Here is a 144,179-nt window from a genome sequence, read left to right on the forward strand (position 1 = left end):
TCTATGCTTTCAGCCTTTGCTGAGAGACCAGTTTTAGATATCGATGCTTCACTTACGGTTTACAGTATTGCTTGGACCTTCACTTTGACGATGAAACACAAAAATTGCAACGGAATTAAATACATCAGGCACATTGCCGACTTAAGTACAAGAAGAGTGAGTCTTCTTACCATCTATGCTTTCAGCTTTTGCTGAGAGACCAGTTTTAGATATCGATGATTCACTTCCGGTTTACAGTATTCCTTGGACCTTCACTTTGACGATGAAACACAAAAATTTTATCGGAATTAAATACATCAGGCACAATGCCGACTTAAGTACAAGAAGAGTGGGTCTTCTTACCGTCTATGCTTTCAGCCTTTGCTGAGAGACCAGTTTTAAATATCGATGCTTCACTTCCGCTTTACAGTATTCCTTGGACCTTCACTTTGACGATGAAACACAAAGATTGCATCGGAATTAAATACATCAGGTACAATGCCGACTTAAGTACAAGAAGAGTGGGTCTTCTTACCGTCTATGCTTTAAGCCTTTGCTGAGAGACTAGTTTCAGATATCGATGATTCTCTTCCGGTTTACAGTATTCCTTGGACCTTCACTTTGACGATGAAACACAAAAATTTTATCGGAATTAAATACATCAGGCACAATGCCGACTTAAGTACAAGAAGAGTGGGTCTTCTTACCGTCTATGCTTTCAGCTTTTGCTGAGAGACCAGTTTTAGATATCGATGCTTCACTTCCGGTTTACAGTATTCCTTGCACCTTCACTTTGACGATAAAACACAAAGAAAGCATCGGAATTAAATACATCAGGCACAATGCCGACTTAAGAACAAGAAGAGTGGGTCTTCTTACCGTCTATGCTTTCAGCCTTTGCTGAGAGACCAGTTTTAGATATCGATGCTTCACTTCCGGTTTACAGTATTCCTTGGACCTTCACTTTGACGATTAAACACAAAAATTCCATCGGAATTAAATACAAAAGGCACAATGCGGACTTAAGTACTAGAAGACTGAATTTTCTAACAGTCTATGATTTGAGCCTTTCGTGTGAGACCAGTTTTAGATATCGATGATTCACTTCCGGTTTACAGTATTCCTTGGACCTTCACTTTGACGATGAAACACAAAAATTATATCGGAATTAAATACATCAGGCACAATGCCGACTTAAGTATAAGAAGAGTGGGTCTTCTTACCGTCTATGCTTTCAGCCTTTGCTGAGAGACCAGTTTTAGATATCGATGCTTCACTTCCGGTTTACAGTATTCCTTGCACCTTCACTTTGACGATAAAACACAAAGATTGCATCGGAATTAAATACATCAGGCACAATGCCGACTTAAGTACAAGAAGAGTGGGTCTTCTTACCGTCTATGCTTTCAGCCTTTGCTGAGAGACCAGTTTTAGATATCGATGCTTCACTTCCGGTTTACAGTATTCCTTGGACCTTCACTTTGACGATTAAACACAAAAATTCCATCCTAATTAAATACAAAAGGCACAATGCGGACTTAAGTACTAGAGGACTGAATTTTCTAACAGTCTATGATTTGAGCCTTTCGTGTGAGACCAGTCTTAGATATCGATGATTCACTTCCGGTTTACAGTATTCCTTGGACCTTCACTTTGACGATGAAACACAAAAATTATATCGGAATTAAATACATCAGGCACAATGCCGACTTAAGTATAAGAAGAGTGGGTCTTCTTACCGTCTATGCTTTCAGCTTTTGCTGAGAGACCAGTTTTAGATATCGATGCTTCACTTCCGGTTTGCAGTATTCCTTGCACCTTCACTTTGACGATTAAATACAAAAATTGCATCGGAATTAAATACATCAGGCACAATGCCGACTTAAGTAGAAGAACAGTGAGTCTTCTTACCGTCTATGCTTTCAGCCTTTGCTGAGAGACCAGTTTTAGATATCGATGCTTCTCTTCCGGTTTGCAGTATTCCTTGCACCTTCACTTTGACGATTAAATACAAAAATTGCATCGGAACTAAATACATCAGGCACAATGCCGACTTAAGTACAAGAAGAGTGGGTCTTCTTACCGTCTATGCTTTCAGCCTTTGCTGAGAGACCAGTTTTAGATATCGATGCTTCACTTCCGGTTTACAGTATTCCTTGCACCTTCACTTTGACGATTAAACATAAAGATTGCATCGGAATTAAATACAACAGGCACAATGCCGACTTAAGTACAAGAAGAGTGGGTCTTCTTACCGTCTATGCTTTCAGCCTTTGCTGAGAGAGCAGTTTTAGATATCGATGCTTCACTTCCGCTTTACAGTATTCCTTGGACCTTCACTTTGACGATGAAACACAAAGATTGCATCGGAATTAAATACATCAGGCACAATGCCGACTTAAGTACAAGAAGAGTGGGTCTTCTTACCGTCTATGCTTTCAGCCTTTGCTGAGAGACCATTTTTAGATATCGATGCTTCACTTCCGGTTTACAGTATTCCTTGGACCTTCACTTTGACGATTAAACACAAAAATTGCATCGGAATTAAATACATCAGGCACAATGCCGACTTAAGTACAAGAAGAATGGGTCTTCTTACCGTCTATGCTTTCAGCCTTTGCTGAGAGACCAGTTTTAGATATCGATGATTCACTTCCGGTTTACAGTTTTCCTTGGACCTACCCTTTGACGATGAAACACAAAAATTTTATCGGAATTAAATACATCAGGCACAATGCCGACTTAAGTACAAGAAGAGTGGGTCTTCTTACCATCTATGCTTTCAGCCTTTGCTGAGAGACTAGTTTTAGATATCGATGCTTCACTTCCGGTTTGCAGTATTCCTTGCACCTTCACTTTGACGATTAAACACAAAAATTGCATCGGAATTAAATACATCAGGCACAATGCCGACTTCAGTACAAGAAGAGTGAGTCTTCTTACCGTCTATGCTTTCAACCTTTGCTGAGAGACCAGTTTTAGATATCGATGCTTCACTTCCCGTTTACAGTATTCCTGGGACCTTCACTTTGACGATGAAACACAAAAATTGCATCGGAATTAAATACATCAGGCACAATGCCGATTTAAGTAAAAGAAGAGTGGGTCTTCTTACCGTCTATGCTCTCAGCCTTTGCTGAGAGACCACTTTTAGATATCGAAGCTTCACTTCCGGTTTACAGTATTCCTTGCACCTTCACTTTGACGATTAAACACAAAAATTGCATCGGAATTAAATACATCAGGCACAATGCCGACTTAAGTAGAAGAACAGTGAGTCTTCTTACCGTCTATGCTTTCAGCCTTTGCTGATAGACCAGTTTTAGATATCGATGCTTCACTTCCGGTTTACAGTATTCCTTGGACCTTCACTTTGACGATGAAACACAAAAATTGCATAGGAATTACATACATCAGGCACAATGCCGCCTTAAGTACAAGAAGAGTGGGTCTTCTTACCGTCTAAGCTTTCAGCCTTTGCTGAGAGACTAGTTTTAGATATCGACGCTTCACTTCCGGTTTACAGTATTCCTTATACGTTCACTTTGACGATTAAACACAAAAATTGCGTCGGAATTAAATACATCAGGCACAATGCCGACTTAAGTAGAAGAACAGTGAGTCTTCTTACCGTCTATGCTTTCAGCCTTTGCTGAGAGGCCAGTTTTAGATATCGATGCTTCACTTCCGGTTTGCAGTATTCCTTGCACCTTCACTTTGACGATTAAACACAAAAATTGCATCGGAATTAAATACATCAGGCACAATGCCGACTTAAGTAGAAGAACAGTGAGTCTTCTTACCGTCTATGCTTTCAGCCTTTGCTGAGAGACCAGTTTTAGATATCGATGCTTCACTTCCGGTTTGCAGTATTCCTTGCACCTTCACTTTGACGATTAAACACAAAAATTGCATCGGAATTAAATACATCAGGCACAATGCCGACTTAAGTAGAAGAACAGTGAGTCTTCTTACCGTCTATGCTTTCAGCCTTTGCTGAGAGACCAGTTTTAGATATCGATGCTTCTCTTCCGGTTTGCAGTATTCCTTGCACCTTCACTTTGACGATTAAACACAAAAATTGCATCGGAATGAAATACATCAGGCACAATGCCGACTTAAGTATAAGAAGAGTGGGTCTTCTTACCGTCTATGCTTTCAGCCTTTGCTGAGAGACCAGTTTTAGATATCGATGCTTCACTTCCGGTTTACAGTATTCCTTGCACCTTCACTTTGACGATTAAACACAAAAATTGCATCGGAATTAAATACATCAGGCACAATGCCGACTTAAGTAGAAGAACAGTGAGTCTTCTTACCGTCTATGCTTTCAGCTTTTGCTCAGAGACCAGTTTTAGATATCGATGCTTCACTTCCGGTTTGCAGTATTCCTTGCACCTTCACTTTGACGATTAAACACAAAAATTGCATCGGAATTAAATACATCAGGCACAATGGCGACGTAAGTACAAGAAGAGTGGGTCTTCTTACCGTCTATGCTTTCAGCCTTTGCTGAGAGACCAGTTTTAGATATCGATGCTTCACTTCCTGTTTACAGTATTCCTTGCACCTTCACTTTGACGATTAAACACAAAAATTGCATCGGAATTAAATACATCAGGCACAATGCCGACTTAAGTAGAAGAACAGTGAGTCTTCTTACCGTCTATGCTTTCAGCTTTTGCTGAGAGTCCAGTTTTAGATAACGATGCTTCACTTCCGGTTTACAGTATTCCTTGCACCTTCACTTTGACGATGAAACACAAAAATTGCATCGGAATTAAATACATCAGGCACAATGCCGACTTAAGTAGAAGAACAGTGAGTCTTCTTACCGTCTATGCTTTCAGCCTTTGCTGAGAGACCACTTTTAGATATCGATGCTTCACTTCCGGTTTACAGTATTCCTTGCACCTTCACTTTGACGATTAAACACAAAAATTGCATCGGAATGAAATACATCAGGCACAATGCCGACTTAAGTAGAAGAACAGCGAGTCTTCTTACCGTCTATGCTTTCAGCCTTTGCTGAGAGACCAGTTTTAGATATCGATGCTTCACTTCCGGTTTACAGTATTCCTTGCACCTTCACTTTGACGATTAAACACAAATATTGCATCGGAATTAAATACATCAGGCACAATGCCGACTTAAGTAGAAGAACAGTGGGTCCTCTTACCGTCTATGCTTTCAGCCTTTGCTGAGAGACCAGTTTTAGATATCGATGCTTCACTTCCGGTTTACAGTTTTCCTTGCACCTTCACTTTGACGATTAAACACAAAAATTGCATCGGAATTAAATACATCAGGCACAATGCCGAATTAAGTAGAAGAACAGTGAGTCTTCTTACCGTCTATGCTTACAGCCTTTGCTGAGAGACCAGTTTTAGATATCGATGATTCACTTCCGGTTTACAGTATTCCTTGCACCTTCACTTTGACGATGAAACACAAAAATTGCATCGGAATTAAATACATCAGGCACAATGCCGACTTAAGTAGAAGAACAGTGAGTCTTCTTACCGTCTATGTTTTCAGCTTTTGCTGAGAGACCAGTTTTAGATATCGATGCTTCACTTCCGGTTTGCAGTATTCCTTGCACCTTCACTTTGACGATTAAACACAAAAATTGCATCGGAATTAAATACATCAGGCACAATGCCGACTTAAGTAGAAGAACAGTGAGTCTTCTTACCGTCTATGCTTTCAGCCTTTGCTGAGAGACCAGTTTTAGATATCGATGCTTCACTTCCGGTTTACAGTATTCCTTGCTCCTTCACTTTGACGATTAAACACAAAAATAGCATCGGAATTAAATACATCAGGCACAATGCCGACTTAAGTAGAAGAACAGTGAGTCTTCTTACCGTCTATGCTTTCAGCCTTTGCTGAGAGACCAGTTTTAGATATCGATGCTTCACTTCCGGTTTGCAGTATTCCTTGCACCTTCACTTTGACGATTAAACACAAAAATTGCATCGGAATTAAATACATCAGGCACAATGCCGACTTAAGTGGAAGAACAGTGAGTCTTCTTACCGTCTATGCTTTCAGCCTTTGCTGAGAGACCACTTTTAGATATCGATGCTTCACTTCCGGTTTGCAGTATTCCTTGCACCTTCACTTTGACGATTAAACACAAAAATTGCATCGGAATTAAATACATCATGCACAATGCCGACTTAAGTACAAGAAGAGTGGGTCTTCTTACCGTCTATGCTTTCAGCCTATGCTGAGAGACCAGTTTTAGATATCGATGCTTCACTTCCGGTTTACAGTATTCCTTGCACCTTGCACCTTCACTTTGACGATTAAACACAAAAATTGCATCGGAATTAAATACATCAGGCACAATGCCGACTTAAGTACAAGAAGAGTGGGTCTTCTTACCGTCTATGCTTTCAGCCTTTGCCGAGAGACCAGTTTTAGATATCGATGCTTCACTTCCGGTTTACAGTAATCCTTGCACCTTCACTTTGACGATTAAACACAAAAATTGCATCGGAATTAAATACATCAGGCACAATGCCGACTTAAGTAGAAGAACAGTGAGTCTTCTTACCGTCCATGTTTTCAGCCTTTGCTGAGAGACCAGTTTTAGATATCGATGGTTCACTTCCTGTTTGCAGTATTCCTTGCACCTTCACTTTGACGATTAAACACAAAAATTATATCGGAATTAAATACATCAGGCACAATGCCGACTTAAGTACAAGAAGAGTGAGTCTTCTTACCGTCTATGCTTTCAGCCTTTGCTGAGAGACCAGTTTTAGATATCGATGCTTCACTTCCGCTTTACAGTATTCCTTGGACCTTCACTTTGACGATGAAACACAAAAATTGCATCCGAATTAAATACATCAGGCACAATGCCGACTTCAGTACAAGAAGAGTGAGTCTTCTTACCGTCTATGCTTTCAACCTTTGCTGAGAGACCAGTTTTAGATATCGATGATTCACTTCCCGTTTACAGTATTCCTTGGACCTTCAATTTGACGATGAAACACAAAAATTGCATCGGAATTAATAACATCAGGCACAATGCCGACTTAAGTACAAGAACAGTGGGTCTTCTTACCGTCTATGCTCTCAGCCTTTGCTGAGAGACCAGTTTTAGATATCGATGCTTCACTTCCGGTTTACAGTATTCCTTGCACCTTCACTTTGACGATGAAACACAAAAATTGCATCGGAATTAAATACATCAGGCACAATGCCGACTTAAGTAGAAGAACAGTGAGTCTTCTTACCGTCTATGCTTTCAGCCTTTGCTGAGAGACCAGTTTCAGATATCGATGCTTCACTTCCGGTTTACAGTATTCCTTGGACCTTCACTTTGACGATGAAACACAAAAATTGCATCGGAATTAAATACATCAGGCACAATGCCGACTTAAGTACAAGAAGAGTGGGTCTTCTTACCGTCTATGCTTTCAGCCTTTGCTGAGAGACTAGTTTTAGTTATCGATGCTTCACTTCCGCTTTACAGTATTCCTGGGACCTTCACTTTGACGATGAAACACAAAGATTGCATCCGAATTAAATACATCAGGCACAATGCCGACTTCAGTACAAGAAGAGTGAGTCTTCTTACCGTCTATGCTTTCAACCTTTGCTGAGAGACCAGTTTTAGATATCGATGCTTCAATTCCCGTTTACAGTATTCCTTGGACCTTCACTTTGACGATGAAACACAAAAATTGCATCGGAATTAAATACATCAGGCACAATGCCGACTTAAGTACAAGAAGAGTGGGTCTTCTTACCGTCTATGCTCTCAGCCTTTGCTGAGAGACCAGTTTTAGATATCGATGCTTCACTTCCGGTTTACAGTATTCCTTGCACTTTCACTTTGACGATTAAACACAAAAATTGCATCGGAATTAAATACATCAGGCACAATGCCGACTTAAGTAGAAGAACAGTGAGTCTTATTACCGTCTATGCTTTCAGCGTTTGCTGAGAGACCAGTTTTAGATATCGATGCTTCACTTCCGGTTTACAGTATTCCTTGGACCTTCACTTTGACGATGAAACACAAAAATTGCATCGGAATTACATACATCAGGCACAATGCCGCCTTAAGTACAAGAAGAGAGGGTCTTCTTACCGTCTATGCTTTCAGCCTTTGCTAAGAGACTAGTTTTAGATATCGACGCTTCACTTCCGGTTTACAGTATTCCTTATACGTTCACTTTGACGATTAAACACAATAATTGCATCGGAATTAAATACATCAGGCACAATGCCGACTTAAGTAGAAGAACAGTGAGTCTTCTTACCGTCTATGTTTTCAGCTTTTGCTGAGAGACCAGTTTTAGATATCGATGCTTCACTTCCGGTTTGCAGTATTCCTTGCACCTTCACTTTGACGATTCAACACGAAAATTGCATCGGAATTAAATACATCAGGCACAATGCCGACTTAAGTAGAAGAACAGTGAGTCTTCTTACCGTCTATGCTTTCAGCCTTTGCTGAGAGACCAGTTTTAGATATCGATGCTTCACTTCCGGTTTACAGTATTCCTTCCACCTTCACTTTGACGATGAAACACAAAAATTGCATCGGAATTAAATACATCAGGCACAATGCCGACTTAAGTAGAAGAACAGTGAGTCTTCTTACCGTCTATGCTTTCAGCTTTTGCTGAGAGACCAGTTTTAGATATCGATGCTTCAATTCCGGTTTGCAGTATTCCTTGCACCTTCACTTTGACGATTAAACACAAAAATTGCATCGGAATTAAATACATCAGGCACAATGCCGACTTAAGTAGAAGAACAGTGAGTCTTCTTACCGTCTATGCTCTCAGCCTTTGCTGAGAGAGCACTTTTAGATATCAATGCTTCACTTCCGGTTTAAAGTATTCCTTGCACCTTCACTTTGACGATTAAACACAAAAATTGCATCGGAATTAGATACATCAGGCACAATGCCGACTTAAGTAGAAGAACAGTGTGTCTTCTTACCGTCTATGCTCTCAGCCTTTGCTGAGAGACCAGTTTTAGATATCGATGCTTCACTTCCGGTTTGCAGTATTCCTTGCACCTTCACTTTGACGATTAAACACAAAAATTGCATCGGAATTAAATACATCAGGCACAATGCCGACTTAAGTAGAAGAACAGTGAGTCTTCTTACCGTCTATGCTTTCAGCCTTTGCTGAGAGACCAGTTTTAGATATCGATGCTTCTCTTCCGGTTTGCAGTATTCCTTGCACCTTCACTTTGACGATTAAACACAAAAATTGCATCGGAATGAAATACATCAGGCACAATGCCGACTTAAGTACAAGAAGAGTGGGTCTTCTTACCGTCTATGTTTTCAGCCTTTGCTGAGAGACCAGTTTTAGATATCGATGCTTCACTTCCGGTTTACAGTATTCCTTGCACCTTCACTTTAACGATTAAACACAAAAATTGCATCGGAATTAAATATTAGATATCGATGCTTCACTTCCTGTTTACAGTATTCCTTGCACCTTCACTTTGACGATTAAACACAAAAATTGCATCGGAATTAAATACATCAGGCACAATGCCGACTTAAGTAGAGGAAATGTGAGTCTTCTTACCGTCTATGCTTTCAGCCTTTGCTGAGAGACCAGTTTAAGATATCGATGCTTCTCTTCCGGTTTGCAGTATTCCTTGCACCTTCACTTTGACGATTAAACACAAAAATTGCATCGGAATGAAATACATCAGGCACAATGCCGACTTAAGTACAAGAAGAGTGGGTCTTCTTACCGTCTATGTTTTCAGCCTTTGCTGAGAGACCAGTTTTAGATATCGATGCTTCACTTCCGGTTTACAGTATTCCTTGCACCTTCACTTTGACGATTAAACACAAAAATTGCATCGGAATTAAATACATCAGGCACAATGCCGACTTAAGTAGAAGAACAGTGAGTCTTCTTACCGTCTATGCTTTCAGCTTTTGCTGAGAGACCAGTTTTAGATATCGATGCTTCACTTCCGGTTTGCAGTATTCCTTGCACCTTCACTTTGACGATTAAACACAAAAATTGCATCGGAATTAAATACATCAGGCACAATGCCGACTTAAGTACATGAAGAGTGGGTCTTCTTACCGTCTATGCTTTCAGCCTTTGCTGAGAGACCAGTTTTAGATATCGATGCTTCACTTCCTGTTTACAGTATTCCTTGCACCTTCACTTTGACGATTAAACACAAAAATTGCATCGGAATTAAATACATCAGGCACAATGCTGACTTAAGTAGAAGAACAGTGAGTCTTCTTACCGTCTATGCTTTCAGCTTTTGCTGAGAGTCCAGTTTTAGATATCGATGCTTCACTTCCGGTTTACAGTATTCCTTGCACCTTCACTTTGACGATTAAACACAAAAATTGTATCGGAATTAAATACATCAGGCACAATGCCGACTTAAGTAGAAGAACAGTGAGTCTTCTTACCGTCTATGCTTTCAGCCTTTGCTGAGAGACCAGTTTTAGATATCGATGCTTCACTTCCGGTTTACAGTATTCCTTGCACCTTCACTTTGACGATGAAACACAAAAATTGCATCGGAATTAAATACATCAGGCACAATGCCGACTTAAGTACAAGAAGAGTGGGTCTTCTTACCGTCTATGCTCTCAGCCGTTGCTGAGAGACCAGTTTTAGATATCGATGCTTCACTTCCGGTTTACAGTATTCCTTGCACCTTCACTTTGACGATTAAACACAAAAATTGCATCGGAATTAAATACATCAGGCACAATGCCGACTTAAGTAGAAGAACAGTGAGTCTTATTACCGTCTATGCTTTCAGCGTTTGCTGAGAGACCAGTTTTAGATATCGATGCTTCACTTCCGGTTTACTGTATTCCTTGGACCTTCACTTTGACGATGAAACACAAAAATTGCATCGGAATTACATACATCAGGCACAATGCCGCCTTAAGTACATGAAGAGTGGGTCTTCTTACCGTCTATGCTTTCAGCCTTTGCTGAGAGACTAGTTTTAGATATCGACGCTTCACTTCCGGTTTACAGTATTCCTTATACGTTCACTTTGACGATTAAACACAAAAATTGCATCGGAATTTAATACATCAGGCACAATGCCGACTTAAGTAGAAGAACAGTGAGTCTTCTTACCGTCTATGTTTTCAGCTTTTGCTGAGAGACCAGTTTTAGATATCGATGCTTCACTTCCGGTTTGCAGTATTCCTTGCACCTTCACTTTGACGATTCAACACGAAAATTGCATCGGAATTAAATACATCAGGCACAATGCCGACTTAAGTAGAAGAACAGTGAGTCTTCTTACCGTCTATGCTTTCAGCCTTTGCTGAGAGACCAGTTTTAGATATCGATGCTTCACTTCCGGTTTACAGTATTCCTTGCACCTTCACTTTGACGATGAAACACAAAAATTGCATCGGAATTAAATACATCAGGCACAATGCCAACTTAAGTAGAAGAACAGTGAGTCTTCTTACCGTCTATGCTTTCAGCTTTTGCTGAGAGACCAGTTTTAGATATCGATGCTTCTCTTCCGGTTTGCAGTATTCCTTGCACCTTCACTTTGACGATTAAACACAAAAATTGCATCGGAATGAAATACATCAGGCACAATGCCGACTTAAGTACAAGAAGAGTGGGTCTTCTTACCGTCTATGTTTTCAGCCTTTGCTGAGAGACCAGTTATAGATATCGATGCTTCACTAACGGTTTACAGTATTCCTTGCACCTTCACTTTGACGATTAAACACAAAAATTGCATCGGAATTAAATACATCAGGCACAATGCCGACTTAAGTAGAAGAACAGTGAGTCTTCTTACCGTCTATGCTTTCAGCTTTTGCTGAGAGACCAGTTTCAGATATCGATGCTTCACTTCCGGTTTGCAGTATTCCTTGCATCTTCACTTTGACGATTAAACACAAAAATTGCATCGGAATTAAATACATCAGGCACAATGCCGACTTAAGTACAAGAAGAGTGGGTCTTCTTACCGTCTATGCTTTCAGCCTTTGCTGAGAGACCAGTTTTAGATATCGATGCTTCACTTCCTGTTTACAGTATTCCTTGCACCTTCACTTTGACGATTAAACACAAAAATTGCATCGGAATTAAATACATCAGGCACAATGCCGACTTAAGTAGAAGAACAGTGAGTCTTCTTACCGTCTATGCTTTCAGCTTTTGCTGAGAGTCCAGTTTTAGATATCGATGCTTCACTTCCGGTTTACAGTATTCCTTGCACCTTCACTTTGACGATTAAACACAAAAATTGTATCGGAATTAAATACATCAGGCACAATGCCGACTTAAGTAGAAGAACAGTGAGTCTTCTTACCGTCTATGCTTTCAGCCTTTGCTGAGAGACCAGTTTTAGATATCGATGCTTCACTTCCGGTTTACAGTATTCCTTGCACCTTCACTTTGACGATGAAACACAAAAATTGCATCGGAATTAAATACATCAGGCACAATGCCGACTTAAGTAGAAGAACAGTGAGTCTTCTTACCGTCTATGCTTTCAGCTTTTGCTGAGAGACCAGTTTTAGATATCGATGCTTCACTTCCGGTTTGCAGTATTCTTTGCACCTTCACTTTGACGATTAAACACAAAAATTGCATCGGAATTAAATACATCAGGCACAATGCCGACTTAAGTAGAAGAACAGTGAGTCTTCTTACGTCTATGCTTTCAGCCTTTGCTGAGAGACCAGTTTTAGATATCGATGCTTCACTTCCGGTTTACAGTATTCCTTGCACCTTCACTTTGACGATTAAACACAAAAATTGCATCGGAATTAAATACATCAGGCACAATGCCGACTTAAGTAGAAGAACAGTGAGTCTTCTTATCGTCTATGCTTTCAGCCTTTGCTGAGAGACCAGTTTTAGATATCGATGCTTCACTTCCGGTTTGCAGTATTCCTTGCACCTTCACTTTGACGATTAAACACAAAAATTGCATCGGAATTAAATACATCAGGCACAATGCCGACTTAAGTGGAAGAACAGTGAGTCTTCTTACCGTCTATGCTTTCAGCCTTTGCTGAGAGACCACTTTTAGATATCGATGCTTCACTTCCGGTTTGCAGTATTCCTTGCACCTTCACTTTGACGATTAAATACAAAAATTGCATCGGAATTAAATACATCAGGCACAATGCCGACTTCAGTACAAGAAGAGTGGGTCTTCTTACCGTCTATGCTTTCAGCCTTTGCTGAGAGACCAGTTTTAGATATCGATGCTTCACTTCCGGTTTACAGTATTCCTTGCTCCTTCACTTTGACGATTAAACACAAAAATTGCATCGGAATTAAATACATCATTCACAATGCCGACTTAAGTAGAAGAACAGTGAGTCTTCTTATCGTCTATGCTTTCAGCTTTTGCTGAGAGACCAGTTTTAGATATCGATGCTTCACTTCCGGTTTGCAGTATTCCTTGCACCTTCACTTTGACGATTAAACACAAAAATTGCATCGGAATTAAATACATCAGGCACAATGCCGACTTAAGTACAAGAAGAGTGGGTCTTCTTACCGTCTATGCTTTCAGCCTTTGCTGAGAGACCAGTTTTAGATATCGATGCTTCACTTCCGGTTTACAGTATTCCTTGCACCTTCACTTTGACGATTAAACACAAAAATTGCATCGGAATTAAATACATCAGGCACAATGCCGACTTAAGTAGAAGAACAGTGAGCCTTCTCACCGTCTATGCTTTCAGCTTTTGCTGAGAGTCCAGTTTTAGATATCGATGCTTCACTTCCGGTTTACAGTATTCCTTGCACCTTCACTTTGACGATTAAACACAAAAATTGCATCGGAATTAAATACATCAGGCACAATGCCGACTTAAGTAGAAGCACAGTGAGTCTTCTTACCGTCTATGCTTTCAGCCTTTGCTGAGAGACCAGTTTTAGATATCGATGCTTCACTTCCGGTTTACAGTATTCCTTGCACCTTCACTTTGACGATGAAACACAAAAATTGCATCGGAATTAAATACATCAGGCACAATGCCGACTTAAGTAGAAGAACAGTGAGTCTTCTTATCGTCTATGCTTTCAGCCTTTGCTGAGAGACCAGTTTTAGATATCGATGCTTCACTTCCGGTTTGCATTATTCCTTGCACCTTCACTTTGACGATTAAACACAAAAATTGCATCGGAATTAAATACATCAGGCACAATGCCGACTTAAGTGGAAGAACAGTGAGTCTTCTTACCGTCTATGCTTTCAGCCTTTGCTGAGAGACCAGTTTTAGATATCGATGCTTCACTTCCGGTTTGCAGTATTCCTTGCACCTTCACTTTGACGATTAAACACAAAAATTGCATCGGAATTAAATACATCAGGCACAATGCCGACTTAAGTACAAGAAGAGTGGGTCTTCTTACCGTCTATGCTTTCAGCCTTTGCTGAGAGACCAGTTTTAGATATCGATGCTTCTCTTCCGGTTTGCAGTATTCCTTGCACCTTCACTTTGACGATTAAACACAAAAATTGCATCGGAATTAAATACATCAGGCACAATGCCGACTTAAGTACAAGAAGAGTGGGTCTTCTTACCGTCTATGCTTTCAGCCTTTGCTGAGAGACCAGTTTTAGATATCGATGCTTCACTTCCGGTTTACAGTATTCCTTGCACCTTCACTTTGACGATTAAACACAAAAATTGCATCGGAATTAAATACATCAGGCACAATGCCGACTTAAGTAGAAGAACAGTGAGTCTTCTTACCGTTTATGCTTTCAGCTTTTGCTGAGAGACCAGTTTTAGATATCGATGCTTCACTTCCGGTTTGCAGTATTCCTTGCACCTTCACTTTGACGATTAAACACAAAAATTGCATCGGAATTAAATACATCAGGCACAATGCCGACTTAAGTGGAAGAACAGTGAGTCTTCTTACCGTCTATGCTTTCAGCCATTGCTGAGAGACCACTTTTAGATATCGATGCTTCACTTCCGGTTTGCAGTATTCCTTGCACCTTCACTTTGACGATTAAATACAAAAATTGCATCGGAATTAAATACATCAGGCACAATGCCGACTTAAGTACAAGAAGAGTGGGTCTTCTTACCGTCTATGCTTTCAGCCTTTGCTGAGAGACCAGTTTTAGATATCGATGCTTCACTTCCGGTTTACAGTATTCCTTGCTCCTTCACTTTGACGATTAAACACAAAAATTGCATCGGAATTAAATACATCAGGCACAATGCCGACTTAAGTGGAAGAACAGTGAGTCTTCTTACGGTCTATGCTTTCAGCCTTTGCTGAGAGACCAGTTTTAGATATCGATGCTTCACTTCCGGTTTGCAGTATTCCTTGCACCTTCACTTTGACGATTAAACACAAAAATTGCATCGGAATTAAATACATCAGGCACAATGCCGACTTAAGTACAAGAAGAGTGGGTCTTCTTACCGTCTATGCTTTCAGCCTTTGCTGAGAGACCAGTTTTAGATATCGATGCTTCTCTTCCGGTTTGCAGTATTCCTTGCACCTTCACTTTGACGATTAAACACAAAAATTGCATCGGAATTAAATACATCAGGCACAATGCCGACTTAAGTACAAGAAGAGTGGGTCTTCTTACCGTCTATGCTTTCAGCCTTTGCTGAGAGACCAGTTTTAGATATCGATGCTTCACTTCCGGTTTACAGTATTCCTTGCACCTTCACTTTGACGATTAAACACAAAAATTGCATCGGAATTAAATACATCAGGCACAATGCTGACTTAAGTAGAAGAACAGTGAGTCTTCTTACCGTTTATGCTTTCAGCTTGTGCTGAGAGACCAGTTTTAGATATCGATGCTTCACTTCCGGTTTGCAGTATTCCTTGCACCTTCACTTTGACGATTAAAAAAAAAATTGCATCGGAATTAAATACATCAGGCACAATGCCGACTTAAGTACAAGAAGAGTGGGTCTTCTTACCGTCTATGCTTTCAGCCTTTGCTGAGAGACCAGTTTTAGATATCGATGCTTCACTTCCGGTTTACAGTATTCCTTGGACCTTCACTTTGACGATTAAACACAAAAATTGCATCGGAATTAAATACATCAGGCACAATGCCGACTTAAGTAGAAGAACAGTGAGTCTTCTTACCGTCTATGCTTTCAGCCTTTGCTGAGAGAGCACTTTTAGATATCAATGCTTCACTTCCGGTTTAAAGTATTCCTTGCACCTTCACTTTGACGATTAAACACAAAAATTGCATCGGAATTAAATACATCAGGCACAATGCCGACTTAAGTAGAAGAACAGTGTGTCTTCTTACCGTCTATGCTCTCAGCCTTTGCTGAGAGACCAGTTTTAGATATCGATGCTTCACTTCCGGTTTGCAGTATTCCTTGCACCTTCACTTTGACGATTAAACACAAAAATTGCATCGGAATTAAATACATCAGGCACAATGCCGACTTAAGTAGAAGAACAGTGAGTCTTCTTACCGTCTATGCTTTCAGCCTTTGCTGAGAGACCAGTTTTAGATATCGATGCTTCTCTTCCGGTTTGCAGTATTCCTTGCACCTTCACTTTGACGATTAAACACAAAAATTGCATCGGAATGAAATACATCAGGCACAATGCCGACTTAAGTACAAGAAGAGTGGGTCTTCTTACCGTCTATGTTTTCAGCCTTTGCTGAGAGACCAGTTTTAGATATCGATGCTTCACTTCCGGTTTACAGTATTCCTTGCACCTTCACTTTAACGATTAAACACAAAAATTGCATCGGAATTAAATATTAGATATCGATGCTTCACTTCCTGTTTACAGTATTCCTTGCACCTTCACTTTGACGATTAAACACAAAAATTGCATCGGAATTAAATACATCAGGCACAATGCCGACTTAAGTAGAAGAAATGTGAGTCTTCTTACCGTCTATGCTTTCAGCCTTTGCTGAGAGACCAGTTTAAGATATCGATGCTTCTCTTCCGGTTTGCAGTATTCCTTGCACCTTCACTTTGACGATTAAACACAAAAATTGCATCGGAATGAAATACATCAGGCACAATGCCGACTTAAGTACAAGAAGAGTGGGTCTTCTTACCGTCTATGTTTTCAGCCTTTGCTGAGAGACCAGTTTTAGATATCGATGCTTCACTTCCGGTTTACAGTATTCCTTGCACCTTCACTTTGACGATTAAACACAAAAATTGCATCGGAATTAAATACATCAGGCACAATGCCGACTTAAGTAGAAGAACAGTGAGTCTTCTTACCGTCTATGCTTTCAGCTTTTGCTGAGAGACCAGTTTTAGATATCGATGCTTCACTTCCGGTTTGCAGTATTCCTTGCACCTTCACTTTGACTATTAAACACAAAAATTGCATCGGAATTAAATACATCAGGCACAATGCCGACTTAAGTACATGAAGAGTGGGTCTTCTTACCGTCTATGCTTTCAGCCTTTGCTGAGAGACCAGTTTTAGATATCGATGCTTCACTTCCTGTTTACAGTATTCCTTGCACCTTCACTTTGACGATTAAACACAAAAATTGCATCGGAATTAAATACATCAGGCACAATGCTGACTTAAGTAGAAGAACAGTGAGTCTTCTTACCGTCTATGCTTTCAGCTTTTGCTGAGAGTCCAGTTTTAGATATCGATGCTTCACTTCCGGTTTACAGTATTCCTTGCACCTTCACTTTGACGATTAAACACAAAAATTGTATCGGAATTAAATACATCAGGCACAATGCCGACTTAAGTAGAAGAACAGTGAGTCTTCTTACCGTCTATGCTTTCAGCCTTTGCTGAGAGACCAGTTTTAGATATCGATGCTTCACTTCCGGTTTACAGTATTCCTTGCACCTTCACTTTGACGATGAAACACAAAAATTGCATCGGAATTAAATACATCAGGCACAATGCCGACTTAAGTACAAGAAGAGTGGGTCTTCTTACCGTCTATGCTCTCAGCCGTTGCTGAGAGACCAGTTTTAGATATCGATGCTTCACTTCCGGTTTACAGTATTCCTTGCACCTTCACTTTGACGATTAAACACAAAAATTGCATCGGAATTAAATACATCAGGCACAATGCCGACTTAAGTAGAAGAACAGTGAGTCTTATTACCGTCTATGCTTTCAGCCTTTGCTGAGAGACCAGTTTTAGATATCGATGCTTCACTTCCGGTTTACTGTATTCCTTGGACCTTCACTTTGACGATGAAACACAAAAATTGCATCGGAATTACATACATCAGGCACAATGCCGCCTTAAGTACATGAAGAGTGGGTCTTCTTACCGTCTATGCTTTCAGCCTTTGCTGAGAGACTAGTTTTAGATATCGACGCTTCACTTCCGGTTTACAGTATTCCTTATACGTTCACTTTGACGATTAAACACAAAAATTGCATCGGAATTTAATACATCAGGCACAATGCCGACTTAAGTAGAAGAACAGTGAGTCTTCTTACCGTCTATGTTTTCAGCTTTTGCTGAGAGACCAGTTTTAGATATCGATGCTTCACTTCCGGTTTGCAGTATTCCTTGCACCTTCACTTTGACGATTCAACACGAAAATTGCATCGGAATTAAATACATCAGGCACAATGCCGACTTAAGTAGAAGAACAGTGAGTCTTCTTACCGTCTATGTTTTCAGCCTTTGCTGAGAGACCAGTTTTAGATATCGATGCTTCACTTCCGGTTTACAGTATTCCTTGCACCTTCACTTTGACGATGAGACACAAAAATTGCATCGGAATTAAATACATCAGGCACAATGCCAACTTAAGTAGAAGAACAGTGAGTCTTCTTACCGTCTATGCTTTCAGCTTTTGCTGAGAGACCAGTTTTAGATATCGATGCTTCTCTTCCGGTTTGCAGTATTCCTTGCACCTTCACTTTGACGATTAAACACAAAAATTGCATCGGAATGAAATACATCAGGCACAATGCCGACTTAAGTACAAGAAGAGTGGGTCTTCTTACCGTCTATGTTTTCAGCCTTTGCTGAGAGACCAGTTTTAGATATCGATGCTTCACTAACGGTTTACAGTATTCCTTGCACCTTCACTTTGACGATTAAACACAAAAATTGCATCGGAATTAAATACATCAGGCACAATGCCGACTTAAGTAGAAGAACAGTGAGTCTTCTTACCGTCTATGCTTTCAGCTTTTGCTGAGAGACCAGTTTCAGGTATCGATGCTTCACTTCCGGTTTGCAGTATTCCTTGCATCTTCACTTTGACGATTAAACACAAAAATTGCATCGGAATTAAATACATCAGGCACAATGCCGACTTAAGTACAAGAAGAGTGGGTCTTCTTACCGTCTATGCTTTCAGCCTTTGCTGAGAGACCAGTTTTAGATATCGATGCTTCACTTCCTGTTTACAGTATTCCTTGCACCTTCACTTTGACGATTAAACACAAAAATTGCATCGGAATTAAATACATCAGGCACAATGCCGACTTAAGTAGAAGAACAGTGAGTCTTCTTACCGTCTATGCTTTCAGCTTTTGCTGAGAGTCCAGTTTTAGATATCGATGCTTCACTTCCGGTTTACAGTATTCCTTGCACCTTCACTTTGACGATTAAACACAAAAATTGTATCGGAATTAAATACATCAGGCACAATGCCGACTTAAGTAGAAGAACAGTGAGTCTTCTTACCGTCTATGCTTTCAGCCTTTGCTGAGAGACCAGTTTTAGATATCGATGCTTAACTTCCGGTTTACAGTATTCCTTGCACGTTCACTTTGACGATGAAACACAAAAATTGCATCGGAATTAAATACATCAGGCACAATGCCGACTTAAGTAGAAGAACAGTGAGTCTTCTTACCGTCTATGCTTTCAGCTTTTGCTGAGAGACCAGTTTTAGATATCGATGCTTCACTTCCGGTTTGCAGTATTCTTTGCACCTTCACTTTGACGATTAAACACAAAAATTGCATCGGAATTAAATACATCAGGCACAATGCCGACTTAAGTAGAAGAACAGTGAGTCTTCTTACGTCTATGCTTTCAGCCTTTGCTGAGAGACCAGTTTTAGATATCGATGCTTCACTTCCAGTTTACAGTATTCCTTGCACCTTCACTTTGACGATTAAACACAAAAATTGCATCGGAATTAAATACATCAGGCACAATGCCGACTTAAGTAGAAGAACAGTGAGTCTTCTTATCGTCTATGCTTTCAGCCTTTGCTGAGAGACCAGTTTTAGATATCGATGCTTCACTTCCGGTTTGCAGTATTCCTTGCACCTTCACTTTGACGATTAAACACAAAAATTGCATCGGAATTAAATACATCAGGCACAATGCCGACTTAAGTGGAAGAACAGTGAGTCTTCTTACCGTCTATGCTTTCAGCCTTTGCTGAGAGACCACTTTTAGATATCGATGCTTCACTTCCGGTTTGCAGTATTCCTTGCACCTTCACTTTGACGATTAAATACAAAAATTGCATCGGAATTAAATACATCAGGCACAATGCCGACTTCAGTACAAGAAGAGTGGGTCTTCTTACCGTCTATGCTTTCAGCCTTTGCTGAGAGACCAGTTTTAGATATCGATGCTTCACTTCCGGTTTACAGTATTCCTTGCTCCTTCACTTTGACGATTAAACACAAAAATTGCATCGGAATTAAATACATCATTCACAATGCCGACTTAAGTAGAAGAACAGTGAGTCTTCTTATCGTCTATGCTTTCAGCTTTTGCTGAGAGACCAGTTTTAGATATCGATGCTTCACTTCCGGTTTGCAGTATTCCTTGCACCTTCACTTTGACGATTAAACACAAAAATTGCATCGGAATTAAATACATCAGGCACAATGCCGACTTAAGTACAAGAAGAGTGGGTCTTCTTACCGTCTATGCTTTCAGCCTTTGCTGAGAGACCAGTTTTAGATATCGATGCTTCACTTCCGGTTTACAGTATTCCTTGCACCTTCACTTTGACGATTAAACACAAAAATTGCATCGGAATTAAATACATCAGGCACAATGCCGACTTAAGTAGAAGAACAGTGAGCCTTCTCACCGTCTATGCTTTCAGCTTTTGCTGAGAGTCCAGTTTTAGATATCGATGCTTCACTTCCGGTTTACAGTATTCCTTGCACCTTCACTTTGACGATTAAACACAAAAATTGCATCGGAATTAAATACATCAGGCACAATGCCGACTTAAGTAGAAGCACAGTGAGTCTTCTTACCGTCTATGGTTTCAGCCTTTGCTGAGAGACCAGTTTTAGATATCGATGCTTCACTTCCGGTTTACAGTATTCCTTGCACCTTCACTTTGACGATGAAACACAAAAATTGCATCGGAATTAAATACATCTGGCACAATGCCGACTTAAGTAGAAGAACAGTGAGTCTTCTTATCGTCTATGCTTTCAGCCTTTGCTGAGAGACCAGTTTTAGATATCGATGCTTCACTTCCGGTTTGCAGTATTCCTTGCACCTTCACTTTGACGATTAAACACAAAAATTGCATCGGAATTAAATACATCAGGCACAATGCCGACTTAAGTGGAAGAACAGTGAGTCTTCTTACCGTCTATGCTTTCAGCCTTTGCTGAGAGACCAGTTTTAGATATCGATGCTTCACTTCCGGTTTGCAGTATTCCTTGCACCTTCACTTTGACGATTAAACACAAAAATTGCATCGGAATTAAATACATCAGGCACAATGCCGACTTAAGTACAAGAAGAGTGGGTCTTCTTACCGTCTATGCTTTCAGCCTTTGCTGAGAGACCAGTTTTAGATATCGATGCTTCTCTTCCGGTTTGCAGTATTCCTTGCACCTTCACTTTGACGATTAAACACAAAAATTGCATCGGAATTAAATACATCAGGCACAATGCCGACTTAAGTACAAGAAGAGTGGGTCTTCTTACCGTCTATGCTTTCAGCCTTTGCTGAGAGACCAGTTTTAGATATCGATGCTTCACTTCCGGTTTACAGTATTCCTTGCACCTTCACTTTGACGATTAAACACAAAAATTGCATCGGAATTAAATACATCAGGCACAATGCCGACTTAAGTAGAAGAACAGTGAGTCTTCTTACCGTTTATGCTTTCAGCTTTTGCTGAGAGACCAGTTTTAGATATCGATGCTTCACTTCCGGTTTGCAGTATTCCTTGCACCTTCACTTTGACGATTAAACACAAAAATTGCATCGGAATTAAATACATCAGGCACAATGCCGACTTAAGTGGAAGAACAGTGAGTCTTCTTACTGTCTATGCTTTCAGCCTTTGCTGAGAGACCAGTTTTAGATATCGATGCTTCACTTCCGGTTTGCAGTATTCCTTGCACCTTCACTTTGACGATTAAACACAAAAATTGCATCGGAATTAAATACATCAGGCACAATGCCGACTTAAGTACAAGAAGAGTGGGTCTTCTTACCGTCTATGCTTTCAGCCTTTGCTGAGAGACCAGTTTTAGATATCGATCCTTCTCTTCCGGTTTGCAGTATTCCTTGCACCTTCACTTTGACGATTAAACACAAAAATTGCATCGGAATTAAATACATCAGGCACAATGCCGACTTAAGTACAAGAAGAGTGGGTCTTCTTACCGTCTATGCTTTCAGCCTTTGCTGAGAGACCAGTTTTAGATATCGATGCTTCACTTCCGGTTTACAGTATTCCTTGCACCTTCACTTTGACGATTAAACACAAAAATTGCATCGGAATTAAATACATCAGGCACAATGCCGACTTAAGTAGAAGAACAGTGAGTCTTCTTACCGTTTATGCTTTCAGCTTGTGCTGAGAGACCAGTTTTAGATATCGATGCTTCACTTCCGGTTTGCAGTATTCCTTGCACCTTCACTTTGACGATTAAAAAAAAAATTACATCGGAATTAAATACATCAGGCACAATGCCGACTTAAGTACAAGAAGAGTGGGTCTTCTTACCGTCTATGCTTTCAGCCTTTGCTGAGAGACCAGTTTTAGATATCGATGCTTCACTTCCGGTTTACAGTATTCCTTGGACCTTCACTTTGACGATTAAACACAAAAATTGCATCGGAATTAAATACATCAGGCACAATGCCGACTTAAGTAGAAGAACAGTGAGTCTTCTTACCGTCTATGCTTTCAGCTTTTGCTGAGAGATCAGTTTTAGATATCGATGCTTCACTTCCGGTTTGCAGTATTCCTTGCACCTTCACTTTGACGATTAAACACAAAAATTGCATCGGAATTAAATACATCAGGCACAATGCCGACTTAAGTAGATGAACAGTGAGTCTTCTTACCGTCTATGCTTTCAGCCTTTGCTGAGAGACCAGTTTTAGATATCGATGCCTCACTTCGGGTTTACAGTATTCCGTGCACCTTCACTTTGACGATTAAACACAAAAAATGCATCGGAATTAAATACATCAGGCACAATGCCGACTTAAGTAGAAGAACAGTGAGTCTTCTTATCGTCTATGCTTTCAGCTTTTGCTGAGAGACCAGTTTTAGATATCGATGCTTGACTTCCGGTTTGCAGTATTCCTTGCACCTTCACTTTGACGATTAAACACAAAAATTGCATCGGAATTAAATACATCAGGCACAATGCCGACTTAAGTAGAAGAACAGTGAGTCTTCTTACCGTCTATGCCTTCAGCCTTTGCTGAGAGACCAGTTTTAGATATCGATGCTTCGCTTCCGGTTTACAGTATTCCTTTGACCTTCACTTTGACGATGAAACACAAAAATTGCATCGGAATTAAATACATCAGGCACAATGCCGACTTAAGTACAAGAAGAGTGGGTCTTCTTACCGTCTATGCTTTCAGCCTTTGCTGAGAGACCAGTTTTAGATATCGATGCTTCACTTCCGGTTTACAGTATTCCGTGCACCTTCACTTTGACGATGAAACACAAAAATTATATAGGAATTAAATACATCAGGCACAATGCCGACTTAAGTACAAGAAGAGTGAGTCTTCTTACCGTCTATGCTTTCAGCCTTTGCAGAGAGACCAGTTTTAGATATCGATGCTTCACTTCCGCTTTGCAGTATTCCTTGGACCTTCACTTTGACGATGAAACACAAAAATTGCATCCGAATTCAATATATCTGGCACAATGCCGACTTCAGTACAAGAAGAGTGAGTATTCTTACCGTCTATGCTTTCAACCTTTGCTGAGAGACCAGTTTTAGATATCGATGCTTCACTTCCGGTTTACAGTATTCCTTGGACCTTCACTTTGACGATGAAACACAAAAATTGCATCGGAATTAAATACATCAGGCACAATGCCGACTTAAGTACAAGAAGAGTGGGTCTTCTTACCGTCTATGCTTTCAGCCTTTGCTGAGAGACCAGTTTTAGATATCGATGCTTCACTTCCGGTTTACAGCATTCCTTGCACCTTCACTTTGACGATTAAACACAAAAATTGCATCGGAATTAAATACATCAGGCACAATGCCGACTTAAGTACAAGAAGAGTGGGTCTTCTTACCGTCTATGTTTTCAGCTTTTGCTGAGAGACCAGTTTCAGATATCGATGATTCTCTTCTGGTTTACAGTATTCCTTGGACCTTCACTTTGACGATGAAACACAAAAATTATATCGGAATTAAATACATCAGGCACAATGCCGACTTAAGTACAAGAAGAGTGAGTCTTCTTACCGTCTATGCTTTCAGCCTTTGCTGAGAGACAAGTTTTAGATACCGATGCTTCACTTCCGCTTTACAGTATTCCTTGGACCTTCACTTTGACGATGAAACAAAAAAATTGCATCCGAATTAAATACATCAGGCACAATGCCGACTTCAGTACAAGAAGAGTGAGTCTTCTTACCGTCTATGTTTTCAACCTTTGCTGAGAGACCAGTTTTAGATATCGATGCATCACTTCCCGTTTACAGTATTCCTTGGACCTTCACTTTGACGATGAAACACAAAAATTGCATCGGAATTAAATACATCAGGCACAATGCCGACTTAAGTGCAAGAAGAGTGGGTCTTCTTACCGTCTATGCTCTCAGCCTTTGCTGAGAGACCAGTTTTAGATATCGATGCTTCACTTCCGGTTTACAGTATTCCTTGCACCTTCACTTTGACGATTAAACACAAAAATTGCATCGGAATTAAAAACATCAGGGACAATGCCGACTTAAGTAGAAGAACAGTGAGTCTTCTTACCGTCTATGCTTTCAGCTTTTGCTGAGAGACCAGTTTTAGATATCGATGCCTCACTTCGGGTTTACAGTATTCCTTGCACCTTCACTTTGACGATTAAACACAAAAATTGCATCGGAATTAAATACATCAGGCACAATGCCGACTTAAGTAGAAGAAGAGTGGGTCTTCTTACCGTCTATGCTTTCAGCCTTTGCTGAGAGACCAGTTTTAGATATCGATGCTTCACTTCCGCTTTACAGTATTCCTTGCACCTTCACTTTGACGATTAAACACAAAAATTGCATCGGAATTAAATACATCAGGCACAATGCCGACTTAAGTAGAAGAACAGTGAGTCTTCTTACCGTCTATGCCTTCAGCCTTTGCTGAGAGACCAGTTTTAGATATCGTTGCTTCGCTTCCGGTTTACAGTATTCCTTGGACCTTCACTTTGACGATGAAACACAAAAATTGCATCGGAATTAAATACATCAGGCACAATGCCGACTTAAGTACAAGAAGAGTGGGTCTTCTTACCGTCTATGCTTTCAGCCTTTGCTGAGAGACCAGTTTTAGATATCGATGCTTCACTTCCGCTTTACAGTATTCCTTGCACCTTCACTTTGACGATTAAACACAAAAATTGCATCGGAATTAAATACATCAGGCACAATGCCGACTTAAGTACAAGAAGAGTGGGTCTTCTTACCGTCTATGTTTTCAGCCTTTGCTGAGAGACCAGTTTCAGATATCGATGATTCTCTTCTGGTTTACAGTATTGCTTGGACCTTCACTTTGACGATGAAACACAAAAATTATATCGGAATTAAATACATCAGGCACAATGCCGACTTAAGTACAAGAAGAGTGAGTCTTCTTACCGTCTATGCTTTCAGCCTTTGCTGAGAGACCAGTTTTAGATACCGATGCTTCACTTCCGCTTTACAGTATTCCTTGGACCTTCACTTTGACGATGAAACAAAAAAATTGCATCCGAATTAAATACATCAGGCACAATGCCGACTTCAGTACAAGAAGAGTGAGTCTTCTTACCGTCTATGTTTTCAACCTTTGCTGAGAGACCAGTTTTAGATATCGATGCTTCACTTCCCGTTTACAGTATTCCTTGGATCTTCACTTTGACGATGAAACACAAAAATTGCATCGGAATTAAATACATCAGGCACAATGCCGACTTAAGTACAAGAAGAGTGGGTCTTCTTACCGTCTATGCTTTCAGCCTTTGCTGAGAGACCAGTTTTAGATATCGATGCTTCACTTCCGGTTTACAGTATTCCTTGCACCTTCACTTTGACGATTAAACACAAAAATTGCATCGGAATTAAATACATCAGGCACAATGCCGACTTAAGTAGAAGAACAGTGAGTCTTCTTACCGTCTATGCTTTCAGCCTTTGCTGAGAGACCAGTTTTAGATATCGATGCTTCACTTCCGGTTTACAGTATTCCTTGGACCTTCACTTTGACGATGAAACACAAAAATTGCATCGGAATTAAATACATCAGGCACAATGCCGACTTAAGTACAAGAAGAGTGGGTCTTCTTACCGTCTATGCTTTCAGCCTTTGCTGAGAGACTAGTTTTAGATATCGATGCTTCACTTCCGCTTTACAGTATTCCTTGGACCTTCACTTTGACGATGAAACACAAAAATTGCATCGGAATTAAATACATCAGGCACAATGCCGACTTAAGTACAAGAAGAGTGAGTCTTCTTACCGTCTATGCTTTCAGCCTTTGCTGAGAGACCAGTTTTAGATATCGATGCTTCACTTCCGGTTTTCAGTATTCCTTGCACCTTCACTTTGACGATTAAACACAAAAATTGCATCGGTATTAAATACATCAGGCACAATGCCAACTTAAGTACAAGAAGAGTGGGTCTTCTTACCGTCTATGCTTTCAGCCTTTGCTGAGAGACTAGTTTTAGATATCGACGCTTCACTTCCGGTTTACAGTATTCCTTATACGTTCACTTTGACGATTAAACACAAAAATTGCATCGGAATTAAATACATCAGGCACAATGCCGACTTAAGTAGAAGAACAGTGAGTCTTCTTACCGTCTATGTTTTCAGCTTTTGCTGAGAGACCAGTTTTAGATATCGATGCTTCACTTCCGGTTTGCAGTATTCCTTGCACCTTCACTTTGACGATTCAACACGAAAATTGCATCGGAATTAAATACATCAGGCACAATGCCGACTTAAGTAGAAGAACAGTGAGTCTTCTTACCGTCTATGCTTTCAGCATTTACTGAGAGACCAGTTTTAGATATCGATGCTTCACTTCCGGTTTACAGTATTCCTTGCACCTTCACTTTGACGATGAAACACAAAAATTGCATCGGAATTAAATACATAAGGCACAATGCCGACTTAAGTAGAAGAACAGTGAGTCTTCTTACCGTCTATGCTTTCAGCTTTTGCTGAGAGACCAGTTTTAGATATCGATGCTTCACTTCCGGTTTGCAGTATTCCTTGGACCTTCACTTTGACGATTAAACACAAAAATTGCATCGGAATTAAATACCTCAGGCACAATGCCGACTTAAGTAGAAGAACAGTGAGTCTTCTTACCATCTATGCTTTCAGCCTTTGCTGAGAGACCATCTTTAGATATCGATGCTTCACTTCCGGTTTGCAGTATTCCTTGCACCTTCACTTTGACGATTAAACACAAAAATTGCATCGGAATTAAATACATCAGGCACAATGCCGACTTAAGTAGAAGTACAGTGAGTCTTCTTATCGTCTATGCTTTCAGCTTTTGCTGAGAGACCAGTTTTAGATATCGATGCTTCACTTCCGGTTTGCAGTATTCCTTGCACCTTCACTTTGACGATTAAACACAAAAATTGCATCGGAATTAAATACATCAGGCACAATGCCGACTTAAGTAGAAGAACAGTGAGTCTTCTTACCGTCTATGCTTTCAGCCTTTGCTGAGAGACCAGTTTTAGATATCGATGCTTCACTTCCGGTTTACAGTATTCCTTGCACCTTCACTTTGACGATGAAACACAAAAATTGCATCGGAATTAAATACATCAGGCACAATGCCGACTTAAGTAGAAGAACAGTGAGTCTTCTTATCGTCTATGCTTTCAGCCTTTGCTGAGAGACCAGTTTTAGATATCGATGCTTCACTTCCGGTTTGCAGTATTCCTTGCACCTTCACTTTGACGATTAAACACAATAATTGCATCGGAATTAAATTCATCAGGCACAATGCCGACTTAAGAACAGTGAGTCTTCTTACCGTCTATGCTTTCAGCCTTTGCTGAGAGACCACTTTTAGATATCGATGCTTCACTTCCGGTTTGCAGTATTCATTGCACCTTCACTTTGACGATTAAACACAAAAATTGCATCGGAATTAAATACATCAGGCACAATGCCGACTTAAGTACAAGAAGAGTGGGTCTTCTTACCGTCTATGCTTTCAGCCTTTGCTGAGAGACCAGTTTTAGATATCGATGCTTCACTTCCGGTTTGCAGTATTCCTTGCACCTTCACTTTGACGATTAAACACAAAAATTGCATCGGAATTAAATACATCAGGCACAATGCCGACTTCAGTGGAAGAACAGTGAGTCTTCTTACCGTCTATGCTTTCAGCCTTTGCTGAGAGACCAGTTTTAGATATCGATGCTTCACTTCTGGTTTGCAGTATTCCTTGCACCTTCACTTTGACGATTAAACACAAAAATTGCATCGGAATTAAATACATCAGGCACAATGCCGACTTAAGTAGAAGTACAGTGAGTCTTCTTATCGTCTATGCTTTCAGCCTTTGCTGAGAGACCAGTTTTAGATATCGATGCTTCACTTCCGGTTTGCAGTATTCCTTGCACCTTCACTTTGACGATTAAACACAAAAATTGCATCGGAATTAAATACATCAGGCACAATGCCGACTTAAGTGGAAGAACAGTGAGTCTTCTTACCGTCTATGCTTTCAGCCTTTGCTGAGAGACCAGTTTTAGATATCGATGCTTCACTTCTGGTTTGCAGTATTCCTTGCACCTTCACTTTGACGATTAAACACAAAAATTGCATCGGAATTAAATACATCAGGCACAATGCCGACTTAAGTACAAGAAGAGTGGGTCTTCTTACCGTCTATGCTTTCAGCCTTTGCTGAGAGACCAGTTTTAGATATCGATGCTTCACTTCCGGTTTACAGTATTCCGTGCACCTTCACTTTGACGATGAAACACAAAAATTGCATCGGAATTAAATACATCAGGCACAATGCCGACTTAAGTACAAGAAGAGTGGGTCTTCTTACCGTCTATGCTTTCAGCCTTTGCTGAGAGACCAGTTTTAGATATCGATGCTTCACTTCCGGTTTACAGTATTCCTTGCACCTTCACTTTGACGATGAAACACAAAAATTGCATCGGAATTAAATACATCAGGCACAATGCCGACTTAAGTAGAAGAACAGTGAGTCTTCTCACCGTCTATGCTTTCAGCCTTTGCTGAGAGACCAGTTTTAGATATCGATGCTTAACTTCCGGTTTACAGTATTCCTTGCACGTTCACTTTGACGATGAAACACAAAAATTGCATCGGAATTAAATACATCAGGCACAATGCCGACTTAAGTAGAAGAACAGTGAGTCTTCTTACCGTCTATGCTTTCAGCTTTTGCTGAGAGACCAGTTTCAGATATCGATGCTTCACTTCCGGTTTGCAGTATTCCTTGCACCTTCACTTTGACGATTAAACACAAAAATTGCATCGGAATTAAATACATCAGGCACAATGCCGACTTAAGTAGAAGAACAGTGAGTCTTATTACCGTCTATGCTTTCTGCATTTGCTGAGAGACCAGTTTTAGATATCGATGCTTCACTTCCGGTTTGCAGTATTCCTTGCACCTTCACTTTGACGATTAAACACAAGAATTGCATCGGAATTAAATACATCAGGCACAATGCCGACTTAAGTACAAGAAGAGTGGGTCTTCTTACCGTCTATGCTTTCAGCCTTTGCTGAGAGACCAGTTTTAGATATCGATGCTTCACTTCCGGTTTACAGTATTCCTTGCACCTTCACTTTGACGATTAAACACAAAAATTGCATCGGAATTAAATACATCAGGCACAATGCCGACTTAAGTAGAAGGATAGTGAGTCTTCTCACCGTCTATGCTTTCAGCTTTTGCTGAGAGTCCAGTTTTAGATATCGATGCTTCACTTCCGGTTTACAGTATTCCTTGCACCTTCACTTTGACGATTAAACACAAAAATTGCATCGGAATTAAATACATCAGGCACAATGCTGACTTAAGTAGAAGAACAGTGAGTCTTCTTACCGTCTATGCTTTCAGCCTTTGCTGAGAGACCAGTTTTAGATATCGATGCTTCACTTCCGGTTTGCAGTATTCCTTGTACCTTCACTTTGTCGATTAAACACAAAAATTGCATCGGAATTAAATACCTCAGGCACAATGCCGACTTAAGTAGACGAACAGTGAGTCTTCTTATCGTCTACGCTTTCAGCCTTTGCTGAGAGACCAGTTTTAGATATCGATGCTTCACTTCCGGTTTGCAGTATTCCTTGCACCTTCACTTTGACGATGAAACACAAAAATTGCATCGGAATTAAATACATCAGGCACAATGCCGACTTAAGTAGAAGAACAGTGAGTCTTCTTACCATCTATGCTTTCAGCCTTTGCTGAGAGACCATCTTTAGATATCGATGCTTCACTTCCGGTTTGCAGTATTCCTTGCACCTTCACTTTGACGATTAAACACAAAAATTGCATCGGAATCAAATACATCAGGCACAATGCCGACTTAAGTACAAGAAGAGTGGGTCTTCTTACCGTCTATGCTTTCAGCCTTTGCTGAGAGACCAGTTTTAGATATCGATGCTTCACTTCCGGTTTGCAGTATTCCTTGCACCTTCACTTTGACGATTAAGCACAAAAATTGCATCGGAATTAAATACATCAGGCACAATGCCGACTTAAGTACAAGAAGAGTGGGTCTTCTTACCGTCTATGCTTTCAGCCTTTGCTGAGAGACCAGTTTTAGATATCGATGCTTCACTTCCGGTTTTCAGTATTCCTTGCACCTTCACTTTGACGATTAAACACAAAAATTGCATCGGAATTAAATACATCAGGCACAATGCCGACTTAAGTACAAGAAGAGTGGGTCTTCTTACCGTCTATGCTTTCAGCCTTTGCTGAGAGACTAGTTTTAGATATCGGCGCTTCACTTCCGGTTTACAGTATTCCTTATACGTTCACTTTGACGATTAAACACAAAAATTGCATCGGAATTAAATACATCAGGCACAATGCCGACTTAAGTAGAAGGACAGTGAGTCTTCTTACCGTCTATGTTTTCAGCTTTTGCTGAGAGACCAGTTTTAGATATCGATGCTTCACTTCCGGTTTGCAGTATTCCTTGCACCTTCACTTTGACGATTCAACACGAAAATTGCATCGGAATTAAATACATCAGGCACAATGCCGACTTAAGTAGAAGAACAGTGAGTCTTATTACCGTCTATGCTTTCTGCATTTGCTGAGAGACCAGTTTTAGATATCGATGCTTCACTTCCGGTTTGCAGTATTCCTTGCACCTTCACTTTGACGATTAAACACAAGAATTGCATCGGAATTAAATACATCAGGCACAATGCCGACTTAAGTACAAGAAGAGTGGGTCTTCTTACCGTCTATGCTTTCAGCCTTTGCTGAGAGACCAGTTTTAGATATCGATGCTTCACTTCCGGTTTACAGTATTCCTTGCACCTTCACTTTGACGATGAAACACAAAAATTGCAACGGAATTAAATACATCAGGCACAATGCCGACTTAAGTAGAAGGATAGTGAGTCTTCTCACCGTCTATGCTTTCAGCTTTTGCTGAGAGTCCAGTTTTAGATATCGATGCTTCACTTCCGGTTTACAGTATTCCTTGCACCTTCACTTTGACGTTTAAACACAAAAATTGCATCGGAATTAAATACATCAGGCACAATGCTGACTTAAGTAGAAGAACAGTGAGTCTTCTTACCGTCTATGCTTTCAGCCTTTGCTGAGAGACCAGTTTTAGATATCGATGCTTCACTTCCGGTTTGCAGTATTCCTTGTACCTTCACTTTGTCGATTAAACACAAAAATTGCATCGGAATTAAATACATCAGGCACAATGCCGACTTAAGTAGACGAACAGTGAGTCTTCTTATCGTCTACGCTTTCAGCCTTTGCTGAGAGACCAGTTTTAGATATCGATGCTTCACTTCCGGTTTGCAGTATTCCTTGCACCTTCACTTTGACGATGAAACACAAAAATTGCATCGGAATTAAATACATCAGGCACAATGCCGACTTAAGTAGAAGAACAGTGAGTCTTCTTACCATCTATGCTTTCAGCCTTTGCTGAGAGACCATCTTTAGATATCGATGCTTCACTTCCGGTTTGCAGTATTCCTTGCACCTTCACTTTGACGATTAAACACAAAAATTGCATCGGAATTAAATACATCAGGCACAATGCCGACTTAAGTACAAGAAGAGTGGGTCTTCTTACCGTCTATGCTTTCAGCCTTTGCTGAGAGACCAGTTTTAGATATCGATGCTTCACTTCCGGTTTGCAGTATTCCTTGCACCTTCACTTTGACGATTAAACACAAAAATTGCATCGGAATTAAATACATCAGGCACAATGCCGACTTAAGTACAAGAAGAGTGGGTCTTCTTACCGTCTATGCTTTCAGCCTTTGCTGAGAGACCAGTTTTAGATATCGATGCTTCACTTCCGGTTTTCAGTATTCCTTGCACCTTCACTTTGACGATTAAACACAAAAATTGCATCGGAATTAAATACATCAGGCACAATGCCGACTTAAGTACAAGAAGAGTGGGTCTTCTTACCGTCTATGCTTTCAGCCTTTGCTGAGAGACTAGTTTTAGATATCGACGCTTCACTTCCGGTTTACAGTATTCCTTATACGTTCACTTTGACGATTAAACACAAAAATTGCATCGGAATTAAATACATCAGGCACAATGCCGACTTAAGTAGAAGAACAGTGAGTCTTCTTACCGTCTATGTTTTCAGCTTTTGCTGAGAGACCAGTTTTAGATATCGATGCTTCACTTCCGGTTTGCAGTATTCCTTGCACCTTCACTTTGACGATTCAACACGAAAATTGCATCGGAATTAAATACATCAGGCACAATGCCGACTTAAGTAGAAGAACAGTGAGTCTTCTTACCGTCTATGCTTTCAGCATTTACTGAGAGACCAGTTTTAGATATCGATGCTTCACTTCCGGTTTACAGTATTCCTTGCACCTTCACTTTGACGATGAAACACAAAAATTGCATCGGAATTAAATACAACAGGCACAATGCCGACTTAAGTAGAAGAACAGTGAGTCTTCTTACCGTCTATGCTTTCAGCTTTTGCTGAGAGACCAGTTTTAGATATCGATGCTTCACTTCCGGTTTGCAGTATTCCTTGCACCTTCACTTTGACGATTAAACACAAAAATTGCATCGGAATTAAATACCTCAGGCACAATGCCGACTTAAGTAGAAGAACAGTGAGTCTTCTTACCATCTATGCTTTCAGCCTTTGCTGAGAGACCATCTTTAGATATCGATGCTTCACTTCCGGTTTGCAGTATTCCTTGCACCTTCACTTTGACGATTAAACACAAAAATTGCATCGGAATTAAATACATCAGGCACAATGCCGACTTAAGTAGAAGTACAGTGAGTCTTCTTATCGTCTATGCTTTCAGCTTTTGCTGAGAGACCAGTTTTAGATATCGATGCTTCACTTCCGGTTTGCAGTATTCCTTGCACCTTCACTTTGACGATTAAACACAAAAATTGCATCGGAATTAAATACATCAGGCACAATGCCGACTTAAGTAGAAGAACAGTGAGTCTTCTTACCGTCTATGCTTTCAGCCTTTGCTGAGAGACCTGTTTTAGATATCGATGCTTCACTTCCGGTTTACAGTATTCCTTGCACCTTCACTTTGACGATGAAACACAAAAATTGCATCGGAATTAAATACATCAGGCACAATGCCGACTTAAGTAGAAGAACAGTGAGTCTTCTTATCGTCTATGCTTTCAGCCTTTGCTGAGAGACCAGTTTTAGATATCGATGCTTCACTTCCGGTTTGCGGTATTCCTTGCACCTTCACTTTGACGATTAAACACAATAATTGCATCGGAATTAAATTCATCAGGCACAATGCCGACTTAAGAACAGTGAGTCTTCTTACCGTCTATGCTTTCAGCCTTTGCTGAGAGACCACTTTTAGATATCGATGCTTCACTTCCGGTTTGCAGTATTCATTGCACCTTCACTTTGACGATTAAACACAAAAATTGCATCGGAATTAAATACATCAGGCACAATGCCGACTTAAGTACAAGAAGAGTGGGTCTTCTTACCGTCTATGCTTTCAGCCTTTGCTGAGAGACCAGTTTTAGATATCGATGCTTCACTTCCGGTTTGCAGTATTCCTTGCACCTTCACTTTGACGATTAAACACAAAAATTGCATCGGAATTAAATACATCAGGCACAATGCCGACTTCAGTGGAAGAACAGTGAGTCTTCTTACCGTCTATGCTTTCAGCCTTTGCTGAGAGACCAGTTTTAGATATCGATGCTTCACTTCTAGTTTGCAGTATTCCTTGCACCTTCACTTTGACGATTAAACACAAAAATTGCATCGGAATTAAATACATCAGGCACAATGCCGACTTAAGTAGAAGAACAGTGAGTCTTCTTATCGTCTATGCTTTCAGCCTTTGCTGAGAGACCAGTTTTAGATATCGATGCTTCACTTCCGGTTTGCAGTATTCCTTGCACCTTCACTTTGACGATTAAACACAAAAATTGCATCGGAATTAAATACATCAGGCACAATGCCGACTTAAGTGGAAGAACAGTGAGTCTTCTTACCGTCTATGCTTTCAGCCTTTGCTGAGAGACCAGTTTTAGATATCGATGCTTCTCTTCTGGTTTGCAGTATTCCTTGCACCTTCACTTTGACGATTAAACACAAAAATTGCATCGGAATTAAATACATCAGGCACAATGCCGACTTAAGTACAAGAAGAGTGGGTCTTCTTACCGTCTATGCTTTCAGCCTTTGCTGAGAGACCAGTTTTAGATATCGATGCTTCACTTCCGGTTTACAGTATTCCGTGCACCTTCACTTTGACGATGAAACACAAAAATTGCATCGGAATTAAATACATCAGGCACAATGCCGACTTAAGTACAAGAAGAGTGGGTCTTCTTACCGTCTATGCTTTCAGCCTTTGCTGAGAGACCAGTTTTAGATATCGATGCTTCACTTCCGGTTTACAGTATTCCTTGCACCTTCACTTTGACGATGAAACACAAAAATTGCATCGGAATTAAATACATCAGGCACAATGCCGACTTAAGTAGAAGAACAGTGAGTCTTCTCACCGTCTATGCTTTCAGCCTTTGCTGAGAGACCAGTTTTAGATATCGATGCTTAACTTCCGGTTTACAGTATTCCTTGCACGTTCACTTTGACGATGAAACACAAAAATTGCATCGGAATTAAATACATCAGGCACAATGCCGACTTAAGTAGAAGAACAGTGAGTCTTCTTACCGTCTATGCATTCAGCTTTTGCTGAGAGACCAGTTTTAGATATCGATGCTTCACTTCCGGTTTGCAGTATTCCTTGCACCTTCACTTTGACGATTAAACACAAAAATTGCATCGGAATTAAATACATCAGGCACAATGCCGACTTAAGTAGAAGAACAGTGAGTCTTATTACCGTCAATGCTTTCTGCATTTGCTGAGAGACCAGTTTTAGATATCGATGCTTCACTTCCGGTTTGCAGTATTCCTTGCACCTTCACTTTGACGATTAAACACAAGAATTGCATCGGAATTAAATACATCAGGCACAATGCCGACTTAAGTACAAGAAGAGTGGGTCTTCTTACCGTCTATGCTTTCAGCCTTTGCTGAGAGACCAGTTTTAGATATCGATGCTTCACTTCCGGTTTACAGTATTCCTTGCACCTTCACTTTGACGATTAAACACAAAAATTGCATCGGAATTAAATACATCAGGCACAATGCCGACTTAAGTAGAAGAATAGTGAGTCTTCTCACCGTCTATGCTTTCAGCTTTTGCTGAGAGTCCAGTTTTAGATATCGATGCTTCACTTCCGGTTTACAGTATTCCTTGCACCTTCACTTTGACGATTAAACACAAAAATTGCATCGGAATTAAATACATCAGGCACAATGCTGACTTAAGTAGAAGAACAGTGAGTCTTCTTACCGTCTATGCTTTCAGCCTTTGCTGAGAGACCAGTTTTAGATATCGATGCTTCACTTCCGTTTTGCAGTATTCCTTGTACCTTCACTTTGTCGATTAAACACAAAAATTGCATCGGAATTAAATACATCAGGCACAATGCCGACTTAAGTAGACGAACAGTGAGTCTTCTTATCGTCTACGCTTTCAGCCTTTGCTGAGAGACCAGTTTTAGATATCGATGCTTCACTTCCGGTTTGCAGTATTCCTTGCACCTTCACTTTGACGATGAAACACAAAAATTGCATCGGAATTAAATACATCAGGCACAATGCCGACTTCAGTGGAAGAACAGTGAGTCTTCTTACCGTCTATGCTTTCAGCCTTTGCTGAGAGACCAGTTTTAGATATCGATGCTTCACTTCCGGTTTGCAGTATTCCTTGCACCTTCACTTTGACGATGAAACACAAAAATTGCATCGGAATTAAATACATCAGGCACAATGCCGACTTCAGTGGAAGAACAGTGAGTCTTCTTACCGTCTATGCTTTCAGCCTTTGCTGAGAGACCAGTTTTAGATATCGATGCTTCACTTCTGGTTTGCAGTATTCCTTGCACCTTCACTTTGACGATTAAACACAAAATTGCATCGGAATTAAATACATCAGGCACAATGCCGACTTAAGTAGAAGAACAGTGAGTCTTCTTATCGTCTATGCTTTCATCCTTTGCTGAGAGACCAGTTTTAGATATCGATGCTTCACTTCCGGTTTGCAGTATTCCTTGCACCTTCACTTTGACGATTAAACACAAAAATTGCATTGGAATTAAATACATCAGGCACAATGCCGACTTAAGTGGAAGAACAGTGAGTCTTCTTACCGTCTATGCTTTCAGCCTTTGCTGAGAGACCAGTTTTAGATATCGATGCTTCACTTCTGGTTTGCAGTATTCCTTGCACCTTCACTTTGACGATTAAACACAAAAATTGCATCGGAATTAAATACATCAGGCACAATGCCGACTTCAGTGGAAGAACAGTGAGTCTTCTTACCGTCTATGCTTTCAGCCTTTGCTGAGAGACCAGTTTTAGATATCGATGCTTCACTTCCGGTTTGCAGTATTCCTTGCACCTTCACTTTGACGATTAAACACAAAAATTGCATCGGAAATAAATACATCAGGCACAATGCCGACTTCAGTGGAAGAACAGTGAGTCTTCTTACCGTCTATGCTTTCAGCCTTTGCTGAGAGACCAGTTTTAGATATCGATGCTTCACTTCTGGTTTGCAGTATTCCTTGCACCTTCACTTTGACGATTAAACACAAAATTGCATCGGAATTAAATACATCAGGCACAATGCCGACTTAAGTAGAAGAACAGTGAGTCTTCTTATCGTCTATGCTTTCAGCCTTTGCTGAGAGACCAGTTTTAGATATCGATGCTTCACTTCCGGTTTGCAGTATTCCTTGCACCTTCACTTTGACGATTAAACACAAAAATTGCATTGGAATTAAATACATCAGGCACAATGCCGACTTAAGTGGAAGAACAGTGAGTCTTCTTACCGTCTATGCTTTCAGCCTTTGCTGAGAGACCAGTTTTAGATATCGATGCTTCACTTCTGGTTTGCAGTATTCCTTGCACCTTCACTTTGACGATTAAACACAAAAATTGCATCGGAATTAAATACATCAGGCACAATGCCGACTTAAGTACAAGAAGAGTGGGTCTTCTTACCGTCTATGCTTTCAGCCTTTGCTGAGAGACCAGTTTTAGATATCGATGCTTCACTTCCGGTTTACAGTATTCCGTGCACCTTCACTTTGACGATGAAACACAAAAATTGCATCTGAATTAAATACATCAGGCACAATGCCGACTTAAGTACAAGAAGTGTGGGTCTTCTTACCGTCTATGCTTTCAGCCTTTGCTGAGAGACCAGTTTTAGATATCGATGCTTCACTTCCGGTTTACAGTATTCCTTGCACCTTCACTTTGACGATGAAACACAAAAATTGCATCGGAATTAAATACATCAGGCACAATGCCGACTTAAGTAGAAGAACAGTGAGTCTTCTTACCGTCTATGCTTTCAGCCTTTGCTGAGAGACCAGTTTTAGATATCGATGCTTCACTTCCGGTTTACAGTATTCCTTGCACGTTCACTTTGACGATGAAACACAAAAATTGCATCGGAATTAAATACATCAGGCACAATGCCGACTTAAGTAGAAGAACAGTGAGTCTTCTTACCGTCTATGCTTTCAGCTTTTGCTGAGAGACCAGTTTTAGATATCGATGCTTCACTTCCGGTTTGCAGTATTCCTTGCACCTTCACTTTGACGATTAAACACAAAAATTGCATCGGAATTAAATACATCAGGCACAATGCCGACTCAAGTAGAAGAACAGTGAGTCTTATTACCGTCTATGCTTTCAGCTTTTGCTGAGAGTCCAGTTTTAGATATCGATGCTTCACTTCCGGTTTACAGTATTCCTTGCACCTTCACTTTGACGATTAAACACAAAAATTGCATCGGAATTAAATACATCAGGCACAATGCTGACTTAAGTAGAAGAACAGTGAGTCTTCTTACCGTCTATGCTTTCAGCCTTTGCTGAGAGACCAGTTTTAGATATCGATGCTTCACTTCCGGTTTGCAGTATTCCTTGTACCTTCACTTTGTCGATTAAACACAAAAATTGCATCGGAATTAAATACATCAGGCACAATGCCGACTTAAGTAGACGAACAGTGAGTCTTCTTATCGTCTACGCTTTCAGCCTTTGCTGAGAGACTAGTTTTAGATATCGATGCTTCACTTCCGGTTTGCAGTATTCCTTGCACCTTCACTTTGACGATGAAACACAAAAATTGCATCGGAATTAAATACATCAGGCACAATGCCGACTTCAGTGGAAGAACAGTGAGTCTTCTTACCGTCTATGCTTTCAGCCTTTGCTGAGAGACCAGTTTTAGATATCGATGCTTCACTTCCGGTTTGCAGTATTCCTTGCACCTTCACTTTGACGATGAAACACAAAAATTGCATCGGAATTAAATACATCAGGCACAATGCCGACTTCAGTGGAAGAACAGTGAGTCTTCTTACCGTCTATGCTTTCAGCCTTTGCTGAGAGACCAGTTTTAGATATCGATGCTTCACTTCTGGTTTGCAGTATTCCTTGCACCTTCACTTTGACGATTAAACACAAAATTGCATCGGAATTAAATACATCAGGCACAATGCCGACTTAAGTAGCAGAACAGTGAGTCTTCTTATCGTCTATGCTTTCAGCCTTTGCTGAGAGACCAGTTTTAGATATCGATGCTTCACTTCCGGTTTGCAGTATTCCTTGCACCTTCACTTTGACGATTAAACACAAAAATTGCATTGGAATTAAATACATCAGGCACAATGCCGACTTAAGTGGAAGAACAGTGAGTCTTCTTACCGTCTATGCTTTCAGCCTTTGCTGAGAGACCAGTTTTAGATATCGATGCTTCACTTCTGGTTTGCAGTATTCCTTGCACCTTCACTTTGACGATTAAACACAAAAATTGCATCGGAATTAAATACATCAGGCACAATGCCGACTTAAGTACAAGAAGAGTGGGTCTTCTTACCGTCTATGCTTTCAGCCTTTGCTGAGAGACCAGTTTTAGATATCGATGCTTCACTTCCGGTTTACAGTATTCCGTGCACCTTCACTTTGACGATGAAACACAAAAATTGCATCTGAATTAAATACATCAAGCACAATGCCGACTTAAGTACAAGAAGTGTGGGTCTTCTTACCGTCTATGCTTTCAGCCTTTGCTGAGAGACCAGTTTTAGATATCGATGCTTCACTTCCGGTTTACAGTATTCCTTGCACCTTCACTTTGACGATGAAACACAAAAATTGCATCGGAATTAAATACATCAGGCACAATGCCGACTTAAGTAGAAGAACAGTGAGTCTTCTTACCGTCTATGCTTTCAGCCTTTGCTGAGAGACCAGTTTTAGATATCGATGCTTCACTTCCGGTTTACAGTATTCCTTGCACGTTCACTTTGACGATGAAACACAAAAATTGCATCGGAATTAAATACATCAGGCACAATGCCGACTTAAGTAGAAGAACAGTGAGTCTTCTTACCGTCTATGTTTTCAGCTTTTGCTGAGAGACCAGTTTTAGATATCGATGCTTCACTTCCGGTTTGCAGTATTCCTTGCACCTTCACTTTGACGATTAAACACAAAAATTGCATCGGAATTAAATACATCAGGCACAATGCCGACTCAAGTAGAAGAACAGTGAGTCTTATTACCGTCTATGCTTTCAGCATTTGCTGAGAGACCAGTTTTAGATATCGATGCTTCACTTCCGGTTTGCAGTATTCCTTGCACCTTCACTTTGACGATTAAACACAAAAATTGCATCGGAATTAAATACATCAGGCACAATGCCGACTTAAGTACAAGAAGAGTGGGTCTTCTTACCGTCTATGCTTTCAGCCTTTGCTGAGAGACCAGTTTTAGATATCGATGCTTCACTTCCGGTTTACAGTATTCCTTGCACCTTCACTTTGACGATTAAACACAAAAATTGCATCGGAATTAAATACATCAGGCACAATGCCGACTTAAGTAGAAGAATAGTGAGTCTTCTCACCGTCTATGCTTTCAGCTTTTGCTGAGAGTCCAGTTTTAGATATCGATGCTTCACTTCCGGTTTACAGTATTCCTTGCACCTTCACTTTGACGATTAAACACAAAAATTGCATCGGAATTAAATACATCAGGCACAATGCTGACTTAAGTAGAAGAACAGTGAGTCTTCTTACCGTCTATGCTTTCAGCCTTTGCTGAGAGACCAGTTTTAGATATCGATGCTTCACTTCCGGTTTGCAGTATTCCTTGTACCTTCACTTTGTCGATTAAGCACAAAAATTGCATCGGAATTTAATACATCAGGCACAATGCCGACTTAAGTAGAAGAACAGTGAGTCTTCTTATCGTCCACGCTTTCAGCCTTTGCTGAGAGACCAGTTTTAGATACCGATGCTTCACTTCCGGTTTGCAGTATTCCTTGCACCTTCACTTTGACGATTAAACACAAAAATTGCATCGGAATTAAATACATCAGGCACAATGCCGACTTAAGTACAAGAAGAGTGGGTCTTCTTACCGTCTATGCTTTCAGCCTTTGCTGAGAGACCAGTTTTAGATATCGATGCTTCACTTCCGGTTTACAGTATTCCGTGCACCTTCACTTTGACGATGAAACACAAAAATTGCATCTGAATTAAATACATCAAGCACAATGCCGACTTAAGTACAAGAAGTGTGGGTCTTCTTACCGTCTATGCTTTCAGCCTTTGCTGAGAGACCAGTTTTAGATATCGATGCTTCACTTCCGGTTTACAGTATTCCTTGCACCTTCACTTTGACGATGAAACACAAAAATTGCATCGGAATTAAATACATCAGGCACAATGCCGACTTAAGTAGAAGAACAGTGAGTCTTCTTACCGTCTATGCTTTCAGCCTTTGCTGAGAGACCAGTTTTAGATATCGATGCTTCACTTCCGGTTTACAGTATTCCTTGCACCTTCACTTTGACGATGAAACACAAAAATTGCATCGGAATTAAATACATCAGGCACAATGCCGACTTCAGTGGAAGAACAGTGAGTCTTCTTACCGTCTATGCTTTCAGCCTTTGCTGAGAGACCAGTTTTAGATATCGATGCTTCACTTCTGGTTTGCAGTATTCCTTGCACCTTCACTTTGACGATTAAACACAAAATTGCATCGGAATTAAATACATCAGGCACAATGCCGACTTAAGTAGAAGAACAGTGAGTCTTCTTATCGTCTATGCTTTCAGCCTTTGCTGAGAGACCAGTTTTAGATATCGATGCTTCACTTCCGGTTTGCAGTATTCCTTGCACCTTCACTTTGACGATTAAACACAAAAATTGCATTGGAATTAAATACATCAGGCACAATGCCGACTTAAGTGGAAGAACAGTGAGTCTTCTTACCGTCTATGCTTTCAGCCTTTGCTGAGAGACCAGTTTTAGATATCGATGCTTCACTTCTGGTTTGCAGTATTCCTTGCACCTTCACTTTGACGATTAAACACAAAAATTGCATCGGAATTAAATACATCAGGCACAATGCCGACTTAAGTACAAGAAGAGTGGGTCTTCTTACCGTCTATGCTTTCAGCCTTTGCTGAGAGACCAGTTTTAGATATCGATGCTTCACTTCCGGTTTACAGTATTCCGTGCACCTTCACTTTGACGATGAAACACAAAAATTGCATCTGAATTAAATACATCAAGCACAATGCCGACTTAAGTACAAGAAGTGTGGGTCTTCTTACCGTCTATGCTTTCAGCCTTTGCTGAGAGACCAGTTTTAGATATCGATGCTTCACTTCCGGTTTACAGTATTCCTTGCACCTTCACTTTGACGATGAAACACAAAAATTGCATCGGAATTAAATACATCAGGCACAATGCCGACTTAAGTAGAAGAACAGTGAGTCTTCTTACCGTCTATGCTTTCAGCCTTTGCTGAGAGACCAGTTTTAGATATCGATGCTTCACTTCCGGTTTACAGTATTCCTTGCACGTTCACTTTGACGATGAAACACAAAAATTGCATCGGAATTAAATAAATCAGGCACAATGCCGACTTAAGTAGAAGAACAGTGAGTCTTCTTACCGTCTATGCTTTCAGCTTTTGCTGAGAGACCAGTTTTAGATATCGATGCTTCACTTCCGGTTTACAGTATTCCTTGCACCTTCACTTTGACGATGAAACACAAAAATTGCATCGGAATTAAATACATCAGGCACAATGCCGACTCAAGTAGAAGAACAGTGAGTCTTATTACCGTCTATGCTTTCAGCATTTGCTGAGAGACCAGTTTTAGATATCGATGCTTCACTTCCGGTTTACAGTATTCCTTGCACCTTCACTTTGACGATGAAACACAAAAATTGCATCGGAATTAAATACATCAGGCACAATGCCGACTTAAGTAGAAGAATAGTGAGTCTTCTCACCGTCTATGCTTTCAGCTTTTGCTGAGAGTCCAGTTTTAGATATCGATGCTTCACTTCCGGTTTACAGTATTCCTTGCACCTTCACTTTGACGATTAAACACAAAAATTGCATCGGAATTAAATACATCAGGCACAATGCTGACTTAAGTAGAAGAACAGTGAGTCTTCTTACCGTCTATGCTTTCAGCCTTTGCTGAGAGACCAGTTTTAGATATCGATGCTTCACTTCCGGTTTGCAGTATTCCTTGTACCTTCACTTTGTCGATTAAACACAAAAATTGCATCGGAATTTAATACATCAGGCACAATGCCGACTTAAGTAGAAGAACAGTGAGTCTTCTTATCGTCTACGCTTTCAGCCTTTGCTGAGAGACCAGTTTTAGATATCGATGCTTCACTTCCGGTTTGCAGTATTCCTTGCACCTTCACTTTGACGATTAAACACAAAAATTGCATCGGAATTAAATACATCAGGCACAATGCCGACTTAAGTACAAGAAGAGTGGGTCTTCTTACCGTCTATGCTTTCAGCCTTTGCTGAGAGACCAGTTTTAGATATCGATGCCTCTCTTCCGGTTTGCAGTATTCCTTGCACCTTCACATTGACGATTAAACACAATAATTGCATCGGAATTAAATACATCAGGCACAATGCCGACTTAAGTACAAGAAGAGTGGGTCTTCTTACCGTCTATGCTTTCAGCCTTTGCTGAGAGACCAGTTTTAGATATCGATGCTTCACTTCCGGTTTACAGTATTCCTTGCACCTTCACTTTGACGATTAAACACAAAAATTGCATCCGAATTAAATACATCAGGAACAATGCCGACTTAAGTAGAAGAACAGTGAGTCTTCTTACCGTCTATGCTTTCAGCTTTTGCTGAGAGACCAGTTTTAGATATCGATGCTTCACTTCCGGTTTGCAGTATTCCTTGCACCTTCACTTTGACGATTAAACACAAAAATTGCATCGGAATTAAATACATCAGGCACAATGCCGACTTAAGTACAAGAAGAGTGGGTCTTCTTACCGTCTATGCTTTCAGCCTTTGCTGAGAGACCAGTTTTAGATATCGATGCTTCACTTCCGGTTTACAGTATTCCTTGCACCTTCACTTTGACGATGAAACACAAAAATTGCATCGGAATTAAATACATCAGGCACAATGCCGACTTAAGTAGAAGAACAGTGAGTCTGCTTACCGTCTATGCTTTCAGCTTTTGCTGAGAGACCACTTTTAGATATCGATGCTTCACTTCCGGTTTACAGTTTTCCTTGCACCTTCACTTTGACGATTAAACACAAAAATTGCATCGGAATTAAATACATCAGGCACAATGCCGACTTAAGTAGAAGAACAGTGAGTCTTCTTACCGTCTATGCTTTCAGCCTTTGCTGAGAGACCAGTTTTAGATATCGATGCTTCACTTCCGGTTTACAGTATTCCTTGCACCTTCACTTTGACGATTAAACACAAAAATTGCATCGGAATTAAATACATCAGGCACAATGCCGACTTAAGTAGAAGAACAGTGAGTCTTCTTACCGTCTATGCTTTCAGCCTTTGCTGAGAGACCAGTTTTAGATATCGATGCTTCACTTCCGGTTTACAGTATTCCTTGCACATTCACTTTGACGATGAAACACAAAAATTGCATCGGAATTAAAAACATCAGGGACAATGCCGACTTAAGTAGAAGAACAGTGAGTCTTCTTACCGTCTATTTTTTCTGCTTTTGCTGAGAGACCAGTTTTAGATATCGATGCTTCACTTCCGGTTTGCAGTATTCCTTGCACCTTCACTTTGACGATTAAACACAAAAATTGCATCGGAATTAAATACATCAGGCACAATGCCGACTTAAGTAGAAGAACAGTGAGTCTTCTTACCGTCTATGCTTTCAGCTTTTGCTGAGAGACCAGTTTTAGATATCGATGCTTCACTTCCGGTTTGCAGTATTCCTTGCACCTTCACTTTGACGATTAAACACAAAAATTGCATCGGAATTAAATACATCAGGCACAATGGCGACTTAAGTAGATGAACAGTGAGTCTTCTTACCGTCTATGCTTTCAGCCTTTGCTGAGAGACCAGTTTTAGATATCGATGCCTCACTTCGGGTTTACAGTATTCCTTGCACCTTCACTTTGACGACTAAACACAAAAATTGCATCGGAATTAAATACATCAGGCTCAATGCCGACTTAAGTAGAAGAACAGTGAGTCTTCTTATCGTCTATGCTTTCACCTTTTGCTGAGAGACCAGTTTTAGATATCGATGCTTGACTTCCGGTTTGCAGTATTCCTTGCACCTTCACTTTGACGATTAAACACAAAAATTGCATCGGAATTAAATACATCAGGCACAATGCCGACTTAAGTAGAAGAACAGTGAGTCTTCTTACCGTCTATGCCTTCAGCCTTTGCTGAGAGACCAGTTTTAGATATCGATGCTTCGCTTCCGGTTTACAGTATTCCTTGGACCTTCACTTTGACGATGAAACACAAAAATTGCATCGGAATTAAATACATCAGGCACAATGCCGACTTAAGTACAAGAAGAGTGGGTCTTCTTACCGTCTATGCTTTCAGCCTTTGCTGAGAGACCAGTTTTAGATATCGATGCTTCACTTCCGGTTTACAGTATTCCGTGCACCTTCACTTTGACGATGAAACACAAAAATTATATCGGAATTAAATACATCAGGCACAATGCCGACTTAAGTACAAGAAGAGTGAGTCTTCTTACCGTCTATGCTTTCAGCCTTTGCTGAGAGACCAGTTTTAGATATCGATGCTTCACTTCCGCTTTGCAGTATTCCTTGGACCTTCACTTTGACGATGAAACACAAAAATTGCAACCGAATTAAATACATCAGGCACAATGCCGACTTCAGTACAAGAAGAGTGAGTATTCTTACCGTCTATGATTTCAACCTTTGCTGAGAGACCAGTTTTAGATATCGATGCTTCACTTCCGGTTTACAGTATTCCTTGGACCTTCAATTTGACGATGAAACACAAAAATTGCATCGGAATTTAATACATCAGGCACAATGCCGACTTAAGTACAAGAAGAGTGGGTCTTCTTACCGTCTATGCTTTCAGCCTTTGCTGAGAGACCAGTTTTAGATATCGATGCTTCACTTCCGGTTTACAGTATTCCTTGCACCTTCACTTTGACGATTAAACACAAAAATTGCATCGGAATTAAATACATCAGGCACAATGCCGACTTAAGTACAAGAAGAGTGGGTCTTCTTACCGTCTATGTTTTCAGCCTTTGCTGAGAGACCAGTTTCAGATATCGATGATTCTCTTCTGGTTTACAGTATTCCTTGGACCTTCACTTTGACGAAGAAACACAAAAATTATATCGGTATTAAATACATCAGGCACAATGCCGACTTAAGTACAAGAAGAGTGAGTCTTCTTACCGTCTATGCTTTCAGCCTTTGCTGAGAGACCAGTTTTAGATACCGATGCTTCACTTCCGCTTTACAGTATTCCTTGGACCTTCACTTTGACGATGAAACAAAAAAATTGCATCCGAATTAAATACATCAGGCCCAATGCCGACTTCAGTACAAAAAGAGTGAGTCTTCTTACCGTCTATGTTTTCAACCTTTGCTGAGAGACCAGTTTTAGATATCGATGCTTCACTTCCCGTTTACAGTATTCCTTGCACCTTCACTTTGACGATGAAACACAAAAATTGCATCGGAATTAAATACATCAGGCACAATGCCGACTTAAGTACAAGAAGAGTGGGTCTTCTTACCGTCTATGCTCTCAGCCTTTGCTGAGAGACCAGTTTTAGATATCGATGCTTCACTTCCGGTTTACAGTATTCCTTGCACCTTCACTTTGACGATTAAACACAAAAATTGCATCGGAATTAAATACATCAGGCACAATGCCGACTTAAGTAGAAGAACAGTGAGTCTTCTTACCGTCTATGCTTTCAGCCATTGCTGAGAGACCAGTTTTAGATATCGATGCTTCACTTCCGGTTTACAGTATTCCTTGGACCTTCACTTTGACGATGAAACACAAAAATTGCATCGGAATTAAATACATCAGGCACAATGCCGACTTAAGTACAAGAAGAGTGGGTCTTCTTACCGTCTATGCTTTCAGCCTTTGCTGAGAGACCAGTTTTAGATATCGATGCTTCACTTCCGCTTTACAGTATTCCTTGGACCTTCACTTTGACGATGAAACACAAAAATTGCATCCGAATTAAATACATCAGGCACAATGCCGACTTAAGTACAAGAAGAGTGGGTCTTCTTACCGTCTATGCTTTCAGCCTTTGCTGAGAGACCAGTTTTAGATATCGATGCTTCACTTCCGGTTTATAGTATTCCTTGAACCTTCACTTTGACGATTAAACACAAAAATTGCATCGGAATTAAATACATCAGGCACAATACCGACTTAAGTACAAGAAGAGTGGGACTTCTTACCGTCTATGCTTTCAGCCTTTGCTGAGATACTAGTTTTAGATATCGACGCTTCACTTCCGGTTTACAGTATTCCTTATACGTTCACTTTGACGATTAAACACAAAAATTGCATCGGAATTAAATACATCAGGCACAATGCCGACTTAAGTAGAAGAACAGTGAGTCTTCTTACCGTCTATGTTTTCAGCTTTTGCTGAGAGCCCAGTTTTAGATATCGATGCTTCACTTCCGGTTTACAGTATTCCTTGCACCTTCACTTTGACGATGAAACACCAAAATTGCATCGGAATTAAATACATCAGGCACAATGCCGACTTAAGTACAAGAAGAGTGAGTCTTCTTACCGTCTATGCTTTCAGCCTTTGCTGAGAGACCAGTTTTAGATACCGATGCTTCACTTCCGCTTTACAGTATTCCTTGGACCTTCACTTTGACGATGAAACAAAAAAATTGCATCCGAATTAAATACATCAGGCACAATGCCGACTTCAGTACAAGAAGAGTGAGTCTTCTTACCGTCTATGTTTTCAACCTTTGCTGAGAGACCAGTTTTAGATATCGATGCTTCACTTCCCGTTTACAGTATTCCTTGGACCTTCACTTTGACGATGAAACACAAAAATTGCATCGGAATTAAATACATCAGGCACAATGCCGACTTAAGTACAAGAAGAGTGGGTCTTCTTACCGTCTATGCTCTCAGCCTTTGCTGAGAGACCAGTTTTAGATATCGATGCTTCACTTCCGGTTTACAGTATTCCTTGCACCTTCACTTTGACGATTAAACACAAAAATTGCATCGGAATTAAATTCATCAGGCACAATGCCGACTTAAGTAGAAGAACAGTGAGTCTTCTTACCGTCTATGCTTTCAGCCTTTGCTGAGAGACCAGTTTTAGATATCGATGCTTCACTTCCGGTTTACAGTATTCCTTGGACCTTCAATTTGACGATGAAACACAAAAATTGCATCGGAATTTAATACATCAGGCACAATGCCGACTTAAGTACAAGAAGAGTGGGTCTTCTTACCGTCTATGCTTTCAGCCTTTGCTGAGAGACCAGTTTTAGATATCGATGCTTCACTTCCGGTTTACAGTATTCCTTGCACCTTCACTTTGACGATTAAACACAAAAATTGCATCGGAATTAAATACATCAGGCACAATGCCGACTTAAGTACAAGAAGAGTGGGTCTTCTTACCGTCTATGTTTTCAGCCTTTGCTGAGAGACCAGTTTCAGATATCGATGATTCTCTTCTGGTTTACAGTATTCCTTGGACCTTCACTTTGACGAAGAAACACAAAAATTATATCGGTATTAAATACATCAGGCACAATGCCGACTTAAGTACAAGAAGAGTGAGTCTTCTTACCGTCTATGCTTTCAGCCTTTGCTGAGAGACCAGTTTTAGATACCGATGCTTCACTTCCGCTTTACAGTATTCCTTGGACCTTCACTTTGACGATGAAACAAAAAAATTGCATCCGAATTAAATACATCAGGCACAATGCCGACTTCAGTACAAAAAGAGTGAGTCTTCTTACCGTCTATGTTTTCAACCTTTGCTGAGAGACCAGTTTTAGATATCGATGCTTCACTTCCCGTTTACAGTATTCCTTGGACCTTCACTTTGACGATGAAACACAAAAATTGCATCGGAATTAAATACATCAGGCACAATGCCGACTTAAGTACAAGAAGAGTGGGTCTTCTTACCGTCTATGCTCTCAGCCTTTGCTGAGAGACCAGTTTTAGATATCGATGCTTCACTTCCGGTTTACAGTATTCCTTGCACCTTCACTTTGACGATTAAACACAAAAATTGCATCGGAATTAAATACATCAGGCACAATGCCGACTTAAGTAGAAGAACAGTGAGGCTTCTTACCGTCTATGCTTTCAGCCATTGCTGAGAGACCAGTTTTAGATATCGATGCTTCACTTCCGGTTTACAGTATTCCTTGGACCTTCACTTTGACGATGAAACACAAAAATTGCATCGGAATTAAATACATCAGGCACAATGCCGACTTAAGTACAAGAAGAGTGGGTCTTCTTACCGTCAATGCTTTCAGCCTTTGCTGAGAGACCAGTTTTAGATATCGATGCTTCACTTCCGCTTTACAGTATTCCTTGGACCTTCACTTTGACGATGAAACACAAAAATTGCATCCGAATTAAATACATCAGGCACAATGCCGACTTAAGTACAAGAAGAGTGGGTCTTCTTACCGTCTATGCTTTCAGCCTTTGCTGAGAGACCAGTTTTAGATATCGATGCTTCACTTCCGGTTTATAGTATTCCTTGCACCTTCACTTTGACGATTAAACACAAAAATTGCATCGGAATTAAATACATCAGGCACAATGCCGACTTAAGTACAAGAAGAGTGGGACTTCTTACCGTCTATGCTTTCAGCCTTTGCTGAGATACTAGTTTTAGATATCGACGCTTCACTTCCGGATTACAGTATTCCTTATACGTTCACTTTGACGATTAAACACAAAAATTGCATCGGAATTAAATACATCAGGCACAATGCCGACTTAAGTAGAAGAACAGTGAGTCTTCTTACCGTCTATGTTTTCAGCTTTTGCTGAGAGCCCAGTTTTAGATATCGATGCTTCACTTCCGGTTTACAGTATTCCTTGCACCTTGACTTTGACGATGAAACACCAAAATTGCATCGGAATTAAATACATCAGGCACAATGCCGACTTAAGTACAAGAAGAGTGAGTCTTCTTACCGTCTATGCTTTCAGCCTTTGCTGAGAGACCAGTTTTAGATACCGATGCTTCACTTCCGCTTTACAGTATTCCTTGGACCTTCACTTTGACGATGAAACAAAAAAATTGCATCCGAATTAAATACATCAGGCACAATGCCGACTTCAGTACAAGAAGAGTGAGTCTTCTTACCGTCTATGTTTTCAACCTTTGCTGAGAGACCAGTTTTAGATATCGATGCTTCACTTCCCGTTTACAGTATTCCTTGGACCTTCACTTTGACGATGAAACACAAAAATTGCATCGGAATTAAATACATCAGGCACAATGCCGACTTAAGTACAAGAAGAGTGGGTCTTCTGACCGTCTATGCTCTCAGCCTTTGCTGAGAGACCAGTTTTAGATATCGATGCTTCACTTCCGGTTTACAGTATTCCTTGCACCTTCACTTTGACGATTAAACACAAAAATTGCATCGGAATTAAATACATCAGGCACAATGCCGACTTAAGTAGAAGAACAGTGAGTCTTCTTACCGTCTATGCTTTCAGCCTTTGCTGAGAGACCAGTTTTAGATATCGATGCTTCACTTCCGGTTTACAGTATTCCTTGGACCTTCATTTTGACGATGAAACACAAAAATTGCATCGGAATTAAATACATCAGGCACAATGCCGACTTAAGTACAAGAAGAGTGGGTCTTCTTACCGTCTATGCTTTCAGCCTTTGCTGAGAGACTAGTTTTAGATATCGATGCTTCACTTCCGCTTTACAGTATTCCTTGGACCTTCACTTTGACGATGAAACACAAAAATTGCATCGGAATTAAATACATCAGGCACAATGCCGACTTAAGTACAAGAAGAGTGGGTCTTCTTACCGTCTATGCTTTCAGCCTTTGCTGAGAGACCAGTTTTAGATATCGATGCTTCACTTCCGGTTTTCAGTATTCCTTGCACCTTCACTTTGACGATTAAACACAAAAATTGCATCGGAATTAAATACATCAGGCACAATGCCGACTTAAGTACAAGAAGAGTGGGTCTTCTTACCGTCTATGCTTTCAGCCTTTGCTGAGAGACTAGTTTTAGATATCGACGCTTCACTTCCGGTTTACAGTATTCCTTATACGTTCACTTTGACGATTAAACACAAAAATTGCATCGGAATTAAATACATCAGGCACAATGCCGACTTAAGTAGAAGAACAGTGAGTCTTCTTACCGTCTATGTTTTCAGCTTTTGCTGAGAGACCAGTTTTAGATATCGATGCTTCACTTCCGGTTTGCAGTATTCCTTGCACCTTCACTTTGACGATTCAACACGAAAATTGCATCGGAATTAAATACATCAGGCACAATGCCGACTTAAGTAGAAGAACAGTGAGTCTTCTTACCGTCTATGCTTTCAGCATTTGCTGAGAGACCAGTTTTAGATATCGATGCTTCACTTCCGGTTTACAGTATTCCTTGCACCTTCACTTTGACGATGAAACACAAAAATTGCATCGGAATTAAATACATCAGGCACAATGCCGACTTAAGTAGAAGAACAGTGAGTCTTCTTACCGTCTATGCTTTCAGCTTTTGCTGAGAGACCAGTTTTAGATATCGATGCTTCACTTCCGGTTTGCAGTATTCCTTGCACCTTCACTTTGACGATTAAACACAAAAATTGCATCGGAATTAAATACCTCAGGCACAATGCCGACTTAAGTGGAAGAACAGTGAGTCTTCTTACCAACTATGCTTTCAGCCTTTGCTGAGAGACCATCTTTAGATATCGATGCTTCACTTCCGGTTTGCAGTATTCCTTGCACCTTCACTTTGACGATTAAACACAAAAATTGCATCGGAATTAAATACATCAGGCACAATGCCGACTTAAGTAGAAGAACAGTGAGTCTTCTTATCGTCTATGCTTTCAGCTTTTGCTGAGAGACCAGTTTTAGATATCGATGCTTCACTTCCGGTTTGCAGTATTCCTTGCACCTTCAGTTTGACGATTAAACACAAAAATTGCATCGGAATTAAATACATCAGGCACAATGCCGACTTAAGTAGAAGAACAGTGAGTCTTCTTACCGTCTATGCTTTCAGCCTTTGCTGAGAGACCAGTTTTAGATATCGATGCTTCGCTTCCGGTTTACAGTATTCCTTGCACCTTCACTTTGACGATGAAACACAAAAATTGCATCGGAATTAAATACATCAGGCACAATGCCGACTTAAGTAGAAGAACAGTGAGTCTTCTTATCGTCTATGATTTCAGCCTTTGCTGAGAGGCCAGTTTTAGATATCGATGCTTCACTTCCGGTTTGCAGTATTCCTTGCACCTTCACTTTGACGATTAAACACAAAAATTGCATCGGAATTAAATACATCAGGCACAATGCCGACTTAAGTAGAAGAACAGTGAGTCTTCTTACCGTCTATGCTTTCAGCATTTGCTGAGAGACCAGTTTTAGATATCGATGCTTCACTTCCGGTTTACAGTATTCCTTGCACCTTCACTTTGACGATGAAACACAAAAATTGCATCGGAATTAAATACATCAGGCACAATGCCGACTTAAGTACAAGAAGAGTGAGTCTTCTTACCGTCTATGCTTTCAGCCTTTGCTGAGAGACCAGTTTTAGATACCGATGCTTCACTTCCGCTTTACAGTATTCCTTGGACCTTCACTTTGACGATGAAACAAAAAAATTGCATCCGAATTAAATACATCAGGCACAATGCCGACTTCAGTACAAGAAGAGTGAGTCTTCTTACCGTCTATGTTTTCAACCTTTGCTGAGAGACCAGTTTTAGATATCGATGCTTCACTTCCCGTTTACAGTATTCCTTGGACCTTCACTTTGACGATGAAACACAAAAATTGCATCGGAATTAAATACATCAGGCACAATGCCGACTTAAGTACAAGAAGAGTGGGTCTTCTTACCGTCTATGCTCTCAGCCTTTGCTGAGAGACCAGTTTTAGATATCGATGCTTCACTTCCGGTTTACAGTATTCCTTGCACCTTCACTTTGACGATTAAACACAAAAATTGCATCGGAATTAAATACATCAGGCACAATGCCGACTTAAGTAGAAGAACAGTGAGTCTTCTTACCGTCTATGCTTTCAGCCTTTGCTGAGAGACCAGTTTTAGATATCGATGCTTCACTTCCGGTTTACAGTATTCCTTGGACCTTCACTTTGACGATGAAACACAAAAATTGCATCGGAATTAAATACATCAGGCACAATGCCGACTTAAGTACAAGAAGAGTGGGTCTTCTTACCGTCTATGCTTTCAGCCTTTGCTGAGAGACTAGTTTTAGATATCGATGCTTCACTTCCGCTTTACAGTATTCCTTGGACCTTCACTTTGACGATGAAACACAAAAATTGCATCGGAATTAAATACATCAGGCACAATGCCGACTTAAGTACAAGAAGAGTGGGTCTTCTTACCGTCTATGCTTTCAGCCTTTGCTGAGAGACCAGTTTTAGATATCGATGCTTCACTTCCGGTTTTCAGTATTCCTTGCACCTTCACTTTGACGATTAAACACAAAAATTGCATCGGAATTAAATACATCAGGCACAATGCCGACTTAAGTACAAGAAGAGTGGGTCTTCTTACCGTCTATGCTTTCAGCCTTTGCTGAGAGACTAGTTTTAGATATCGACGCTTCACTTCCGGTTTACAGTATTCCTTATACGTTCACTTTGACGATTAAACACAAAAATTGCATCGGAATTAAATACATCAGGCACAATGCCGACTTAAGTAGAAGAACAGTGAGTCTTCTTACTGTCTATGTTTTCAGCTTTTGCTGAGAGACCAGTTTTAGATATCGATGCATCACTTCCGGTTTGCAGTATTCCTTGCACCTTCACTTTGACGATTCAACACGAAAATTGCATCGGAATTAAATACATCAGGCACAATGCCGACTTAAGTACAAGAACAGTGAGTCTTCTTACCGTCTATGCTTTCAGCATTTGCTGAGAGACCAGTTTTAGATATCGATGCTTCACTTCCGGTTTACAGTATTCCGTGCACCTTCACTTTGACGATGAAACACAAAAAATTGCATCGGAATTAAATACATCAGGCACAATGCCGACTTAAGTAGAAGAACAGTGAGTCATCTTACCGTCTATGCTCTCAGCTTTTGCTGAGAGACCAGTTTTAGATATCGATGCTTCACTTCTGGTTTGCAGTATTCCTTGCACCTTCACTTTGACGATTAAACACAAAAATTGCATCGGAATTAAATACCTCAGGCACAATGCCGACTTAAGTGGAAGAACAGTGAGTCTTCTTACCAACTATGCTTTCAGCCTTTGCTGTGAGACCATCTTTAGATATCGATGCTTCACTTCCGGTTTGCAGTATTCCTTGCACCTTCACTTTGACGATTAAACACAAAAATTGCATCGGAATTAAATACATCAGGCACAATGCCGACTTAAGTAGAAGAACAGTGAGTCTTCTTATCGTCTATGCTTTCAGCTTTTGCTGAGAGACCAGTTTTAGATATCGATGCTTCACTTCCGGTTTGCAGTATTCCTTGCACCTTCACTTAGACGATTAAACACAAAAATTGCATCGGAATTAAATACATCAGGCACAATGCCGACTTAAGTAGAAGAACAGTGAGTCTTCTTACCGTCTATGCTTTCAGCCTTTGCTGAGAGACCAGTTTTAGATATCGATGCTTCGCTTCCGGTTTACAGTATTCCTTGCACCTTCACTTTGACGATTAAACATAAAAATTGCATCGGAATTAAATACATCAGGCACAATGCCGACTTAAGTGGAAGAACAGTGAGTCTTCTTACCGTCTGTGCTTTCAGCCTTTGCTGAGAGACCACTTTTAGATATCGATGCTTCACTTCCGGTTTACAGTATTCCTTGGACCTTCACTTTGACGATGAAACACAAAAATTGCATCGGAATTAAATACATCAGGCACAATGCCGACTTAAGTACAAGAAGAGTGGGTCTTCTTACCGTCTATGCTTTCAGCCTTTGCTGAGAGACTAGTTTTAGATATCGATGCTTCACTTCCGCTTTACAGTATTCCTTGGACCTTCACTTTGACGATGAAACACAAAAATTGCATCGGAATTAAATACATCAGGCACAATGCCGACTTAAGTACAAGAAGAGTGGGTCTTCTTACCGTCTATGCTTTCAGCCTTTGCTGAGAGACCAGTTTTAGATATCGATGCTTCACTTCCGGTTTTCAGTATTCCTTGCACCTTCACTTTGACGATTAAACACAAAAATTGCATCGGAATTAAATACATCAGGCACAATGCCGACTTAAGTACAAGAAGAGTGGGTCTTCTTACCGTCTATGCTTTCAGCCTTTGCTGAGAGACTAGTTTTAGATATCGACGCTTCACTTCCGGTTTACAGTATTCCTTATACGTTCACTTTGACGATTAAACACAAAAATTGCATCGGAATTAAATACATCAGGCACAATGCCGACTTAAGTAGAAGAACAGTTATTCTTCTTACCGTCTATGTTTTCAGCTTTTGCTGAGAGACCAGTTTTAGATATCGATGCATCACTTCCGGTTTGCAGTATTCCTTGCACCTTCACTTTGACGATTCAACACGAAAATAGCATCGGAATTAAATACATCAGGCACAATGCCGACTTAAGTAGAAGAACAGTGAGTCTTCTTACCGTCTATGCTTTCAGCATTTGCTGAGAGACCAGTTTTAGATATCGATGCTTCACTTCCGGTTTACAGTATTCCGTGCACCTTCACTTTGACGATGAAACACAAAAAATTGCATCGGAATTAAATACATCAGGCACAATGCCGACTTAAGTAGAAGAACAGTGAGTCATCTTACCGTCTATGCTTTCAGCTTTTGCTGAGAGACCAGTTTTAGATATCGATGCTTCACTTCCGGTTTGCAGTATTCCTTGCACCTTCACTTTGACGATTAAACACAAAAATTGCATCGGAATTAAATACCTCAGGCACAATGCCGACTTAAGTGGAAGAACAGTGAGTCTTCTTACCAACTATGCTTTCAGCCTTTGCTGAGAGACCATCTTTAGATATCGATGCTTCACTTCCGGTTTGCAGTATTCCTTGCACCTTCACTTTGACGATTAAACACAAAAATTGCATCGGAATTAAATACATCAGGCACAATGCCGACTTAAGTAGAAGAACAGTGAGTCTTCTTATCGCTTATGCTTTCAGCTTTTGCTGAGAGACCAGTTTTAGATATCGATGCTTCACTTCCGGTTTGCAGTATTCCTTGCACCTTCACTTTGACGATTAAACACAAAAATTGCATCGGAATTAAATACATCAGGCACAATGCCGACTTAAGTAGAAGAACAGTGAGTCTTCTTACCGTCTATGCTTTCAGCCTTTGCTGAGAGACCAGTTTTAGATATCGATGCTTCGCTTCCGGTTTACAGTATTCCTTGCACCTTCACTTTGACGATAAAACACAAAAATTGCATCGGAATTAAATACATCAGGCACAATGCCGACTTAAGTAGAAGAACAGTGAGTCTTCTTATCGTCTATGCTTTCAGCCTTTGCTGAGAGACCAGTTTTAGATATCGATGCTTCACTTCCGGTTTGCAGTATTCCTTGCACCTTCACTTTGACGATTAAACATAAAAATTGCATCGGAATTAAATACATCAGGCACAATGCCGACTTAAGTGGAAGAACAGTGAGTCTTCTTACCGTCTGTGCTTTCAGCCTTTGCTGAGAGACCACTTTTAGATATCGATGCTTCACTTCCGGTTTGCAGTATTCATTGCACCTTCACTTTGACGATTAAACACAAAAATTGCATCGGAATTAAATACATCAGGCACAATGCCGACTTAAGTACAAGAAGAGTGGGTCTTCTTACCGTCTATGCTTTCAGCCTTTGCTGAGAGACCAGTTTTAGATATCGATCCTTCTCTTCCGGTTTGCAGTATTCCTTGCACCTTCACTTTGACGATTAAACACAAAAATTGCATCGGAATTAAATACATCAGGCACAATGCCGACTTAAGTACAAGAAGAGTGGGTCTTCTTACCGTATATGCTTTCAGCCTTTGCTGAGAGACCAGTTTTAGATATCGATGCTTCACTTCCGGTTTACAGTATTCCTTGCACCTTCACTTTGACGATTAAACACAAAAATTGCATCGGAATTAAATACATCAGGCACAATGCCGACTTAAGTAGAAGAACTGTGAGTCTTCTTACCGTTTATGCTTTCAGCTTTTGCTGAGAGACCAGTTTTAGATATCGATGCTTCACTTCCGGTTTGCAGTATTCCTTGCACCTTCACTTTGACGATTAAACACAAAAATTGCATCGGAATTAAATACATCAGGCACTATGCCGATTTAAGTACAAGAAGAGTGGGTCTTCTTACCGTCTATGCTTTCAGCCTTTGCTGAGAAACCAGTTTTAGATATCGATGCTTCACTTCCGGCTTACAGTATTCCTTGCACCTTCACTTTGACGATTAAACACAAAAATTGCATCGGAATTAAATACATCAGGCACAATGCCGACTTAAGTAGAAGAACAGTGAGTCTTCTTACCGTCTATGCTTTCAGCCTTTGCTGAGAGACCAGTTTTAGATATCGATGCTTCACTTCCGGTTTACAGTATTCCTTGCACCTTCACTTTGACGATTAAACACAAAAATTGCATCGGAATTAAATACATCAGGCACAATGCCGACTTAAGTAGGAGAACAGTGAGTCTTCTTACCGTCTATGCCTTCAGCCTTTGCTGAGAGACCAGCTTTAGATACCGATGCTTCGCTTCCGGTTTACAGTATTCCTTGCACCTTCACTTTGACGATTAAACACAAAAATTGCATCGGAATTAAATACATCAGGCACAATGCCGACTTAAGTAGAAGAACAGTGAGTCTTCTTATCGTCTATGCTTTCAGCCTTTGCTGAGAGACCAGTTTTAGATATCGATGCTTCACTTCCGGTTTGCAGTATTCCTTGCACCTTCACTTTGACGATTAAACACAAAAATTGCATCGGAATTAAATACATCAGGCACAATGCCGACTTCAGTGGAAGAACAGTGAGTCTTCTTACCGTCTATGCTTTCAGCCTTTGCTGAGAGACCAGTTTTAGATATCGATGCTTCACTTCTGGTTTGCAGTATTCCTTGCACCTTCACTTTGACGATTAAACACAAAAATTGCATCGGAATTAAATACATCAGGCACAATGCCGACTTAAGTAGAAGAACAGTGAGTCTTCTTATCGTCTATGCTTTCAGCCTTTGCTGAGAGACCAGTTTTAGATATCGATGCTTCACTTCCGGTTTGCAGTATTCCTTGCACCTTCACTTTGACGATTAAACACAAAAATTGCATCGGAATTAAATACATCAGGCACAATGCCGACTTAAGTGGAAGAACAGTGAGTCTTCTTACCGTCTATGCTTTCAGCCTTTGCTGAGAGACCAGATTTAGATATCGATGCTTCACTCCAGGTTTACAGTATTCCTTGCACCTTCACTTCGACGATTAAACACAAAAATTGCATCCGAATTAAATACATCAGGCACAATGCCGACTTAAGTAGAAGAACAGTGAGTCTTCTTACCGTCTATGCTTTCAGCTTTTGCTGAGAGACCAGTTTTAGATATCGATGCTTCACTTCCGGTTTGCAGTATTCCTTGCACCTTCACTTTGACGATTAAACACAAAAATTGCATCGGAATTAAATACATCAGGCACAATGCCGACTTAAGTAGAAGAACAGTGAGTCTTCTTACCGTCTATGCTTTCAGCTTTTGCTGAGAGACCACTTTTAGATATCGATGCTTCACTTCCGGTTTACAGTATTCCTTGCACCTTCACTTTGACGATTAAACACAAAAATTGCATCGGAATTAACTACATCAGGCACAATGCCGACTTAAGTAGAAGAACAGTGAGTCTTCTTACCGTCTATGCTTTCAGCCTTTGCTGAGAGACCAGTTTTGGATATCGATGCTTCACTTCCGGTTTACAGTATTCCTTGGACCTTCACTTTGACGATGAAACACAAAAATTGCATCGGAATTAAATACATCAGGCACAATGCCGACTTAAGTAGAAGAACAGTGAGTCTTCTTACCGTCTATGCTTTCAGCTTTTGCTGAGAGACCAGTTTTAGATATCGATGCTTCACTTCCGGTTTGCAGTATTCCTTGCACCTTCACTTTGACGATCAAACACAAAAATTGCATCGGAATTAAATACATCAGGCACAATGCCGACTTAAGTAGAAGAACAGTGAGTCTTCTTACCGTCTATGCTTTCAGCCTTTGCTGAGAGACCAGTTTTAGATATCGATGCTTCACTTCCGGTTTACAGTATTCCTTGCACCTTCACTTTGTCGATTAAACACAAAAATTGCATCGGAATTAAATACATCAGGCACAATGGCGACTTAAGTTGAAGAACAATGAGTCTTCTTATCGTCTATGCTTTCAGCCTTTGCTGAGAGACCAGTTTTAGATATCGATGCTTCACTTCCGGTTTGCAGTATTCCTTGCACCTTCACTTTGACGATTAAACACAAAAATTGCATCGGAATTAAATACATCAGGCACAATGCCGACTTAAGTGGAAGAACAGTGAGTCTTCTTACCGTCTATGCTTTCAGCCTTTGCTGAGAGACCACTTTTAGATATCGATGCTTCACTTCCGGTTTGCAGTATTCCTTGCACCTTCACTTTGACGATGAAACACAAAAATTGCATCGGAATTAAATACATCAGGCACAATGCCGACTTAAATACAAGAAGAGTGGGTCCTCTTACCGTCTATGCTTTCAGCCTTTGCTGAGAGACCAGTTTTAGATATCGATGCTTCACTTCCGGTTTACAGTATTCCTTGCACCTTCACTTTGACGATTAAACACAAAAATTGCATCGGAATTAAATACATCAGGCACAATGCCGACTTAAGTAGAAGAACAGTGAGTCTTCTTACCGTCTATGCTTTCAGCCTTTGCTGAGAGACCAGTTTTAGATATCGATGCTTCACTTCCGGTTTACAGTATTCCTTGCACGTTCACTTTGACGATTAAACACAAAAATTGCATCGGAATTAAATACATCAGGCACAATGCCGACTTAAGTAGAAGAACAGTGAGTCTTCTTACCGTCTATGCTTTCAGCTTTTGCTGAGAGACCAGTTTTAGATATCGATGCTTCACTTCCGGTTTGCAGAATTCCTTGCACCTTCACTTTGACGATGAAACACAAAAATTGCATCGGAATTAAATACATCAGGCACAATGCCGACTTAAGTAGAAGAACAGTGAGTCTTATTACCGTCTATGCTTTCAGCATTTGCTGAGAGACCAGTTTTAGATATCGATGCTTAACTTCTCGTTTACAGTATTCCTTGGACCTTCACTTTGACGATGAAACACAAAAATTGCATCGGAATTAAATACATCAGGCACAATGCCGACTTAAGTACAAGAAGAGTGGGTCTTCTTACCGTCTATGCTTTCAGCCTTTGCTGAGAGACCAGTTTTAGATATCGATGCTTCACTTCCGGTTTACAGTATTCCTTGCACCTTCACTTTGGCGATTAAACACAAAAATTGCATCGGAATTAAATACATCAGGCACAATGCCGACTTAAGTAGAAGAACAGTGAGTCTTCTTATCGTCTATGCTTTCAGCTTTTGCTGAGAAACCAGTTTTAGATATCGATGCTTCACTTCCTGTTTGCAGTATTCCTTGCACCTTCACTTTGACGATAAAACACGAAAATTGCATCGGAATTAAATACATCAGGATCAATGCCGACTTAAGTAGAAGAACAGTGAGTCTTCTTACCGTCTATGCTTTCAGCCTTTGCTGAGAGACCAGTTTTAGATATCGATGCTTCACTTCCGGTTTACAGTATTCCTTGCACCTTCACTTTGACGATGAAACACAAAAATTGCATCGGAATTAAATACATCAGGCACAATGGCGACTTAAGTAGAAGAACAGTGAGTCTTCTTACCGTCTATGCTTTCAGCTTTTGCTGAGAGACCAGTTTTAGATATCGATACTTCACTTCCGGTTTGCAGTATTCCTTGGACCTTCACTTTGACGATTAAACACAAAAATTGCATTGGAATTAAATACATCAGGCACAATGCCGACTTAAGTAGAAGAACAGTGAGTCTTCTTACCGTCTATGCTTTCAGCCTTTGCTGAGAGACCAGTTTTAGATATCGATGCTTCACTTCCGGTTTACAGTATTCCTTGCACCTTCACTTTGACGATTAAACACAAAAAATGCATCGGAATTAAATACATCAGGCACAATGCCGACTTACGCAGAAGAACAGTGAGTCTTCTTACCGTCTATGCTTTCAGCCTTTGCTGAGAGACCAGTTTTAGATATCGATGCTTCACTTCCGGTTTACAGTATTCCTTGCACCTTCACTTTGACCATGAAACACAAAAATTGCATCGGAATTAAATACATCAGGCACAATGCCGACTTAAGTACAAGAACAGTGAGTCTTCTTACCGTCTATGCTTTCAGCCTTTGCTGAGAGACCAGTTTTAGATATCGATGCTTCACTTCCGGTTTACAGTATTCCTTGCACGTTCACTTTGACGATGAAACACAAAAATTGCCTCGGAATTAAATACATCAGGCACAATGCCGACTTAAGTAGAAGAACAGTGAGTCTTCTTACCGTCTATGCTTTCAGCTTTTGCTGAGAGACCAGTTTTAGATATCGATGCTTCACTTCCGGTTTGCAGTATTCCTTGCACCTTCACTTTGACGATTAAACACAAAAATTGCATCGGAATTAAATACATCAGGCACAATGCCGACTTAAGTAGAAGAACAGTGAGTCTAATTACCGTCTATGCTTTCAGCATTTGCTGAGAGACCAGTTTTAGATATCGATGCTTCACTTCCGGTTTGCAGTATTCCTTGCACCTTCACTTTGACGATTAAACACAAAAATTGCATCGGAATTAAATACATCAGGCACAATGCCGACTTAAGTAGAAGAACAGTGAGTCTTCTTACCGTCTATGCTTTCAGCCTTTGCTGAGAGACCAGTTTTAGATATCGATGCTTCACTTCTGGTTTACAGTACTCCTTGGACCTTCACTTTGACGATGAAACACAAAAATTGCATCGGAATTAAACACATCAGGCACAATGCCGACTTAAGTACAAGAAGAGTGGGTCTTCTTACCGTCTATGCTTTCAGCCTTTGCTGAGAGACCAGTTTTAGATATCGATGCTTCACTTCCGGTTTACAGTATTCCTTGCACCTTCACTATGACGATGAAACACAAAAATTGCATCGGAATTAAAGACATCAGGCACAATGGCGACTTAAGTAGAAGAAGAGTGGGTCTTCTTACCGTCTATGCTTTCAGCCTTTGCTGAGAGACCAGTTTTAGATATCGATGCTTCACTTCCCGTTTACAGTATTCCTTGCACCTTCACTTTGACGATTAAACACAAAAATTGCATCGGAATTAAATACATCAGGCACAATGCCGACTTTAGTACAAGAAGAGTGGGTCTTCTTACCGTCTATGCTTTCAGCCTTTGCTGAGAGACCAGTTTTAGATATCGATGCTTCACTTCCGGTTTACAGTATTCCTTGCACCTTCACTTTGACGATGAAACACAAAAATTGCATCGGAATTAAATACATCAGTCACAATGCCGACTTAAGTAGAAGAACAGTGAGTCTTCTTACCATCTATGCTTTCAGCCTTTGCTGAGAGACCAGTTTTAGATATCGATGCTTCACTTCCGGTTTACAGTATTCCTTGCACCTTCACTTTGACGATTAAACACAAAAATTGCATCGGAATTAAATACATCAGGCACAATGCCGACTTAAGTAGAAGAACAGTGAGTCTTCTTACCGTCTATGCTTTCAGCCTTTGCTGAGAGACCAGTTTTAGATATCGATGCTTCACTTCCGGTTTGCAGTATTCCTTGCACCTTCACTTTGACGATTAAACACAAAAATTCCATCGGAATTAAATACATCAGGCACAATGCCGACTTAAGTAGAAGAACAGTGAGTCTTCTTACCGTCTATGCTTTCAGCCTATGCTGAGAGACCAGTTTTAGATATCGATGCTTCACTTCCGGTTTACAGTATTCCTTGCACCTTCACTCTGACGATTAAACACAAAAATTGCATCGGAATTAATTACATCAGGCACAATGCCGACTTAAGTAGAAGAACAGTGAGTCCTCTTACAGTCTATGCTTTCAGCTTTTGCTGAGAGACCAGTTTTAGATATCGATGCTTCACTTCCGGTTTACAGTTTTCCTTGCACCTTCACTTTGACGATTAAACACAAAAATTGCATCGGAATTAAATACATCAGGCACAATGCCGAATTAAGTAGAAGAACAGTGAGTCTTCTTACCGTCTATGCTTTCAGCCTTTGCTGAGAGACCAGTTTTAGATATCGATGCTTCACTTCCGGTTTACAGTATTCCTTGCACCTTCACTTTGACGATTAAACACAAAAATTGCATCGGAATTAAATACATCAGGCACAATGCCGACTTAAGTAGAAGAACAGTGAGTCTTCTTACCGTCTATGTTTTCAGCTTTTGCTGAGAGACCAGTTTTAGATATCGATGCTTCACTTCCGGTTTGCAGTATTCCTTGCACCTTCACTTTGACGATTAAACACAAAAATTGCATCGGAATTAAATACATCAGGCACATTGCCGACTTAAGTAGAGGAACAGTGAGTCTTCTTACCGTCTATGCTTTCAGCCTTTGCTGAGAGACCAGTTTTAGATATCGATGTTTCACTTCCGGTTTACAGTATTCCTTGCTCCTTCACTTTGACGATTAAACACAAAAATTGCATCGGAATTAAATACATCAGGCACAATGCCGACTTAAGTAGAAGAACAGTGAGTCTTCTTACCGTCTATGCTTTCAGCCTTTGCTGAGTGACCAGTTTTAGATATCGATGCTTCACTTCCGGTTTGCAGTATTCCTTGCACCTTCACTTTGACGTTTAAACACAAAAATTGCATCGGAATTAAATACATCAGGCACAATGCCGACTTAAGTGGAAGAACAGTGAGTCTTCTTACCGTCTATGCTTTCAGCCTTTGCTGAGAGACCACTTTTAGATATCGATGCTTCACTTCCGGTTTGCAGTATTCCTTGCACCTTCACTTTGACGATTAAACACAAAAATTGCATCGGAATTAAATACATCATGCACAATGCCGACTTAAGTACAAGAAGAGTGGGTCTTCTTACCGTCTATGCTTTCAGCCTATGCTGAGAGACCAGTTTTAGATATCGATGCTTCACTTCCGGTTTACAGTATTCCTTGCACCTTCACTTTGACGATTAAACACAAAAATTGCATCGGAATTAAATACATCAGGCACATTGCCGACTTAAGTACAAGAAGAGTGGGTCTTCTTACCGTCTATGCTTTCAGCCTTTGCCGAGAGACCAGTTTTAGATATCGATGCTTCACTTCCGGTTTACAGTAATCCTTGCACCTTCACTTTGACGATTAAACACAAAAATTACATCGGAATTAAATACATCAGGCACAATGCCGACTTAAGTTGAAGAACAGTGAGTCTTCTTACCGTCTATGCTTTCAGCTTTTGCTGAGAGACCAGTTTTAGATATCGATGCTTCACTTCCGGTTTGCAGTATTCCTTGCACCTTCACTTTGACGATTAAACACAAAAATTGCATCGGAATTAAATACATCAGGCACAATGCCGACTTATGTACAAGAAGAGTGGGTCTTCTTACCGTCTATGCTTTCAGCCTTTGCTGAGAGACCAGTTTTAGATATCGATGCTTCACTTCCGGTTTACAGAATTCCTTGCACCTTCACTTTGACGATTAAACACAAAAATTGCATCGGAATTAAATACATCAGGCACAATGCCGACTTAAGTAGAAGAACAGTGAGTCTTCTCACCGTCTATGCTTTCAGCCTTTGCTGAGAGTCCAGTTATAGATTTCGATGCTTCACTTCCGGTTTTGGAGTATTCCTTGCACCTTCACTTTGACGATTAAACACAAAAATTGAATCGGAATTAAATACATCAGGCACAATGCCGACTTAAGTAGAAGAACAGTGAGTCTTCTTACCGTCTATGCTTTCAGCCTTTGCTGAGAGACCAGTTTTAGATATCGAAGCTTCACTTCCGGTTTACAGTATTCCTTGCACCTTCACTTTGACGATTAAACACAAAAATTGCATCGGAATTAAATACATCAGGAACAATGCCGACTTAAGCAGAAGAACAGTGAGTCTTCTTACCGTCTATGCTTTCAGCTTTTGCTGAGAGACCAGTTTTAGATATCGATGCTTCACTTTCGGTTTGCAGTATTCCTTGTACCTTCACTTTGACGATTAAACACAAAAATTGCATCGGAATCAAATACATCAGGCACAATGCCGACTTAAGTAGAAGAACAGTGAGTCTTCTTACCGTCTATGCTTTCAGCCTTTGCTGAGAGACCACTTTTAGATATCGATGCTTCACTTCCGGTTTGCAGTATTCCTTGCACCTTCACTTTGACGATTAAACACAAAAATAGCATCGGAATTAAATACATCAGGCACAATGCCGACTTAAGTACAAGAAGAGTTGGTCTTCTTACCGTCTATGCTTTCAGCCTTTGCTGAGAGACCAGTTTTAGATATCGATGCTTCTCTTCCAGTTTGCAGTATACCTTGCACCTTCACTTTGACGATTAAACACAAAATATGCATCGGAATTAAATACATCAGGCACAATGCCGATTTAAGTACAAGAAGAGTGGGTCTTCTTACCGTCTATGCTTTCAGCCTTTGCTGAGAGATCAGTTTTAGATATTGATGCTTCACTTCCGGTTTACAGTATTCCTTGCACCTTCACTTTGACGATTAAACACAAAAATTGCATCGGAATCAAATACATCAGGCACAATGCCGACTTAAGTAAAAGAACAGTGAGTCTTCTTACCGTCTATGCTTTCAGCTTTTGCTGAGAGTCCAGATTTAGATATCGATGCTTCACTTCCGGTTTACAGTATTCCTTGCACCTTCACTTTGACGATTAAACACAAAAATTGCATCGGAATTAAATACATCAGGCACAATGCCGACTTAAGTAGAAGAACAGTGAGTCTTCTTACCGTCTATGCTTTCAGCCTTTGCTGAGAGACCAGTTTTAGATATCGATGCTTCACTTCCGGTTTACAGTGTTCCTTGCACATTCACTTTGACGATGAAACACAAAAATTGAATCGGAATTAAATACATCAGGCACAATGCCGACTTAAGTAGAAGAACAGTGAGTCTTCTTAACGTCTATGCTTTCAGCCTTTGCTGAGAGACCAGTTTTAGATATCGATGCTTCACTTCCGGTTTGCAGTATTCCTTGCACCTTCACTTTGACGATTAAACACAAAAATTGCATCGGAATTAAATACATCAGGCACAATGCCGACTTAAGTAGAAGAACAGTGAGTCTTCTTACCGTCTATGTTTTCAGCCTTTGCTGAGAGACCAGTTTTAGATATCGATGCTTCACTTCCGGTTTACATTATTCCTTGCACCTTCACTTTGACGATGAAACACAAAAATTGCATCGGAATTAAATACATCAGGCACAATGCCGACTTAAGTAGAAGAACAGTGAGTCTTCTTATCGTCTATGCTTTCAGCCATTGCTGAGAGACCAGTTTTCGATATCGATGCTTCACTTCCGGTTTGTAGTATTCCTTGCACCTTCACTTTGACGATTAAACAGAAAAATTGCATCGCAATTAAATACATCAGGCACAATGCCGACTTAAGTGGAAGAACAGTGAGTCTTCTTACCGTCTATGCTTTCAGCCTTTGCTGAGAGACCACTTTTAGATATCGATGCTTCACTTCCGGTTTGCAGTATTCCTTGCACCTTCACTTTGACGATTAAACACAAAAATTGCATCGGAATTAAATACATCAGGCACAATGCCGACTTAAGTACAAGAAGAGTGGGTCTTCTTACCGTCTATGCTTTCAGCCTTTGCTGAGAGACCAGTTTTAGATATCGATGCTTCACTTCCGGTTTACAGTATTCCTTGCACCTTCACTTTGACGATGAAACACAAAAATTGCATTGGAATTAAATACATCAGGCACAATGCCGACTTAAGTACAAGAAGAGTGGGTCTTCTTACCGTCTATGCTTTCAGCCTTTGCTGAGAGACCAGTTTTAGATATCGATGCTTCACTTCCGGTTTGCAGTATTCCTTGCACCTTCACTTTGACGATTAAACACAAAAATTGCATCGGAATTAAATACATCAGGCACAATGCCGACTTAAGTAGAAGAACAGTGAGTCTTATTACCGTCTATGTTTTCAGCATTTGCTGAGAGACCAGTTTTAGATATCGATGCTTCACTTCCGGTTTAGTAGTACTCCTTGCACCTTCACTTTGACGATTAAACACAAAAATTGCATCGGAATTAAATACATCAGGCACAATGCCGACTTAAGTAGAAGAACAGTGAGTCTTCTTACCGTCTATGCTTTCAGCCTTTGCTGAGAGACCAGTTTTTGATATCGATGCTTCACTTCCGGTTTACAGTATTCCTTGGACCTTCACTTGGACGATGAAACACAAAAATTGCATCGGAATTAAATACATCAGGCACAATGCCGACTTAAGTACAAGAAGAGTGGGTCTTCTTACCGTCTATTTTTTCAGCCTTTGCTGAGAGACCAGTTTTAGATATCGATGATTCACTTCCGGTTTACAGTATTCCTTGCACCTTCACTTTGACGATTAAACACAAAAATTGCATCGGATTTAAATACATCAGGCACAATGCCGACTTAAGTAGAAGAACAGTGAGTCTTCTTACCGTCTATGCTTTCAGCTTTTGCTGAGAAACCAGTTTTAGATATCGATGCTTCACTTCCGGTTTGCAGTATTCCTTGCACCTTCACTTTGACGATTAAACACGAAAATTGCATCGGAATTAAATACATCAGGCACAATGCGGACTTAAGTACTAGAAGACTGAGTTTACTAACAGTCTATGATTTGAGCCTTTCGTGTGAGACCAGTTTTAGTTTTCGATGCTTCACTTCCGGTTTACAGTATTCCTTGGACCATCACTTTGACGATTAAACACAAAAATTGCATCGGAAATATATACAAAAGGCACAATGCCGACTTAAGTACAAGAAGAATGATTCTTCTTACCGTCTATGTTTTCAGCTTTTGCTGAGAGACCAGTTTTAGATATCGATGCTTCACTTCCGGTTTACAGTATTCCTTGGACCTTCACTTTGACGATGAAACACAAAAATTGCATCGGAATTAAATACATCATGCACAATGCCGACTTAAGTACAAGAAGAGTGGGTCTTCTTACCGTCTATGCTTTCAGCCTTTGCTGAGAGACCAGTTTTAGATATCGATGCTTCACTTCCGGTTTACAGTATTCCTTGGACCTTCACTTTGACGATGAAACACAAAAATTGCATCGGAATTAAATACATCAGGCACAATGCCGACTTAAGTAGAGGAACAGTGAGTCTTCTTACCGTCTATGCTTTCAGCCTTTGCTGAGAGACCAGTTTTAGATATCGATGCTTCACTTCCGGTTTGCAGTATTCCTTGCACCTTCACTTTGACGATTAAACACAAAAATTGCATCGGAATTAAATACATCAGGCACAATGCCGACTTAAGTAGAAGAACAGTGAGTCTTCTTACCGTCTATGTTTTCAGCCTTTGCTGAGAGACCAGTTTTAGATATCGATGCTTCTCTTCCGGTTTGCAGTATTCCTTGCACCTTCACTTTGACGATTAAACACAAAAATTGCATCGGAATTAAGTACATCAGGCACAAAGCCGACTTAAGTACAAGAAGAGTGGGTCTTCTTACCGTCTATGCTTTCAGCCTTTGCTGAGAGACCAGTTTTAGAAATCGATGCTTCACTTCCGGTTTACAGTATTCCATGCACCTTCACTTTGACGATTAAACACAAAAATTGCATCGGAATTAAATACATCAGGCACAATGCCGACTTAAGTAGAGGAACAGTGAGTCTTCTTACCGTCTATGTTTTCAGCTTTTTCTGAGAGACCAGTTTTAGATATCGATGCTTCACTTCCGGTTTGCAGTATTCCTTGCACCTTCACTTTGACGATGAAACACAATAATTGCATCGGAATTAAATACATCAGGCACAATGGCGACTTAAGTAGAAGAACAGTGAGTCTTCTTACTGTCTATGCTTTCAGCTTTTGCTGAGAGACCAGTTTTAGATATCGATGCTTCACTTCCGGTTTGCAGTATTCCTTGCACCTTCACTTTGACGATTAAACACAAAAATTGCATCGGAATTAATTACATCAGGCACAATGCCGACTTAAGTAGAAGAACAGTGAGTCTTCTTACCGTCTATGCTTTCAGCCTTTGCTGAGAGACCAGTTTTAGATATCGATGCTTCACTTCCGGTTTACAGTATTCCTTGCACCTTCACTTTGACGATTAAACACAAAAATTGCATCGGAATTAAATACATCAGGCACAATGCCGACTTAAGTGGAAGAACAGTGAGTCTTCTTACCGTCTATGCTTTCAGCCTTTGCTGAGAGACCACTTTTAGATATCGATGCTTCACTTCCGGTTTGCAGTATTCCTTGCACCTTCACTTTGACGATGAAACACAAAAATTGCATCGGAATTAAATACATCAGGCACAATGCCGACTTAAGTACAAGAAGAGTGGGTCTTCTTACCGTCTATGCTTTCAGCCTTTGCTGAGAGACCAGTTTTAGATATCGATGCTTCACTTCCGGTTTACAGTATTCCTTGCACCTTCACTTTGACGATGAAACACAAAAATTGCATCGGAATTAAATACATCAGGCACAATGCCGACTTAAGTAGAAGAACAGTGAGTCTTCTTACCGTCTATGCTTTCAGCCTTTGCTGAGAGACCAGTTTTAGATATCGATGCTTCACTTCCGGTTTACAGTATTCCTTGCACGTTCACTTTGACGATTAAACACAAAAATTGCATCGGAATTAAATACATCAGGCACAATGCCGACTTAAGTAGAAGAACAGTGAGTCTTCTTACCGTCTATGCTTTCAGCTTTTGCTGAGAGACCAGTTTTCGATATCGATGCTTCACTTCCGGTTTGCAGTATTCCTTGCACCTTCACTTTGACGATTAAACACAAAAATTGCATCGGAATTAAATACATCAGGCACAATGCCGACTTAAGTAGAAGAACAGTGAGTCTTATTACCGTCTATGCTTTCAGCATTTGCTGAGAGACCAGTTTTAGATATCGATGCTTCACTTCCGGTTTGCAGTATTCCTTGCACCTTCACTTTGACGATTAAACACAAAGATTGCATCGGAATTAAATACATCAGGCACAATGCCGACTTAAGTAGAAGAACAGTGAGTCTTCTTACCGTCTATGCTTTCAGCCTTTGCTGAGAGACCAGTTTTAGATATCGATGCTTCACTTCTCGTTTACAGTATTCCTTGGACCTTCACTTTGACGATGAAACACAAAAATTGCATCGGAATTAAATACATCAGGCACAATGCCGACTTAAGTACAAGAAGAGTGGGTCTTCTTACCGTCTATGCTTTCAGCCTTTGCTGAGAGACCAGTTTTAGATATCGATGCTTCACTTCCGGTTTACAGTATTCCCTGCACCTTCACTTTGACGATTAAACACAAAAATTGCATCGGAATTAAATACATCAGGCACAATGCCGACTTAAGTAGAAGAACAGTGAGTCTTCTTACCGTCTATGCTTTCAGCTTTTGCTGAGAAACCAGTTTTAGATATCGATGCTTCACTTCCTGTTTGCAGTATTCCTTGCACCTTCACTTTGACGATAAAACACGAAAATTGCATCGGAATTAAATACATCAGGCACAATGGCGACTTAAGTAGAAGAACAGTGAGTCTTCTTACCGTCTATGCTTTCAGCTTTTGCTGAGAGACCAGTTTTAGATATCGATACTTCTCTTCCGGTTTGCAGTATTCCTTGCACCTTCACTTTGACGATTAAACACAAAAATTGCATCGGAATTAAATACATCAGGCACAATGCCGACTTAAGTAGAAGAACAGTGAGTCTTCTTACCGTCTAAGCTTACAGCCTTTGCTGAGAGACCAGTTTTAGATATCGATGCTTCACTTCCGGTTTACAGTATTCCTTGCACCTTCACTTTGACGATTAAACACAAAAATTGCATCGGAATTAAATACATCAGGCACAATGCCGACTTAAGTAGAAGAACAGTTAGTCTTCTTACCGTCTATGCTTTCAGCCTTTGCTGAGAGACCAGTTTTAGATATCGATGCTTCACTTCTGGTTTGCAGTATTCCTTGCACCTTCACTTTGACGATTAAACACAAAAATTGCATCGGAATTAAATACATCAGGCACAATGCCGACTTAAGTAGAAGAACAGTGAGTCTTCTTATCGTCTATGCTTTCAGCCTTTGCTGAGAGACCAGTTTTAGATATCGATGCTTCACTTCCGGTTTGCAGTATTCCTTGCACCTTCACTTTGACGATTAAACACAAAAATTGCATCGGAATTAAATACATCAGGCACAATGCCGACTTAAGTGGAAGAACAGTGAGTCTTCTTACCGTCTATGCTTTCAGCCTTTGCTGAGAGACCACTTTTAGATATCGATGCTTCACTTCCGGTTTGCAGTATTCCTTGCACCTTCACTTTGACGATTAAACACAAAAATTGCATCGGAATTAAATACATCAGGCACAATGCCGACTTAAGTACAAGAAGAGTGGGTCTTCTTACCGTCTATGCTTTCAGCCTTTGCTGAGAGACCAGTTTTAGATATCGATGCTTCACTTCCGGTTTACAGTATTCCTTGCACCTTCACTTTGACCATGAAACACAAAAATTGCATCGGAATTAAATACATCAGGCACAATGCCGACTTAAGTACAAGAACAGTGTGTCTTCTTACCGTCTATGCTTTCAGCCTTTGCTGAGAGACCAGTTTTAGATATCGATGCTTCACTTCCGGTTTGCAGTATTCCTTGCACCTTCACTTTGACGATTAAACACAAAAATTGCATCGGAATTAAATACATCAGGCAAATGCCGACTTAAGTGGAAGAACAGTGAGTCTTCTTACCGTCTATGCTTTCAGCCTTTGCTGAGAGACCACTTTTAGATATCGATGCTTCACTTCCGGTTTGCAGTATTCCTTGCACCTTCACTTTGACGATGAAACACAAAAATTGCATCGGAATTAAATACATCAGGCACAATGCCGACTTAAGTACAAGAAGAGTGGGTCTTCTTACCGTCTATGCTTTCAGCCTTTGCTGAGAGACCAGTTTTAGATATCGATGCTTCACTTCCGGTTTACAGTATTCCTTGCACCTTCACTTTGACGATTAAACACAAAAATTGCATCGGAATTAAATACATCAGGCACAATGCCGACTTAAGTAGAAGAACAGTGAGTCTTCTTACCGTCTATGCTTTCAGCTTTTGCTGAGAAACCAGTTTTAGATATCGATGCTTCACTTCCTGTTTGCAGTATTCCTTGCACCTTCACTTTGACGATTAAACACAAAAATTGCATCGGAATTAAATACATCAGGCACAATGCCGACTTAAGTAGAAGAACAGTGAGTCTTCTTACCGTCTATGCTTTCAGCCTTTGCTGAGAGACCAGTTTTAGATATCGATGCTTCACTTCTGGTTTGCAGTATTCCTTGCACCTTCACTTTGACGATTAAACACAAAAATTGCATCGGAATTAAATACATCAGGCACAATGCCGACTTAAGTAGAAGAACAGTGAGTCTTCTTATCGTCTATGCTTTCAGCCTTTGCTGAGAGACCAGTTTTAGATATCGATGCTTCACTTCCGGTTTGCAGTATTCCTTGCACCTTCACTTTGACGATTAAACACAAAAATTGCATCGGAATTAAATACATCAGGCACAATGCCGACTTAAGTAGAAGAACAGTGAGTCTTCTTACCGTCTATGCTTACAGCCTTTGCTGAGAGACCAGTTTTAGATATCGATGCTTCACTTCCGGTTTACAGTATTCCTTGCACCTTCACTTTGACGATTAAACACAAAAATTGCATCGGAATTAAATACATCAGGCACAATGCCGACTTAAGTAGAAGAACAGTTAGTCTTCTTACCGTCTATGCTTTCAGCCTTTGCTGAGAGACCAGTTTTAGATATCGATGCTTCACTTCTGGTTTGCAGTATTCCTTGCACCTTCACTTTGACGATTAAACACAAAAATTGCATCGGAATTAAATACATCAGGCACAATGCCGACTTAAGTAGAAGAACAGTGAGTCTTCTTATCGTCTATGCTTTCAGCCTTTGCTGAGAGACCAGTTTTAGATATCGATGCTTCACTTCCGGTTTGCAGTATTCCTTGCACCTTCACTTTGACGATTAAACACAAAAATTGCATCGGAATTAAATACATCAGGCACAATGCCGACTTAAGTGGAAGAACAGTGAGTCTTCTTACCGTCTATGCTTTCAGCCTTTGCTGAGAGACCACTTTTAGATATCGATGCTTCACTTCCGGTTTGCAGTATTCCTTGCACCTTCACTTTGACGATTAAACACAAAAATTGCATCGGAATTAAATACATCAGGCACAATGCCGACTTAAGTACAAGAAGAGTGGGTCTTCTTACCGTCTATGCTTTCAGCCTTTGCTGAGAGACCAGTTTTAGATATCGATGCTTCACTTCCGGTTTACAGTATTCCTTGCACCTTCACTTTGACCATGAAACACAAAAATTGCATCGGAATTAAATACATCAGGCACAATGCCGACTTAAGTACAAGAACAGTGTGTCTTCTTACCGTCTATGCTTTCAGCCTTTGCTGAGAGACCAGTTTTAGATATCGATGCTTCACTTCCGGTTTGCAGTATTCCTTGCACCTTCACTTTGACGATTAAACACAAAAATTGCATTGGAATTAAATACATCAGGCACAATGCCGACTTAAGTGGAAGAACAGTGAGTCTTCTTACCGTCTATGCTTTCAGCCTTTGCTGAGAGACCACTTTTAGATATCGATGCTTCACTTCCGGTTTGCAGTATTCCTTGCACCTTCACTTTGACGATGAAACACAAAAATTGCATCGGAATTAAATACATCAGGCACAATGCCGACTTAAGTACAAGAAGAGTGGGTCTTCTTACCGTCTATGCTTTCAGCCTTTGCTGAGAGACCAGTTTTAGATATCGATGCTTCACTTCCGGTTTACAGTATTCCTTGCACCTTCACTTTGACGATTAAACACAAAAATTGCATCGGAATTAAATACATCAGGCACAATGCCGACTTAAGTAGAAGAACAGTGAGTCTTCTTACCGTCTATGCTTTCAGCTTTTGCTGAGAAACCAGTTTTAGATATCGATGCTTCACTTCCTGTTTGCAGTATTCCTTGCACCTTCACTTTGACGATTAAACACAAAAATTGCATCGGAATTAAATACATCAGGCACAATGCCGACTTAAGTAGAAGAACAGTGAGTCTTCTTACCGTCTATGCTTTCAGCCTTTGCTGAGAGACCAGTTTTAGATATCGATGCTTCACTTCCGGTTTACAGTATTCCTTGCACCTTCACTTTGACGATGAAACACAAAAATTGCATCGGAATTAAATACATCAGGCACAATGGCGACTTAAGTAGAAGAAGAGTGGGTCTTCTTAGCGTCTATGCTTTCATCCTTTGCTGAGAGACCAGTTTTAGATATCGATGCTTCACTTCCCGTTTACAGTATTCCTTGCACCTTCACTTTGACGATGAAACACAAAAATTGCATCGGAATTAAATACATCAGGCACAATGCCGACTTAAGTACAAGAAGAGTGGGTCTTCTTACCGTCTATGCTTTCAGCCTTTGCTGAGAGACCAGTTTTAGATATCGATGCTTCACTTCCGGTTTACAGTATTCCTTGCACCTTCACTTTGACGATGAAACACAAAAATTGCATCGGAATTAAATACATCAGGCACAATGCCGACTTAAGTAGAAGAACAGTGAGTCTTCTTACCGTCTATGCTTTCAGCCTTTGCTGAGAGACCAGTTTTAGATATCGATGCTTCACTTCCGGTTTACAGTATTCCTTGCACCTTCACTTTGACGATTAAACACAAAAATTACATCGGAATTAAATACATCAGGCACAATGCCGACTTAAGTAGAAGAACAGTGAGTCTTCTTACCGTCTATGCTTTCAGCCTTTGCTGAGAGACCAGTTTTAGATATCGTTGCTTCACTTCCGGTTTGCAGTATTCCTTGCACCTTCACTTTGACGATTAAACACAAAAATTGCATCGGAATTAAATACATCAGGCACAATGCCGACTTAAGTAGAAGAACAGTGAGTCTTCTTACCGTCTATGCTTTCAGCCTTTGCTGAGAGACCAGTTTTAGATATCGATGCTTCACTTCCGGTTTACAGTATTCCTTGCACCTTCACTTTGACGATTAAACACAAAAATTGCATCGGAATTAAATACATCAGGCACAATGCCGACTTAAGTAGAAGAACAGTGAGTCCTCTTACCGTCTATGCTTTCAGCTTTTGCTGAGAGACCAGTTTTAGCTAACGATGCTTCACTTCCGGTTTACAGCATTCCTTGCACCTTCACTTTGACGATTAAACACAAAAATTGCATCGGAATTAAATACATCAGGCACAATGCCGAATTAAGTAGAAGAACAGTGAGTCTTCTTTCCGTCTATGCTTTCAGCCTTTGCTGAGAGACCAGTTTTAGATATCGATGCTTCACTTCCGGTTTACAGTATTCCTTGCACCTTCACTTTGACGATTAAACACAAAAATTGCATCGGAATTAAATACATCAGGCACAATGCCGACTTAAGTAGAAGAACAGTGAGTCTTCTTACCGTCTATGTTTTCAGCTTTTGCTGAGAGACCAGTTTTAGATATCGATGCTTCACTTCCGGTTTGCAGTATTCCTTGCACCTTCACTTTGACGATTAAACACAAAAATTGCATCGGAATTAAATACATCAGGCACAATGCCGACTTAAGTAGAAGAACAGTGAGTCTTCTTACCGTCTATGCTTTCAGCCATTGCTGAGAGACCAGTTTTAGATATCGATGCTTCACTTCCGGTTTACAGTATTCCTTGCTCCTTCACTTTGACGATTTAACACAAAAATTGCATCGGAATTAAATACATCAGGCACAATGCCGACTTAAGTAGAAGAACAGTGAGTCTTCTTACCGTCTATGCTTTCAGCCTTTGCTGAGAGACCAGTTTTAGATATCGATGCTTCACTTCCGGTTTGCAGTATTCCTTGCACCTTCACTTTGACGTTTAAACACAAAAATTGCATCGGAATTAAATACATCAGGCACAATGCCGACTTAAGTGGAGGAACAGTGAGTCTTCTTACCGTCTATGCTTTCAGCCTTTGCTGAGAGACCACTTTTAGATATCGATGCTTCACTTCCGGTTTTCAGTATTCCTTGCACCTTCACTTTGACGATTAAACACAAAAATTGCATCGGAATTAAATACATCATGCACAATGCCGACTTAAGTACAAGAAGAGTGGGTCTTCTTACCGTCTATGCTTTCAGCCTATGCTGAGAGACCAGTTTTAGATATCGATGCTTCACTTCCGGTTTACAGTATTCCTTGCACCTTCACTTTGACGATTAAACAGAAAAATTGCATCGGAATTTAATACATCAGGCACAATGCCGACTTAAGTAGAAGAACAGTGAGTCTTCTTACCGTCTATTTTTTCAGCTTTTGCTGAGAGACCATTTTTAGATATCGATGCTTCACTTCCGGTTTGCAGTATTCCTTGCACCTTCACTTTGACGATTAAACACAAAAATTGCATCGGAATTAAATACATCAGGCACAATGCCGACTTAAGTACAAGAAGAGTGGGTCTTCTTACCGTCTATGCTTTCAGCCTTTGCTGAGAGACCAGTTTTAGATATCGATGCTTCACTTCCGGTTTACAGAATTCCTTGCACCTTCACTTTGAGGATTAAACACAAAAATTGCATCGGAATTAAATACATCAGGCACAATGCCGACTTAAGTAGAAGAACAGTGAGTCTTCTCACCGTCTATGCTTTCAGCTGTTGCTGAGAGTCCAGTTTTAGATTTCGATGCTTCACTTCTGGTTTAGAGTATTCCTTGCACCTTCACTTTGACGATTAAACACAAAAATTGAATCGGAATTAAATACATCAGGCACAATGCCGACTTAAGTAGAAGAACAGTGAGTCTTCTTACCGTCTATGCTTTCAGCCTTTGCTGAGAGACCAGTTTTAGATATCGATGCTTCACTTCCGGTTTACAGTATTCCTTGCACCTTCACTTTGACGATTAAACACAAAAATTGCATCGGAATTAAATACATCAGGCACAATGCCGACTTAAGTAGAAGAACAGTGAGTCTTCTTACCGTCTATGCTTTCAGCTTTTGCTGAGAGACCAGTTTTAGATATCGATGCTTCACTTCCGGTTTGCAGTATTCCTTGTACCTTCACTTTGACGATTAAACACAAAAATTGCATCGGAATCAAATACATTAGGCACAATGCCGACTTAAGTAGAAGAACAGTGAGTCTTCTTACCGTCTATGCTTTCAGCCTTTGCTGAGAGACCAGTTTTAGATATCGATGCTTCTCTTTCGGTTTGCAGTATACCTTGCACCTTCACTTTGACGATTAAACACAAAAATTGCATCGGAATTAAATACATCAGGCACAATGCCGACTTAAGTACAAGAAGTGTGGGTCTTCTTACTGTCTATGCTTTCAGCCTTTGCTGAGAGACCAGTTTTAGATATCGATGCTTCACTTCCGGTTTACAGTATTCCTTGCACCTTCACTTTGACGATTAAACACAAAAATTGCATCGGAATTAAATACATCAGGCACAATGCCGACTTAAGTAGAAGAACAGTGAGTCTTCTTACCGTCTATGCTTTCAGCTTTTGCTGAGAGTCCAGATTTAGATATCGATGCTTCACTTCCGGTTTACAGTATTCCTTGCACCTTCACTTTGACGATTAAACACAAAAATTGCATCGGAATTAAATACATCAGGCACAATGCCGACTTAAGTAGAAGAACAGTGAGTCTTCTTACCGTCTATGCTTTCAGCCTTTGCTGAGAGACCAGTTTTAGATATCGATGCTTCACTTCCGGTTTACAGTATTCCTTGGACCTTCACTTTGACGGTGAAACACAAAAATTGAATCGGAATTAAATACATCAGGCACAATGCCGACTTAAGTAGAAGAACAGTGAGTCTTCTTACCGTCTATGCTTTCAGCTTTTGCTGAGAGACCAGTTTTAGATATCGATGCTTCACTTCCGGTTTGCAGTATTCCTTGCACCTTCACTTTGACGATTAAACACAAAAATTGCATCGGAATTAAATACATCAGGCACAATGCCGACTTAAGTAGAAGAACAGTGAGTCTTCTTACCGTCTATGTTTTCAGCCTTTGCTGAGAGACCAGTTTTAGATATCGATGCTTCACTTCCGGTTTACAGTATTCCTTGCACCTTCACTTTGACGATTAAACACAAAAATTGCATCGGAATTAAATACATCGGGCACAATGCCGACTTAAGTAGAAGAACAGTGAGTCTTCTTATCGTCTATGCTTTCAGCCTTTGCTGAGAGACCAGTTTTCGATATCGATGCTTCACTTCCGGTTTGCAGTATTCCTTGCACCTTCACTTTGACGATGAAACACAAAAATTGCATCGCAATTAAATACATCAGGCACAATGCCGACTTAAGTGGAAGAACAGTGAGTCTTCTTACCGTCTATGCTTTCAGCCTTTGCTGAGAGACCACTTTTAGATATCGATGCTTCACTTCCGGTTTGCAGTATTCCTTGCACCTTCACTTTGACGATTAAACACAAAAATTGCATCGGAATTAAATACATCAGGCACAATGCCGACTTAAGTACAAGAAGAGTGGGTCTTCTTACCGTCTATGCTTTCAGCCTTTGCTGAGAGACCAGTTTTAGATATCGATGCTTCACTTCCGGTTTACAGTATTCCTTGCACCTTCACTTTGACGATGAAACACAAAAATTGCATCGGAATTAAATACATGAGGCACAATGCCGACGTAAGTAGAAGAACAGTGAGTCTTCTTACCGTCTATGCTTTCAGCCTTTGCTGAGAGACCAGTTTTAGATATCGATGCTTCACTTCCGGTTTACAGTATTCCTTGCACGTTCACTTTGACGATGAAGCACAAAAATTGCATCGGAATTAAATACATCAGGCACTATGCCGACTTAAGTAGAAGAACAGTGAGTCTTCTTACCGTCTATGCTTTCAGCTTTTGCTGAGAGACCAGTTTTAGATATCGATGCTTCACTTCCGGTTTGCAGTATTCCTTGCACCTTCACATTGACGATTAAACACAAAAATTGCATCGGAATTAAATACATCAGGCACAATGCCGACTTAAGTAGAAGAACAGTGAGTCTTATTACCGTCTATGTTTTCAGCATTTGCTGAGAGACCAGATTTAGATATCGATGCTTCACTTCCGGTTTGCAGTATTCCTTGCACCTTCACTTTGACGATTAAACACAAAAATTGCATCGGAATTAAATACATCAGGCACAATGCCGACTTAAGTAGAAGAACAGTGAGTCTTCTTACCGTCTATGCTTTCAGCCTTTGCTGAGAGACCAGTTTTTGATATCGATGCTTCACTTCCGGTTTACAGTATTCCTTGGACCTTCACTTTGACGATTAAACACAAAAATTGCATCGGAAATAAATACATCAGGCACAATGCCGACTTAAGTAGAAGAACAGTGAGTCTTCTTACCGTCTATGCTTTCAGCTTTTGCTGAGAAACCAGTTTTAGATATCGATGCTTCACTTCCGGTTTGCAGTATTCCTTGCACCTTCACTTTGACGATTAAACACGAAAATTGCATCGGAATTAAATACATCAGGCACAATGCGGACTTAAGTACTAGAAGACTGAGTTTACTAACAGTCTATGATTTGAGCCTTTCGTGTGAGACCAGTTTTAGTTTTCGATGCTTCACTTCCGGTTTACAGTATTCCTTGGACCATCACTTTGACGATTAAACACAAAAATTGCATCGGAATTATATACAAAAGGCACAATGCCGACTTAAGTACAAGAAGAATGAGTCTTATTACCGTCTATGCTTTCAGCCTTTGCTGAGAGACCAGTTTTAGATATCGATGCTTCACTTCCGGTTTACAGTATTCCTTGGACCTTCACTATGACGATGAAACACAAAAATTGCATCGGAATTAAATACATCAGGCACAATGCCGACTTAAGTACAAGAAGAGTGGGTCTTCTTACCGTCTATGCTTTCAGCCTTTGCTGAGAGACCAGTTTTAGATATCGATGCTTCACTTCCGGTTTACAGTATTCCTTGGACCTTCACTTTGACGATGAAACACAAAAATTGCATCGGAATTAAATACATCAGGCACAATGCCGACTTAAGTAGAAGAACAGTGAGTCTTCTTATCGTCTATTATTTCAGCCTTTGCTGAGAGACCAGTTTTAGATATCGATGCTTCACTTCCGGTTTACAGTATTCCTTGCACCTTCACTTTGACGATTAAACACAAAAATTGCATCGGAATTAAATACATCAGGCACAATGCCGACTTAAGTAGAAGAACAGTGAGTCTTCTTACCGTCTATGTTTTCAGCTTTTTCTGAGAGACCAGTTTTAGATATCGATGCTTCACTTCCGGTTTGCAGTATTCCTTGCACCTTCACTTTGACGATTAAACACAAAAATTGCATCGGAATTAAATACATCAGGCACAATGCCGACTTAAGTACAAGAAGAGTGGGCCTTCTTACCGTCTATGCTTTCAGCCTTTGCTGAGAGACCAGTTTTAGATATCGATGCTTTACTTCCGGTTTACAGTATTCCTTGTACCTTCACTTTGACGATTAAACACAAAAATTGCATCGGAATTAAATACATCAGGCACAATGCCGACTTAAGTAGAAGAACAGTGAGTCTTCTTACCGTCTATGCTTTCAGCTTATGCTGAGAGACCAGTTTTAGATATCGATGCTTCACTTCCGGTTTACAGTATTCCTTGCACCTTCACTTTGACGATGAAACACAAAAATTGCATCGGAATTATATACAACAGGCACAATGCCGACTTAAGTACAAGAAGAATGAGTCTTCTTACCGTCTATGCTTTCAGCCTTTGCTGAGAGACCAGTTTTAGATATCGATGCTTCACTTCCGGTTTACAGTATTCCTTGGACCTTCACTTTGACGATGAAACACAAAAATTGCATCGGAATTAAATACATCAGGCACAATGCCGCCTTAAGTACAAGAAGAGTGGGTCTTCTTACCGTCTATGCTTTCAGCCTTTGCTGAGAGACCAGTTTTAGATATCGATGCTTCACTTCCGGTTTACAGTATTCCTTGGACCTTCACTTTGACGATGAAACACAAAAATTGCATCGGAATTATATACATCAGGCACAATGCCGACTTAAGTAGAGGAACAGTGAGTCTTCTTACCGTCTATGCTTTCAGCCTTTGCTGAGAGACCAGTTTTTGATATCGATGCTTCACTTCCGGTTTGCAGTATTCCTTGCACCTTCACTTTGACGATTAAACACAAAAATTGCATCGGAATTAAATACATCAGGCACAATGCCGACTTAATTAGAAGAACAGTGAGTCTTCTTACCGTCTATTCTTTCAGCCTTTGCTGAGAGACCAGTTTTAGATATCGATGTTTCTCTTCCGGTTTGCAGTATTCCTTGCACCTTCACTTTGACGATTAAACACAAAAATTGCATCGGAATTAAATACATCAGGCACAAAGCCGACTTAAGTACAAGAAGAGTGGGTCTTCTTACCGTCTATGCTTTCAGCCTTTGCTGAGAGACCAGTTTTAGATATCGATGCTTCACTTCCGGTTTACAGTATTCCTTGCACCTTCACTTTGACGATTAAACACAAAAATTGCATCGGAATTAAATACATCAGGCACAATGCCGACTTAAGTAGAAGAACAGTGAGTCTTCTTACCGTCTATATTTTCAGCTTTTTCTGAGAGACCAGTTTTAGATATCGATGCTTCACTTCCGGTTTGCAGTATTCCTTGCACCTTCACTTTGACGATTAAACACAAAAATTGCATCGGAATTAAATACATCAGGCACAATGCCGACTTAAGTACAAGAAGAGTGGGCCTTCTTACCGTCTATGCTTTCAGCCTTTGCTGAGAGACCAGTTTTAGATATCGATGCTTTACTTCCGGTTTACAGTATTCCTTGTACCTTCACTTTGACGATTAAACACAAAAATTGCATCGGAATTAAATACATCAGGCACAATGCCGACTTAAGTAGAAGAACAGTGAGTCTTCTTACCGTCTATGCTTTCAGCTTATGCTGAGAGACCAGTTTTAGATATCGATGCTTCACTTCCGGTTTATAGTATTCCTTGCACCTTCACTTTGACGATGAATCACAAAAATTGCATCGGAATTAAATACATCAGGCACAATGCCGACTTAAGTAGAAGAATAGTGAGTCTTCTTACCGTCTATGCTTTCAGCTTTTGCTGAGAAACCAGTTTTAGATATCGATGCTTCACTTCCGGTTTGCAGTATTCCTTGCACCTTCACTTTGACGATTAAACACGAAAATTGCATCGGAATTAAATACATCAGGCACAATGCGGACTTAAGTACTAGAAGACTGAGTTTACTAACAGTCTATGATTTGAGCCTTTCGTGTGAGACCAGTTTTAGTTTTCGATGCTTCACTTCCGGTTTACAGTATTCCTTGGACCATCACTTTGACGATTAAACACAAAAATTGCATCGGAATTATATACAAAAGGCACAATGCCGACTTAAGTACAAGAAGAATGAGTCTTCTTACCGTCTATGCTTTCAGCCTTTGCTGAGAGACCAGTTTTAGATATCGATGCTTCACTTCCGGTTTACAGTATTCCTTGGACCTTCACTTTGACGATGAAACACAAAAATTGCATCGGAATTAAATACATCAGGCACAATGCCGCCTTAAGTACAAGAAGAGTGGGTCTTCTTACCGTCTATGCTTTCAGCCTTTGCTGAGAGACCAGTTTTAGATATCGATGCTTCACTTCCGGTTTACAGTATTCCTTGGACCTTCACTTTGACGATGAAACACAAAAATTGCATCGGAATTAAATACATCAGGCACAATGCCGACTTAAGTAGAGGAACAGTGAGTCTTCTTACCGTTTATGCTTTCAGCCTTTGCTGAGAGACCAGTTTTAGATATCGATGCTTCACTTCCGGTTTGCAGTATTCCTTGCACCTTCACTTTGACGATTAAACACAAAAATTGCATCGGAATTAAATACATCAGGCACAATGCCGACTTAAGTAGAAGAACAGTGAGTCTTCTTACCGTCTATGCTTTCAGCCTTTGCTGAGAGACCAGTTTTAGATATCGATGCTTCTCTTCCGGTTTGCAGTATTCCTTGCACCTTCACTTTGACGATTAAACACAAAAATTGCATCGGAATTAAATACATCAGGCACAAAGCCGACTTAAGTACAAGAAGAGTGGGTCTCCTTACCGTCTATGCTTTCAGCCTTTGCTGAGAGACCAGTTTTAGATATCGATGCTTCACTTCCGGTTTACAGTATTCCTTGCACCTTCACTTTGACGATTAAACACAAAAATTGCATCGGAATTAAATACATCAGGCACAATGCCGACTTAAGTAGAAGAACAGTGAGTCTTCTTACCGTCTATGCTTTCAGCTTTTTCTTAGAGACCAGTTTTAGATATCGATGCTTCACTTCCGGTTTGCAGTATTCCTTGCACCTTCACTTTGACGATTAAACACAAAAATTGCATCGGAATTAAATACATCAGGGACAATGCCGACTTACGTACAAGAAGAGTGGGCCTTCTTACCGTCTATGCTTTCAGCCTTTGCTGAGAGACCAGTTTTAGATATCGATGCTTTACTTCCGGTTTACAGTATTCCTTGTACCTTCACTTTGACGATTAAACACAAAAATTGCATCGGAATTAAATACATCAGGCACAATGCCGACTTAAGTAGAAGAACAGTGAGTCTTCTTACCGTCTATGCTTTCAGCTTATGCTGAGAGACCAGTTTTAGATATCGATGCTTCACTTCCGGTTTACAGTATTCCTTGCACCTTCACTTTGACGATTAAACACAAAAATTGCATCGGAATTAAATACATCAGGCACAATGCCGAATTAAGTAGAAGAACAGTGAGTCTTCTTACCGTCTATGCTTTCAGCCTTTGCTGAGTGACCAGTTTTAGATATCGATGCTTCACTTCCGGTTTACAGTATTCCTTGCACCTTCACTTTGACGATGAAACACAAAAATTGCATCGGAATTAATTACATCAGGCACAATGCCGACTTAAGTAGAAGAACAGTGAGTCTTCTTACCGTCTATGCTTTCAGCTTTTGCTGAGAGACCAGTTTTAGATATCGATGCTTCACTTCCGGTTTGCAGTATTCCTTGCTCCTTCACTTTGACGATTAAACACAAAAATTGCATCGGAATTAAATACATCAGGCACAATGCAGACTTAAGTGGAAGAACAGTGAGTCTTCTTACCGTCTATGCTTTCAGCCTTTGCTGAGAGACCACTTTTAGATATCGATGCTTCACTTCCGGTTTGCAGTATTCCTTGCACCTTCACTTTGACGATTAAACACAAAAATTGCATCGGAATTAAATACATCAGGCACAATGCCGACTTAAGTACAAGAAGAGTGGGTCTTCTTACCGTCTATGCTTTCAGCCTTTGCTGAGAGACCAGTTTTAGATATCGATGCTTCACTTCCGGTTTACAGTATTCCTTGCACATTCACTTTGACGATGAAACACAAAAATTGCATCGGAATTAAATACATCAGGCACAATGCCGACTTAAGTACAAGAAGAGTGGGTCTTCTTACTGTCTATGCTTTCAGCCTTTGCTGAGAGACCAGTTTTAGATATCGATGCTTCACTTCCGGTTTACAGTATTCCTTGCACCCTCACTTTGACGATGAAACACAAAAATTGCATCGGAATTAAATACATCAGGCACAATGCCGACTTAAGTAGAAGAACAGTGAGTCTTCTTACCGTCTATGTTTTCAGCCTTTGCTGAGAGACCAGTTTTAGATATCGATGCTTCACTTCCGGTTTACGGTATTCCTTGCACGTTCACTTTGACGATTAAACACGAAAATTGCATCGGAATTAAATACATCAGGCACAATGCGGACTTAAGTACTACAAGACTGAGTTTACTAACAGTCTATGATTTCAGCCTTTCGTGTGAGACCAGTTTTAGTTTTCGATGCTTCACTTCCGGTTTACAGTATTCCTTGGACCATCACTTTGACGATTAAACACAAAAATTGCATCGGAATTATATACAAAAGGCACAATGCCGACTTAAGTACAAGAGGAGTGGGTCTTCTTACCGTCTATGCTTTCAGCCTTTGCTGAGAGACCAGTTTTAGATATCGATTCTTCACTTCCGGTTTACAGTATTCCTTGGACCTTCACTTTGACGATGAAACACAAAAATTGCATCGGAATTAAATACATCAGGCACAATGCCGACTTAAGTAGAGGAACAGTGAGTCTTCTTACCGTCTATGCTTTCAGCCTTTGCTGAGAGACCAGTTTTAGATATCGATGCTTCACTTCCGGTTTGCAGTATTCCTTGCATCTTCACTTTGACGTTTAAACACAAAAATTGCATCGGAATTAAATACATCAGGCACAATGCCGACTTAAGTGGAAGAACAGTGAGTCTTCTTACCGTCTATGCTTTCAGCCTTTGCTGAGAGACCACTTTTAGATATCGATGCTTCACTTCCGGTTTGCAGTATTCCTTGCACCTTCACTTTGACGATTAAACACAATAATTGCATCGGAATTAAATACATCAGGCACAATGCCGACTTAAGTACAAGAAGAGTGGGTCTTCTTACCGCCTATGCTTTCAGCCTTTGCTGAGAGACCAGTTTTAGATATCGATGCTTCACTTCCGGTTTACAGTATTCCTTGCACCTTCACTTTGACGATTAAACACAAAAATTGCATCGGAATTAAATACATCAGGCACAATGCCGACTTAAGTACAAGAAGAGTGGATCTTCTTACCGTCTATGCTTTCAGCCTTTGCTGAGAGACCAGTTTTAAATATCGATGCTTCACTTCCGGTTTACAGTATTCCTTGCACCTTCACTTTGACGATTAAACACAAGAATTGCATCGGAATTAAATACATCAGGCACAATGCCGACTTAAGTAGAAGAACAGTGAGTCTTCGTACCGTCTATGCTTTCACCCTTTGCTGAGAGACCAGATTTAGATATCGATGCTTCACTTCCGGTTTACAGTATTCCTTGCACCTTCACTTTGACGATGAAACACAAAAATTGCATCGGAATTAAATACATCAGGCACAAAGCCGACTTAAGTACAAGAAGAGTGGGTCTCCTTACCGTCTATGCTTTCAGCCTTTGCTGAGAGACCAGTTTTAGATATCGATGCTTCACTTCCGGTTTACAGTATTCCTTGCACCTTCACTTTGACGATTAAACACAAAAATTGCATCGGAATTAAATACATCAGGCACAATGCCGACTTAAGTAGAAGAACAGTGAGTCTTCTTACCGTCTATGCTTTCAGCTTTTTCTGAGAGACCAGTTTTAGATATCGATGCTTCACTTCCGGTTTGCAGTATTCCTTGCACCTTCACTTTGACGATTAAACACAAAAATTGCATCGGAATTAAATACATCAGGGACAATGCCGACTTAAGTACAAGAAGAGTGGGCCTTCTTACCGTCTATGCTTTCAGCCTTTGCTGAGAGACCAGTTTTAGATATCGATGCTTTACTTCCGGTTTACAGTATTCCTTGTACCTTCACTTTGACGATTAAACACAAAAATTGCATCGGAATTAAATACATCAGGCACAATGCCGACTTAAGTAGAAGAACAGTGAGTCTTCTTACCGTCTATGCTTTCAGCTTATGCTGAGAGACCAGTTTTAGATATCGATGCTTCACTTCCGGTTTACAGTATTCCTTGCACCTTCACTTTGACGATTAAACACAAAAATTGCATCGGAATTAAATACATCAGGCACAATGCCGAATTAAGTAGAAGAACAGTGAGTCTTCTTACCGTCTATGCTTTCAGCCTTTGCTGAGTGACCAGTTTTAGATATCGATGCTTCACTTCCGGTTTACAGTATTCCTTGCACCTTCACTTTGACGATGAAACACAAAAATTGCATCGGAATTAATTACATCAGGCACAATGCCGACTTAAGTAGAAGAACAGTGAGTCTTCTTACCGTCTATGCTTTCAGCTTTTGCTGAGAGACCAGTTTTAGATATCGATGCTTCACTTCCGGTTTGCAGTATTCCTTGCTCCTTCACTTTGACGATTAAACACAAAAATTGCATCGGAATTAAATACATCAGGCACAATGCAGACTTAAGTGGAAGAACAGTGAGTCTTCTTACCGTCTATGCTTTCAGCCTTTGCTGAGAGACCACTTTTAGATATCGATGCTTCACTTCCGGTTTGCAGTATTCCTTGCACCTTCACTTTGACGATTAAACACAAAAATTGCATCGGAATTAAATACATCAGGCACAATGCCGACTTAAGTACAAGAAGAGTGGGTCTTCTTACCGTCTATGCTTTCAGCCTTTGCTGAGAGACCAGTTTTAGATATCGATGCTTCACTTCCGGTTTACAGTATTCCTTGCACATTCACTTTGACGATGAAACACAAAAATTGCATCGGAATTAAATACATCAGGCACAATGCCGACTTAAGTACAAGAAGAGTGGGTCTTCTTACTGTCTATGCTTTCAGCCTTTGCTGAGAGACCAGTTTTAGATATCGATGCTTCACTTCCGGTTTACAGTATTCCTTGCACCCTCACTTTGACGATGAAACACAAAAATTGCATCGGAATTAAATACATCAGGCACAATGCCGACTTAAGTAGAAGAACAGTGAGTCTTCTTACCGTCTATGTTTTCAGCCTTTGCTGAGAGACCAGTTTTAGATATCGATGCTTCACTTCCGGTTTACGGTATTCCTTGCACGTTCACTTTGACGATTAAACACGAAAATTGCATCGGAATTAAATACATCAGGCACAATGCGGACTTAAGTACTACAAGACTGAGTTTACTAACAGTCTATGATTTCAGCCTTTCGTGTGAGACCAGTTTTAGTTTTCGATGCTTCACTTCCGGTTTACAGTATTCCTTGGACCATCACTTTGACGATTAAACACAAAAATTGCATCGGAATTATATACAAAAGGCACAATGCCGACTTAAGTACAAGAGGAGTGGGTCTTCTTACCGTCTATGCTTTCAGCCTTTGCTGAGAGACCAGTTTTAGATATCGATTCTTCACTTCCGGTTTACAGTATTCCTTGGACCTTCACTTTGACGATGAAACACAAAAATTGCATCGGAATTAAATACATCAGGCACAATGCCGACTTAAGTAGAGGAACAGTGAGTCTTCTTACCGTCTATGCTTTCAGCCTTTGCTGAGAGACCAGTTTTAGATATCGATGCTTCACTTCCGGTTTGCAGTATTCCTTGCATCTTCACTTTGACGTTTAAACACAAAAATTGCATCGGAATTAAATACATCAGGCACAATGCCGACTTAAGTGGAAGAACAGTGAGTCTTCTTACCGTCTATGCTTTCAGCCTTTGCTGAGAGACCACTTTTAGATATCGATGCTTCACTTCCGGTTTGCAGTATTCCTTGCACCTTCACTTTGACGATTAAACACAATAATTGCATCGGAATTAAATACATCAGGCACAATGCCGACTTAAGTACAAGAAGAGTGGGTCTTCTTACCGCCTATGCTTTCAGCCTTTGCTGAGAGACCAGTTTTAGATATCGATGCTTCACTTCCGGTTTACAGTATTCCTTGCACCTTCACTTTGACGATTAAACACAAAAATTGCATCGGAATTAAATACATCAGGCACAATGCCGACTTAAGTACAAGAAGAGTGGATCTTCTTACCGTCTATGCTTTCAGCCTTTGCTGAGAGACCAGTTTTAAATATCGATGCTTCACTTCCGGTTTACAGTATTCCTTGCACCTTCACTTTGACGATTAAACACAAGAATTGCATCGGAATTAAATACATCAGGCACAATGCCGACTTAAGTAGAAGAACAGTGAGTCTTCGTACCGTCTATGCTTTCACCCTTTGCTGAGAGACCAGATTTAGATATCGATGCTTCACTTCCGGTTTACAGTATTCCTTGCACCTTCACTTTGACGATGAAACACAAAAATTGCATCGGAATTAAATACATCAGGCACAATGCCGACTTAAGTAGAAGAACAGTGAGTCTTCTTACCGTCTATGCTTTCAGCTTTTGCTGAGAGACCAGTTTTAGATATCGATGCTTCACTTCCGGTTTGCTGTATTCCTTGCACCTTCACTTTGACGATTAAACACAAAAATTGCATCGGAATTAAATACATCAGGCACAATGCCGACTTAAGTAGAAGAACAGTGAGTCTTCTTACCGTCTATGCTTTCAGCTTTTGCTGAGAGACCAGTTTTAGATATCGATGCTTCACTTCCGGTTTGCAGTATTCCTTGCACCTTCACTTTGACTATTAAACACAAAAATTGCATCGGAATTAAATACATCAGGCACAATGCCGACTTAAGTAGAAGAACAGTGAGTCGTTTTACCGTCTATGCTTTCAGCCTTTGCTGAGAGACCAGTTTTAGATATGGATGCTTCACTTCCGGTTTACAGTATTCCTTGGACCTTCACTTTGTCGATGAAACACAAAAATTACATCGGAATTAAATACATCAGGCACAATGCCGACTTATGTACAAGAAGAGTGGGTCTTCTTACCGTCTATGCATTCAACCTTTGCTGAGAGACCAGTTTTAGATATCGATGCTTCACTTCCGGTTTACAGTATTCCTTGCACCTTCACTTTGACGATTAAACACAAAAATTGAATCGGAATTAAATACATCAGGCACAATGCCGACTTCAGTAGAAGAACAGTGAGTCTTCTTACCGTCTATGCTTTCAGCTTTTGCTGAGAGACCAGTTTTAGATATCGATGCTTCACTTCCGGTTTGCAGTATTCCTTGCACTTTCACTTTGACGATTAAACACAAAAATTGCATCGGAATTAAATACATCAGGCACAATGCCGACTTAAGTAGAAGAACAGTGAGTCTTCTTACCGTCTATGCTTTCAGCCTTTGCTGAGAGACCAGTTTTAGATATCGATGCTTCACTTCCGGTTTACAGTATTCCTTGGACCTTCACATTGACGATGAAACACAAAAATTGCATCGGAATTAAATACATCAGGCACAATGCCGACTTAAGTACAAGAAGAGTGTGTCTTCTTCCGGTCTATGATTTCAGCCTTTGCTGAGAGACCAGTTTTAGATATCGATGCTTCACTTTTGGTTTACAGTATTCCTTGGACCTTCACTTTGACGATGAAATACAAAAATTGCATCGGAATTAAATACATCAGGCACAATGCCGACTTAAGTACAAGAAGAGTGAGTCTTCTTACCATCTATGCTTTCAGCCTTTGCTGAGAGACCAGTTTTAGATATCGATGATTCACTTCCGGTTTACAGTATTCCTTGGACCTTCACTTTGACGATGAAACACACAAATTTTATCGGAAATAAATACATCAGGCACAATGCCGACTTAAGTACAAGAAGAGTGGGTCTTCTTACCGTCTATGCTTTCAGCCTTTGCTGAGAGACCAGTTTTAGATATCGATGATTCACTTCCGGTTTACAGTATTCCTTGGACCTTCACTTTGACGATTAAACACAAATATTCCATCGGAATTAAATACATCATGCACAATGCCGACTTAAGTAGAAGAACTGTGAGTCTTCTTACCGTCTATGCTTTCAGCCTTTGCTGAGAGACCAGTTTTAGATATCGATGCTTCACTTCCGGTTTACAGTATTAATTGGACCTTCACTTTGACGATGAAACACAAAGATTGCATCGGAATTAAATACATCAGGCACAATGCCGACTTAAGTACAAGAAGAGTGGGACTTCTTACCGTCTATGCTTTCAGCCGTTGCTGAGAGACCAGTTTTAGATATCGATGCTTCACTTCCGGTTTACAGTATTCCTTGGACCTTCACTTTGACGATGAAACACAAAAACTGCATCGGAATTAAATACATCAGGCACAATGCCGACTTAAGTAGAAGAAGAGTGAGTCTTCTTAACATCTATGCTTTCAGCCTTTGCTGAGAGACCAGTTTTAGATATCGATGATTCACTTCCGGTTTACAGTATTCCTTGGACCTTCACTTTGACGATGAAACACAAAAATTTTATCGGAATTAAATACATCAGGCACAATGCCGACTTAAGTACAAGAAGAGTGGGTCTTCTTAACGTCTATGCTTTCAGCCTTTGCTGAGAGACCAGTTTTAGATATCGATGCTTCACTTCCGCTTTACAGTATTCCTTGGACCTTCACTTTGACGATTAAACACAGAAATTGCATCGGAATTAAATACAAAAGGCACAACGCGGACTTAAGTACTAGACGACTGAGTTTACTAACAGTCTATGATTTGAGCCTTTCGTGTGAAACCAGTTTTAGTTTTCGATGCTTCACTTCCGGTTTACAGTATTCCTTGGACCATCACTTTGACGATTAAACACAATAATTGCATCGGAATTATATACAAAAGGCACAATGCCGACTTAAGTACAAGAAGAATGAGTCTTCTTACCGTCTATGCTTTCAGCCTTTGCTGAGAGACCAGTTTTAGATATCGATGCTTCACTTCCGGTTTACAGTATTCCTTGGACCTTCACTTTGACGATGAAACACAAAAATTGCATCGGAATTAAATACATCAGGCACAATGCCGACTTAAGTACAAGAAGAGTGGGTCTTCTTACCGTCTATGCTTTCAGCCTTTGCTGAGAGACCAGTTTTAGATATCGATGCTTCACTTCCGGTTTACAGTATTCCTTGCACCTTCACTTTGACGATTAAACACAAAAATTGCATCGGAATTAAATACATCAGGCACAATGCCGACTTAAGTAGAGGAACAGTGAGTCTTCTTACCGTCTATGCTTTCAGCCTTTGCTGAGAGACCAGTTTTAGATATCGATGCTTCACTTCCGGTTTGCAGTATTCCTTGCACCTTCACTTTGACGATTAAACACAAAAATTGCATCGGAATTAAATACATCAGGCACAATGCCGACTTAAGTAGAAGAACAGTGAGTCTTCTTACCGTCTATTCTTTCAGCCTTTGCTGAGAGACCAGTTTTAGATATCGATGCTTCTCTTCCGGTTTGCAGTATTCCTTGCACCTTCACTTTGACGATTAAACACAAAAATTGCATCGGAATTAAATACATCAGGCACAAAGCCGACTTAAGTACAAGAAGAGTGGGTCTTCTTACCGTCTATGTTTTCAGCTTTTTCTGAGAGACCAGTTTTAGATATCGATGCTTCACTTCCGGTTTGCAGTATTCCTTGCACCTTCACTTTGACGATTAAACACAAAAATTGCATCGGAATAAAATACATCAGGCACAATGCCGACTTAAGTACAAGAAGAGTGGGCCTTCTTACCGTCTATGCTTTCAGCCTTTGCTGAAAGACCAGTTTTAGATATCGATGCTTTACTTCCGGTTTACAGTATTCCTTGTACCTTCACTTTGACGATTAAACACAAAAATTGCATCGGAATTAAATACATCAGGCACAATGCCGACTTAAGTAGAAGAACAGTGAGTCTTCTTACCGTCTATGCTTTCAGCTTATGCTGAGAGACCAGTTTTAGATATCGATGCTTCACTTCCGGTTTACAGTATTCCTTGCACCTTCACTTTGACGATTAAACACAAAAATTGCATCGGAATTAAATACATCAGGCACAATGCCGAATTAAGTAGAAGAACAGTGAGTCTTCTTACCGTCTATGCTTTCAGCCTTTGCTGAGAGACCAGTTTTAGATATCGATGCTTCACTTCCGGTTTACAGTATTCCTTGCACCTTCACTTTGACGATGAAACACAAAAATTGCATCGGAATTAAATACATCAGGCACAATGCCGACTTAAGTAGAAGAACAGTGAGTCTTCTTACCGTCTATGCTTTCAGCTTTTGCTAAGAGACCAGTTTTAGATATCGATGCTTTACTTCCGGTTTGCAGTATTCCTTGCACCTTCACTTTGACGATTAAACACAAAAATTGCATCGGAATTAAATACATCAGGCACAATGCAGACTTAAGTGGAAGAACAGTGAGTCTTCTTACCGTCTATGCTTTCAGCCTTTGCTGAGAGACCACTTTTAGATATCGATGCTTCACTTCCGGTTTGCAGTATTACTTGCACCTTCACTTTGACGATTAAACACAAAAATTGCATCGGAATTAAATACATCAGGCACAATGCCGAATTAAGTAGAAGAACAGTGAGTCTTCTTACCGTCTATGCTTTCAGCCTTTGCTGAGAGACCAGTTTTAGATATCGATGCTTCACTTCCGGTTTACAGTATTCCTTGCACCTTCACTTTGACGATGAAACACAAAAATTGCATCGGAATTAAATACATCAGGCACAATGCCGACTTAAGTAGAAGAACAGTGAGTCTTCTTACCGTCTATGCTTTCAGCTTTTGCTGAGAGACCAGTTTTAGATATCGAAGCTTCACTTCCGGTTTGCAGTATTCCTTGCACCTTCACTTTGACGATTAAACACAAAAATTGCATCGGAATAAAATACATCAGGCACAATGCCGACTTAAGTAGAAGAACAGTGAGTCTTCTTACCGTCTATGCTTTCAGCCTTTGCTGAGAGACCAGTTTTAGATATCGATGCTTCACTTCCGGTTTACAGTATTCCTTGCTCCTTCACTTTCACGATTAAACACAAAAATTGCATCGGAATAAAATACATCAGGCACACTGCCGACTTAAGTAGAAGAACAGTGAGTCTTCTTACCGTCTATGCTTTCAGCCTTTGCTGAGAGACCAGTTTTAGATATCGATGCTTCACTTCCGGTTTGCAGTATTCCTTGCATCTTCACTTTGACGTTTAAACACAAAAATTGCATCGGAATTAAATACATCAGGCACAATGCCGACTTAAGTGGAAGAACAGTGAGTCTTCTTACCGTCTATGCTTCCAGCCTTTGCTGAGAGACCACTTTTAGATATCGATGCTTCACTTCCGGTTTGCAGTATTCCTTGCACCTTCACTTTGACGATTAAACACAAAAATTGCATCGGAATTAAATACATCAGGCACAATGCCGACTTAAGTACAAGAAGAGTGGGTCTTCTTACTGTCTATGCTTTCAGCCTTTGCTGAGAGACCAGTTTTAGATATCGATGCTTCACTTCCGGTTTACAGTATTCCTTGCACCTTCACTTTGACGATTAAACACAAAAATTGCATCGGAATTAAATACATCAGGCACAATGCCGTCTTAAGTACAAGAAGAGTGGGTCTTCTTACCGTTTATGCTTTCAGCCTTTGCTGAGAGACCAGTTTTAAATATCGATGCTTCACTTCCGGTTTACAGTATTCCTTGCACCTTCACTTTGACGATTAATCACAAAAATTGCATCGGAATTAAATACATCAGCCACAATGCCGACTTAAGTAGAAGAACAGTGAGTCTTCGTACCGTCTATGCTTTCAGCCTTTGCTGAGAGACCAGATTTAGATATCGATGCTTCACTTCCGGTTTACAGTATTCCTTGCACCTTCACTTTGACGATGAAACACAAAAATTGCATCTGAATTAAATACATCAGGCACAATGCCGACTTAAGTAGAAGAACAGTGAGTCTTCTTACCGTCTATGCTTTCAGCTTTTGCTGAGAGACCAGTTTTAGATATCGATGCTTCACTTCCGGTTTGCTGTATTCCTTGCACCTTCACTTTGACGATTAAACACAAAAATTGCATCGGAATTAAATACATCAGGCACAATGCCGACTTAAGTAGAAGAACAGTGAGTCTTCTTACCGTCTATGCTTTCAGCTTTTGCTGAGAGACCAGTTTTAGATATCGATGCTTCACTTCCGGTTTGCAGTATTCCTTGCACCTTCACTTTGACGATTAAACACAAAAATTGCATCGGAATTAAATACATCAGGCACAATGCCGACTTAAGTAGAAGAACAGTGAGTCTTTTTACCGTCTATGCTTTCAACCTTTGCTGAGAGACCAGTTTTAGATATGGATGCTTCACTTCCGGTTTACAGTATTCCTTGGACCTTCACTTTGACGATGAAACACAAAAATTACATCGGAATTAAATACATCAGGCACAATGCCGACTTAAGTACAAGAAGAGTGGGTCTTCTTACCGTCTATGCTTTCACCCTTTGCTGAGAGACCAGTTTTAGATATCGATGCTTCACTTCCGGTTTACAGTATTCCTTGCACCTTCACTTTGACGATTAAACACAAAAATTGAATCGGAATTAAATACATCAGGCACAATGCCGACTTAAGTAGAAGAACAGTGAGTCTTCTTACCGTCTATGCTTTCAGCTTTTGCTGAGAGACCAGTTTTAGATATCGATGATTCACTTCCGGTTTGCAGTATTCCTTGCACTTTCACTTTGACGATTAAACACAAAAATTGCATCGGAATTAAATACATCAGGCACAATGCCGACTTAAGTAGAAGAACAGTGAGTCTTCTTACCGTCTATGCTTTCAGCCTTTGCTGAGAGACCAGTTTTAGATATCGATGCTTCACTTCCGGTTTACAGTATTCCTTGGACCTTCACTTTGACGATGAAACACAAAAATTGCATCGGAAATAAATACATCAGGCACAAGGCCGACTTAAGTACAAGAAGAGTGTGTCTTCTTCCGGTCTATGCTTTCAGCCTTTGCTGAGAGACCAGTTTTAGATATCGATGCTTCACTTTTGGTTTACAGTATTCCTTGGACCTTCACTTTGACGATGAAATACAAAAATTGCATCGGAATTAAATACATCAGGCACAATGCCGACTTAAGTACAAGAAGAGTGAGTCTTCTTACCATCTATGCTTTCAGCCTTTGCTGGGAGACCAGTTTTAGATATCGATGATTCACTTCCGGTTTACAGTATTCCTTGGACCTTCACTTTGACGATGAAACACACAAATTTTATCGGAAATAAATACATCAGGCACAATGCCGACTTAAGTACAAGAAGAGAGGGTCTTCTTACCGTCTATGCTTTCAGCCTTTGCTGAGAGACCAGTTTTAGATATCGATGATTCACTTCCGGTTTACAGTATTCCTTGGACGTTCACTTTGACGATTAAACACAAATATTCCATCGGAATTAAATACATCATGCACAATGCCGACTTAAGTAGAAGAACTGTGAGTCTTCTTACCGTCTATGCTTTCAGCCTTTGCTGAGAGACCAGTTTTAGATATCGATGCTTCACTTCCGGTTTACAGTATTAATTGGACCTTCACTTTGACGATGAAACACAAAGATTGCATCGGAATTAAATACATCAGGCACAATGCCGACTTAAGTACAAGAAGAGTGGGACTTCTTACCGTCTATGCTTTCAGCCGTTGCTGAGAGACCAGTCATAGATATCGATGCTTCACTTCCGGTTTACAGAATTCCTTGGACCTTCACTTTGACGATGAAACACAAAAATTGCATCGGAATTAAATACATCAGGCGCAATGCCGACTTAAGTAGAAGAAGAGTGAGTCTTCTTACCATCTATGGCTTCAGCCTTTGCTGAGAGACCAGTTTTAGATATCGATGATTCACTTCCGGTTTACAGTATTCCTTGGACCTTCACTTTGACGATGAAACACAAAAATTTTATCGGAATTAAATACATCAGGCACAATGCCGACTTAAGTACAAGAAGAGTGGGTCTTCTTACCGTCTATGCTTTCAGCCTTTGCTGAGAGACCAGTTTTAGATATCGATGCTTCACTTCCGCTTTACAGTATTCCTTGTACCTTCACTTTGACGATTAAACACAGAAATTGCATCGGAATTAAATACAAAAGGCACAACGCGGACATAAGTACTAGAAGACTGAGTTTACTAACAGTCTATGATTTGAGCCTTTCGTGTGAAACCAGTTTTAGTTTTCGATGCTTCAATTCCGGTTTACAGTATTCTTTGGACCATCACTTTGACGATTAAACACAAAAATTGCATCGGAATTATATACAAAAGGCACAATGCCGACTTAAGTACAAGAAGAATGAGTCTTCTTACCGTCTATGCTTTCAGCCTTTGCTGAGAGACCAGTTTTAGATATCGATGCTTCACTTCCGGTTTACAGTATTCCTTGAACCTTCACTTTGACGATGAAACACAAAAATTGCATCGGAATTAAATACATCAGGCACAATGCCGACTTAAGTACAAGAAGAGTGGGTCTTCTTACCGTCTATGCTTTCAGCCCTTGCTGAGAGACCAGTTTTAGATATCGATGCTTCACTTCCGGTTTACAGTATTCCTTGGACCTTCACTTTGACGATGAAACACAAAAATTGCATCGGAATTAAATACATCAGGCACAATGACGACTTAAGTGCAAGAAGAGTGGGTCTTCTTACCGTCTATGCTTTCAGCCTTTGCTGAGAGACCAGTTTTAGATATCGATGCTTCACTTCCGGTTTACAGTATTCCTTGCACCTTCACTTTGACGATGAAACACAAAAATTGCATCGGAATTAAATACATCAGGCACAATGCCGACTTAAGTAGAAGAACAGTGAGTCTTCTTACCGTCTATGCTTTCAGCTTTTGCTGAGAGACCAGTTTTAGATATCGATGCTTCACTTCCGGTTTGCATTATTCCTTGCACCTTCACTTTGACGATTAAACACAAAAATTGCATCGGAATTAAATACATCAGGCACAATGCCGACTTAAGTACAAGAAGAGTGGGTCGTCTTACCGTCTATGCTTTCAGCTTTTGCTGAGAGATCAGTTTTAGATATCGATGCTTCACTTCCGGTTTGCAGTATTCCTTGCACCTTCACTTAGACGATTAAACACACATCAGGCACAATGCCGACTTAAGTACAAGAAGAGTGGGCCTTCTTACCGTCTATGCTTTCTGCCTTTGCTGAGAGACCAGTTTTAGATATCGATGCTTCACTTCCGTTTTACAGTATTTAAATACATCAGGCACAATGCCGAATTAAGTAGAGGAACAGTGAGTGTTCTTACCGTCTATGTTTTCAGCCTTTGCTGAGAGACCACTTTTAGATATCGATGCTTCACTTCCGGTTTGCAGTATTCCTTGCACCTTCACTTTGACGATTATACCCAAAAATTGCATCGGAATTAAATACATCAGGCACAATGCCGACTTAAGTACAAGAAGAGTGGGTCTTCTTACCGTCTATGCTTTCAGCCTTTGCTGAGAGACCAGTTTTAGATATCGATGCTTCAGTTCCGCTTTACAGTATTCCTTGCACCTTCACTTTGACGATTAAACACAAAAATTGCATCGGAATTAAATACATCAGGCACAATGCCGACTTAAGTGGAAGATCAGTGAGTCTTCTTACCGTCTATGTTTTCAGCCTTTGCTGAGAGACCACTTTTAGATATCGATGCTTCACTTCCGCTTTACAGTATTCCTTGCACCTTCACTTTGACGATTAAACACAAAAATTGCATCGGAATTAAATACATCAGGCACAATGCCGACTTAAGTACAAGAAGAGTGGGTCTTCTTACCGTCTATGCTTTCAGCCTTTGCTGAGAGACCAGTTTTAGATATCGATGCTTCACTTCCGGTTTACAGTATTCCTTGCACCTTCACTTTGACGATGAAACACAAAAATTGCATCGGAATTAAATACATCAGGCACAATGCCGACTTAAGTAGAAGAACAGTGAGTCTTCTTACCGTCTATGCTTTCAGCTATTGCTGAGAGACCAGTTTTAGATATCGATGCTTCACTTCCGGTTTGCAGTATTCCTTGCACCTTCACTTTGACGATGAAACACAAAAATTGCATCGGAATTAAATACATCAGGCACAATGCCGACTTAAGTACAAGAAGAGTGAGTCTTCTTACCATCTATGCTTTCAGCCTTTGCTGAGAGACCAGTTTTAGATATCGATGATTCACTTCCGGTTTACAGTATTCCTTGGACCTTCACTTTGACGATGAAACACAAAAATTGCATCGGAAATAAATACATCAGGCACAATGCCGACTTAAGTACAAGGAGAGTATGTCTTCTTACCGTCTATGCTTTCAGCCGTTGCTGAGAGACCAGTTTTAGATATCGATGCTTCACTTCCGGTTTACAGTATTTCTTGGACCTTCACTTTGACGATGAAACACAAAAATTGCATCGGAATTAAATACATCAGGCACAATGCCGACTTAAGTAGAAGAAGAGTGAGTCTTCTTACCATCTATGCTCTCAGCCTTTGCTGAGAGACCAGTTTTAGATATCGATGATTCACTTCCGGTTTACAGTATTCCTTGGACCTTCACTTTGACGATGAAACACAAAAATTTTATCGGAATTAAATACATCAGGCACAATGCCGACTTAAGTACAAGAAGAGTGGGTCTTCTTACCGTCTATGCTTTCAGCCTTTGCTGAGAGACCAGTTTTAGATATCGATGCTTCACTTCCGCTTTACAGTATTCCTTGGACCTTCACTTTGAAGATTAAACACAGAAATTGCATCGGAATTTAATACAAAAGGCACAATGCGGACTTAAGTACTAGAAGACTGAGTTTTCTAACAGTCTATGATTTGAGCCTTTCGTGTGAGACCAGTTTTAGTTTTCGATGCTTCACTTCCGGTTACAGTATTCCTTGGACCATCACTTTGACGATTAAACACAAAAATTGCATCGGAATTATATACAAAAGGCACAATGCCGACTTAAGTACAAGAAGAATGAGTCTTCTTACCGTCTATGCTTTCAGCCTTTGGTGAGAGACCAGTTTTAGATATCGATGATTCACTTCCGGTTTACAGTATTCCTTGCACCTTCACTTTGACGATGAAACACAAAAATTGCATCGGAATTAAATACATCAGGCACAATGCCGACTTAAGTACAAGAAGAGTGGGTCTTCTTACCGTTTATGCTTTCAGCCTTTGCTGAGAGACCAGTTTTAGATATCGATGATTCACTTCCGGTTTACAGGATTCCTTGGACCTTCACTTTGACGATGAAACACAAAAATTGCATCGGAATTAAATACATCAGGCACAATGCCGACTTAAGTACAAGAAGAGTGAGTCTTCTTACCATCTATGCTTTCAGCCTTTGCTGAGAGACCAGTTTTAGATATCGATGATTCACTTCCGGTTTACAGTATTCCTTGGACCTTCACTTTGACGATGAAACACAAAAATTGCATCGGAAATAAATACATCAGGCACAATGCCGACTTAAATACAAGAAGAGTGGGTCTTCTTACCGTCTATGCTTTCAGCCGTTGCTGAGAGACCAGTTTTAGATATCGATGCTTCACTTCCGGTTTACAGTATTTCTTGGACCTTCACTTTGACGATGAAACACAAAAATTGCATCGGAATTAAATACATCAGGCACAATGCCGACTTAAGTAGAAGAAGAGTGAGTCTTCTTACCATCTATGCTCTCAGCCGTTGCTGAGAGACCAGTTTTAGATATCGATGATTCACTTCCGGTTTACAGTATTCCTTGGACCTTCACTTTGACGATGAAACACAAAAATTTTATCGGAATTAAATACATCAGGCACAATGCCGACTTAAGTACAAGAAGAGTGGGTCTTCTTACCGTCTATGCTTTCAGCCTTTGCTGAGAGACCAGTTTTAGATATCGATGCTTCACGTCCGCTTTACAGTATTCCTTGGACCTTCACTTTGACGATTAAACACAGAAATTGCATCGGAATTTAATACAAAAGGCACAATGCGGACTTAAGTACTAGAAGACTGAGTTTTCTAACAGTCTATGATTTGAGCCTTTCGTGTGAGACCAGTTTTAGTTTTCGATGCTTCACTTCCGGTTTACAGTATTCCTTGGACCATCACTTTGACGATTAAACACAAAAATTGCATCGGAATTATATACAAAAGGCACAATGCCGACTTAAGTACAAGAAGAATGAGTCTTCTTACCGTCTATGCTTTCAGCCTTTGCTGAGAGACCAGTTTTAGATATCGATGATTCACTTCCGGTTTACAGTATTCCTTGCACCTTCACTTTGACGATGAAACACAAAAATTGCATCGGAATTAAATACATCAGGCACAATGCCGACTTAAGTACAAGAAGAGTGGGTCTTCTTACCGTTTATGCTTTCAGCCTTTGCTGAGAGACCAGTTTTAGATATCGATGATTCACTTCCGGTTTACAGGATTCCTTGGACCTTCACTTTGACGATGAAACACAAAAATTGCATCGGAATTAAATACATCAGGCACAATGCCGACTTAAGTAGAAGAACAGTGAGTCTTCTTACCGTCTATGCTTTCAGCCTTTGCTGAGAGACCAGTTTTAGATATCGATGCTTCACTTCCGCTTTACAGTATTCCTTGGACCTTCACTTTGACGATGAAACACAAAAATTGCATCGGAATTATATACAAAAGGCACAATGCCGACTTAAGTACAAGAAGAATGAATCTTCTTAAAGTCTATGTTTTCAGCCGTTGCTGAGTGACCAGTTTTATATATCGATGCTTCACCTCCGGTTTACAGTATTCCTTGGACCTTCACTTTGACGATTAAACACAGAAATTGCATCGGAATTAAATACAAAAGGCACAATGCGGACTTAAGTTCTAGAAGACTGAGTTTAATAACAGCCCATGATTTGAGCCTTTTGTGTGATCAGTTTTAGTTTTAGATGCTTCACTTCCGGTTTACAGTATTCCTTGGACCATCACTTTGACGATTAAACACAAAAATTGCATCGGAATCATATACAAAATGCACAATGCCGACTTAAGTACAAGAAGAATGAGTCTTCTTACCGTCTATGCTTTCAGCCTTTGCTGAGAGACCTGTTTTAGATATCGATGATTCACTTCCGGTTAACAGTATTCCTTGCACCTTCACTTTGACGATGAAACACAAAAATTGCATCGGAATCATATACAAAAGGCACAATGCCGACTTAAGTACAAGAAGAATGAGTCTTCTTACCGTCTATGCTTTCAGCCTTTGCTGAGAGACCAGTTTTAGATATCGATGCTTCACTTCCGGTTTACAGTATTCCTTGCACCTTCACTTTGACGATGAAACACAAAAATTGCATCGGAATTAAATACATCAGGCACAATGCCGTCTTAATTAGAAGAACAGTGAGTCTTCTTACCGTCTATGCTTTCAGCCTTTGCTGAGAGACCAGTTTTAGATATCGATGCTTCTCTTCCGGTTTGCAGTATTCCTTGCACCTTCACTTTGACGATTAAACACAAAAATTGCATCGGAATTAAATACATCAGGCACAATGCCGACTTAAGTACAAGAAGAGTGTGTCGTCTTACCGTCTATGCTTTCAGCCTTTGCTGAGAGACCAGTTTTAGATATCGATGCTACACTTCCGGTTTACAGTATTCCTTGCACCTTCACTTTGACGATGAAACACAAAAATTGCATCGGAATTAAATACATCAGGCACAATGCCGACTTAAGTAGAAGAACGGTGAGTCTTCTTACCGTCTATGCTTTCAGCTTTTGCTGAGAGATCAGTTTTAGATATCGATGCTTCACTTCCGGTTTGCAGTATTCCTTGCACCTTCACTTTGACGATTAAACACACATCAGGCACAATGCCGACTTAAGTACAAGAAGAGTGGGCCTTCTTACCGTCTATGCTTTCTGCCTTTGCTGAGAGACCAGTTTTAGATATCGATGCTTCACTTCCGTTTTACAGTATTTAAATACATCAGGCACAATGCCGAATTAAGTAGAGGAACAGTGAGTCTTCTTACCGTCTATGCTTTCAGCCTTTGCTGAGAGACCAGTTTTAGATATCGATGCTTCACTTCCGGTTTACAGTATTCCTTGCACCTTCACTTTGACGATGAAACACAAAAATTGCATCGGAATTAAATACATCAGGCACAATGCCGACTTAAGTAGAAGAACAGTGAGTCTTCTTACCGTCTATGCTTTCAGCCTTTGCTGAGAGACCAGTTTTAGATATCGATGCTTCACTTCCGGTTTGCAGTATTCCTTGCACCTTCACTTTGACGTTTAAACACAAAAATTGCATCGGAATTAAATACATCAGGCACAATGCCGACTTAAGTGGAAGAACAGTGAGTCTTCTTACCGTCTATGTTTTCAGCCTTTGCTGAGAGACCACTTTTAGATATCGATGCTTCACTTCCGGTTTGCAGTATTCCTTGCACCTTCACTTTGACGATTAAACCCAAAAATTGCATCGGAATTAAATACATCAGGCACAATGCCGACTTAAGTACAAGAAGAGTGGGTCTTCTTACCGTCTATGCTTTCAGCCTTTGCTGAGAGACCAGTTTTAGATATCGATGCTTCAGTTCCGCTTTACAGTATTCCTTGCACCTTCACTTTGACGATTAAACACAAAAATTGCATCGGAATTAAGTACATCAGGCACAATGCCGACTTAAGTACAAGAAGAGTGGGTCTTCTTACCGTCTATGCTTTCAGCCTTTGCTGAGAGACCAGTTTTAGATATCGATGCTTCACTTCCGGTTTACAGTATTCCTTGCACCTTCACTTTGACGATGAAACGCAAAAATTGCATCGGAATTAAATACATCAGGCACAATGCCTACTTAAGTACAAGAAGAATGAGTCTTCTTACCGTCTATGCTTTCAGCCTTTGCTGAGAGACCAGTTTTAGATATCGATGATTCACTTCCGGTTTACAGTATTCCTTGCACCTTCACTTTGACGATGAAACACAAAAATTGCATCGGAATTAAATACATCAGGCACAATGCCGACTTAAGTACAAGAAGAGTGGGTCTTCTTACCGTTTATGCTTTCAGCCTTTGCTGAGAGACCAGTTTTAGATATCGATGATTCACTTCCGGTTTACAGGATTCCTTGGACCTTCACTTTGACGATGAAACACAAAAATTGCATCGGAATTAAATACATCAGGCACAATGCCGACTTAAGTAGAAGAACAGTGAGTCTTCTTACCGTCTATGCTTTCAGCCTTTGCTGAGAGACCAGTTTTAGATATCGATGCTTCACTTCCGCTTTACAGTATTCCTTGGACCTTCACTTTGACGATGAAACACAAAAATTGCATCGGAATTATATACAAAAGGCACAATGCCGACTTAAGTACAAGAAGAATGAATCTTCTTAAAGTCTCTGTTTTCAGCCGTTGCTGAGTGACCAGTTTTATATATCGATGCTTCACCTACGGTTTACAGTATTCCTTGGACCTTCACTTTGACGATTAAACACAGAAATTGCATCGGAATTAAATACAAAAGGCACAATGCGGACTTAAGTTCTAGAAGACTGAGTTTAATAACAGCCCATGATTTGAGCCTTTTGTGTGATCAGTATTAGTTTTAGATGCTTCACTTCCGGTTTACAGTATTCCTTGGACCATCACTTTGACGATTAAACACAAAAATTGCATCGGAATCATATACAAAAGGCACAATGCCGACTTAAGTACAAGAAGAATGAGTCTTCTTACCGTTTATGCTTTCAGCCTTTGCTGAGAGACCAGTTTTAGATATCGATGATTCACTTCCGGTTAACAGTATTCCTTGCACCTTCACTTTGACGATGAAACACAAAAATTGCATCGGAATCATATACAAAAGGCACAATGCCGACTTAAGTACAAGAAGAATGAGTCTTCTTACCGTCTATGCTTTCAGCCTTTGCTGAGAGACCAGTTTTAGATATCGATGCTTCACTTCCGGTTTACAGTATTCCTTGCACCTTCACTTTAACGATGAAACACAAAAATTGCATCGGAATTAAATACATCAGGCACAATGCCGACTTAAGTAGAAGAACAGTGAGTCTTCTTACCGTCTATGCTTTCAGCTTTTGCTGAGAGACCAGTTTTAGATATCGATGCTTCACTTCCGGTTTGCAGTATTCCCTGCACCTTCACTTTGACGATTAAACACAAAAATTGCATCGGAATTAAATACATCAGGCACAATGCCGACTTAAGTAGAAGAACAGTGAGTCTTCATACCGTCTATGCTTTCAGCCTTTGCTGAGAGACCAGTTTTAGATATCGATGCTTCACATCCAGTTTACAGTATTCCTTGCACCTTCACTTTGACGATGAAACACAAAAATTGCATCGGAATTAAATACATCAGGCACAATGCAGACTTAAGTAGAAGAACAGTGAGTCTTCTTACCGTCTATGCTTTCGGCCTTTGCTGAGAGACCAGTTTTAGATATCGATGCTTCTCTTCCGGTTTGCAGTATTCCTTGCACCTTCACTTTGACGATTAAACACAAAAATTGCATCGGAATTAAATACATCAGGCACAATGCCGACTTAAGTACAAGAAGAGTGTGTCGTCTTACCGTCTATGCTTTCAGCCTTTGCTGAGAGACCAGTTTTAGATATCGATGCTACACTTCCGGTTTACAGTATTCCTTGCACCTTCACTTTGACGATGAAACACAAAAATTGCATCGGAATTAAATACATCAGGCACAATGCCGACTTAAGTAGAAGAACGGTGAGTCTTCTTACCGTCTATGCTTTCAGCTTTTGCTGAGAGATCAGTTTTAGATATCGATGCTTCACTTCCGGTTTGCAGTATTCCTTGCACCTTCACTTTGACGATTAAACACAAAAATTGCATCGGAATTAAATACATCAGGCACAATGCCGACTTAAGTAGAAGAACAGTGAGTCTTCTTACCGTCTATGCTTTCAGCCTTTGCTGAGAGACCAGTTTTAGATATCGATGCTTCACTTCCGTTTTACAGTATTTAAATACATCAGGCACAATGCCGAATTAAGTAGAGGAACAGTGAGTCTTCTTACCGTCTATGCTTTCAGCCTTTGCTGAGAGACCAGTTTTAGATATCGATGCTTCACTTCCGGTTTACAGTATTCCTTGCACCTTCACTTTGACGATGAAACACAAAAATTGCATCGGAATTAAATACATCAGGCACAATGCCGACTTAAGTAGAAGAAGAGTGGGCCTTCTTACCGTCTATGCTTTCAGCCTTTGCTGAGAGACCAGTTTTAGATATCGATGCTTCACTTCCGGTTTACAGTATTCCTTGCACCTTCACTTTGACGATGAAACACAAAAATTGCATCGGAATTAAATACATCAGGCACAATGCCGACTTAAGTAGAAGAACAGTGAGTCTTCTTACCGTCTATGCTTTCAGCCTTTGCTGAGAGACCAGTTTTAGATATCGATGCTTCACTTCCGGTTTACAGTATTCCTTGCACCTTCACTTTGACGATGAAACACAAAAATTGCATCGGAATTAAATACATCAGGCACAATGCCGACTTAAGTAGAAGAACAGTGAGTCGTCTTACCGTCTATGCTTTCAGCCTTTGCTGAGAGATCAGTTTTAGATATCGATGCTTCACTTCCGGTTTGCAGTATTCCTTGCACCTTCACTTTGACGATTAAACACAAAAATTGCATCGGAATTAAATACATCAGGCACAATGCCGACTTAAGTACAAGAAGAGTGGGCCTTCTTACCGTCTATGCTTTCTGCCTTTGCTGAGAGACCAGTTTTAGATATCGATGCTTCACTTCCGTTTTACAGTATTTAAATACATCAGGCACAATGCCGAATTAAGTAGAGGAACAGTGAGTCTTCTTACCGTCTATGCTTTCAGCCTTTGCTGAGAGACCAGTTTTAGATATCGATGCTTCACTTCCGGTTTACAGTATTCCTTGCACCTTCACTTTGACGATGAAACACAAAAATTGCATCGGAATTAAATACATCAGGCACAATGCCGACTTAAGTAGAAGAACAGTGAGTCTTCTTACCGTCTATGCTTTCAGCCTTTGCTGAGAGACCAGTTTTAGATATCGATGCTTCACTTCCGGTTTACAGTATTCCTTGCACCTTCACTTTGACGATGAAACACAAAAATTGCATCGGAATTAAATACATCAGGCACAATGCCGACTTAAGTAGAAGAACGGTGAGTCTTCTTACCGTCTATGCTTTCAGCCTTTGCTGAGAGATCAGTTTTAGATATCGATGCTTCACTTCCGGTTTGCAGTATTCCTTGCACCTTCACTTTGACGATTAAACACAAAAATTGCATCGGAATTAAATACATCAGGCACAATGCCGACTTAAGTACAAGAAGAGTGGGCCTTCTTACCGTCTATGCTTTCTGCCTTTGCTGAGAGACCAGTTTTAGATATCGATGCTTCACTTCCGTTTTACAGTATTTAAATACATCAGGCACAATGCCGAATTAAGTAGAGGAACAGTGAGTCTTCTTACCGTCTATGCTTTCAGCCTTTGCTGAGAGACCAGTTTTAGATATCGATGCTTCACTTCCGGTTTACAGTATTCCTTGCACCTTCACTTTGACGATGAAACACAAAAATTGCATCGGAATTAAATACATCAGGCACAATGCCGACTTAAGTAGAAGAACAGTGAGTCTTCTTACCGTCTATGCTTCCAGCCTTTGCTGAGAGACCAGTTTTAGATATCGATGCTTCACTTCCGGTTTACAGTATTCCTTGCACCTTCACTTTAACGATGAAACACAAAAATTGCATCGGAATTAAATACATCAGGCACAATGCCGACTTAAGTAGAAGAACAGTGAGTCTTCTTACCGTCTATGCTTTCAGCTTTTGCTGAGAGACCAGTTTTAGATATCGATGCTTCACTTCCGGTTTGCAGTATTCCCTGCACCTTCACTTTGACGATTAAACACAAAAATTGCATCGGAATTAAATACATCAGGCACAATGCCGACTTAAGTAGAAGAACAGTGAGTCTTCATACCGTCTTTGCTTTCAGCCTTTGCTGAGAGACCAGTTTTAGATATCGATGCTTCACATCCAGTTTACAGTATTCCTTGCACCTTCACTTTGACGATGAAACACAAAAATTGCATCGGAATTAAATACATCAGGCACAATGCCGACTTAAGTAGAAGAACAGTGAGTCTTCTTACCGTCTATGCTTTCGGCCTTTGCTGAGAGACCAGTTTTAGATATCGATGCTTCTCTTCCGGTTTGCAGTATTCCTTGCACCTTCACTTTGACGATTAAACACAAAAATTGCATCGGAATTAAATACATCAGGCACAATGCCGACTTAAGTACAAGAAGAGTGTGTCGTCTTACCGTCTATGCTTTCAGCCTTTGCTGAGAGACCAGTTTTAGATATCGATGCTACACTTCCGGTTTACAGTATTCCTTGCACCTTCACTTTGACGATGAAACACAAAAATTGCATCGGAATTAAATACATCAGGCACAATGCCGACTTAAGTAGAAGAACGGTGAGTCTTCTTACCGTCTATGCTTTCAGCTTTTGCTGAGAGATCAGTTTTAGATATCGATGCTTCACTTCCGGTTTGCAGTATTCCTTGCACCTTCACTTTGACGATTAAACACAAAAATTGCATCGGAATTAAATACATCAGGCACAATGCCGACTTAAGTAGAAGAACAGTGAGTCTTCTTACCGTCTATGCTTTCAGCCTTTGCTGAGAGACCAGTTTTAGATATCGATGCTTCACTTCCGTTTTACAGTATTTAAATACATCAGGCACAATGCCGAATTAAGTAGAGGAACAGTGAGTCTTCTTACCGTCTATGCTTTCAGCCTTTGCTGAGAGACCAGTTTTAGATATCGATGCTTCACTTCCGGTTTACAGTATTCCTTGCACCTTCACTTTGACGATGAAACACAAAAATTGCATCGGAATTAAATACATCAGGCACAATGCCGACTTAAGTAGAAGAAGAGTGGGCCTTCTTACCGTCTATGCTTTCAGCCTTTGCTGAGAGACCAGTTTTAGATATCGATGCTTCACTTCCGGTTTACAGTATTCCTTGCACCTTCACTTTGACGATGAAACACAAAAATTGCATCGGAATTAAATACATCAGGCACAATGCCGACTTAAGTAGAAGAACAGTGAGTCTTCTTACCGTCTATGCTTTCAGCCTTTGCTGAGAGACCAGTTTTAGATATCGATGCTTCACTTCCGGTTTACAGTATTCCTTGCACCTTCACTTTGACGATGAAACACAAAAATTGCATCGGAATTAAATACATCAGGCACAATGCCGACTTAAGTAGAAGAACAGTGAGTCTTCTTACCGTCTATGCTTTCAGCCTTTGCTGAGAGATCAGTTTTAGATATCGATGCTTCACTTCCGGTTTGCAGTATTCCTTGCACCTTCACTTTGACGATTAAACACAAAAATTGCATCGGAATTAAATACATCAGGCACAATGCCGACTTAAGTACAAGAAGAGTGGGCCTTCTTACCGTCTATGCTTTCTGCCTTTGCTGAGAGACCAGTTTTAGATATCGATGCTTCACTTCCGTTTTACAGTATTTAAATACATCAGGCACAATGCCGAATTAAGTAGAGGAACAGTGAGTCTTCTTACCGTCTATGCTTTCAGCCTTTGCTGAGAGACCAGTTTTAGATATCGATGCTTCACTTCCGGTTTACAGTATTCCTTGCACCTTCACTTTGACGATGAAACACAAAAATTGCATCGGAATTAAATACATCAGGCACAATGCCGACTTAAGTAGAAGAACAGTGAGTCTTCTTACCGTCTATGCTTTCAGCCTTTGCTGAGAGACCAGTTTTAGATATCGATGCTTCACTTCCGGTTTACAGTATTCCTTGCACCTTCACTTTGACGATGAAACACAAAAATTGCATCGGAATTAAATACATCAGGCACAATGCCGACTTAAGTAGAAGAACGGTGAGTCTTCTTACCGTCTATGCTTTCAGCCTTTGCTGAGAGATCAGTTTTAGATATCGATGCTTCACTTCCGGTTTGCAGTATTCCTTGCACCTTCACTTTGACGATTAAACACAAAAATTGCATCGGAATTAAATACATCAGGCACAATGCCGACTTAAGTACAAGAAGAGTGGGCCTTCTTACCGTCTATGCTTTCTGCCTTTGCTGAGAGACCAGTTTTAGATATCGATGCTTCACTTCCGTTTTACAGTATTTAAATACATCAGGCACAATGCCGAATTAAGTAGAGGAACAGTGAGTCTTCTTACCGTCTATGCTTTCAGCCTTTGCTGAGAGACCAGTTTTAGATATCGATGCTTCACTTCCGGTTTACAGTATTCCTTGCACCTTCACTTTGACGATGAAACACAAAAATTGCATCGGAATTAAATACATCAGGCACAATGCCGACTTAAGTAGAAGAACAGTGAGTCTTCTTACCGTCTATGCTTCCAGCCTTTGCTGAGAGACCAGTTTTAGATATCGATGCTTCACTTCCGGTTTGCAGTATTCCTTGCACCTTCACTTTGACGTTTAAACACAAAAATTGCATCGGAATTAAATACATCAGGCACAATGCCGACTTAAGTGGAAGAACAGTGAGTCTTCTTACCGTCTATGTTTTCAGCCTTTGCTGAGAGACCACTTTTAGATATCGATGCTTCACTTCCGGTTTGCAGTATTCCTTGCACCTTCACTTTGACGATTAAACCCAAAAATTGCATCGGAATTAAATACATCAGGCACAATGCCGACTTAAGTACAAGAAGAGTGGGTCTTCCTACCGTCTATGCTTTCAGCCTTTGCTGAGAGACCAGTTTTAGATATCGATGCTTCAGTTCCGCTTTACAGTATTCCTTGCACCTTCACTTTGACGATTAAACACAAAAATTGCATCGGAATTAAGTACATCAGGCACAATGCCGACTTAAGTACAAGAAGAGTGGGTCTTCTTACCGTCTATGCTTTCAGCCTTTGCTGAGAGACCAGTTTTAGATATCGATGCTTCACTTCCGGTTTACAGTATTCCTTGCACCTTCACTTTGACGATGAAACACAAAAATTGCATCGGAATTAAATACATCAGGCACAATGCCGACTTAAGTAGAAGAACAGTGAGTCTTCTTACCGTCAATGCTTTCAGCTTTTGCTGAGAGACCAGTTTTAGATATCGATGCTTCACTTCCGGTTTGCAGTATTCCTTGCACCTTCACTTTGACGATGAAACACAAAAATTGCATCGGAATTAAATACATCAGGCACAATGCCGACTTAAGTACAAGAAGAGTGAGTCTTCTTACCATCTATGCTTTCAGCCTTTGCTGAGAGACCAGTTTTAGATATCGATGATTCACTTCCGGTTTACAGTATTCCTTGGACCTTCACTTTGACGATGAAACACAAAAATTGCATCGGAAATAAAGACATCAGGCACAATGCCGACTTAAGTACAAGAAGAGTGGGTCTTCTTACCGTCTATGCTTTCAGCCGTTGCTGAGAGACCAGTTTTAGATATCGATGCTTCACATCCGGTTTACGGTATTTCTTGGACCTTCACTTTGACGATGAAACACAAAAATTGCATCGGAATTAAATACATCAGGCACAATGCCGACTTAAGTAGAAGAAGAGTGAGTCTTCTTACCATCTATGCTTTCAGCCTTTGCTGAGAGACCAGTTTTAGATATCGATGATTCACTTCCGGTTTACAGTATTCCTTGGACCTTCACTTTGACGATGAAACACAAAAATTTTATCGGAATTAAATACATCAGGCACAATGCCGACTTAGGTACAAGAAGAGTGGGTCTTCTTACCGTCTATGCTTTCAGCCTTTGCTGAGAGACCAGTTTTAGATATCGATGCTTCACTTCCGCTTTACAGTATTCCTTGGACCTTCACTTTGACGATTAAACACAGAAATTGCATCGGAATTTAATACAAAAGGCACAATGCGGACTTAAGTACTAGAAGACTGAGTTTTCTAACAGTCTATGATTTGAGCCTTTCGTGTGAGACCAGTTTTAGTTTTCGATGCTTCACTTCCGGTTTACAGTATTCCTTGGACCATCACTTTGACGATTAAACACAAAAATTGCATCGGAATTATATACAAAAGGCACAATGCCGACTTAAGTACAAGAAGAATGAGTCTTCTTACCCTCTATGCTTTCAGCCTTTGCTGAGAGACCAGTTTTAGATATCGATGATTCACTTCCGGTTTACAGTATTCCTTGCACCTTCACTTTGACGATGAAACACAAAAATTGCATCGGAATTAAATACATCAGGCACAATGCCGACTTAAGTACAAGAAGAGTGGGTCTTCTTACCGTTTATGCTTTCAGCCTTTGCTGAGAGACCAGTTTTAGATATCGATGATTCACTTCCGGTTTACAGGATTCCTTGGACCTTCACTTTGACGATGAAACACAAAAATTGCATCGGAATTAAATACATCAGGCACAATGCCGACTTAAGTAGAAGAACAGTGAGTCTTCTTACCGTCTATGCTTTCAGCCTTTGCTGAGAGACCAGTTTTAGATATCGATGCTTCACTTCCGCTTTACAGTATTCCTTGGACCTTCACTTTGACGATGAAACACAAAAATTGCATCGGAATTATATACAAAAGGCACAATGCCGACTTAAGTACAAGAAGAATGAATCTTCTTAAAGTCTATGTTTTCAGCCGATGCTGAGTGACCAGTTTTATATATCGATGCTTCACCTCCGGTTTACAGTATTCCTTGGACCTTCACTTTGACGATTAAACACAGAAATTGCATCGGAATTAAATACAAAAGGCACAATGCGGACTTAAGTTCTAGAAGACTGAGTTTAATAACAGCCCATGATTTGAGCCTTTTGTGTGATCAGTTTTAGTTTTACATGCTTCACTTCCGGTTTACAGTATTCCTTGGACCATCACTTTGACGATTAAACACAAAAATTGCATCGGAATCATATACAAAAGGCACAATGCCGACTTAAGTGCAAGAAGAATGAGTCTTCTTACCGTCTATGCTTTCAGCCTTTGCTGAGAGACCAGTTTTAGATATCGATGATTCACTTCCGGTTAACAGTATTCCTTGGACCTTCACTTTGACGATGAAACACAAAAATTTTATCGGAATTATATACATCAGGCACAATGCCGACTTAAGTACAAGAAGAGTGGGTCTTCTTACCATCTATTCTTTCAGCCTTTGCTGAGAGACCAGTTTTAGATATCGATGATTCACTTCCGGTTTACAGTATCCCTTGCACCTTCACTTGGACGATGAAACACAAAAATTGCATCGGAATTAAATACATCAGGCACAATGCCGACTTAAGTACAAGAAGTGTGGGTCTTCTTACCGTCTATGCTTTCAGCCTTTGCTGAGAGACCAGTTTTAGATATCGATGCTTCACTTCCGGTTTGCAGTATTCCTTGCACCTTCACTTTGACGATTAAACACAAAAATTGCATCGGAATTAAATACATCAGGCACAATGCCGACTTAAGTAGAAGAACAGTGAGTCTTCTTAACGTCTATGCTTTCAGCCTTTGCTGAGAGACCAGTTTTAGATACCGATGCTTCACTTCCGGTTTACAGTATTCCTTGCACCTTCACTTTGACGATGAAACACAAAAATTTTATCGGAATTAAATAAATCAGGCACAATGCCAACTTAAGTACAAGAAGAGTGGGTCTTCTTACCATCTATGCTTTCAGCCTTTGCTGAGAGACTAGTATCAGATATCGATGATTCACTTCCGGTTTACAGTATTCCTTGCACCTTCACTTTGACGATGAAACACAAAAATTGCATCGGAATTAAATACATCAGGCACAATGCCGACTTAAGTACAAGAAGAGTGGGTCTTCTTACCGTCTATGCTTTCAGCCTTTGCTGCGAGACCAGTTTTAGATATCGATGCTTCACTTCCCGTTTGCAGTATTCCTTGCACCTTCACTTTGACGATTAAACACAAAAATTGCGTCGGAATTAAATACATCAGGCACAATGCCGACTTAAGTAGAAGAACAGTGAGTCTTCTTACCGTCTATGTTTTCAGCCTTTGCTGAGAGACCATTTTTAGATACCGATGCTTCACTTCCGGTTTGCAGTATTCCTTGCACCTTCTCTTTGACGATGAAACACAAAAATTTTATCGGAATTAAATAAATCAGGCACAATGCCGACTTAAGTACAAGAAGAGTGGGTCTTCTTACCGTCTATGCTTTCAGCCTTTGCTGAGAGACCAGTTTTAGATATCGATGATTCACTTCCGCTTTACAGTATTCCTTGGACCTTCACTTTGACGATGAAACACAATAATTGCATCGGAATTAAATACATCAGGCACAATGCCGACTTAAGTACAAGAAGAGTGGGTCTTCTTACCGTCTATGCTTTCAGCCTTTGCTGAGAGACCAGTTTTAGATATCGATGCTTCACTTCCGGTTTACAGTATTCCTTGGACCTTCACTTTGACGATTAAACACAGAAATTGCATCGGAATTAAATACAAAAGGCACAATGCGGACTTAAGTACTAGAAGACTGAGTTTTCTAACAGTCTATGATTTGAGCCTTTCGTGTGAGACCAGTTTTAGTTTTCGCTGCTTCACTTCCGGTTTACAGTATTCCTTGGACCATCACTTTGACGATTAAACACAAAAATTGCATCGGAATCATATACAAAAGGCACAATGCCGACTTAAGTACAAGAAGAATGAGTCTTCTTACCGTCTATGCTTTCAGCATTTGCTGAGAGACCAGTTTTAGATATCGATGCTTCACTTCCGGTTTACAGTATTCCTTGCACCATCACTTTGACGATTAATCACAAAAATTGCATCGGAATTAAATACATGAGGCACAATGCCGACTTAAGTAGAAGAACAGTGAGTCTTCTTACCGTCTATGCTTTCAGCCTTTGCTGAGAGACCAGTTTTAGATATCGATGCTTCACTTCCGGTTTGCAGTATTCCTTGCACCTTCACTTTGACGATTAAACGCAAAAATTGCATCGGAATTAAATACATCAGGCACAATGCCGACTTAAGTAGAAGAACAGTGAGTCTTCTTACCGTCTATGCTTTCAGCCTTTGCTGAGAGACCAGTTTTAGATATCGATGCTTCACTTCCGGTTTTCAGTATTCCTTGGACCTTCACTTTGACGATGAAACACAAAAATTGCATCGGAATTAAATACATCAGGCACAATGCCGACTTAAGTACAAGAAGTGTGGGTCTTCTTACCGTTTATGCCTTCAGCCTTTGCTGAGAGACCAGTTTTAGATATCGATGCTTCACTTCCGGTTTACAGTATTCCTTGGTCCTTCACTTTGACGATGAAACACAAAAATTGCATCGGAATTAAATACATCAGGCACAATGCCGACTTAAGTAGAAGAAGAGTGAGTCTTCTTACCATCTATGCTTTCAGCCTTTGTTGAGAGACCAGTTTTAGATATCGATGATTCACTTCCGGTTTACAGTATTCCTTGGACCTTCACTTTGACGATGAAACACAAAAATTTTATGGGAATTATATACATCAGGCACATTGCCGACTTAAGTATAAGAAGAGTGGGTCTTCTTACCGTCTATGCTTTCAGCCTTTGCTGAGAGACCAGTTTTAGATATCGATGCTTCACTTCCGCTTTACAGTATTCCTTGCACCTTCACTTTGACGATGGAACACAAAAATTACATCGGAATTATATACAAAAGGCACAATGCCGACTTAAGTACAAGAAGAATGAGTCTTCTTAGTGTCTATGTTTTCAGCCGTTGCTGAGAGACCAGTTTTATATATCGATGCTTCACTCCCGGTTTATAGTATTCCTTGGACCTTCACTTTGACGATTAAATACAGAAATTGCATCGGAATTAAATACAAAAGTCACAATGTGGACATAAGTACTAGAAGACTGAGTTTTCTAACAGTCTATGATTTGAGTTTTCGTGTGAGACCAGTTTTAGTTTTCGATGCTTCACTTCCGGTTTACAGTATTCCTTGGACCATCACTTTGACGATTAAACACAAAAATTGCATCGGAATTATATACAAAAGACACAATGCCGACTTAAGTACAAGAAGAATGAGTCTTCTTACCGTCTATGCTTTCAGCCTTTGCTGAGAGACCAGTTTTAGATATCGATGATTCACTTCCGGTTTACAGTACTCCTTGGACCTTCACTATGGCGATGAAACACAAAAATTTTATCTGAATTAAATACATCAGGCACAATGCCGACTTAAGTACAAGAAGAGTGGGTCTTCTTACCATCTATGCTTTCAGCCTTTGCTGCGAGACCAGTTTTAGATATCGATGATTCACTTCCGGTTTACAGTATTCCTTGCACCTTCACTTTGACGATGAAACACAAAAATTGCATCGGAATGAAAAGCATCAGGCACAATGCCGACGTAAGTACAAGAAGAGTGGGTCTTCTTACCGTCTATGCTTTCAGCCTTTGCTGAGAGACCTGTTTTAGATATCGATGATTCACTTCTGGTTTACAGTATTCCTTGGACCTTCACTTTGACGATGAAACACAAAAATTGCATCGGAATTAAATACATCAGGCACAATGCCGACTTAAGTAGAAGAACAGTGTGTCTTCTTACCGTCTATGCTTTCAGCCTTTGCTGAGAGACAAGTTTTAGATACCGATGCTTCACTTCCGCTCTACAGTATTCCTTGGACCTTCACTTTGACGATTAAACACAGAAATTGCTTCGGAATTAAATACAAAAGGCACAATGCCGACTTAAGTACAAGAAGTGTGGGTCTTCTTACTGTCTATGTTTTCAGCCGTTGCTGAGTGACCAGTTTTATATATCGATGCTTCACTTCCGCTTTACAGTATTCCTTGGACCTTCACTTTGACGATGAAACACAAAAATTTTATCGGAATTAAATACATCAGGCACAATGCCGACTTAAGTAGAAGAACAGTGAGTCTTCTTACCGCCTATGATTTTAGCCTTTGCTGAGAGACCAGTTTTAGATACCGATGCTTCACTTCCGGTTTGCAGTATTTCTTGCACCTTCACTTTGACGATTAAACACAAAAATTGCATCGTAATTAAATACATCAGGCACAATGCCGATTTAAGTACAAGAAGAGTGGGTCTTCTTACCGTCTATGCTTTCTGCCTTTGCTGAGAGACCAGTTTTAGATATCGATGCTTCACTTCCGGTTTGCAGTATTCCTTGCACCTTCACTTTGACGATGAAACACAAAAATTTTATCGGAATTAAATACATCAGGCACAATGCCGACTTAAGTACAAGAAGAGTGGGTCTTCTTACCATCTATGCTTTCAGCCTTTGCTGAGAGACCAGTTTTAGTTATCGATGCTTCACTTCCGCTTTACAGTATTCCTTGGACCATCACTTTGACGATGAAACACAAAAATTGCATCGGAATTATATACAAAAGGCACAATGCCGACTTAAGTACAAGAAGAATGAGGCTTCTTAATGTCTATGTTTTCAGCCGTTGCTGAGAGACCAGTTTTATATATCGATGCTTCACTTCCGGTTTACAGTATTCCTTGGACCTTCACTTTGACGATAAAACACAGACATTACATCGGAATTAAATACAAAAGGCACAATGCGGAATTAAGTACTAGAAGACTGAGTTTTCTAACAGTCTATGATTTGAGTTTTCGTGTGAGAGCAGTTTTAGTTTTCGATGCTTCACTTCCGGTTTACAGTATTCCTTCGACCATCACTTTGACGATTAAACACAAAAATTGCATCGGAATTATATACAAAAGGCACAATGCCGACTTAAGTACAAGAAGAGTGGGTCTTCTTACCATCTATGCTTTCAGCCTTTGCTGAGAGACCAGTTTTAGATATCGATGATTCACTTCCGGTTTACAGTATTACTTGCACCTTCACTTTGACGATGAAACACAAAAATTGCATCGGAATTAAATACATCAGGCACAATGCCGACTTAAGTACAAGAAGAGTGGGTCTTCTTATCGTCTATGCTAACAGCATTTGCTGAGAGACCAGTTTTAGATATCGATGATTCACTTCCGGTTTACAGTATTCCTTGGACCTTCACTTTGACGATGAAACACAAAAATTGCATCGGAATTAAATACATCAGGCACAATGCCGACTTAAGTAGAAGAACAGTTAGTCTTCTTAACGTCTATGCTTTCAGCCGTTGCTGAGTGACCAGTTTTATATATCGATGCTTCACTTCCGGTTTACAGTATTCCTTGGACCTTCACTTTGACGATTAAACACAGAAATTGCATCGGAATTAAATACAAAAGGCACAATGCGGACTTAAGTACTAGAAGACTGAGTTTTCTAACAGTCTATGATTTGAGCCTTTCGTGTGAGACCAGTTTTAGTTTCCGATGCTTCACTTCCGGTTTACAGTATTCCTTGAACCATCACTTTGACGATTAAACAGAAATATCGCATCGGAATTATTTACAAAAGGCACAATGCCGACATAAGTACAAGAAGAATGAGTCTTCTTACCGTCTATGCTTTCAGCCTTTGCTGAGAGACCAGTTTTAGATATCGATGATTCACTTCCGGTGTACAGTATTCCTTGGACCTTCACTTTGACGATGAAACACAAAAATTTTATCGGAATTAAATACATCAGGCACAATGCCGACTTAAGTACAAGAAGAGTGGGTCTTCTTACCATCTATGCTTACAGCCTTTGCTGAGAGACCAGTTTTAGATATCGATGATTCACTTCCGGTTTACAGTATTCCTTGCACCTTCACTTTGACGATGAAACACAAAAATTGCATCGGAATTAAATACATCAGGCACAATGCCGACTTAAGTACAAGAAGAGTGGGTCTTCTTACCGTCTATGCTTTCAGCCTTTGCTGAGAGACCAGTTTTAGATATCGATGATTCACTTCCGGTTTGCAGTATTCCTTGCACCTTCACTTTGACGATTAAACACAAAAATTGCATCGGACTTAAATACATCAGGCACAATGCCGACTTAAGTAGAAGAACAGTGAGTCTTCTTACCGTCTATGCTTTCAGCTTTTGCTGAGAGGCCAGTTTTAGATACCGATGCTTCACTTCCGGTTTGCAGTATTCCTTGCACCTTCACTTTGACGATTAAACACAAAAATTGCATCGTAATTAAATACATCAGGCACAATGCCGACTTAAGTACAAGAAGAGTGGGTCTTCTTACCGTCTATGCTTTCAGCCTTTTCTGAGAGACCAGTTTTAGATATCGATGCTACACTTCCGGTTTACAGTATTCCTTGCACCTTCACTTTGACGATTAAACACAAAAATTGCATCGGAATTAAATACATGAGACACAATGCCGACATAAGTAGAAGAACAGTGAGTCTTCTTAACGACTATGCTTTCAGCTTATGCTGAGAGACCAGTTTTAGATATCGATGCTTCACTTCCGGTTTGCAGTATTCCTTGCACCTTCACTTTGACGATTAAACACAAAAATTGCATCGGAATTAAATACATCAGGCACAATGCCAACTTAAGTAGAAGAACAGTGAGTCTTCTTACCGTCTATGCTTTCAGCCTTTGCTGAGAGACCAGTTTTAGATATCGATGCTTCACTTCCGGTTTACAGTATTCCTTGCACCTTCACTTTGACGATGAAACACAAAAATTTTATCGGAATTAAATACATCAGGGACAATGCCGACTTAAGTACAAGAAGATTGGGTCTTCTTACCATCTATGCTTTCAGCCATTGCTGAGAGACCAGTTTTAGATATCGATGCTTCACTTCCGCTTTACAGTATTCCTTGGACCTTCACTTTGACGATGAAACACAAAAATTGCATCCGAATTATATACAAAAGGCACAATGCCGACTTAAGTACAAGAAGAATGAGTCTTCTTAATGTCTATGTTTTCAGCCGTTGCTGAGAGACCAGTTTTATATATCGATGCTCCACTTCCGGTTTACAGTATTCCTTGGACCTTCACTTTGACGATGAAACACAAAAATTGCATCAGAATTAAATACATCAGGCACAATGCCGACTTAAGTACAAGAAGAGTGGGTCTTCTTACCGTCTATGCTTTCAGCCTTTGCTGAGCGACCACTTTTAGATATCGATGATTCACTTCCGGTTTACAGTATTCCTTGGACCTTCACTTTGACGATGAAACACAAAAATTTTATCGGAATTAAATACATCAGGCACAATGCCGACTTAAGTACAAGAAGAGTGGGTCTTCTTACCATCTATGCTTTCAGCCTTTGCTGCGAGACCAGTTTTAGATATCGATGATTCACTTCCGGGTTACAGTATTCCTTGCACCTTCACTTTGACCATGAAACACAAAAATTGCATCGGAATTAAATACATCAGGCACAATGCCGACTTAAGTACAAGAAGAGTGGGTCTTCTTACCGTCTATGCTTTCAGCCTTTGCTGAGAGACCAGTTTTAGATATCGATGATTCACTTCCGGTTTACAGTATTCCTTGGACCTTCACTTTGACGATGAAACACAAAAATTGCATCGGAATTAAATACATCAGGCACAATGCCGACTTAAGTAGAAGAAAAGTGAGTTTTCTTACCGTCTATGCTTTCAGCCTTTGCTGAGAGACCAGTTTTAGATATCGATGCTTCACTTGCGCTTTACAGTATTCCTTGGACCTTCACTTTGACGATGAAACACAAAAATTGCATCGGAATTATATACAAAAGGCACAATGCCGACTTAAGTACAAGAAGAATGAGGCTTCTTAATGTCTATGTTTTCAGCCGTTGCTGAGTGACCAGTTTTATATATCGATGCTTCACTTCCGGTTTACAGTATTCCTTGGACCTTCACTTTGACGATTAAACACAGAAATTGCATCGGAATTAAATACAAAAGGCACATTGCGGACTTAAGTACTAGAATACTGTGTTTTCTAACAGTCTACGACTTGAGCCTTTCGTGTGAGACCAGTTTCAGTTTTCGATGCTTCACTTCCGGTTTACAGTATTCCTTGGACCATCACTTTGACGATTAAACACAAAAATTGCATCGGAATTATATACAAAAGGCACAATGCCGACTTAAGTACAAGATGAATGAGTCTTCCTACCGTCTATGCTTTCAGCCTTTGCTGAGAGACCAGTTTAAGATATCGATGATTCACTTCCGGTGTACAGTATTCCTTGGATCTTCACTTTAAGGATGAAACACAAAAATTTTATCGGAATTAAATACATCAGGCACAATGCCGACTTAAGTACAAGAAGAGTGGGTCATCTTACCATCTATGCTTACAGCCTTTGCTGAGAGACCAGTTTTAGATATCGATGATTCACTTCCGGTTTACAGTATTCTTTGCACCTTCACTTTGTCGATGAAACACAAAAATTGCATCGGAATTAAATACATCAGGCACAATGCCGACTTAAGTAGAAGAACAGTGAGTCTTCTTACCGTCTATGCTCTCAGCTTTTGCTGAGAGACCAGATTTAGATATCGATGCTTCACTTCCGGTTTGCAGTATTCCTTGCACCTTCACTTTGACGATTAAACACAAAAATTGCATCGGAATTAAATACATCAGGCACAATGCCGACTTAAGTAGAAGAACAGTGAGTCTTCTTACCGACTATGCTTTCAGCCTTTGCTGAGAGACCAGTTTTAGATATCGATGATTCACATCCGGTTTGCAGTATACCTTGCGCCTTCACTTTGACGATTAAACACAAAAATTGCATCGGACTTAAATACATCAGGCACAATGCCGACTTAAGTAGAAGAACAGTGAGTCTTCTTACCGTCTATGCTTTCAGCTTTTGCTGAGAGACCAGTTTTAGATACCGATGCTTCACTTACGGTTTGCAGTATTCCTTGCACCTTCACTTTGACGATTAAACACAAAAATTGCATCGTAATTAAATACATCAGGCACAATGCCGACTTAAGTACAAGAAGAGTGGGTCTTCTTACCGTCTATGTTTCAGCCTTTGCTGAGAGACCAGTTTTAGATATCGATGCTTCACTTCCGGTTTACAGTATTCCTTGCACCTTCACTTTGACGATGAAACACAAAAATTGCATCGGAATTAAATACATCAGGCACAATGCCGACTTAAGTAGAAGAACAGTGAGTCTTCTTACCATCTATGCTTACAGCCTTTGCTGAGAGACCAGTTTTAGATATCGATGATTCACTTCCGGTTTACAGTATTCCTTGCACCTTCACTTTGACGATGAAACACAAAAATTGCATCGGAATTAAATACATCAGGCACAATGCCGACTTAAGTACAAGAAGAGTGGGTCTTCTTACCGTCTATGCTTTCATCCTTTGCTGAGAGACCAGTTTTAGATATCGATGATTCACTTCCGGTTTGCAGTATTCCTTGCACCTTCACTTTGACGATTAAACACAAAAATTGCATCGGACTTAAATACATCAGGCACAATGATGACTTAAGTAGAAGAACAGTGAGTCTTCTTACCGTCTATGCTTTCAGCTTTTGCTGAGAGACCAGTTTTAGATACCGATGCTTCACTTCTGGTTTGCAGTATTCCTTGCACCTTCACTTTGACGATTAAACACAAAAATTGCATCGGAATTAAATACATGAGGCACAATGCCGACTTCAGTAGAAGAACAGTGAGTCTTCTTACCGTCTATGCTTTCAGCTTTTGCTGAGAGACCAGTTATAGATATCGATGCTTCACTTCCGGTGTACAGTATTCCTTGCACCTTCAGTTTGACGATGAAATACAAAAATTTTATCGGAATTAAATACATCAGGCACAATGCCGACTTAAGTACAAGAAGAGTGGGTCTTCTTACCATCTATGCTTTCAGCCTTTGCTAAGAGACCAGTTTTAGATATCGATGCTTCATTTCCGCTTTACAGTATTCCTTGGACCTTCACTTTGACGATGAAACACAAAAATTGCATCGGAATTATATACAAAAGGCACAATGCCGACTTAAGTACAAGAAGAATGAGTCTTCTTAACGTCTATGTTTTCAGCCGTTGCTGAGAGACCAGTTTTATATATCGATGCTTCACTTCCGGTTTACAGTATTCCTTGGACCTTCACTTTGACGATTAAACACAGAAATTGCATCGGAATTATATACAAAAGGCACAATGCGGACTTAAGTACTAGAAGACTGAGTTTTCTAACAGTCTATGATTTGAGTTTTCGTGTGAGACCAGTTTTAGTTTTCGATGCTTCACTTCCGGTTTACACTATTCCTTGGACCATCACTTTGACGATTAAACACAAGAATTGCATCGGAATTATATACAAAAGGCACAATGCCGACTTAAGTACAAGAAGAATGAGTCTTCTTACCGTCTATGCTTTCAGCCTTTGCTGAGAGACCAGTTTTAGATATCGATGATTCACTTCCGGTTTACAGTATTCCTTGGACCTTCACTTTGACGATGAAACACAAAAATTTTATCGGAATTAAATACATCAGGCACAATGCCGACTTAAGTACAAGAAGAGTGGGTCTTCTTACCGTCTATGCTTTCAGCCTTTGCTGCGAGACCAGTTTTAGATATCGATGATTCACTTCCGGGTTACAGTATTCCTTGCACCTTCACTTTGACCATGAAACACAAAAATTGCATCGGAATTAAATACATCAGGCACAATGCCGACTTAAGTACAAGAAGAGTGGGTCTTCTTACCGTCTATGCTTTCAGCCTTTGCTGAGAGACCAGTTTTAGATATCGATGATTCACTTCCGGTTTACAGTATTCCTTGGACCTTCAGTTTGACGATGAAATACAAAAATTTTATCGGAATTATATACATCAGGCACAATGCCGACTTAAGTACAAGAAGAGTGGGTCTTCTTACCATCTATGCTTTCAGCCTTTGCTAAGAGACCAGTTTTAGATATCGATGCTTCACTTCCGCTTTACAGTATTCCTTGGACCTTCACTTTGACGATGAAACACAAAAATTGCATCGGAATTATATACAAAAGGCACAATGCCGACTTAAGTACAAGAAGAATGAGTCTTCTTAACGTCTATGTTTTCAGCCGTTGCTGAGAGACCAGTTTTATATATCGATGCTTCACTTCCGGTTTACAGTATTCCTTGGACCTTCACTTTGACGATTAAACACAGAAATTGCATCGGAATTAAATACAAAGGGCACAATGCGGACTTAAGTACTAGAAGACTGAGTTTTCTAACAGTCTATGATTTGAGTTTTCGTGTGAGACCAGTTTTAGTTTTCGATGCTTCACTTCCGGTTTACACTATTCCTTGGACCATCACTTTGACGATTAAACACAAAAATTGCATCGGAATTATATACAAAAGGCACAATGCCGACTTAAGTACAAGAAGAATGAGTCTTCTTACCGTCTATGCTTTCAGCCTTTGCCCAGAGACCAGTTTTAGATATCGATGCTTCACTTCCGGTTTACAGTATTCCTTGCACCTTCACTTTGACGATGAAACACAAAAATTGCATCGGAATAAAATACATCAGGCACAATGCCGACTTAAGTAGAAGAACAGTGAGTCTTCTTACCGTCTATGCTTTCAGCCTTTGCATAGAGACCAGTTTTAGATATCGATGCTTCACTTCCGGTTTACAGTATTCCTTGCACCTTCACTTTGACGATTAAACACAAAAATTGCATCGGAATTAAATACATCAGGCACAATGCCGACTTAAGTACAAGAAGAGTGGGTCTTCTTACTGTCTATGCTTTCAGCCTTTGCTGAGAGACCAGTTTTAGATATCGATGCTTCACTTCCGGTTTACAGTAATCCTTGCACCTTCACTTTGACGATTAAACACAAAAATTGCATCGGAATTAAATACATCAGGCACAATGCCGACTTAAGTAGAAGAACAGTGAGTCTTCTTACCGTCTATGCTTTCAGCCTTTGCTGAGAGACCAGTTTTAGATATCGATGCTTCACTTCCGGTTTACAGTATTCCTTGCACCTTCACTTTGACGATGAAACACAAAAATTGCATCGGAATTAAATACATCAGGCACAATGCCGACTTAAGTACAAGAAGAATGAGGCTTCTTAATGTCTATGTTTTCAGCCGTTGCTGAGAGACCAGTTTTATATATCGATGCTTCACTTCCGGTTTACAGTATTCCTTGGACCTTCACTTTGACGATAAAACACAGACATTACATCGGAATTAAATACAAAAGGCACAATGCGCACTTAAGTACTAGAAGACTGAGTTTTCTAACAGTCTATGATTTGAGTTTTCGTGTGAGACCAGTTTTAGTTTTCGATGCTTCACTTCCGGTTTACAGTATTCCTTGGACCATCACTTTGACGATTAAACACAAAAATTGCATCGGAATTATATACAAAAGGCACAATGCCGACTTAAGTACAAGAAGAATGAGTCTTCTTACCGTCTATGCTTTCAGCCTTTGCTGGGAGACCAGTTTTAGATATCGATGATTCACTTCCGGTTTACAGTATTCCTTGGACCTTCACTTTGACGATGAAACACAAAAATTTTATCACAATTAAATACATCAGGCACAATGCCGACGTAAGTACAAGAAGAGTGGGTCTTCTTACCATCTACGCTTTCAGCCTTTGCTGAGAGACCAGTTTTTGATATCGATGATTCACTTCTGGTTTACAGTATTCCTTGCACCTTCACTTTGACGATGAAACACAAAAATTGCATCGGAATTCAATACATCAGGCACAATGCCGACTTAAGTACAAGAAGAGTGGGTCTTCCTACCGTCTATGCTTTCAGCCTTTGCTGAGAGACCAGTTTTACATATCGATGATACACTTCCGGTTTACAGTATTCCTTGGACCTTCACTTTGACGATGAAACACAAAAATTGCATCGGAATTAAATACTTCAGGCACAATGGCGACTTAAGTAGAAGAAAAGTGAGTCTTCTTACCGTCTATGCTTTCAGCCTTTGCTGAGAGACCAGTTTTAGATATCGATGCTTCACTTCCGCTTTACAGTATTCCTTGGACCTTCACTTTGACGATGAAACACAAAAATTGCATCGGAATTATATACAAAAGGCACAATGCCGACTTAAGTACAAGAAGAATTAGTATTCTTAATGTCTATGTTTTCAGCCGTTGCTGAGTGACCTGTTTTATATATCGATGCTTCACTTCCGGTTTACAGTATTCCTTGGACCTTCACTTTGACGATTAAACACAGAAATTTCATCGGAATTAAATACAAAAGGCACAATGCGGACTTAAGTACTAGAAGACTGTGTTTTCTAACAGTCTATGATTTGAGCCTTTCGTGTGAGACCAGTTTTAGTTTTCGTAGCTTCACTTCCGGTTTACAGTATTCCTTGGACCATCACTTTGACGATTAAACACAAAAATTGCATCGGAATTATATACATCAGGCACAACGCCGGCTTACGTACAAGAAGAATGAGTCTTCTTACCGTCTATGCTTTCAGCCTTTGCTGAGAGACCAGTTTTAGATATCGATGATTCACTTCCGGTGTACAGTATTCCTTGGACCTTCACTTTGACGGTGAAACACAAAAATTTTATCGGAATTAAATACATCAGGCACAATGCCGACTTAAGTACAAGAAGAGTGGGTCTTCTTAACGTCTATGCTTTCAGCCTTTGCCGAGAGACCAGTTTTAGATATCGATGCTTCACTTCCGGTTTACAGTATTCCTTGCACCTTCACTTTGACGATTAAACACAAAAATTGCATCGGAATTAAATACATGAGGCACAATGCCGACTTAAGTAGAAAAACAGTGAGTCTTCTTACCGTCTATGCTTTCAGCTTTTGCTGAGAGACCAGTTTTAGATATCGATGCTTCACTTCCGGTTTGCAGTATTCCTTGCACCTTCACTTTGACGATTAAACACAAAAATTGCATCGGAATTAAATACATCAGGCACAATGCCGCCTTAATTAGAAGAACAGTGAGTCTTCTTACCGTCTATGCTTTCAGCCTTTGCTGAGAGACCAGTTTTAGTTATCGATGCTTCACTTCCGGTTTACAGTATTCCTTGCACCTTCACTTTGTCGATGAAACACAAAAATTGCATCTGAATTAAATACATCAGGCACAATGCCGACTTAAGTAGAAGAACAGTGAGTCTTCTTACCGTCTATGCTTTCAGCTTTTGCTGAGAGACCAGTTTTAGATATCGATGCTTCACTTCCGGTTAGCAGTATTCCTTGCACCTTCACTTTGACGATTAAACACAAAAATTGCATCGGAATTAAATACATCAGGCACAATGCCGACTTAAGTAGAAGAACAGTGAGTCTTCTTACCGTCTATGCTTTCAGCCTTTGCTGAGAGACCAGTTTTAGATATCGATGCTTCACTTCCGGTTTACAGTATTCCTTGCACCTTCACTTTGACGATTAAACACAAAAATTGCATCGGAATAAAATACATCAGGCACAATGCCTACTTAAGTAGAAGAACAGTGAGTCTTCTTACCGTCTATGCTTTCAGCCTTTGCTGAGAGACCAATTTTAGATATCGATGCTTCACTTCCGGTTTACAGTATTCCTTGCACCTTCACTTTGACGATTAAACACAAAAATTGCATCGGAATTAAATACATCAGGCACAATGCCGACTTAAGTACAAGAAGAGTGGGTCTTCTTACCGTCTATGCTTTCAGCCTTTGCTGAGAGACCAGTTTTAGATATCGATGCTTCACTTCCGGTTTACAGTATTCCTTACACCTTCACTTTGACGATTAAACACAAAAATTGCATCGGAATTAAATACATCAGGCACAATGCCGACTTAAGTACAAGAAGAGTGGGTCTTCTTACTGTCTATGCTTTCAGCCTTTTCTGAGAGACCAGTTTTAGATATCGATGCTTCACTTCCGGTTTACAGTATTCCTTGCACCTTCACTTTGACGATTAAACACAAAAATTGCATCGGAATTAAATACATCAGGCACAATGCCGACGTAAGTACAAGAAGAATTAGTCTTCTTATTGTCTATGTATTCAGCCGTTGCTGAGTGACCAGTTTTATATATCGATGCTTCACTTCCGGTTTACAGAACTCCTTGGACCTTCACTTTGACGATTAAACACAGAAATTTCATCGGAATTAAATACAAAAGGCACAATGCGGACTTAAGTACTAGAAGACTGTGTTTTCTAACAGTCTATGATTTGTGCCTTTCGTGTGAGACCAGTTTTAGTTTTCGATGCTTCACTTCCGGTTTACAGTATTCCTTGGACCATCACTTTGACGATTAAACACAAAAATTGCATTGGAATTATATACAAAAGGCACAATGCCGGCTTGAGTACAAGAAGAATGAGTCTTCTTACCGTCTATGCTTTCAGCCTTTGCTGAGAGACCAGTTTTAGATATCGATGATTCACTTCCGGTGAACAGTGTTCCTTGGACCTTCACTTTGACGAAGAAACACAAAAATTTTATCGGAATTAAATACATCAGGCACAATGCCGACTTAAATACAAGAAGAGTGGGTCTTCTTACCATCTATTCTTACAGCCTTTGCTGAGAGACCAGTTTTAGATATCGATGAAATCACTTCCGGTTTACAGTATTCCTTGCACCTTCACTTTGACGATGAAACACAAAAATTGCATCGGAATTAAATACATCAGGCACAATGCCGACTTAAGTAGAAGAACAGTGAGTCTTCTTACCGTCTATGCTTTCAGCTTTTGCTGAGGGACCAGTTTTAGATACCGATGCTTCACTTCCGGTTTGCAGTATTCCTTGCACCTTCACTTTGACGATTAAACACACAAATTGCATCGTAATTAAATACATCAGGCACAATGCCGACTTAAGTACAAGAAGAGTGGGTCTTCTTACCGTCTATGCTTTCAGCCTTTGCTGAGAGACCAGTTTTAGATATCGATGCTTCATTTCCGGTTTACAGTATTCCTTGCACCTTCACTTTGACGATTAAACACAAAAATTGCATCGGAATTAAATACATGAGGCACAATGCCGACTTAAGTAGAAGAACAGTGAGTCTTCTTACCGTCTATGCTTTCAGCCTTTGCTGAGAGACCAGTTTTAGATATCGATGCTTCACTTCCGGTTTACAGTATTCCTTGCACCTTCACTTTGACGATGAAACACAAAAATTGCATCGGAATTAAATACATCAGGCACAATGCCGACTTAAGTAGAAGAACAGTGAGTCTTCTTACCGTCTATGCTTTCAGCTTTTGCTGAGAGACCAGTTTTAGATATCGATGCTTCACTTCCGGTTAGCAGTATTCCTTGCACCTTCACTTTGACGATTAAACACAAAAATTGCATCGGAATTAAATACATCAGGCACAATGCCGACTTAAGTAGAAGAACAGTGAGTCTTCTTACCGTCTATGCTTTCAGCCTTTGCTGAGAGACCAGTTTTAGATATCGATGCTTCACTTCCGGTTTACAGTATTCCTTGCACCTTCACTTTGACGATTAAACACAAAAATTGCATCGGAATAAAATACATCAGGCACAATGCCTACTTAAGTAGAAGAACAGTGAGTCTTCTTACCGTCTATGCTTTCAGCCATTGCTGAGAGACCAGTTTTAGATATCGATGCTTCACTTCCGGTTTACAGTATTCCTTGCACCTTCACTTTGACGATTAAACACAAAAATTGCATCGGAATTAAATACATCAGGCACAATGCCGCCTTAAGTAGAAGAACAGTGAGTCTTCTTACCGTCTATGCTTTCAGCCTTTGCTGAGAGACCAGTTTTAGATATCGATGCTTCACTTCCGGTTTACAGTATTCCTTGCACCTTCACTTTGACGATGAAACACAAAAATTGCATCGGAATTTAATACATCAGGCACAATGCCGACTTAAGTAGAAGAACAGTGAGTCTTCTTACCGTCTATGCTTTCAGCTTTTGCTGAGGGACCAGTTTTAGATACCGATGCTTCACTTCCGGTTTACAGTATTCCTTGCACCTTCACTTTGACGATTAAACACAAAAATTGCATCGGAATAAAATACATCAGGCACAATGCCTACTTAAGTAGAAGAACAGTGAGTCTTCTTACCGTCTATGCTTTCAGCCTTTGCTGAGAGACCAGTTTTAGATATCGATGCTTCACTTCCGGTTTACAGTATTCCTTGCACCTTCACTTTGACGATTAAACACAAAAATTGCATCGGAATTAAATACATCAGGCACAATGCCGCCTTAAGTAGAAGAACAGTGAGTCTTCTTACCGTCTATGCTTTCAGCCTTTGCTGAGAGACCAGTTTTAGATATCGATGCTTCACTTCCGGTTTACAGTATTCCTTGCACCTTCACTTTGACGATTAAACACAAAAATTGCATCGGAATTAAATACATCAGGCACAATGCCGACTTAAATACAAGAAGAGTGGGTCTTCTTACCATCTATTCTTACAGCCTTTGCTGAGAGACCAGTTTTAGATATCGATGATTCACTTCCGGTTTACAGTATTCCTTGCACCTTCACTTTGACGATGAAACACAAAAATTGCATCGGAATTAAATACATCAGGCACAATGCCGACTTAAGTAGAAGAACAGTGAGTCTTCTTACCGTCTATGCTTTCAGCTTTTGCTGAGGGACCAGTTTTAGATACCGATGCTTCACTTCCGGTTTGCAGTATTCCTTGCACCTTCACTTTGACGATTAAACACACAAATTGCATCGTAATTAAATACATCAGGCACAATGCCGACTTAAGTACAAGAAGAGTGGGTCTTCTTACCGTCTATGCTTTCAGCCTTTGCTGAGAGACCAGTTTTTGATATCGATGATTCACTTCTGGTTTACAGTATTCCTTGCACCTTCACTTTGACGATGAAACACAAAAATTGCATCGGAATTCAATACATCAGGCACAATGCCGACTTAAGTACAAGAAGAGTGGGTCTTCCTACCGTCTATGCTTTCAGCCTTTGCTGAGAGACCAGTTTTACATATCGATGATACACTTCCGGTTTACAGTATTCCTTGGACCTTCACTTTGACGATGAAACACAAAAATTGCATCGGAATTAAATACTTCAGGCACAATGGCGACTTAAGTAGAAGAAAAGTGAGTCTTCTTACCGTCTATGCTTTCAGCCTTTGCTGAGAGACCAGTTTTAGATATCGATGCTTCACTTCCGCTTTACAGTATTCCTTGGACCTTCACTTTGACGATGAAACACAAAAATTGCATCGGAATTATATACAAAAGGCACAATGCCGACTTAAGTACAAGAAGAATTAGTATTCTTAATGTCTATGTTTTCAGCCGTTGCTGAGTGACCTGTTTTATATATCGATGCTTCACTTCCGGTTTACAGTATTCCTTGGACCTTCACTTTGACGATTAAACACAGAAATTTCATCGGAATTAAATACAAAAGGCACAATGCGGACTTAAGTACTAGAAGACTGTGTTTTCTAACAGTCTATGATTTGAGCCTTTCGTGTGAGACCAGTTTTAGTTTTCGTAGCTTAACTTCCGGTTTACAGTATTCCTTGGACCATCACTTTGACGATTAAACACAAAAATTGCATCGGAATTATATACATCAGGCACAACGCCGGCTTACGTACAAGAAGAATGAGTCTTCTTACCGTCTATGCTTTCAGCCTTTGCTGAGAGACCAGTTTTAGATATCGATGATTCACTTCCGGTGTACAGTATTCCTTGGACCTTCACTTTGACGGTGAAACACAAAAATTTTATCGGAATTAAATACATCAGGCACAATGCCGACTTAAGTACAAGAAGAGTGGGTCTTCTTAACGTCTATGCTTTCAGCCTTTGCCGAGAGACCAGTTTTAGATATCGATGCTTCACTTCCGGTTTACAGTATTCCTTGCACCTTCACTTTGACGATTAAACACAAAAATTGCATCGGAATTAAATACATGAGGCACAATGCCGACTTAAGTAGAAAAACAGTGAGTCTTCTTACCGTCTATGCTTTCAGCTTTTGCTGAGAGACCAGTTTTAGATATCGATGCTTCACTTCCGGTTTGCAGTATTCCTTGCACCTTCACTTTGACGATTAAACACAAAAATTGCATCGGAATTAAATACATCAGGCACAATGCCGCCTTAATTAGAAGAACAGTGAGTCTTCTTACCGTCTATGCTTTCAGCCTTTGCTGAGAGACCAGTTTTAGTTATCGATGCTTCACTTCCGGTTTACAGTATTCCTTGCACCTTCACTTTGTCGATGAAACACAAAAATTGCATCTGAATTAAATACATGAGGCACAATGCCGACTTAAGTAGAAGAACAGTGAGTCTTCTTACCGTCTATGCTTTCAGCTTTTGCTGAGAGACCAGTTTTAGATATCGATGCTTCACTTCCGGTTAGCAGTATTCCTTGCACCTTCACTTTGACGATTAAACACAAAAATTGCATCGGAATTAAATACATCAGGCACAATGCCGACTTAAGTAGAAGAACAGTGAGTCTTCTTACCGTCTATGCTTTCAGCCTTTGCTGAGAGACCAGTTTTAGATATCGATGCTTCACTTCCGGTTTACAGTATTCCTTGCACCTTCACTTTGACGATTAAACACAAAAATTGCATCGGAATAAAATACATCAGGCACAATGCCTACTTAAGTAGAAGAACAGTGAGTCTTCTTACCGTCTATGCTTTCAGCCTTTGCTGAGAGACCAATTTTAGATATCGATGCTTCACTTCCGGTTTACAGTATTCCTTGCACCTTCACTTTGACGATTAAACACAAAAATTGCATCGGAATTAAATACATCAGGCACAATGCCGACTTAAGTACAAGAAGAGTGGGTCTTCTTACCGTCTATGCTTTCAGCCTTTGCTGAGAGACCAGTTTTAGATATCGATGCTTCACTTCCGGTTTACAGTATTCCTTACACCTTCACTTTGACGATTAAACACAAAAATTGCATCGGAATTAAATACATCAGGCACAATGCCGACTTAAGTACAAGAAGAGTGGGTCTTCTTACTGTCTATGCTTTCAGCCTTTTCTGAGAGACCAGTTTTAGATATCGATGCTTCACTTCCGGTTTACAGTATTCCTTGCACCTTCACTTTGACGATTAAACACAAAAATTGCATCGGAATTAAATACATCAGGCACAATGCCGACGTAAGTACAAGAAGAATTAGTCTTCTTATTGTCTATGTATTCAGCCGTTGCTGAGTGACCAGTTTTATATATCGATGCTTCACTTCCGGTTTACAGAACTCCTTGGACCTTCACTTTGACGATTAAACACAGAAATTTCATCGGAATTAAATACAAAAGGCACAATGCGGACTTAAGTACTAGAAGACTGTGTTTTCTAACAGTCTATGATTTGTGCCTTTCGTGTGAGACCAGTTTTAGTTTTCGATGCTTCACTTCCGGTTTACAGTATTCCTTGGACCATCACTTTGACGATTAAACACAAAAATTGCATTGGAATTATATACAAAAGGCACAATGCCGGCTTGAGTACAAGAAGAATGAGTCTTCTTACCGTCTATGCTTTCAGCCTTTGCTGAGAGACCAGTTTTAGATATCGATGATTCACTTCCGGTGAACAGTATTCCTTGGACCTTCACTTTGACGAAGAAACACAAAAATTTTATCGGAATTAAATACATCAGGCACAATGCCGACTTAAATACAAGAAGAGTGGGTCTTCTTACCATCTATTCTTACAGCCTTTGCTGAGAGACCAGTTTTAGATATCGATGATTCACTTCCGGTTTACAGTATTCCTTGCACCTTCACTTTGACGATGAAACACAAAAATTGCATCGGAATTAAATACATCAGGCACAATGCCGACTTAAGTAGAAGAACAGTGAGTCTTCTTACCGTCTATGCTTTCAGCTTTTGCTGAGGGACCAGTTTTAGATACCGATGCTTCACTTCCGGTTTGCAGTATTCCTTGCACCTTCACTTTGACGATTAAACACACAAATTGCATCGTAATTAAATACATCAGGCACAATGCCGACTTAAGTACAAGAAGAGTGGGTCTTCTTACCGTCTATGCTTTCAGCCTTTGCTGAGAGACCAGTTTTAGATATCGATGCTTCACTTCCGGTTTACAGTATTCCTTGCACCTTCACTTTGACGATTAAACACAAAAATTGCATCGGAATTAAATACATGAGGCACAATGCCGACTTAAGTAGAAGAACAGTGAGTCTTCTTACCGTCTATGCTTTCAGCCTTTGCTGAGAGACCAGTTTTAGATATCGATGCTTCACTTCCGGTTTACAGTATTCCTTGCACCTTCACTTTGACGATGAAACACAAAAATTGCATCGGAATTAAATACATCAGGCACAATGCCGACTTAAGTAGAAGAACAGTGAGTCTTCTTACCGTCTATGCTTTCAGCTTTTGCTGAGAGACCAGTTTTAGATATCGATGCTTCACTTCCGGTTAGCAGTATTCCTTGCACCTTCACTTTGACGATTAAACACAAAAATTGCATCGGAATTAAATACATCAGGCACAATGCCGACTTAAGTAGAAGAACAGTGAGTCTTCTTACCGTCTATGCTTTCAGCCTTTGCTGAGAGACCAGTTTTAGATATCGATGCTTCACTTCCGGTTTACAGTATTCCTTGCACCTTCACTTTGACGATTAAACACAAAAATTGCATCGGAATAAAATACATCAGGCACAATGCCTACTTAAGTAGAAGAACAGTGAGTCTTCTTACCGTCTATGCTTTCAGCCTTTGCTGAGAGACCAGTTTTAGATATCGATGCTTCACTTCCGGTTTACAGTATTCCTTACACCTTCACTTTGACGATTAAACACAAAAATTGCATCGGAATTAAATACATCAGGCACAATGCCGCCTTAAGTAGAAGAACAGTGAGTCTTCTTACCGTCTATGCTTTCAGCCTTTGCTGAGAGACCAGTTTTAGATATCGATGCTTCACTTCCGGTTTACAGTATTCCTTGCACCTTCACTTTGACGATGAAACACAAAAATTGCATCGGAATTTAATACATCAGGCACAATGCCGACTTAAGTAGAAGAACAGTGAGTCTTCTTACCGTCTATGCTTTCAGCTTTTGCTGAGAGACCAGTTTTAGATATCGATGCTTCACTTCCTGTTAGCAGTATTCCTTGCACCTTCACTTTGACGATTAAACACAAAAATTGCATCGGAATTAAATACATCAGGCACTATGCCGACTTAAGTAGAAGAACAGTGAGTCTTCTTACCGTCTATGCTTTCAGCCTTTGCTGAGAGACCAGTTTTAGATATCGATGCTTCACTTCCGGTTTACAGTATTCCTTGCACCTTCACTTTGACGATTAAACACAAAAATTGCATCGGAATAAAATACATCAGGCACAATGCCTACTTAAGTAGAAGAACAGTGAGTCTTCTTACCGTCTATGCTTTCTGCCTTTGCTGAGAGACCAGTTTTAGATATCGATGCTTCACTTCCGGTTTACAGTATTCCTTGGACCATCACTTTGACGATTAAACACAAAAATTGCATCGGAATTATATACAAAAGGCACAATGCCGCCTTAAGTACAAGAAGAATGAGTCTTCTTACCGTCTATGCTTTCAGCCTTTGCTGAGAGACCAGTTTTAGATATCGATGATTCACTTCCGTTTTACAGTATTCCTTGGACCTTCACTTTGACGATGAAACACAAAAATTTTATCACAATTAAATACATCAGGCACAATGCCGACGTAAGTACAAGAAGAGTGGGTCTTCTTACCATCTATGCTTTCAGCCTTTGCTGAGAGACCAGTTTTTGATATCGATGATGCACTTCTGGTTTACAGTATTCCTTGCACCTTCACTTTGACGATGAAACACAAAAATTGCATCGGAATTAAATACATCAGGCACAATGCCGACTTAAGTACAAGAAGAGTGGGTCTTCTTACCGTCTATGCTTTCAGCCTTTGCTGAGAGACCAGTTATAGATATCGATGATTCACTTCCGGTTTACAGTATTCCTTGGACCTTCACTTTGACGATGAAACACAAAAATTGCATCGGAATTAAATACATCAGGCACAATGTCGACTTAAGTAGAAGAAAAGTGAGTCTTCTTACCGTCTATGCTTTCAGCCTTTGCTGAGAGACCAGTTTTAGATATCGATGCTTCACTTCCGCTTTACAGTATTCCTTGGACCTTCACTTTGACGATGAAACACAAAAATTGCATCGGAATTATATACAAAAGGCACAATGCCGACTTAAGTACAAGAAGAATTAGTCTTCTTAATGGCTATGTTTTCAGCCGTTGCTGAGTGACCAGTTTTATATATCGATGCTTCACTTCCGGTTTACAGTATTCCTTGGACCTTCACTTTGACGATTAAACACAGAAATTTCATCGGAATTAAATACAAAAGGCACAATGCGGACTTAAGTACTAGAAGACTGTGCTTTCTAACAGTCTATGATTTGAGCCTTTCGTGTGAGACCAGTTTTAGTTTTCGTTGCTTCACTTCCGGTTTACAGTATTCCTTGGACCATCACTTTGACGATTAAACACAAAAATTGCATCGGAATTATATACAAAAGGCACAATGCCGGCTTAAGTACAAGAAGAATGAGTCTTCTTACCGTCTATGCTTTCAGCCTTTGCTGAGAGACCAGTTTTAGATATCGATGATTCACTTCCGGTTTACAGTATTCCTTGGACCTTCACTTTGACGATGAAACACAAATTTTTATCGGAATTAAATACATCAGGCACAATGCCGACTTAAGTACAAGAAGAGTGGGTCTTCTTACCATCTATGCTTACAGCCTTTGCTGAGAGACCAGTTTTAGATATCGATGATTCACTTCCGGGTTACAGTATTCCTTGCACCTTCACTTTGACGATGAAACACAAAAATTGCATCGGAATTAAATACATCAGGCACAATGCCGGCTTAAGTAGAAGAACAGTGAGTCTTCTTACCGTCTATGCTTTCAGCTTTTGCTGAGAGACCAGTTTTAGATACCGATGCTTCACTTCCGGTTTGCAGTATTCCTTGCACCTTCACTTTGACGATTAAACACAAAAATTGCATCGTAATTAAATACATCAGGCACAATGCCGACTTAAGTACAAGAAGAGTGGGTCTTCTTACCGTCTATGCTTTCAGCCTTTGCCGAGAGACCAGTTTTAGATATCGATGCTTCACTTCCGGTTTACAGTATTCCTTGCACCTTCACTTTGACGATTAAACACAAAAATTGCATCGGAATTAAATACATGAGGCACAATGCCGACTTAAGTAGAAGAACAGTGAGTCTTCTTACCGTCTATGCTTTCAGCTTTTGCTGAGAGACCAGTTTTAGATATCGATGCTTCACTTCCGGTTTGCAGTATTCCTTGCACCTTCACTTTGACGATTAAACACAAAAATTGCATCGGAATTAAATACATCAGGCACAATGCCGCCTTAATTAGAAGAACAGTGAGTCTTCTTACCGTCTATGCTTTCAGCCTTTGCTGAGAGACCAGTTTTAGTTATCGATGCTTCACTTCCGGTTTACAGTATTCCTTGCACCTTCACTTTGACGATGAAACACAAAAATTGCATCTGAATTAAATACATCAGGCACAGTGCCGACTTAAGTAGAAGAACAGTGAGTCTTCTTACCGTCTATGCTTTCAGCTTTTGCTGAGAGACCAGTTTTAGATATCGATGCTTCACTTCCGGTTAGCAGTATTCCTTGCACCTTCACTTTGACGATTAAACACAAAAATTGCATCGGAATTAAATACATCAGGCACAATGCCGACTTAAGTAGAAGAACAGTGAGTCTTCTTACCGTCTATGCTTTCAGCTTTTGCTGAGAGACCAGTTTTAGATATCGATGCTTCACTTCCGGTTTACAGTATTCCTTGCACCTTCAATTTGACGATTAAACACAAAAATTGCATCGGAATAAAATACATCAGGCACAATGCCTACTTAAGTAGAAGAACAGTGAGTCTTCTTACCGTCTATGCTTTCAGCCTTTGCTGAGAGACCAATTTTAGATATCGATGCTTCACTTCCGGTTTACAGTATTCCTTGCACCTTCACTTTGACGATTAAACACAAAAATTGCATCGGAATTAAATACATCAGGCACAATGCCGACTTAAGTACAAGAAGAGTGGGTCTTCTTACCGTCTATGCTTTCAGCCTTTGCTGAGAGACCAGTTTTAGATATCGATGCTTCACTTCCGGTTTACAGTATTCCTTACACCTTCACTTTGACGATTAAACACAAAAATTGCATCGGAATTAAATACATCAGGCACAATGCCGACTTAAGTACAAGAAGAGTGTGTCTTCTTACTGTCTATGCTTTCAGCCTTTTCTGAGAGACCAGTTTTAGATATCGATGCTTCACTTCCGGTTTACAGTATTCCTTGCACCTTCACTTTGACGATTAAACACAAAAATTGCATCGGAATTAAATACATCAGGCACAATGCCGACTTAAGTACAAGAAGAATTAGTCTTCTTATTGTCTATGTTTTCAGCCGTTGCTGAGTGACCAGTTTTATATATCGATGCTTCACTTCCGGTTTACAGAATTCCTTGGACCTTCACTTTGACGATTAAACACAGAAATTTCATCGGAATTAAATTCAAAAGGCACAATGCGGACTTAAGTACTAGAAGACTGTGTTTTCTAACAGTCTACGATTTGAGCCTTTCGTGTGAGACCAGTTTTAGTTTTCGATGCTTCACTTCCGGTTTACAGTATTCCTTGGACCATCACTTTGACGATTAAACACAAAAATTGCATCGGAATTATATACAAAAGGCACAATGCCGGCTTGAGTACAAGAAGAATGAGTCTTCTTACCGTCTATGCTTTCAGCCTTTGCTGAGAGACCAGTTTTAGATATCGATGATTCACTTCCGGTGTACAGTTTTCCTTGGACCTTCACTTTGACGATGAAACACAAAAATTTTATCGGAATTAAATACATCAGGCACAATGCCGACTTAAATACAAGAAGAGTGGGTCTTCTTACCATCTATTCTTACAGCCTTTGCTGAGAGACCAGTTTTAGATATCGATGATTCACTTCCGGTTTACAGAATTCCTTGCACCTTCACTTTGACGATGAAACACAAAAATTGCATCGGAATTAAATACATCAGGCACAATGCCGACTTAAGTAGAAGAACAGTGAGTCTTCTTACCGTCTATGCTTTCAGCTTTTGCTGAGGGACCAGTTTTAAATACCGATGCTTCACTTCCGGTTTGCAGTATTCCTTGCACCTTCACTTTGACGATTAAACACAAAAATTGCATCGTAATTAAATACATCAGGCACAATGCCGACTTAAGTACAAGAAGAGTGGGTCTTCTTACCGTCTATGCTTTCAGCCTTTGCTGAGAGACCAGTTTTAGATATCGATGCTTCACTTCCGGTTTGCAGTATTCCTTGCACCTTCACTTTGACGATTTAACACAAAAATTGCATCGGAATTAAATACATCAGGCACAATGCCGCCTTAAGTAGAAGAACAGTGAGTCTTCTTACCGTCTATGCTTTCAGCCTTTGCTGAGAGACCAGTTTTAGATATCGATGCTTCACTTCCGGTTTACAGTATTCCTTGCACCTTCACTTTGACGATGAAACACAAAAATTGCATCGGAATTAAATACATCAGGCACAATGCCGACTTAAGTAGAAGAACAGTGAGTCTTCTTACCGTCTATGCTTTCAGCTTTTGCTGAGAGACCAGTTTTAGATATCGATACCTCACTTCCGGATAGCAGTATTCCTTGCACCTTCACTTTGACGATTAAACACAAAAATTGCATCGGAATTAAATACATCAGGCACAATGCCGACTTAAGTAGAAGAACAGTGAGTCTTCTTACCGTCAATGCTTTCAGCCTTTGCTGAGAGACCAGTTTTAGATATCGATGCTTCACTTCCGGTTTACAGTATTCCTTGCACCTTCACTTTGACGATTAAACACAAAAATTGCATCGGAATAAAATACATCAGGCACAATGCCTACTTAAGTAGAAGAACAGTGAGTCTTCTTACCGTCTATGCTTTCAGCCTTTGCTGAGAGACCAGTTTTAGATATCGATGCTTCACTTCCGGTTTACAGTATTCCTTGCACCTTCACTTTGACGATTAAACACAAAAATTGCATCGGAATTAAATACATCAGGCACAATGCCGACTTAAGTAGAAGAACAGTGAGTCTTCTTACCGTCTATGCTTTCAGCTTTTGCTGAGAGACCAGTTTTAGATATCGATGCTTCACTTCCGGTTTACAGTATTCCTTGCACCTTCACTTTGACGATTAAACACAAAAATTGCATCGGAATTAAATACATCAGGCACAATGCCGACTTAAGTAGAAGAACAGTGAGTCTTCTTACCGTCTATGCTTTCAGCTTTTGCTGAGAGACCAGTTATAGATATCGATGCTTCACTTCCGGTTTGCAGTATTCCTTGCACCTTTACTTTACGATTAAACACAAAAATTGCATCGGAATTAAATACATCAGGCACAATGCCGACTTAAGTAGAAGAACAGTGAGTCTTCTTACCGTCTATGCTTTCAGCCTTTGCTGAGAGACCAGTTTTAGATATCGATGATTCACTTCCGGTTTACAGTATTCCTTGCAGCTTCACTTTGACGATGAAACACAAAGATTGCATCGGAATTAAATACATCAGGCACAATGCCGACTTAAGTACAAGAAGAGTGGGTCTTCTTACCATCTATGCTTTCAGCCTTTGCTGAGAGACCAGTTTTAGATATCGATGATTCACTTCCGGTGTACAGTATTCCTTGGACCTTCACTTTGACGATAAAATACAAAAATTTTATCGGAATTAAATACATCAGTCACAATGCCGACTTAAGTACATGAAGAGTGGGTCTTCTTACCATCTATGCTTACAGCCTTTGCTGAGAGAACAGTTTTAGATATGGATGATTCACTTCCGATTTACAGTATTCCTTGCACCTTCACTTTGACGATGAAACACAAAAATTGCATCGGAATTAAATACATCAGGCACAATGCCGACTTAAGTACAAGAAGAATTAGTCTTCTTATTGTCTATGTCTTCACCCGTTGCTGAGTGACCAGTTTTATATATCGATGCTTCACTTCCGGTTTACAGTATTCCTTGGACCTTCACTTTGACGATTAAACACATAAATTTCATCGGAATTAAATACAAAAGGCACAATGCGGACTTGAGTACTAGAAGACTGTGTTTTCTAACAGTCTATGATTTGAGCCTTTCGTGTGAGACCAGTTTTAGTTTTCGATGCTTCACTTCCGGTTTACAGTATTCCTTGGACCATCACTTTGACGATTAAACACAAAAATTGCATCGGAATTATATACAAAAGGCACAATGCCGGCTTGAGTACAAGAAGAATGAGACTTCTTACCGTCTATGCTTTCAGCCTTTGCTGAGAGACCAGTTTTAGATATCGATGATTCACTTCCGGTGTACAGTATTCCTTGGACCTTCACTTTGACGATGAAACACAAAAATTTTATCGGAATTAAATACATCAGGCACAATGACGACTTAAGTACAAGATGAGTGGGTCTTCTTACCATCTATGCTTACAGCCTTTGCTGAGAGACCAGTTTTAGATATCGATGATTCACTTCCGGTTTACAGTATTCCTTGCACCTTCACTTTGACGATGAAACACAAAAATTGCATCGGAATTAAATACATCAGGCACAATGCCGACTTAAGTAGAAGAACAGTGAGTCTTCTTACCGTCTATGCTTTCAGCTTTTGCTGAGTGACCAGTTTTAGATACCGATGCTTCACTTCCGGTTTGCAGTATTCCTTGCACCTTCACTTTGACGATTAAACACAAAAATTGCATCGTAATTAAATACATCAGGCACAATGCCGACTTAAGTACAAGAAGAGTGGGTCTTCTTACCGTCTATGCTTTCAGCCTTTGCTGAGAGACCAGTTTTAGATATCGATGCTTCACTTCCGGTTTACAGTATTCCTTGCACCTTCACTTTGACGATTAAACAGAAAAGTTGCATCGGAATTATATACATGAGGCACAATGCCGCCTTAAGTAGAAGAACAGTGAGTCTTCTTACCGTCTATGCTTTCAGCCTTTGCTGAGAGACCAGTTTTAGATATCGATGCTTCACTTCCGGTTTACAGTATTCCTTGCACCTTCACTTTGACGATGAAACACAAAAATTGCATCGGAATTAAATACATCAGGCACAATGCCGACTTAAGTAGAAGAACAGTGAGTCGTCTTACCATCTATGCTTTCAGCTTTTGCTGAGAGACCAGTTTTAGATATCGATGCTTCACTTCCCGTTAGCAGTATTCCTTGCACCTTCACTTTGACGATTAAACACAAAAATTGCATCGGAATTAAATACATCAGGCACAATGCCGACTTAAGTAGAAGAACAGTAAGTCTTCTTACCGTCTATGCTTTCAGCCTTTGCTGAGAGACCAGTTTTAGACATCGATGCTTCACTTCCGGTTTACAGGATTCCTTGCACCTTCACTTTGACGATTAAACACAGAAATTGCATCGGAAAAAAATACATCAGGCACAATGCCTACTTAAGTAGAAGAACAGTGAGTCTTCTTACCGTCTATGCTTTCAGCCATTGCTGAGAGACCAGTTTTAAATATCGATGCTTCAGTTCCGGTTTACAGTATTCCTTGCACCTTGACTTTGACGATTAAACACAAAAATTGCATCGGAATTAAATACATCAGGCACAATGCCGACTTAAGTACAAGAAGAGTGGGTCTTCTTACCGTCTATGCTTTCAGCCTTTGCTGAGAGACCAGTTTTAGATATCGATGCTTCACTTCCGGTTTACAGTATTCCTTACACCTTCACTTTGACGATTAAACACAAAAATTCCATCGGAATTAAATACATCAGGCACAATGCCGACTTAAGTACAAGAAGAGTGGGTCTTCTTACTGTCTATGCTTTCAGCCTTTTCTGAGAGACCAGTTTTAGATATCGATGCTTCACTTCCGGTTTACAGTATTCCTTGCACCTTCACTTTGACGATTAAACACAAAAATTGCATCGGAATTAAATACATCAGGCACAATGCCGACTTAAGTAGAAGAACAGTGAGTCTTCTTACCGTCTATGCTTTCAGCCTTTGCTGAGAGACCAGTTTTAGATATCGATGCTTCACTTCCGGTTTACAGTATTCCTTGCACCTTCACTTTGACGATGAAACACAAAAATTGCATCGGAATTAAATACATCAGGCACAATGC

This window comes from Schistocerca cancellata, chromosome 6 (assembly GCF_023864275.1).
Source record: "Schistocerca cancellata isolate TAMUIC-IGC-003103 chromosome 6, iqSchCanc2.1, whole genome shotgun sequence".
Classification (NCBI taxonomy): Eukaryota; Metazoa; Arthropoda; class Insecta; order Orthoptera; family Acrididae; genus Schistocerca; species Schistocerca cancellata.